Source organism: Dromaius novaehollandiae, chromosome 2 (assembly GCF_036370855.1).
Source record: "Dromaius novaehollandiae isolate bDroNov1 chromosome 2, bDroNov1.hap1, whole genome shotgun sequence".
Lineage (NCBI taxonomy): Eukaryota > Metazoa > Chordata > Aves > Casuariiformes > Dromaiidae > Dromaius > Dromaius novaehollandiae.
Genome location: NC_088099.1, coordinates 114575773 through 114687234, shown reverse-complemented (window position 1 = coordinate 114687234; position 111462 = coordinate 114575773). Strand labels below are relative to the sequence as shown.

The 111462-nt window shown below is 39.2% G+C and overlaps 2 protein-coding genes and 1 long non-coding RNA gene across 4 annotated transcripts; 2 read left to right on the top strand and 1 right to left on the bottom strand.

The window, feature by feature from the left end:
• The first annotated feature begins 16432 nt into the window (after window positions 1-16432).
• On the top strand, window positions 16433-49896 carry VAPA (VAMP associated protein A). 2 transcript variants are annotated; one of them, XM_064507201.1, is made up of 6 exons: window positions 16433-16859; window positions 33368-33520; window positions 39014-39117; window positions 41148-41228; window positions 44748-44924; window positions 49582-49896. In XM_064507201.1, exons 1-6 carry the CDS (start codon window positions 16784-16786, stop codon window positions 49633-49635), a joined length of 645 nt encoding a protein of 214 aa, XP_064363271.1. In that variant the 5' UTR covers window positions 16433-16783; the 3' UTR covers window positions 49636-49896. The 2 variants fall into 2 exon arrangements, with proteins under 2 accessions (XP_064363271.1, XP_064363270.1); XM_064507200.1 differs by lacking the exon at window positions 49582-49896 and adding an exon at window positions 46256-48842 and having other exon boundaries at window positions 16436-16859.
• LOC135327575 (uncharacterized) lies at window positions 44931-45552 on the top strand. Its single transcript, XR_010387896.1, has 2 exons — window positions 44931-45208; window positions 45463-45552. It is a non-coding gene; the product is annotated as an uncharacterized LOC135327575 (long non-coding RNA).
• Window positions 49897-57759: 7863 nt separating the features above from the next.
• APCDD1 (APC down-regulated 1) lies at window positions 57760-92077 on the bottom strand. Its single transcript, XM_064507199.1, has 5 exons — window positions 91565-92077; window positions 81969-82152; window positions 80089-80620; window positions 64575-64896; window positions 57760-62279 (listed from the first exon to the last, which is right to left on the bottom strand). The coding sequence occupies exons 1-5, from the start codon at window positions 91620-91622 to the stop codon at window positions 61828-61830; spliced, it is 1548 nt and encodes a 515-aa protein (XP_064363269.1). The 5' UTR covers window positions 91623-92077; the 3' UTR covers window positions 57760-61827.
• Between the last annotated feature and the right edge of the window lie 19385 nt (window positions 92078-111462).

Here is a 111462-nt window from a genome sequence, read left to right as displayed (position 1 = left end):
AAAAGAGTATTTGAAAATCCCTTTGCTAAAAGTTATTTGACTTACCCAGCAAAGGAGAGGTATTTGAGCAGCCAGCACCAGCTTGGGAATTTAGAAGGGTAGCTGTCCATAAAAAGCGAGCTTGCAGTTACCACTCACTTTGAATAGCAAACATGAGTAGTATGGCTCAAATTACACTTTCTATTATTTACATTTTTATTTTTGGGGGTATGTTTCATTTGTTTTTTTGATGTCCCTAGAGCTTGTCTTTAGGAGTTAAAGTTAACCCTCCCTTAGAAGTATGCAATAATTCATACTACTTAGTGCTGTTGTTTCAAATGGTCTTCAAAATTGCTAGAAATTATAGGTTTGAATAACAGCATGGGACACTATTTCTCTGTGCAAGAAAAAACAGGTAATTCACAGGCGATTACATGGCTTACAAGTTTACTTACTGCTTGACGATATCTAACAGGATCAGTTCCCTGCTTTAAAGAATGTATAATCACGTTGAAAAATTATGCATCTATTTCCAGCTATTCATAAATAAAAAATAGCCCAGATACATAACCATAAACTGCAAAAGGTGATGTGTACTTAACTCAAGAAAGACCTAAGTAAGCCCTTCTTAACTATTATGTGTATGTTGGAAAATCAGAAGTAAACAGCTTTTCTTTTCAGTGAGGAAAGACAGTTGTGCACCTTGACACATGCATCCTCGCACTGTCAATGGATGTTTTACATTGCTCTAGTAGTCAGTTTGGGGCTGTATTTGGCAATAAGAGGGGAGCTGCACAATTGGTTGGAAATTGAACCCGCTCTCTTTTCCTTTTGAAGACTAACGGTTGTGTCTGGAGGTACTTAAAGTATTTGACATTTCAGATTTCAAAAACTTCCCTAATGCCGCTTCAGTCTTTCTGCAAAGAGCATCATATGACACCCTGCTGTAATCTCTTGAGCCCTCTTCCGAAATCCGGGCAGTAAGTCTGATGAACTAGTCTGTGTATCTCCTTCATATTTCCGCCTCCTCACCTACTCTATAAAAGTGTTTAGGCTACTATCAGATTTGTGAAATGTCTCTTTTCCCTGAAAGCAAAACAATAAGCTTGGCTGCAGGATCCTTTTATCCTCCTTGATGTTTTACAAAAGGCTACAGAGTAATTTTCCTAAAAGCTTTAAAACACTCCTGGGAGGATAAGCAGGCTAAAAATATTCATACAATGCCTCCATTAATCGGTGCAGGTTATTTCCAAAGGACTCAGCTTCAGCAGTAGAATTGCATTCACGTACAGATATGCATTCATGCATAATAGTGTTCTTGACCATTATTGAGATCTGCTTTTGATTAGATCCATTTTTTAACATCTGGACACGTGCTGACTTCATTGCTTGATACAAATTCTATTCCACTGTCCAAAAGTAAGACTCTTCATTAGAAACCATAAAATCAATGGTTGATGGGTTTTAGCAGGTTAAAATGAGAAGGGATAAGTAATAGGATAATGTAGCATAATATATAGCATAATATAGCATAACATAGGTTTTTTCATGTCTGAAAAATTGATTTCAGATGGTTTTCTCCTGTCTGGATTAAGCTGTGCAAGAGGAGTCCTTACTGCAAAATTGTCCATATTTCTACACTTCAGATACTTAAAATCTACCAACAAACATGTCTTGATGCAGATAAGTTTGCACTATCACTTACCACTGTTACGTATTTTGTAGGAATATGAGGACACGCTCATTATATTAGCATTCATAATCATTGCATTTTCAATAGATACAGTATAGAAGTGTAATCAAATTATGTAGTAACACAGTTATTGTGAAAACTTGAAGATAGTACACTACCAGAACTTGGAGTGTGATAGACTTGCACTAGCTTGCATTTAGTGTCATGCCAATTAACAAGTTCTTAATAAGATATCATTATTCAGTGCAGACAAGTCTGGCACTGTGGTAGAAAAGATTTTTGAGGTTTCCGGGTAGGTTTTAGATACCATATTCAAGATTTATCAGCCTGAGAAAGATTTCCTTTCTCTGGCTGTTTTTAAATTAATCCAGCCAGAAATCATTTCTATCCTTGAGTTTCCCTAAAGTATTTCAGAAAAGTATGCTCCTTCTTTGAAAAGTACTGACCTTGTTTTCTCAAAACCTCCCTGAGAACCTGAGCTTTTTCTTTCTCACCATCTTTCAGAAGTTCTGACACACACTTCCTTTATGATGCAAAACTCAACCTTTTTGATTAACGCACTTTGAGTATTTTAGAAAACACAAATCTGTTTCCACTGACGGCCACTTAGTCCACACTTATTTTACCTACTGGATGCTACTTCTGCTCCCTTCACTACAATAAAATACATTTTTAAATAAGAAGGTAACTTTCTAGTAACAAAATCCATATTCCCCTACTGTTTTTGACAACAGGTAGAGTACTCCAGGAAAATAATCTGTTACAGACAGAGGGAGACAATCACTAGGCTTTTGATTATATATTAGCAAGTGTAAATCAATAAGGAAGTCAGATTACATGTCTTAAGAGATGCCCTTGAGTAAAACAAACATCACATTTCATCCTGTTTGTCAATATAACATGATTTGGGGGCAAGTGATAGTACTGCTGTTTTTGCAAATAAATAGAGATGAGTAAGAAGATACTAACAGTCTCTCTTAACTTGTTTAATAGAGTTGAAATGTAGATTAAGCAGTTTTATAAAAGAAATCCCGGCTTCTTGTCATCTTCAAAGAATCAGGCTGCTTTGTTGACAAATACATGTTGGGAGATTTCATAGCAGTTTAGCATGAAAGCAATGGATGCAACCTGGGTGACAGAGTGCATTTCAAATCCCTTTTCAGTATGCTAACTCTGCAAAAAATCAAGGCATCAGCAACCCTAGAATTACTACCAAATATCGCAGTGCCTCTCTGCATTCATCATTCATCACATCATAGAATTTTGCACTGTAGATAATTACCCCAAAAAGCATAAAATGTGTAGTAGGGATTTAATAAGAGCTCTCAGAAAGAAGGACATTCAAAATAAAGACTTAAATTTTCTCTGCTATTCCTTGAGTCATTCAGGAATCCAAATGAGAATGAAATAGCTTTCCTGGCATCATTCCCCTTAGAGATACCTTTTGCCTCTGAGCTTTACCACACTCCAGAGGTCATTCTTTGCTCTCAGGGAGGTTTACTTTCAAGGTAGCAACCGGAACTGCCTGCTGGCACCTAACCAGCTCTCCTCACAATCATTCTCCCAAAAGTCACAAGAAAGGAGAAGGAGAAACAGAAATCTTACTGGTAACTGGCAGGTGACTCAGTTTCTTGGTGGTTTTGAATATAAAGGAGGCTTGTGAGATTTGCTGGAAATGTGAAGTCATAATGATCTAGAAAAAGGGGTCTGAACAGATAAACTTGCTTCCTTATGTCAGAGATACCAGAAAATGAACCTTTCCTTTTGGAAGTTTTTCATCTCACTCTGTCACTTTTTTTACTTTTCTAGCAGATGAAATTTCTGGAGAGGAAATATTTTTCACGAAATGAGAACAAAGTCAATATGTCATGTTGATTATAAAATTCTGAACTGGGAAAATAACATTTAGAAATGAAAAGAAGGAACAAAACACATGATGATGTCCTAACCTGGAAGATACTCTTCATGGTGATTCACAATCCCATGGAGGTGATAGAAAGGGAACAAAAGGAATGTCTGAGATGGAAAATTTGGGTTTCAGGTAAAAAGGACATCACATTACAAATGGCCAAAGAGTGGATATACAACATGCATTATAAGGCACTGCCACATAACACTGTTGTTACTTGAGAACCCTAGCTAATAAATCAGCCTAAACAAATACAAGATTAAGACCGCATAATGTGGCTAAAGACTCCAGCTGTAAAAAATAATACTCTATCTTACCTCTGGTTATGTCTGAATTTACATGGTACAAAGCCAATTAAATAAAAGGTGCTCCCCATTCACATAGTCCGTGACAGATAGGTTAGTGAGTTGGAGCACCAGACAGTGGGCTTTGGATAATACAATCCAGTGTACTTATGTAGCTATCTTGCCTACACAGTTTAGGTTGTTATGAAGCTTGGTTCTGGGCAAAAGACATCTTGGAATGATGGTTAGTTTTGCATGAAAGAGGGCAAATTGTTTTAGAGAAGGCTAAGGAAGAAAGGATGAGGTGGTGACAAATATAGTGCATTTGCATTGACTGATTTAACTGCAGCATGTAGTATGTTATTAAGTGCTTGCTGCTGGGATTATAAAGGCTTTACAATAACAAAATATCTGTCAGTGAATGATAAAATGGAGGAATTTTTATTTTATTTTTCCCAGGAGAAAATTGATGCCTTACAAAATCCACAAGACTTGAGTCATCAAGTTATCACTGTCAGCAGGCAAGTCTTTCAGACACCTTACCTCATCTCACTACAAATCACATGCCAGTGAAAAATGCATATCACTGCAGAAAATTGCATCCTTCCTTGTGTGATAGACACAGTTTAAGAAATTACAGGGCCTGAAGCATCTATCAGGTTAGAAAGTGAACCATCATCTGAGAACCCTGTTTCACATCACATCAGTGACAGAGAGATGAGGATGTCTGGAAGCTACTTGTTTCAAAGCTCTGGGAAAGTGGTTACTTAGCAATTCAGCATGATGACTCAGACCACAACTCTGGTAGCGCAGGAGCACCTGCAGTTATTGAGGCTGCCTTCTGACAGGTCTGATTTTGAAGATTGCTTGCTTTTTTGGTGAAATGGTGCCTGAATTCTCATGAAAGATCCCTGTTTCCTGAGACATTCAAGGAAAGATGTTGTTCTCCGTGCCATTTTCAATCAGCATTGGAAATTCTCCTTCCACTTAGCAGGTGCTGCAAGGCATAACTAAAACCTTGTTGTTAGATAATTCCAAAGTATATTTTAAACCAGCCAGCCACAGGCAAGAAAACAGAATTCAGGAATTCCTTACCTTCTTTTGGTATTTTCAGGTCATGCTGGAAATACAAGCAAACCATGCTTCAAGCTAAGTAGTCTATTTGATTTCATACATAACCATGCCATAGAAAATGAGTGATCAGAGGATACAAATTTTTTTTCTCACATTTTTCCAGTCATCTGCAGAACCATTACTGTAATGTCACAGTATGTCCTTCACCTACCTATTTTCATACTCAGAGCTAGTTTATGAAGAATGAGATTTTGATTGATGCTGGAACGCAAATTGTTACCCTTCTCCTTCTCCCACCAGGGTAGTTGCTTCTAATTTATGTATCCATCCTCTCTTAAACTGTCATCCTTCAATGAATCCATTGAATGAGAACAATTTTGAGGCAGGCTTTGAGGCCTTGAGGACTGGGGTTGCCTATGTGTCTGTTGACTGTCAGGGGCGACTCTACCACTTCAGAACTGGCTTCTGTATTTCCTCATTTCATTTCCTCATGTAAGAGTAGGCTTCATGGTGTTTATGTGCATTTCTAAGTTTTCTAAGTGAGGCAATTGCAAATATTTCATTTCCTTATGATGTCATCTGCTAATGACACGATGATGGAAAGTGTTGCATTTTATTAGCTACTGAAATCACATGAAGGCAAAAAAGACAGTGAAAACTGAAAACATGCAAAAGTCTGTGATGTTTAAGCTCATCTTGCATATGCTCTACTGTTCTGCTACTTTCTCAGTAGTCAGTTATCTAAGCAGTCAGATATTGGTATGTGTCATTACGGTCATTCCATCAAGTGAATTACTTCTGCTTGGGCTTAAGAATAAATCTATCTATGTTATTCAGACTGAAACAGAACTGAAATCTGGTCAGCTATATTGTGGCCAGAAACCCATCATCCATGTTCGGTCTTTTGTAATGACTCAGATGTATGTTACTGAAACATGTTAAAACTAAGTCAATGGCCCACATAAGTCATTCAGAAACCTCTATCCTGTTCTCCCTCTAAGAGACAGAAAACAAGATTTAAAAGCTCATTTCACTTTTGAATAAATTTAAAGGAAAAAAATTGTAAAGAAATATCATGCATGACGTCACTGGAATACACAAGCATTCCTAAACTCATGACCTACATGTTTTAAGGAAAAGCCTTATTAAGTAATTCTCAGATTTAAAAGTAACTTAGTAAAAAATGTAATGATGCCATTTCTCTTTTTACTGAAGATATTCAGATTAAGTGTCCTAAGATTTGCTGAAGCTTATGTGCCAGACTTGGAAACTCGTCTTAGAATGTGAAAATTGACCAAAGAACAATCTTTTTGGCTTAGGCGTCTCCAAAACTGAACATCCAGCATTCTAACTTGGTTAAAAGTTTCCAAATCCAGCTCAGCTCATTCTGTCTGAATTGTATCGTCTCTGAATAGCTAACAAAGAGCAAAAAGCAATAATTTCTTTTTTGCCTCTGATGTGAGTGAAACTGAATTCACCTAGGGAATAGTTCCTGGACAAGAAAGCACAGAGTTTTTACTAAGCTACTTTGAAAAGCTGGCTTTTTTTTTTTCTGTTATAATAATGAAGTGATATGAAATTCTTTCTCTTTCACTGTATGTGTGAGAGAATTTTCATCAGTGAAAGCAAAACACATTTAAATCTTCAGGGTTGAATGCTCCCAAGAGTATTAAAAAAATTGGCAGAGATACTCTGTCAACCATCCATATTCATTCTGAACAAATATTGGTGCACAAGGGAAATTTCAGATGACTGGTAAAAAGTGAATGTGGCATGCTGTAAAGAATAAACGTGACAGGTTCAGGTAATTAGAAGCATGACGTAAACCCTGGGCAAAATAATATGAAGACAGATGTGGGAAGGAAATAAAAATTAATTCATAGATAATAGTGTATGCAATGTTAATCAATACTTTTTTGTGGAAAATAGGTGCGTTCAAACAATAAAATGCGATGCAATTAAGATGCAATTGCTTCAGGTAGATATATTGACTTAATACACATGGATTACTCTAAGTCATTTGATATAGCTCTGCATGACAGTCATATAAAAAACTGTACTATACAAAACCAATTTACCTGTATCAAGTGCTCTGAGAACTGGTTAGCAGCTACATCAGCATGTGTCTACTCTGTTCTATTGGGGTTATTCAAGGGCTTCAAAGAGAGAGATGTAGTTCAGTATCTTTATCAATGATCTGGAAGAAAAGACAAAACCTTTACTGGTAACTTTGCAAATGACACAAAAATTACTGGAGAAAGAAAGAGTAAAGAGGTAAAAAAAAAAAAAAAAAAACCAAAACAGCTAAGGGATATTTAACATCATCCTTCAGGTCTTAAGCCAATATTCCATTATTTAAAAATAGGATGTGTTTTAATGTGGAAGACAGATCATCCCCCACCTGCCTACAGTGGGACTTGGACCTCTCTAAAGTCTCTGGCGCTGGCCCCAAGAGAGGAAGGGTGGTGGATGAACAGAGCCAGTAGGCTGATAGCTTCCCATGTTCCTAATTTCTAATTGCCTTACATAGTGAAGGGAAAAAAAAAGGAAGAAGAGAAAGAAAGAATTGCCAGGCACAGGAAAAAAAGCATATCCCAGGTTTGCAGTGGCTGACCTGGGTTTTGTATTAAATTAGTCTCTCTCATACTGGGAGAGAGAGAGAACATTTTCCTCCATTGTGGTTCTGCTGAAAGAAGAACTAGCATCTGCCTCACTTGGAGGTGAAGTGAGAGGGGGAGGAGCTTGCAGGCCTGTGTGTCTATAAGCCAAAGGGAAGAAAGGGGCAGGAGCAGTGTGGACTAGGAAAAAGGGAAGGGGGGAAGAAGAGCAAAATAGGACAGAAATAGGTTTGGGGTGGTGGAGTGGCAGCAGAAGGGTCTCAATCCACTATAATGTGTTTCCCTCTGAAAAGCAGAATCGAAACCAGGAAACCTGTGGAACAAAATAGCAATTGCGTGGCTAAAGTCTGTATTAAAAGGCATGCTCACAAAACATTTACAAGCATTTGACTTTAGGAATTTAACAGTGAAACATTTATTTATGTATCTCTCTCCAACAGGTATGTAGGCACAGGACCAAAGTAGTGGGTGGCACGCTCACCTAACTTACCCTGTTAGTGCTTAGTTTTGAGGGAGGAACATAATGAATATTTATGGTTGTAGATGGTGAGTGGAGCACATGGTTGCTGTGCCTATAGCACAGGTAGGATTTGCTGAAGGGCAGAAGGGAATGGGTTGCTTACAGGGAAAGGAGAGTGTCAGAGAACAGTGCACGGCATAACAGACCTCTGGGAGATGGGTGCGGGTGGGTTGGGAGTGGAAAGGTCCCGTGTGGGGACATCCTATGGCAGAGCATCCTTTTCTACATGGGGTGGTATGCAGACCTTTTTACCCCCTGCTATTTCAAAAATGCTGTCCTGAGAGACACAGCAAGATTTTGCAGATATTCCAACTCCCCCTCTGCAAAGTGATCGTACCTGTTTTCAGGTGACCCATCAAAGCACCAGAACAAAGCCTGAAAGACAAGTCCCTGTTTGTGCACAATGTATCAATTGCGTATTGCAACCTAGCAGGTTCTCATGGGTATCATCTGTACAATTAAGCTATAAATAATTCAGTATTTGGCAGTGAAAGATTCCATCAATAATTTTATGTAGACTTTTTTCTTTTTTTTTCCCTTGAATGCAAAGAAAATAAATATTTCATATATGATGTCTCAGGTAAAATGCTCATGCTTATGTACACATTTAGAACATTTTTCCACAAACTGGAATTGGGAGATGATTCTGGAAACCTTGTGTCTTTTCTCCTAGATATAATGAGTTAATCTACAGCACAGATCTTTCATTTGTCCCTTATCTGTATATTAGTAACCTCAGCTTCGTCTAGCTGTTAGAAGAGCCTCTTGAACACTTGTCTGTTTCCCACCACAACGCAAGGGTTACAGAGGAGGAATTGCAAGGAGATGCACGCAGCCCATGAAGGCAGAATGACTGTGGATGCCCATATAGGCTGTGATTTTGCAAATCTGCAAACACTTATGTGTATGCATATGAGAATTCATTTGGATTTCAGTGGATCTAAAGATATTCTTTTGCAGAAGCAGGGCTCTAGCTGCCGTAAATGCTTCTGATTTAACTGATCATGCAGTTTTGAGTAAAATCTTTATGTTCTTTGATAACAGACTACTGGGGAATGTCAGTCACTATGTAACCAAATGGATTCATTGACAACTTGAATTTCTCAATTTGCATTTCCCCTTCTTCTGCTCTGCCCATCTTCAGACTCTCAACTAATTTCATATTTCAGTACAGACAAATGCTTTGTGCTCATGTTCATGATACCTATTTATTTTTAAAGTGTTGCTAATAGATCTTTTGCTGCCTCTTTCTGTATGGCATTGCTTAACCAATGTAAAATGTGGCTATTAAAACGTTCTTCTTTGAGAACAGTTGCTAAATTTTCCCCTGAGATCTGCTCCTTGTGTCTGTCTTTGGTCAGCTCTACTCAATTTTGTAAGAAAAATATAGCACTGATTCTTCAGTGTGTGTTTGCTTTCTCTTGTAAGCATTGCAGAGCTAATGTACCCTGAGAAAAGGAGTTGGATTCTTCTCATTTGCGAATGCCTTTAATAGAATTGTGGACCAAATTCCATATTCAACTCCAAATTACACACTCAATTAGGGCCTGATCCAATGCTTGTTAAAGTCAATGGAAAAATTCACATTGATTTTAATGGACTGTAGCTTAGACCTTAGGGAATGTACATTTCCACTGCAGATAATCAGTTTAATCTTTGAGCACATTGGAATTTATACAGTGAGAGACATATAGGATTGGAAGGGACTCCAGAGGTCATATCTCAAGGCAGGATCAGCTAAATCTGTATCTCCTGACAGATGTTTGTCTAACCTGTTCTTAAAGGTCTCCGTTGACTGAGGCTCCATAGCCTCTTCAAGCAATCTTTTTCACTAACTGCCCTTACTTTTAAAAGTTCTTCATATCTGCCGTGTGTTCTTACTCCAGTCTAAGTCCATTATGTTCTGTCCTATCCAAGGTAATTGAAAGCAGACTATTTTCTTTCTCTTTGCAATAGCTTTTCATGCATTTTAAGACTATTAACATATGCATGAGTCAATCTTGTCTTCCTTAGGCTAAACAACCTCAGTTCTTTCAATATATTCTCATAGATTATGTTTTCTGGACCTTAGTCATTATGGGTGCTCTCCTCTGGACTCCCTTCAGTTATCCCACATCTTTCTTGAAGGACAGTGCCCAAAACTGGATAATGCTTCAGTGCAGGTCTTACCAGGGTTTATCAGAGGGAGAGGACTTCATGAGTCCTGCTGAGTGTCAGTACAATGGTTGCCTTTTTGCACATCAGTTATCACATTATTCACTCACATTTACCTTGTGACCCACTACAACTCAACCTAAGCATAATTTGAGAATATAACTTGATGGTTTCGTGCGAATGCTCAGGAGATGCTGAGGTCAGAACTAGCATCACAAAGTTGCTGTGTATATTAACAAAGCAAAGGAAAGGTGAAATTTGGCTCCCAGTTGTCAAATGAGTTCTTCAAACTGACACTGAGAAAGAGCATGATTTTGTTTGTAAGAATAACAAATTGATAGAAATGCAATGATCTTAGAACACCAATAATGCTGTTTTTTGCAGAATTACTTCTCAGGTTACCACTGCTACTTAAGACAGTTTTTCTCTTCTGGAGGTCAGTTTCAATTACATACTTATGTCTGTATACTTATCTATGTATTATTTTTGGCTACTTTTTTTGTACAGTGCTAATGCATTTTTTAAAATGTAACTCCAGCAAACTACTTGTCATTGCCCTGATGGTGAGCTCTAGATACTGCAGGCTCTGCTTGCTCTACTCTTGCTCATAAATTCCCTGTCTAGGTACTAGCCAGTCCTAGTGACACTCCAGTACACAATCATTTATCAGTTTATGTAGCTCCAAAGGTTATGGGGATCTTGAGCTTGAGTTTATGCTGAGATGCAAATTACTTTCTGCAGTGATTTGCATCAACTGCTTTGCCCAGATTTGGACAAAAATAGCATAAAGAATTATCAACATTTTCTATCTCTTAAATTCAAACTGACAAGCAAGGGCCTAACTATGTAAGTATTAGTTAAATGCTGTGAAGACTGACACTCTTGCCATCATTGGTAATTGTAACTACATACAAAAAGGGTCTTAATCTCAGAACAACTCACCCTTACAAAAAAGAAAAAAGACCAACAATTTTTGTGGTCAAATCACAGGTTTCTGCTGCTGCAGAGGAAAAGTAAAAGACCTTCCAGTGACTAACTTGACTATTGAAAGGCTCACATCATGCTTGTGTGCAGTCCAGCAGATGGAGGCATACTTATATTTGACTTAATGATGTATTCCACCAAGTATAGGGAAATAACATAAAACCAACACATTACATATTCCATGTTCTGTATATTCAGTTGTCTCATTACATGAATGTATGTGAACTGTAAGAATCAATTCTGGAAAATGGTGTTCAAAAATCTATTCCCTTAACAACATTGTCATTTTTCATTTGCCAAACACTGATGCATCCTTGAATGTCTAATGGCTTTTAGCACATTTTCAGTTGGCTCCAGAATCAGTCAATTCTTTAAATGCTAAGGTACCACTAAGGTACCCTAGGTACCTAGGGCATTTTTGTCTTCAGCAAGAACAGAAGCAGGTCCAAAATATGAAGTGTGCAAATATGTTAAACTACAGCTATTTACCAGAATGCCACTACAACAACAGTTTTACTGATTGTTTCCTAGGATTAGTTTTTCTTTACTTGCATATTCAAAGTACACTGTATGTTTTTATAATAATGTCACTAAGTAAACAAATAGACTGTAGTTGAACAAACTTGAAGATACCCAACTAAGACCTACTCTTCCCGTCTGTGGTAACACTTGAATAATGTTATAAATCTATAATAGCGTGGACTTCGGTTTTACCTTTGATTTACAATACAACAAGTGGGCCTAAATTTATATTTGGAATTCATTAGCAGCCAAGTAAATTATGACTACAGCATGCTTAATCTATGTGTATGCTATGAATAGTTTTGTATTTCAAAAGATAAATTGCAGCACCAAGAGGCCAGGTATTTCCTTAAAGAGAAATTAATATGTTCTTTTACCTTTATACCTTTGCTGACTTGTTTACTGAATTAGCAATGGAGCATGCATATGAAACTTCGGTGAGCGAGACCTAGAATTTTCCCATTAATATGACAAACTCATACAGCACTTAGTTGCTTTTTCTGACAATCTTAATAACACCATGAAATTGCCAAGAGGGTCATGATATTCTTTCATTACAAGACATTTTCAAGTTCAGAATTGGTAGGACTGAATAAACCACCTGAATAGTAAACAGTGAAAAATAGTAGTATGAAACTGAATCAACACTGATACTTCTCAGGTATAGAAAGAGCTCATTTAATATTTAACAGCAAGCAGTTTTGAAAAATGTCAAGCCATCTCCAAACTGAGATATTATAACAATGGTACCGAACTCACAGTGTGAAAAACATTAAGATCTACAAACACACAGGACAAATGTTAACCTGAGATTAAGCAAATGTTAGCCTTTTGCAAGCAATGAATATACCAAGGACACTTTTGGGATGACATAATGATCTCACTCAAATCAGTGAGAGGTTTTCCGTTGACTACAATAGAGCCAAGATTTCATTCCTGAACTTTGCTATGATGTGTTAAAAAAATGAATCAGATGTTGGAGAGGGTCGCTAATCAACAGCACAGGTTTTGTTTAATATAAGAAATTACTTCAGTTTGGGTAAAATAGCAGTACCGTGTAAAGCATTTGATCAGAAATGATATTAAATGCAACAAAACACATTAATGCATTATTAAGGGTGTAAATGTGTTTGAACAACAACAAAGACTACATTAAAAAGACATGTTCATACATAATTGCCATTAATCCACCCCCTCAGTGTTTATGTGCTAACTTTACCTTTACTATAAGACTAAATGAGTAGAAACCTATAAACATCAAGCTGGACAGGCAAGCGCTGAAAGAGGATGCCCAAGAAGTCTGTGAAATCTCTGTCCTTGGAGGCTTTCATACCCAAGAGGACAAAGTCCTGAGCAACCTGGCTTGAATTCAGTTTTGACCCTGCTTTGAGCAGGGCACTGGACTAGAGCCCTCCTGAGGCTCCTTCCAGCCTGAATGGTTCTGTGATGCTAGTAAAACATGCTTTGGGCCCAGGCTTGGAGTCCATTCAGGTCCTCTTAATGTGCTGCTGAGCAAATAACTCAGTCCTCCTCCAACCTGCACACATCCACTGATGTCACATGTCATGACCTAACATGCAACCATGTATATCATCAACATGTTTGCATGGGAAAACATGCATGAGAAAACGTGTCAGACATGTCATATTAAGGAGAGATCTTAACTCCTGTTTCTCCTCAGATATTCCTGTATCAGATTTGTATAAAAAAATAGAAAACAGGGGTATGTCTCTCTTCTGAATCTAGATAGCAGCAGCTACTTTCGAATTTGTCATCTTTACTGTTATTTTTTACCTTGTTAAAAGGAGCAAGGATAGAACCTTTTGTAGCATTTAGTATTTTACAGCATTTCCCCATGTCTTGATTCTTTGAAAACCAAGCCCCCGAAGTTCTTTTCGTATGCAGAAACCTCGCTTGCGTGGAGCTCAGTTATAATTTCCGAGAAGCATCTGCTATAGCTTAACCTTTGGTGGATTCACCAATAGGAAAGAACAGAAAGTGGAGGTGATATTGTAAGTGTCCTGGTTAACAGCAGCAGAAAAAATATACTAGGATAGAAAAAAAATATATCTATCTTCCACTTTATCTTCCAGATCCCAAGGGCAAGAATGCATAAACAGAGCAGAACATGGTTTTGCTAACAAAGCCCAGCAGACCATCAGACAATAACTTTAAATGTTGTACTGTAAATAAAGGATGCTATTTAAGAACTTGTTTTATGGGTATCATAAAATAAGTATGTAGAAGGAAAACTACAGCCAGAATAGTTACAGACCTTTAGCAACATTTTCATGTATATACCACATAACTCCACTTATTGAAGCCAATTCCGATTAGGTAAAAATACTCTGAGATACTTTTCTACAGCGTTTCTCAGCATATTTCTTCTTCAGTCAGTGACAGTATTAAAATTCTCATTGGTATGGTAGAATGTTTCAACCTTAGGACCAGGGCTGGAAATACTGTTGGTTCTTCCCTTGGGAAGACTGAGGCAGGAGCACTGCTGGACCCGGTGCCTAGAAAGGGATGGCATGGATAAAGGTGCTGAAGAACTGATGTAGGGAGACACAACAGTGGGAGACCACGAGCAGAGGCAGACAGCTGAAACGGAGGGTGAAGGCTCTGCTGGAGCCAAGGCAGAACTTGGACCTAAATTACTCAGAGGGCCTCCCCTGCAGAATGGCCTTGAAACCCTTCCTTGTGGTTGTGGCTGACGTAGGGGTATTCAACAAGGAAATGAAGTGAGCCTCAACTCCTACTATGGTGAGCTGATGTTGAAGGTCATCTAAGTGATTGCTTTCACTGTATTTATCAGGGTACATTTTTAAAACAGGTTATTTTCCTGTACATGTTCCTAGTATACTTTCACCAGATTGCAAGAGCTGAAAAACAGAAGTGTTAACGCTTTTGACTTCTTTTCCAGTACCTATATTCCAACCTGCCATGAGCACAGACTTAATTATAGCAAGATTTTTCAGGTGTTTGTTTCACAGTTTAGGAATCATCAGGTTTTAGATGGATTTGGCTGGCTATATGATTTCTCTTTAGTTTGTCATTGATGTATTCAAATATCCCAGGGCTTGCTACCTGCCTGGAAGTGTAGTATTAATGAAAACGCCTACAATGAAAGCAGCATATGTCAAAAATGCAAATAAGAAAGACGATGAATATATTTTATTCCTGCCTACTAATAAATAATGACTATTTCTCATTCAGATTTTGCAAGAGACCAATGTCACTCATAATAGAGTCCCTATTAATATTTCTAAGCCTTGAGCCAAAGACCATTGCCCTTTTCTAGGATAGCATTTGGAGAACTTTTTAGGCTAGATTTTTGCCTATTTGAGAGCCACATCTCTTTACCTTGAAGGGCTGAAAAGTCCACAGTGATCTACGGTCCTGACTCACAAAATGGTAGAATTGCCTTCATGCTGGTCAACAGTGATCCTAAAGCAGATGCTGGTACGTGATGGAAATCAGGAGCTAGCTCTAACATCTCAAACCTCACCTGTGAAAATTCTGGGCTCACGTCACAGTTGCCACCGAGTCTGGGGATATCATGACTGCCCAATTTGCCCTTCTTTCTTTCCCTATTGCTCCTCCGCCACCTATCCCGAACCAAGGCAGGAGATACCCTTTCTCCCCCACCTCTGATCTTGCATGCTGTCACTTCTGTGTTCCCGAATGCTGCTGCCCTGCTTATAACCTGCCTTGGGTCCTTCCTCACTGCAGGCTTGGTAGTGAGGATTGTTTTCTCCTGCACTTATCTATCCAGGCCATGGTTACTGCTGCTGTCCTCTACCTACTGGGGATGGGAAACATCAGCTTCCAGAGCATGGCCAGCTTGCCCTCTTCTTCGAGGGAACAAGGCTGATATGTTTGCAATCAGAACAGGAAAGGCAGGAAGCTGCAGACACCTCCAGCGCCCCTGGCTTCAGCAAGCCTTGAGGGCTGAAAAGCCGGATGAAACCCACGAGGTGCCCGCGGCTGGCACAGTCGCAAACAGCCCACGCTCCTCGTGCTTCCCTGGGACGTCGCTGCGGGCTGACCTTGGAGGCACTTTGCCCGTCTGCGGAGGGAAAGGGCCAGCCCTGCCCGGCCCCGCGCCCAGGAGGCCGCCCGCCACCCTGCCCTGCCCTGCGCTCTCCTTGGGGCCAGCGCTGCTCAGAGAGCGTCTCCGCGCCAAGCCAGGGGGCCGGCACCTGCGTCACATCAACGGCCGCGCGGCACATGCCTGCTAGCGAGGCGCGCGGCAGGGAGGGGCTGTTTCCCTCCTCCCCACCCCCAAGCCTCATGGGCGGGCACACGGAGCGGCAGAGCCCGCGGCAGAGCCCGCGGCAGGGCCGCGCCGCCGCCTCACCACCCGAGAGTCCCGCAGGGACCACAACTCCCAGCATGCAACGCCTCCGCCCGGCCGCCGCGCTGCATGCCGGGAGCTGTAGTTCCTCCTGCGGCGTTTTAGCCGCCCAAAGTATCGAGGCAGAAGTGCTTCTCTCCCCATCGCATCTTGCCGCGCATGCGCATTCCTCCCGCCTCGCCTTCCAGGAGGAGGAGGGGGCCGTTGCTTCCTCCCCCCGCCACTCGCGCGCTCCCTGCGGCTCGAGTGCAGAGGCAGCTGGGAGGGGCGGGGCCGGGGGCGCCGCGGCGCGTGACTCGCTGGGCCGCGGCGTGTCGCTGGCGCCAGCTGTCAACCGGCGCGGCGGGGGGGGAAGCGAGGCGTGCGCATGCGCGCCGGGGCCCGCCTCCGCCTCCGCCGCGCCGCCGCCCTCGTGCCTGCGGAGAGGCTGGCGCTGCCGGGCGCGCGCGCCGCCGGGCTGCTGAGCCAGTGCGCGCGGGCAGGCGGGAGCCGGCGAGGAGGGCACCGAGGAGCCGGTGCGGGGCACCACCGCGCGGAGGGGGCGCGACGCGGCGGCTGCCCGCCCCAGCGCCGAGCCGCCGCCGCCGCCCGCCCGCTAGGAGGGAGCGGCGCCGCCGCTCGGCCTCCCCGCCTCCCGCTCCTCCTCCTCCCCCCCCCCACTCCTCCTCCCGCGGTAGCGAGCGAGCGAGATGGCGGCGGCCGGGGCTCTGGCTAAGCACGAGCAGATCCTGGTGCTCGATCCGCCCACCGACCTCAAATTCAAAGGTGAGGGGGAGCCGGGCCGGGCGCGCAGCCAGGGCGGCGGGGGGCGGGGGCGTCCGGCTGCGCCTCGGCGCTGGGCCGCCTCGAGGCGCCTGGGCTCCCCCGGGGCCGGGCGCCGCCTGCCCGGGGCCGCCGTGAGGGGGGAGGGGGCGCCGCCGAGCCGGTGAACGGGCTTCGCCGCCGCCATCTTGGGATCCCGCGGGGACTCGAGCGTGTCCTAGGCCCCGGCAGCGCCGCGGCCCGGCCCCCGGCCCCTGCGGCGCCCGCTTCCCGCGGGGGGCGGCGGGGCTGGCGCGGCCGCCTCCCTCCTCCCCCCGCCGCCCACAGTGCGGTGCCGCCCCGAGCCCCCGCCGGCCCCCCGCGCGCGGGCACCGACCAGGCCGGGTCACCCCTCCTCTAGGGAGGCGGGTGGAGCCGCAGCGCGGCCCTTCGGCGGCGGGGCCGGCTGCGCCTGGCGGGGGCGGGGGTCCGACCTCCTCCGTGGCGGGGGGGAATCGCGCTGCTGTCACTTGTGCGGCCGCAGCGGTGTGAGGGGTTGCGGATCCCTTCGCGAGCCGCTCCGTGAGGTCTCCCTCTGCCTGTAGCAGGTACGAGAGGCCCGGGCGAGGGTGGTTTCAGCCTTGCCGCCGTGCGATCGAGCGGCGAGGGCAGTCGAGGAGGAAAACTCGTTTACCTTCGCATCTGGCCTTTTCACCTTCCCGCGCCCTGGCGCTTCTCTGAGTCCGGCTATTAACTGCTGCTGATATCTGAGCTGTTATTTTGCACCATCACCCTTCGGATGTGCGAGTAGGTGATGTGCCGTCGCTCACACCCTCTCCCTGAGGGAATCTGACCCACTGGCCCGGTGAATGACACCCTCTGCCTCTGCCCCCCTTTCCCCTGGCTGTTATGTTTCAGTTTTCAGGCAGGTTTTCAGTTAATACTTGGAGATAACCTAAAAAGGCGGCTCACTCCTTGAGAATGAGAGAAAGACATGTACATTTCAGAAGTTTCTGTATTTCAGGTATTTCATGCCAACCTCATGACTATGACTGGCATAAGATGTGTCTGTCAAAATAGGCTCCAGTCAGTGCTTTATCATGTGTGTTCCCCCCCCCCCCCCAATAAATGACAAATAATATAGTTGTGAAAAGACAGGCTCTTTCCAAAGCTAAGAGGAATCACTGAAAAGTGAGGGTCTAAAAAAAACATGATATAATAAACAGTTTCAAGTGTTCAGTATTTTTTTTAATACCCATAATGAACATTGAGAAAAATCTCCATGAAGATTTCAGTTTTAAAATCAGCGATGTTAGATTTTTTTTTTTTACATAGCCAATGCTATCTGAACTTAAGTTTTGTGAACAGTGTCAGCATATGCACTTGTCTAATTCTGTACATTTTTCTACTTTATTTTCTATTTTCAGTAAGTTCATTTTTATATTATCTTAGGGGAATAGAGCACACTTTATGATGTAAAATTTTTTTAAAGGGTCAACTAGAGCAAATAAGTGTTTACAGTGCAACATTGTGTTCCTCCAAAATACCTTTGGTTGGCCTGGCTTTCATAAATCTTAAGTTTGGTTTATCATAGAGATTTATAACAAACTGTAGTTGTTTTATTGATCCATCAAATCAATTAAACCCAAAATCTGTTGGATCACACATCTTAATTTTTTTTGACAGCTTCAATTTTTAAATTGCACATTCACAGATAGAGCCAAAACCATAGTGAAGCTTACTTTTTTGCTTGCATTTGTGTTACTAAAATGCTGCCAGGTTTGCCTGCACTTTAAACTTCAATACACTGTACTTTTGTTGTAAGAGTAAGTCAGAGGAAAATTCATGTTTTTTTTTTTTTTTAGAAAAAGCTCCTATGTCTAATTTAAAGCTTACAAGCAGTGAGTGTCTTCAAGCTGAAGCAAGCCGTATATATGTGATACATAACAAACTATTGATATAAGAAATGCTGAATAAATATTAGATTAGAAGGTCCGTATGAAGCCACTGCCAATCAGTAGTGTTTATTGGAGTATGTGTTTATGTATTTATAGTATGCAGTATGTATTCTCTAGACATAAGCTTTGGTTTCAAGCTAATGCATGTATTAGGAAAACTTCTGTAGAGCAGACTAAGGGACAACAAAAACTGAAACATAATGAGACTAGTATTTCAATACACTGTAGAAAAAGCAGCACATCAAATGTTCTCTCAACAAGTGTTTTCTAACTGCTTATTATTCTGAGGTGTTTAAAAGGGTTTGTATACCACAAACAATAATTCCCTTCTAAAGTATTGCATTGAAGACTATGGTATTGGCAGAAGGAAATTCTGAGTATTAGCTTTTAAAAAACAGATTGGTTAGTAAGAGAGAGTGTGCCTCAGAATAAGTGTAACTGCCTATAGAAAATCGTATGACTTGGCTAAAAAAATGTATATACTTTTTCAGTGTAGCTGACTGTCCAAAGTTCTTTTATTGCGACAATTGTCCATGGTTGTTACTGACTTAATACTGATGATGTGTGTGTAACAGAGATATGGTTTAAGTCTAAACATCTGAGTAGAACAACATAGTTGTTTTGGTTTTCTTACCTCAGAGAGTCACTCATACTCTCTAGTTGTATTTGGATTTGCTGACATTTAGGATAACAATGAAATTGTTAATGTGCTCTTATGCAAACAATGGCTTAGATGAAAAAGTAAGTACGACTCATCTCAAGCAGCTTTTGCAAAATGTAAAATTCATCGTTGCCTGATGAATCTCTTCTTCATTGCCTGATGAATCTCTTCATTTTTTTTAAGTCACTCATCAGCAAAAATAAGGGCTGTAAAGCATTTATGCTGAGTTTTATTCCACACAATTCAGAGGGAGGTCTCTAAAAAAGTGTCTGATGGTGGTTAACACATTAGCTATTTCTGTCTGTGACTGAAAGATTAGAATCGTGTATTTGTAGTATCTTGCATTCCTAGAAATTTCAGTCATTAGTAGCATTTTGTTGGGAGCATGATAGCTTCCCTCTCTTTGTATAACAGGTAGGTTTCTTTGGATTATGGAACCATCAGGAATGCCTGAAGAAAACTGTCTAACAAATGAGTACATTTCAGAATGTTGTGCAAATGTTACAAGGGAAATAATTATACTTATAAGTGATGAAAAAGAGATGGTGGATAGAATACAGAATATCACTTTCAGAGACTCACTGGAAAGCACTGAGACTTTGACCCATGGTTTTTGTATCCAGGTCTTGAGCTATATTACTCCTTTAGGTTAGTTTTCTTCTGTATTTTATCTAATGCATTTTGTTTAGCTTTCCAAATCTTAAATTGTTTGGGTTTGTTTAGGATTGGATAGGAAAAATTGAAACATGAGATACTCAAAAGCAGCTGATTTGGAAAGTGGAATGTCTTTTGCCTCTAGTATTAGGGTCTTTTCATGTGTCTCATGTGTATAATTATTGTCTACAGCTCTTGTTTAGTGAAGATTGCTGTAGTTCGCAATTGGTTCCTTGTAAATAATTTTTTTTAAAATCTTTTTTTAACCAGTTATATAGATAAGTAGCAGCACTTGAAATTTTCAGTTCAAAGCTTTCCAGCATTGTTGTGGAATCTCAATTGATCTTCATTAAACCAAAGAAGCCAATTTTACCATTTGTAAATAGCTTGTATTTAAGTTGGTCTTGGTTGATTGTCCTTTTTTAAAAAAACTTCTCCAAATCTTTGTGATAGTCATAAGACATGCTTTTGCAACACCTAATTGAAAATCAACCCTAATTGATTTGATGAGCCTTGGGAGATTAGTAGACGGTGTTCAGAATTTATTTCAAGTGATTCAGAGATGTCTGACTAGGGATAGTGCCAGATTTTATAAAAACTTCTGAATATTCTAAATAAAGTTCTTGCTTACAAGTATGTGAAATCCAGTTATGTTGCCTTTTGTAAAGGTCTCCAGATAGTGAGCCACACTTTTCCATTTTTTATTTTTATCACATTGAGGCTAGAAATAAGCCAGCAAATAGGTAGCCTAAAATCAACTTCTGGGCATGTCTGTGTCCAAGTAACTTTCCCTTTGATGGTTTGAGTTACTGGAAGTGATCGGTATAACTGATAATACTTAATTTCTGATTATTAATCTGGTTCATAATCTAGGATTGTTAGTGTATAAAATCATCTTCTGTCTGCTGGCGTATGTTCAAATGACCATTTCGGGTAAGGTGGAAAGTGCTTCACTGTAATATTACAGCTCATTCTGAAGCGCAGATGTCCGTGACCTTCTAAATAATACAAAAATATTGGTGTAGATTATTTTATAATCACTACACTGCTATTGGTACACAGGCTATGTGTTACTGCAAATTGAGAAGGTGGAATTGAAAGGTAAAAATAGCTCACTGTTAAGCCCATCCCCTGCCCTCAAGATCCTTTGCCAAAATTGGCCCAGGATATCTTTTAGTGTAGGCAGAGTTTGAGGTCCTAAAATGTGATGTGACTGCCTTATTTGAGTGTGTCTCGATTAGGTCAGATTTTACACCCTGTTCTCACTCTGCTCAGAGTAACAATAATTTGTGGCATTCCAGCTTTCTCAGATGGATAGAAATTGTTCCTGAATAAAGATACCAGGAAATCAAAATCACATTTTTGAAACTAAACAGTGAGAATGTCTTCCTATATTGCTGTGTTTCTGTCCATTGATTTCTCGCTCACATGCAGTATTTGTTATTTTTTTTTAATTTTTATGATACGTATTAGTGAAACTTGAGACAGTGATTGGTGTGAATGTGTTGAGGGACGGAATGAAAGAGGTTTATTTTATTTATTTATTTATTTGAGCTTGTTGCTTATGAGGTGATGTGATAATTCTTATGTCTGTACCTCAATGTTAGACTGCATTGAAAGCTGACTAATGAAAATGAGGTTGGGTTTATCTGTCAAGCCAGGTGCATTGTAGGTGTTAGATTATATTTTGGCACATCTAGTTTGTCTTTTTACTTTTTTTTCCCCTTGTTTTTAACATTCAATTATGGATGATTTCACTGTAAGGACAGAAGAATTCAGCAGTAAAGATACAGATGTGTTGTCCTTTCCTTGCAATTAATGTGACTCAGTTTTACTTAATATTATACCTTCAGTAAATGGAGAAACAGTATTCAAACCTCACCATCTTGTGTTTCTGGTCATTAGTATAAAAGCTTCACATTTACGCACAGTTACTACAAAGTGCCTACTCATTGTGCTTGTTGATAGCCTAAGCAAGTGCTTGAGGTCACTATAACATATCGTTATTAATATTGTAAAAATTTTGTATCATATATGGGTGCTATATCATTGTTTAAGATTAGGTTGAAAAACAGAATCTTACATGAACAAGAAGAGCTGTTATATGAATTGGTTAGTAGGTCTGAATATTTAATTTACTGATGTTCCACTGTAGTGTTACAAATTGCTCCTGGTTTGTCTTGAATGTGGTTTGTGAATCCATTTTACTTTCTGACCAGTTTAGTCTTTGGGAGATGTTTGTTAACCAGATTTTTGTGAATATCAGTCATTAAAGGGTTATAACACGCTCGGCTTAGAAGCCATACATTCAAGTTGGAAAAGGCTGCTGGAGAGAACTTGCTATGTGTAAAGTAGGGGAAAAAGAAGTCACTGACTAATGAGAAAAATACCACATTTTCCAATGTGAAAGTTGTCAAAAATGAAGGCTTTTTTTTTTGTCAGATGAGCTAGATAAATGCATATATGCTAATGTCTTGTTTAAAAAAAAACACAACAAAATGGCTCTAATAGTGTTATTTCTGATGTGGTGCTTGTTGAAAACAGATGTAGAAACACAAGTGAAATTTCAGCTGGTCCAATTTTGTTTTCCTTAAGGTGGTAAGATGATGTATGATTTCTAAGGATCTTGGCCTCTTCAGCTTCTCATGATGTTTCGTGTTTTGTTAAATTGTATATTTTTATTTCATTGCATCGTAAATTGTTTGGGAATGTAGATGTCACATTTCATCTTACAGTTTGAAAGTATTAATTTAGAAGTACATGGTTACGTGAATTATATATTTTTTAACTTAATCTCTATGTGAACAGGGTCTTTATAGTTAAGTTTCTTTTGCAAAAGATTATGCTGGTGTAGGACTCAGGCCATTTGTTTTTTAATAGCACATATAAGGAAGAAAAAGGAAAACAGTTGCTTGACTGAATTTTAAAAAGGTAGTCACATCAGCAGAATTCCCTCCTATGTTTCTGTAAGTGTGATCTCACTTGGAGTAATTTTTAATTTGACATTTGAATGCTTGAAAAGGTCTGACCTTGATAGTATGCAAAGCCTTAGAGGAAAGAATAATTAAAGACATGGAGGTAAATGGAACATGGAATAAAATGCAGCCTAGTGTCCTGGGTAGAATGCGCCAGTCTAACTTGTCTTGCTCTGTCCCTTTTCTTGAGCTCTTGGCCTTCTCCCTGCACTGGCCCAATAAAATCTGATCTTATCACTGGATTTACTGGATGTCATTCAATTATTTGATACAGAGGTAACTGCAAAACTAATAATTAAGTTGCAGATGAAAGGAGCTTGGTGGAAAAACATAAGCTATAAAATAGACTGCAACGAAGTATTGGCCTGCTGGAAACTTATTAAAGAAGTTTCTAAAGGATTTGGCGTTAGGTTTGAACTTGTTTTAGTAGCTTCATTATTGAGCTTGGTACAGGTGGGATTGTGCTTGTGGAACTTGCTGGTAATGCAAAGTTAGATGTGATGAATGAGGAAAAAACCCCCATGTATTTGTGCACTAATAACAGAATTTTTGTTGTTAGCTCATTTTAGTTGGAAGTAGTGAAGAAGGAATAAGACTAGAGCATAGTGCCTAATCACAGGCTTATTGTGAATGTGATGCTTCATGAAAAGGGGCAAATATGAGACCTTGGTTTTGTAGTGAGGAAAGTATTAACATTGTGGTCTAAGGTATCGATGAAGCTTTATCTGACTATATGCCTGGTGACACCTAGTCAGAGAAAATGAACCCAAATGGGAATAGTGCAAGGAAGAAGTTACTAACATAAATAAAGTAGAAGAGCTTGGCTTGTTTAGTAAAAGTAAGGTTGAAACGGGATCTGATTGCTATTTATAAATATATTAGGAGAGGTAAGCACTAGGGAAGAGAAAAAGCTATGTAGGCTAAAGGGTGTAGGATTGGTGCAAAAATGAACTAGCATCAAGTGTCTATGAATATATTGATTTTTGTAAACTTTATTTGAATTTCAAATTTGAATCATGTGAGTCTGAACCACCCTTCTACTAAATTATGTGGGCAAGAATACCCCAAGTAGTTTTGAACTGATCAGATGCCATCTTACAAAATGATTTGTTTAATGAGGACCTTAGAAGGTTTCTCCTAGGTCATCAGGTTACAATGTTCCTAAAGTATAGCTAGGACAATGGTGATACTTAATTATATACTTAAGCTGGAAGCCTGTATTTCATGATATATTCCAAGACATAAGAAAAGCTTGACTGATATAAGTAGTTTTGGATTATATTTTCTTTTCTTTATAAGAAGGGTCATTCATGAAATTAAAAAGCATGTACGTATAAGTAACTGCCACATACGTGAAGTCAACTTAATAATTAGAGTTCTTAGGAGTGTGATGTTAGTTTAACATCATGGCACTAAATCTGATATACCTAATGAAAATAAAAATTGTTTGGGTTTATTTTGGATAGCTGCTAGACATCATTTCACTTGCATGTTACAGCTCAAATTAGAACTCTTAAGTAATTCTATAGAGTTCAGCTGTCAGGTTTTGGAAAAAAAAGGTTGCACTAGCTTAGCATAGTACTGTGATGTGAAGATAATGAAGGAATGGAGTTCGACTGTGTCAGAGTGAGGAGACAGACAGAGTACAACTTTTATTTAAAGCACATGTTTAATGTTTTCCTGAGTAACTGTGGGATACGCTATACTTGGCTTTCAGGAGTTTGGGAAATGGAGATCGGTACTTTGTGGATCCAGAGAATCTTTTTGCTTCTGGATGAAAGGTCACTGGAATCTTTAGTTCTGCCCTGAAATTGAAGTGAGCTGTTAATGCCTTTGGGAGCTGGTCCAGTGTTAGCTAGACCTGTCTGTAGAAAATTTAAATGTCTGATACTTAGCCTTTTTAGACTGGTCTCTGTTCTGTGCCAGGAAGGTAAGCTTGGACACCATCTAAAAACATAGCACTTGAAATTGGTTTGGGGGTGTGTGGTGTTTTTTTTGTTTTTGTTTTTTTAAACAGCTTCCTGCCCATACTAGGAGGAATGTGAATTAAGAAGAAAGTTACTTGTTGTGCTGTTGGGATGCTACTTGCAAGGAAAGTGGCCATAATCACAGGAGTTCTTGCGTTACGTTTAGTATTTGAGCCTGACGTCCTTGATATCAAGTTCTTGGAGCGATTGGAAAAAAGTGTTAGATAACTGCCTTTGGTCAGGTGTTCTGTAGGAAGTCTGATTTCCTTGGAATGCTGTGAGTCATTGCAGCTGTCATCTGAGATAGTTTTCAAAGTATATAGCAATAATCAGAATACTTGTAATTATCTTGTATGTTGCAATTCAGATCAGAAAGATGTATCTAATTGCAAATTTCATATTTGAGGATGCATACATGTTCTAAGTTGCTGTATATTGAATATTTTAAACAGCAGACCTTAGGACTTCAGCACCACTGAAACTTTTCATGAGCTATAGCAGGTTAAAACACGTAGCAAGTTTAAAAAAAAAAGGGGGGGAGGGGAGTTATCTCTGTAGTTATCAAATTTGTTAATTATCCTGCCTCATCCAAGTAAGGAGAATAGACACTTCCTCAGGAAGGGTTTATAAACACAGGCTTTATTGATTGATAAACTAAATTGTTAGTATTGTATCTGTACTGAAAGATTGCTTATATGTATTACTAGCTGTTTCAGAACTTTGAGCATCGCTTGCTGTTTTAAATATTCATATTTACTGGTAGCAAGCTATTTCTGCTGTTCTTGTTATTTCAACAGAGAGCAAGCTTTGGGAGTGAATAACATTTTATCATTAGATTCTTAAGACTATTCTAGTAAAATTCTGAACTACTGATTTTAATAAGTTAATGTGGAGTACTATGTATTTGGTAAGAATAACACTAACGAAATAAAGCTAAATTGCAGAAATGGAATTCATGATAATGTGGAGGTTAAGTTTAAGTGACAAGCTTTTCTGACATTAGTAATGACATTTCTTTAAACATTCACTTGTAAGTAAGGGATAATGGAGCTTGCAATAGTGAATAATAAATAATGGACACATGACTGGATGGGACTTAGACTATTAGATTTTAAAACTGAAACTAAATACAAACATTAATAACTTTGGCTGAAGTTACTTCATGTTATACTATGTTATTAATAGTGTTCTTTTAATTGCTCAGGCTTAAGAAACCTTTGTCCATATTTACCATCAAATGCAGGACATTCCCTTTTTAGTCTGTATTTTATCCAATATATTAACTAGTAAACATTCTCTTTAGCAGAATTCATGGTCCCAATCTGTGGCTGTAATCAACCCTTGAGACAGATGCTTATTGCATTTTCACTGTTGCTTTTGGTCACTAATGACAGGTCAGTAACAAACGGATGAATTTTGAAGAAACTGTAAGAAAAGAAAATCTTTGCTTTATCAAATTTGAAAGGTTTGCGAGGGTATTCATGTCTTTTCCATGGCTGAAAGGCAAGCAAAAGATTTTATTCTCATTTCTCTTGCTCCCTGCTCCTGATAAAGTGTGTGTGTCGGCGTCTGTACAAGCACCTGTAATAAGCTGTGTGTATATCGCTCCTGGGCTGTTTGTCCCTTTGACAGAGGTAGACAAGCTCTTTTAGGATTAAAAAGTGGATGTTCTCTCAACTTTTTTTTTCAAGGAAAAATCTTTGACAGATGCGTAGTTAGCATGAATGCTGACAACATGTCATCGTGGGGAGTTCAGGTAAAATCTGTTGTTACGCGTGGTAAGTAGTGCTTGCCTGGAATCAGTCTTCTGGAGTTGTGGACATTCAGGTGTGTCAGCTTTCTTATAAAAATTATTTTTGCATTCTGACACTTATGTGCAGATTGATTAAAATTAATAGCAATTTCTCAACTGCCAGGGCAGAACAAAAAGTGAAAGATTCTATGTTACTGATGTAATATATGGGTATGTACCTGAGAGCTGTGATTATTTGTAGATACTATTAACCTTGCAGCTTCATCTACTGATTGTTCCTGGTGATTCAGACCTATAATGTTAAGGCATTAATTCGTGAAGCCTAAGCTGTTATGCATCATAGACCATGAATAATTTTAAAATAGGTGATTTGTTAGAATCAGAAATTTTCCTCCTTGTGAGTTTATAGGCTGTTTGAGTGATCTTTTTTGGTTATTTCAAGAGGAAGATAAATGCATGAATTGGCAATGAATGTTATGGATTCTTGTTAGGTTGTTTTCACAAAGGTCTGAGTATTAATTTTTTAAAATTATAATTGCAGGAAATTAACAACATTCCTCTTGTTGTTTATTTTGTGCCAGCTAAGTCACCTATATTTTTTCTGCCTTAGAGGAACATCTGAAATTACTACAAAATCACATTGGAAGTAATTAGAAGGAGTTTGTGTATATTTTAACATTAGTTTCGCTGTCTGACAATCAAGGTAGTTTGAATGACAAGTGAATGCTGGTCCTTCCTTTTGAGACATCTTGCCTACAGTGTTTTCAATTTGGACCAAAGTTCACTTGCAAAATGCAAGTTTCAGCTTAACATTGGCAACTTATTTTTCTCCTTCTCCTTATACTTTTATTTTAATATAAATGTGCTGGTATAGTAATATAATCTGAAATATCAGTGTTCTCAGGTGCTTTTAAAATAACCGGATAAACTCATGAAGGAAAACATGAAGGTAGTCAGGGCACTAGTGTTCTGTCTACACTGAAGGAAAACTGGAGTCTGACTATCAGAAGCCTATAGAAAGTACTGTTGTCCCCAAGTCCCCTGGAAAGTAACTGCATTCTTTTCAGCTTCACTAAATATCACAATCAGCGTATATATTTTTGAATATAGTTGCTTATATCATAGTAGATATTTCAGCCAGTTATTTAAAAAAAATTTAGTAGTGGCATTGTCTCTACTCATGCATTGCACACAGTAATAAAGCATTACAATGAAGACATGCTTTTTAATATGTCCAGCTCATTCTTCTAATATATCTTTTTTTTGTTGTTCTGGTGTGACTCTTAAAAAGCACAGCAAATCACTGGTGTGCTTCTACTTCTGAAGTTTATCCCAGATGTTAGAGAGCATGCTTTGCAGATGGTTCGGTAGACTCCTTTGTCAAATGATGGGCAAGAAAAGTATTCTCATACAATCTACATTCATATGATGTAATAAATAAATGTTTTTGTTATATAGTCTTTCTTTATTCTCTTGTTACTTCCGATAGCGACAGAATGAGTTGATGTAGAGCTTAACTATGTTCCTGTCATGTCCGTCATAAGTTTGTTAACTTTCCTGTTCCTCTCAAAATCGGTCTTGCTAGTTTTTATCTGGCTGACAGACATGCAGTTAACTGCTTTCTCATTCATTAGGGCTCAGATTTTCAAATGCAGTAAATCATTTTTCTTTACCTGCCAGCCTGAATTTATTGTGCACTGAAAGAAAAATATCCTGCCTGGGTTTGTTTTGGAAAAGATAACCTGGGTATTTTCAGTATGTTGCAAGTACTTCTAGGATTTCAAAGATGATAAAGCAGTCGTGGAATTGGTAGCATCCTGTTTTGAGCATATCATTCAAATAATTTTTGAAGTTAACACTGTAACTTACCCTTTTTTTAAAGGAGTTTGGATTCTTTTTGACAGTTTAAGTACTTTCTTTTTCCTTGTGCGTGCCTGTATGGGGTTTAGATGTGGCTGAATATATTATTTTACCATGCCAATTTACAGCTTAAATAGACTTATGTTCCATGCATGAAATATAGTGCCTTCTGGCAGATTCAGCTTAGGTATCAGATTTTTAGAACAGTTACAGTTCGACATCTTAAATTGAAGGGAATGGTAAACTTAAAACATAAACTAAGTTTCATCCGACCTACTCTTGAATTTTTGAATAATGCATGCTCATTTTTGTACAACTCTACAAGTTACCTGCTTCTTAGTTGAAAATTTTATGTAATTCTATACAAAGATAAACTCTTACTTCCTTTTAGATAGAGGAGGTGTTCTGTGACAGATGTTGTGTGTACATCACGATAGTCTTCTAACTTTCCAAGAACTGAGCTTCTGATAACCAAACCTTTCCTGTTCTCAAAAATTCTGTTAGTTTGCTCTGTACTGCCAGCAAGTGGAGGTATTTGCAATCATCTCTGACTTTTCCCGTGGGTACTACAGAATGAGAAGGTTCTTTCAAGCTCTTCTTACCACTCTAGATAGGCATATTCACATCATCATTTTTTTCCCATATGTTTTGACCCTTCCAGGGAGCAGAAGGAAGACTTTTGGAGCTCAGGATCCGAAGGAGACCTAAATTTGAGGAGAAAGTATGACACTGTAGATCAAAGAGATTTCTTTACAGGTCCTGCCTGTCCAGTAATAGATAATATTTTGGCTTTACTGCAGTGTAACAGAAAAGCTTATGGCAAGCAGGCAGACTTGGGACTACATTTCAGAAGTGGAAACTGGCTCTGCAGAATCTTTGTGTCACTTCTTCCTGCCCACTATTTGATCTAGTCCAGGATGTGTAGTTGCCAGAGGTGACTCCTGTATTAATGTTGTGTTGGCTGCAATGTAAAATGGTTGGAATAGAAATCTAGTCCATAATATTTTTGGAGATCTCTATTTTTTTCCGAGTGCGATTAAGCAGGTGTGTCTCATTCCTTTCTAAGGCGCTCACAAGTCAGATGGGAAGAATCTTGGCCTAGATAGTCACTACAGTCACTATTCCATTCAAAACAGTTGCGATAACCTGGTTTTTTTTTAACAGCTTTTATTCTAGAAAGATGTTGAAATCAGTATCTAGAGTCTACACTGTTAAATGGGTTTTGAACTCCCTATCCGCTTTAAAGTAGCTTTGACTCACAGAGATTCAAATTGAAATTATAGGCTTGAAAAACAATGGTGTGTTGTCACTGTACATCACAGTTACATCAGTATAGTTTGAGGATTTTATTAGTTGAATTACCACAGCTTCTGTAAACCCTAGTTGCAGATCCAGGAGCTCATTGTCTTTGTTTGGAAAAATATGAGATAAAAGATAGTATTGGGCAGTTTGCAATGGGAGTGTTGGGCAAAGGACAGTAGATGAGTATTGATGAGGTATTTTTGCCTGGTGGATGCAAATAGAAATGAGCCTGTCTGTAGTTTAAATGATGTCCGTGTAGCATGGCCTAAAATGTTTCTCACTCCTGTTCTCCTCTCTTTCCCCCCACCCCCTTTTGTTTTTCCTCATGGAATCATCATTTTTACTTTTGCATTCAGCCTGTGAGTGCCAGGTAGTCTTTTATTTCCCCGCCTCCCACAAGGGTAGTGGTATGTATGTTTGTGTGAATGGGAAATCTAATATCCTGTTTGCTGCTGCATGTTTTTTCTTTTTTGTGGGCTATGTCATGTAATTTAGACCATGTTGCTTCCCTGAATGCCAGTAGAGACTTTCCGATTTACTGTCCTTGTGTCCAAAAGGTCTTTCTTCTGCCTGTCCATGCTCGGTTCAATGCTGTTTGTCAGTATGCCATTGAATTACCAAAATAGCTGGGATCTGCAAGAAAAAGTGAAATTGTTTTCCCCTGTCTTTCTTCTGCCTGTCCATGCTTGGTTCAGTGCTGTTTGTCAATATGCCATTGAATTACCAAAATAGCTGGAATCTGCAAGAAAAAGTGAAATTGTTTTCCTCTGTGCACCAGTTTTGTTACCAGCTATTTATTAAATTTGGCAGTTATGAATATTGGGAGGTTTTATATAGTTTTTTTTTTTCCCTTCGAGGCTCTTGGAAAGCAGGTGAAAGGTAAAATTGTTAAAAGAGTGCTGTAGACCTTGAAAAAGATTTCTGTCCATTCTTGGAGAAATGTCTAATGCTAAAAAATGTTGTTAAAGCTAAAGGCTGTCTGGGTGCGTGTGTGTGCATGTACATGCACGTGCAGTGGTGAGTATGCAGGAAATACATTGTGTTCATGTATCTGGGGGACAGAAGCAGGATTTTTTTCATACATGGCGTTAGAACTCACAGGAAATATCAGAATAACCTGAGGAATATTTTGAATCAGACTACTGTTATTATGCGGACTTTGAGGGGGAAGGCATGAAGGGACCTTTCAATTCCTAAAAAACCAAAAAAACCCTGTCATTAAAAAAAAAAAATTGCTTCAGAAATTTGCTTCTTCCATGTCTGGAGATAAGCCCATTTGTGAATGATGTAGCTCCTTTTGTTGGTGGCAGGGCCTTTCAAAATGAGCCTCTGAACTGAGCCTTTTTTTTTTGTTTGAGTAGAATTTCCCTAGCATTGGTGTTCATGAAGACGGAGAAGCAGTTAGAGCTCCCTGTTCTTACTTTTAACCTCAGGTTGTTCAGAGTTGCAATAAAAAAGGCTTTGCAAGCCACATTCAGAGTATGGTATGCAGCTGGGCACTGTAGGTGCCTAGATTACAAGGGCAAAGCCTAGATGGCTACAAGTAAAATTCCCAGAATAACTTCCATAAAAAAATGTTTGTATAGCTCAAAAAATAAATGTTTGGACCTTTCTGAGTTTACTGGTAGTCTTAGATCGGGAGGGGTTTTCAGATATTTCATACTGGTTCTGCTTGTGGTATGGGAGATGGGCTTTATTTTTGGATCAAACTCTATAAGCAAATGTGACTGGATACAGCATGAGCTGTTGAGTGGCAAGTGGCAGGAAACTTTGAAGTAGTTCTGTAAATATTCCTGGGGAGGGGGGGAATCACCTCATGTTTGCTTGGATTAAGATGATGATGATTTTCCTCTACCATATAAAGCCAGATTAGATGCAAAGTTTTCATTTTTTTCAGAATAGCAGTTCCTATTTTCTCAAAACAAATAAACCCCCCCCCCAAACCACCTTACTAAATGTAAACTGGGTTCACATGTGTCTCCATCTACATCACTGCATTCTGTTTTTTAATAATTCTAGTTTTAGTAATTTAGTCCATTATTGACTTGTATCTGATTGTTTTTCTATGTCAAGACTCTGTTTAGCATTCTTTCAGAATCAAGGACTTGGACTGAGGGAATGTAGGATTATAGGAAGAAAGTTTCTGGCTAGTAGCAGATAGTGATCCCTCTAGTCTTGTTTGTTAGTGGTCAGTATCATTTGCTTCAGAGTAGTCCAGAGACCTCTGTTGTGAAGTAATGTGCCCAGAGGAGAATTGACTTCCCTTATCCTGTGCAATTAATAGTTTGATTGCTACTCAGATTGCCTTGCCACTTGTTCATGTCTCATGTATTTTTCATCCTATTTAATCTAAAGGTTTGCTTTGTCTGTGGTTTTTTTTTTTTTGAAGGAGTAAGTGGTTGTCATGTTTTCAGTAACTGTGAAATGTATTTTGTAGTAATTTGATGTGTAACCTCTAAAGAGTATTAAAGAGGGTTCTTAATGTACACATTAAATATTATTGAATAAATTTCATGTTTATTTAAAAATCCAGTCTCTAAGTTATATTCTTCTGGTGCCTGCGCAGTCTTGCTTTCAGATACCATAAGCATAAGGGAGATGAGCGCAGTTCAGAACTCTACGAACACTTATTCCTTTTCATGCTGTTGCTTTATGGCATTACATGAAGTGATCTCTGCTGGAAGAGGAGCTTGTACAGCTGGCTTTGCCTTTGCTGCCTGATTTATGCTTAGATGCCATTCTTATTTTGATGGTTTAAAAAAAACCCCCAGTTGAGAGAATACACTGCATTGAATAGGTAAATACAGCAATGAAAATTTCTTTTCTGTGGATCATTTAGAGTTTATGTATAAATGGTGTATCATCCTTCTTGGCTATTTTTGAACTTAAAAGATGAGACTGGTGTCTGTTTCAGTTAAGGCTGTAGCTGCTTGGTAGCACAACAGAGTTGAAGTTTGAAGAGCAGACAGTATATCTCAGTATCACAGTTTTTTTTTTTAAACATTTGAGAGAGTTCCAAACTATGTTTTGCTTCTATTTCTAAAGAAAAATACAGCAAAATTTACTTTAGCATGTGACCATTACCTTCTAGTTACTTGGAATGTTAAGAAAGCTTTGGGAAAATAAGCATAATCAAGTCTGTGCGAAAATATGTGTGTGAACTTTCTGCACTAGCTTTTATATTAATATTTTCACATTAGTATAACTAAGGTGGTAGAGCATGCTTTGCGTCTAACAGTGTGTTTAAGAGATTTAGGATTTAACCTTCTGCTTTTAGAAGGCTGTTGCCATCATATTATATTTTAAGAGTAATTGGTACTCTGTAAAGATCTTTTTTCCCCAGAAACATGCATTTTTTTTTTTTAAAGAACAAAATAAACAACCAGCCAACCCATTTTTCAGGTCCCTTCACAGATGTAGTAACTACAAATCTTAAACTACGAAATCCATCAGATAGAAAAGTATGCTTCAAAGTGAAGACCACAGCACCTCGTCGATACTGCGTGAGGCCGAACAGTGGAATTATTGATCCAGGATCGTCTGTAATTGTTTCAGGTATGCAGATATACTCGTGTTTTTCGACCTTTCGTGAAATTCTCTAACCGCGATCTTACAGGCCGTTGGGAGTGCATCAACTTTTAAAAAAGACTTTTAAAAATAAAACTGTTCTCCTTCATTAGTGCAACTGTCAAATTTTGGTAGAGGTGCAATGATATATGAAAATCTCCTATACAGAAATACTTGCCATCACATTTGCATGCAGTTCTCAATATGTAAGGCAGAAAGGAAGTTGGAAATGGGGAATGGCCTTAACTACCTTTGCTTCAGTCTACTATATTCGTGCTGATATCTTGAAGTGGGACATTGCTTGGCTGCTCTGATGTGTTTGAAGTTTCACGTTTGGCATTTTATGGCATTTAAAAAAAACACATTCAGAATGACAGGGTAATTGTTTTGACCACGGTATTGATACTTGTTTTTCGGACTCTATTGTTTCATTACTTTTTCTTTTTTTTATGTTATTATGTGTTAAGTGTCAACCATTAAATCACTTTTAAGAAAGGATATTTTCTCCTAGTTTAGATGGAGATATGGTTTAAAAAAAATCTACATTTTACTATAGAAACACTCCTTAATCCATTTTTGGAAAAAAAAAAAATCAGCAGAGAATGAGCCCTGAGGTCAGATGATACATTTTCTTTTTTCCATGAAACTCTGTAGATTTGGCTTACATACTTTTTCTTGACAGTCAGCAGAATTTTGGTAGCTGGACATATAATGGTTTAAGCTTATACTTAAAAGTATAGAAAGACCAGATGTTAAGAATCGTGGGAGTGGGCATTCTCAGAGACATGGGAAAAGAGTAGGTATCAGTTTTTTTGGCTTAGTGAATGCTTTTGGTAGGTCATTCTCCTGAGCATTCTGAGGCAGAAATCTCCTGAATATGGAGATTCTCAAGCCAGGGATAGCAAGAGGAGAGAGTGTCCTACTTTCCTTTGGACCCATCATGTTTCCCAACTTGGAGAGATGGAAATCAACTTTTGATAAGTTGTGGTTTTATAGCCTGTAGGAGATATAGAAGCTTGTACCTGTTACACCTGTAGCTGACGGTAGCGTGGTTAAGGTTGATACTCTTTCTGTAGAACCCCTGAAAAGCTGTAGCAAAGCAAAAGGGAAGCACTGATCAATCCTCAGAGCTTTTCAGTTTCATATACTTAGACCATTTGGGAAGTTTAAAAGAAGTTAGGAAGTACTTTCAGATGATGTATTCAAAAGTTGCAAGGAATAGCTCAGGAAATTTTTGAGTTTATGATTGATTAAAACATGAGAGTAACTTTCCTTGAAGAAGAAAACTGGTCTTCTAATCTTATATAATGGGTAGAAAGTGACTGTGTGAAACTTCAATACTGCTTTCTGTGTATAGTCCAGCATCTTGTACTTGAAAGATCACTTATTGAGAGAATGTTTTCAAAATTCAAGCATACTTTATTTCCCAGTTCAACTTCCAGGCATTTTGTTCTGACCATATGTTGATTGCTCGACTAGAACCATCTCGTGTCAGGTATCTTTCCCTGGGGTAGTCAGATACAGTTCATGATCGAGATATTGCTGGACTTTCTCTTCAGTGAATTGAATAGATTGAAGTATTCCGTTTGCCTGTTGTGAATCATGTTTGCAATTCTTTGAATAGTTCCCTTTTTAAAATGTTCTTTTACAAGCAGTAAATACTTGAGTTGTAAACAATATTTCAACTTCAGGTTCACCAGTAAAGGGAAACAATATCATGTTGGTTGAGGCTGCAGTTTGCATAGCTGTAAATCTTGGATATTCCTTTTTCTGTCTTACCAGAAGCTTATGTACAGTTGTTTAGCTGCAGTGAGCCCAAGATGTTTTTCGGAGTTGTCTTCCCTGAAGTATGGCCTTAATTTTTTTGTTTATCTTTTTTCCTGGGTCATTTGGTAAGTCAAGCGCACAGAGAATTTTTCTAGTGACCCACTTTATCTCATCAATCTCTCAACTGAATGTTTTCAGTGCTGCCTCATATTATCTTTCATATCATTATATATAGAGTTCTCTCACATAGTTGTGTAGAGAAGAAGAATCACTATAACATACTACTGACTGAAACTCCATGTTCAAAACTAAATATTGAGATGTTTATTAGCTGTCTTTAGCCTTCATAATGCATCATTCTGATTCAGAGTCAAGCTAGTTCTTAAATTAAATTTTAGATGTAGGACTTAGCATTCATTTTAAGGGAAGTCCGTGGGTATGTTGTCTATTGTGCTATTTTGAATCAGTAGGTAACCTTTTTCAACCATGTTTATATGTTTTCCAAAAATACTAATTTGTTAAGACCCATTTTTTCTTTACTATTGATTTGCATACTTTACCCTTTAATGTGATGCTCTAAATTAACTATTTGTTATTGTATTATGTATAGTAATTGCTTGTTGTTGATTTTTTTTCTTTTCAGAATATAGCATGTTACTGTTTTTCCTTCACAACCAAGTTTGGGTTTCTGACCCCTTTAAAATCAATTTTGTGGAGATGAGTCCTCCTGCTTTGAAAACTTAAGCCTATTAACAAGAGTTACTTGTTTCGGTTCCCCAAGAAGTGATATAAGGACTGACCAGTGATCCCAAGGATGTTGAAAACTGTGGCTTCATATATTCATGTGGTTATCCATGATTATTTAAAATATAACAGAGCTTGAAGAGCTCTTTGGTTCTATGTCTTGTCTTTACCTGTGCTGCTGTTCAGTTCAATCAGAATTTCAGCTGTGATCAAGTGGTCAAAGAACATATTTATTTATTTACCTGAGGATTCTGCCAGCATAGAGGGAAGTCCTTGATGATGGAAGGCTGGCTTTGCCACCTTTCAGGGTATTCCATCAGTTTTCCTGGCTTGGGAAAAATGAAATACTGCGTGCTATTTAGTAGTCTGTTGACAGCAATTACCTGTAAGAATTGTTCTATAGCCTGCATGCTTGAAAGAAGCCTTTAGTTTGCTCAGTTATGTTTTGGGCAACAGTGAGATCAAGGATTAAGGAAACCTAGCCTTTAAACCTTTCCGAACAGATTGTTTGAAAGCATGTCAAATACTGCAGTTCCTTTATGTGCTTCCTTTGAGAAATACATCTAATTCCCATTATTTACTTTTCATTTGATTATGCTATATGCAACATTTAAGAAAAAGATCAGATAATCATGCAGTAGCAATCACCTGCAACATGCAACTAATATCTGCGGTGTAAGTTATATGAGTAAGTACAATCAAATTCAGAAATTGCTTTCTTTCATAGGTACTAGTGAATTTGGAGAGGCTGTTAGTCATTTTGATACTGTATTTGGTATTTTATAGAGTGTAGTTTATTCTTACTATGAAGAATTTTTTCTGCGAGTGAAAGCAAAAATGTTAAACTATACAATGAACGTTCAGATTTGTGGAAAATAGAATTTAATTGATGAAAACAGTGCAACAATATTGAATTTCAAAGACTGAAGTGGTTTAGAAATATATGGGGAACTTGTTCAGAGCATTCAGTGTGTTTTCCTAGCTAAATCAGTATTTCTGCACTAGCTTTTTTATTGCTATAAAATAGAAAAGTGTACAGATACCTGCTGATAAGACTCCATAAATCTATTCTTAAGTTTTAAAATTTTTATCTGAAATGACTTAAACTTCTATTTAATTTTGTATAAAGGTATACTGAACTGAAATTCATATTCAGTGGAAGACATTTATTTACACTGTCAGATAACTTAGCTCTACTGTTCACTCTGAGTCCTCATCCTCTACTAGTCCAAGCTGTGTATGTGTACACACAGACAGAAAAACACTTAAATTTAATTCATGTGGACCTGAGCTCCCTTCTGGAGGGAATCAATGAATATTTTCAGAAAGGAAATGTGAACAAAGAGTTAGCGTGATAGTTTGTTTCAGAATCTGCTCCAGACAGACAATAAGGACAGAGGTAGCTTGTGCTAACTGCGCATCCCTCTCTTCAGCAGTCTTCCAACACTATCCTAACAAACCTTGTGTATTCAGCTATTTCTGCAAACCATTATACTGTGCCCCAGGATATGTGACTATATCCTGTAAAAAATTTTACTCTCCTGATCTGTTAGACATGTCATGTTATTTCAGTGTCTTTGTACCAAGACCATGTGTCCCATCCCCCTTCCCCTACCCCAAAATAGTGATGCCAGGGAGACCTGGGCAATTCTATGCAGTGTAAAAACATACCGTCTACTCATGGATGGCATTGTACAACTCAAATGAAGATACTGTGATTCTGTATTTAAAAATTTCATTTAAAAATACTGTACAATATTCGTCATGCTGTAGAAATAATGGAGATCACAAATAGTGTCGTTAATGGTGATCTTTCTTTTTGTACTGAGTTTGCGTATGCTTCAAAATAATAGCTTTAGAAATACGAATTTCTGTTCTTTACTCAACAGAATTTTCAGCTTGGGAAAGCTGAAAGTACAGTAAAAATGCTGTCATTCAGAAAGTATTTTGCTCTTGCAGAAATACCCCCAACTATTTGCCTATGCTACCTCTGGTACTTGTACACCAAACTGTCATGTGTCAACATGCCCAGTTTCATCCAGGAGGTTTTCTTTTAACCTGCATTAGAGTATGTAGAAGTCTGAAAATAAACGGACAAAATGTATGAAATAAAACACAAGGAGAGAGGTGGTTTTTTTAATGTCTCACTTAAAACCACCTTTACAGGGAACTTGGTTTTGAATTCCTTCCCTCTTTCTCCCCTAGTAGAATGCAGTGGAGGCCACAAACTCGTTACAGTGTTTAGCTGTGTACCTAGATTTTGAAGTACTTTCAGACAAATATTAACTGTCAGACTGCACTTAAGAATATGTAAAAACCTGAATAAAATGTGTTATGTAGTTACTTCGTAACTAAGCATTGTGAATCTAAAAAAATAGAGCTGGATTTGAAGGCAGTCTGAAGATGCATTATTAAAGCCCCCAGGCAGCTTTACCTCTTTTCTTTGTAACAATGTCCTGTAATAGTTGTGGTTTGAATGAAGTATTTTAATAGCTTCAATCCTTGCTTAGATTAATGTTTTTAAAAATCAGTTGTAGTTTCCCCACTGCATGGACCCTAACGTAAGTCCTCTCCCCACCCCCCCAGGCGCTGTCATACTATGTACTAAGTCTTGTATTTTTCCATTCAGTTAATCCCAAAGTGTGTCTATTGCATGGAAAAGTCTTACAGTGTTGGCTTGTTTTTCTTGTCTGTCTGTCTTGCAGGATCTTTTTTTATCCTTACTTGTATATTAGATGTCTTTTAACTATAGTAATTGCAAAAATAATCTTCCAAGCTAAACTAGTGGTAAGATTTGTTTCCTGTCACAAGCTGTTGCTACAGTGTATTTCTGTTCTATTTCAGGAACTGCCTTTGCATTTTAAGTTCGGTGTCTGTTTAGTAAGAAGTAGATCTAAAGTGGATAGCATGTTTACTACAGTGATTAACTGAAGAACCAAATAATCTTACACTTTATTTTCTTTCTAACAGTAATGCTACAGCCTTTCGACTATGACCCAAATGAGAAGAGTAAACATAAGTTCATGGTACAGACAATCTATGCACCACCAAATATTTCAGATATGGAGGCAGTGGTAAGTAAAAATGAGGTAGAATGACTGCTGTAGATTTTTCTTTTAAGATTTAGGTTTTAGGTGAAATGTATCAGTTATTTGTAATTCATTTTTGGAGAAAAAAATTGGATTTTCTCTGAACAAATATGACTTCCATAAGTGATTCAGGATTTTGAATATTAAATAGAAGCTCAGTCCTTGGAACTTGCATAGTGAACAGAAAGAAAATAGCAGTGAGTCTCAGGCAAGACCAGTTCAGTGTTAAAATGACAGGCCTCTTGTATGCAGCTGGGTCTTATATGCAGCTGATAGGAAGACGATAAACAGGTTGAGATTGAAGGAGAGTGCAGAGTATGTACAAACTGCAAGCCTGAAGTAAGCTATATGAAATGAGTGCATTTGGTATAAGAAGTGTTTATATGAAATGTTGAATGGTTTTCTAAGGAATTCGGATATTTGAAAGGCTAAGGCATGTCCCTCTACAAGATAGCCAAGGAGCTAAAGCCTGCACAAATGATAGATTTACTTTCTGTTTAATAGAACATGCTGTTGATTCAGTTCTTGGGCGTATTGGTCTGATGAAGGTCCAGAAAGAAGAGATTTAGGAACTTAGTAGGATGGATTGTGCTTGTTTGTTCAGAAGTCAGGACACCTGTCCCTGACTTTCCAAGCTGGCAGCAGTGGGAAGCCTGTCAGAATGTCTCTTTTAGCAGGGCACACATGGGATCCCATAATTATGTACATTAGGACTCAGGGGAATGATGCCCAGGCTGCTGTCTCTAGACAGTGTTTTAAGGACTGCCTGTCTTTCTGTAGATATGTTCAATGTTCACTTTAGTAGCTCAAGGTAGAGGAGGGTAGGTGAAATGAAGGATAGAATTATATTTTAGTACTCACTGAAGTCCATTATGTCTGGGCAGCCTTAGGCTGTGTTCCCTTATATGGAGGTAAAAACCACTTGTGGCATTTCTCTTCACTGGAAATAGTGCAAAAACTTTTAGATTTTGTTAAGCTTTTGAAGCACGTAGCTTAAAAAAATAACATCTTTTTTCCTTGTTGCTCTGGTTTACTTTTTCTTGTCATACTCTGATAGCTCTTGGTTATGTACAGTAAGTGAAGTGTAGCTATTTAGTGAGGATATCAAAATCCAGTTTAGAAATACCTTTCAAATAACTGCTTTCTTAATGTATTAAAGTATAGGCTACTGAGAAACAAATCTTGCAGAAAATCAGTAATTGTAGTTACAAATTACTATACAAATAATGCCACTGGAAAAAAGAACAAAAAAGAATACAAAGATTTTATGGAAATCTTGGATCTTTTAGTCTTCAGGACCTGCAACTTAAAGGTAACTTCAGAGGACCTATTACTGGAAAACAGAATTGCTGCAGACCTCAGGTCATTCTCTGAGTCTAAAGATTTAAGGCAGCCGCATGAGTAAAAAGTTAATTGTCAGCTGGGCAGAGAGATTCATGCATATTTTACAGTTAGTTAAATATATTAATAATTATTAGGATTTTTTTTAATAAACTGCTTTGAAATATTTTATAGGCCCAAATTGTAATGAAATTTTACAGTATTTTGTGGTAGCTACAAACAGTAATTTAATGCAGTAAAAGGAGGGAATGGTTAAAAAAAATCTAAAATATGGATAACTAAAAAACGTTGACTCTGGAAGTAAGTGTAGAATCACTGAAAGATATCTTTCAATCCTTTGTTTAAAATTGGTGTTTCCACAGTAAGACGTAAGGAGTACATCTACCCAAGGGAATGATAGGGCTGTAACTTTGTTCTTAGACTGACTCAAAAGGCACTTTTTGCTGATTGTGTATTGAGAAAAACACTGTTTTGACTCCTCCCAATCCCTTACTGACCTCTGGATCTATCCTTGCATTCAATTTATTATTGTTTAAAAGCTAGTCTGAAAATTGCAGCTAGGGTAAGGTCAATATTCAGCTATATGTGAGGGGAATTCTAAAGGCAAGTTCAAGAACTGTTCAATGTTTGCATAAGTCAGACATGTTAAGTAACCATATAAATTGTTGTCTTAGTGGAAAGAGGCAAAACCTGATGAATTAATGGACTCCAAGTTGAGATGTGTGTTTGAAATGCCCAATGAAAATGATAAACTGGTAAGTAAGAAAAGAGTAAGAAACTATTTGATACACTGTTTCTTAGAGTATCACAGAAATGTGTCTTGAATTTTTTTTAAGCTATGTAAATTAACAGTTAAATGGATTCTAGGTATTTGTACTGAATTAAATGGACAGGAGGGGTATGCAGTATACAACTGCCCAGGGATTTCTTTTTTTTTCCTATGAATTTCACTGGGGCCTGATCTTCTCACCAGCATTGATTGATTGACGGCTGCCTCTTACAGCCCTTTATGATACATTGTGAATTCCTACAGTATTGACAATGAGCTCTTAACGATTTATCCTAACTTGCTTTATGGTATCGGTGCCATATATTTTTAACAAGCTGACCATGAAATGTTAAAATTTAGGCAACTGTCTCTTTGTAGTCAACTGATGGCTCTAGCTGTAGGATATGGCAAAGGTACATGCTTAAAATTGGTACCTCCAGGTTTGTTTTTGTCATCTTTCTACGTTGATCAATAGAGTCTAGAAAACCAGCTTTAGGAATAGGTCATCTAGAATGCTGATGTTTGGTGAGTTAAGTCCTAGCCATGCTGTCAAAGGAATCATGTCCTAATCGGTTAGATGAAATGAATCTTAAATAGAAGGCAAACTTAACATTTGACGAAAATCCTGTGGTTATACAGTTTTTATTTACTGCCTGTAATAGCAGTTCAATAATTCTAGAGATACACCAGTAAAATTTGGAGTTCAGTTTAAATATGCATAATGGTATATGGAGTGCGCTATATTAAATTTCAGTATGAAAACTGACACTCTGTAGGCATGGTTGCATTGGAGTACAAACAGGTTATAGTGTTGCCCTTTATATATAATGTAATTCCCATTGTAGCTTCTCTTTGTTTTTAAGTATTTTATTGCTGTCAGATAAAAGAAGAATTCTTCAACACTGTATGCTACTGTGAACAGTGAAGACTGAATTACATCCTTTGTTTTTTAAAGTATTAAGTGCTTTTAATTTTAAAAATTCTATTTCTAATTCAGCTGAATTAGAAAAGGAAGTACCGATTAGGGATAAGTGTGTGTGTGTATGTGTGTGTGCATATATATGTGTGTACATATATACATGTGTATATGTGTACACACACACACATATATATGCGCTTTTGGAGTTCTAAATACATCTCTGAAGGTAGTAGAAACGATGGATAATCAGAGAAAAAAAAATTTCCCATTACCTCCCTCGTGCTCCTGACTTCAAATGCAATGTATTCTAATTGTGTGGGAGATGATAATTTCATGGTGAGACTGAAGAAGTCTATTTTGTGTTGCCTGATAGTTGGAATAATAGTCAATTGTCAGTTACCTACAAGTTTTGAAGAATGTGCCAACTTTTTACGCATCAACATTTTGTTACCCTGATATTTCTAAATTCTGATTTATAGGATCCTAATACTGTAAATTCTGATTTTTTTTTTTTTGTGCTGCTTTTAGCATTATGAATTCAAGTGCTGAAGCAGGATTTCTGTAAACAGCCTTATTCACTCCATGGCCTTGACTTTTCTTTTTTAATGCTGCCCAGCATATAAAATAATCTGTAGGATATACTTGGGTAAAGTAGCATGTATCCATGCATGTAAAGACTGTATCATTATTTGCATGCATAAAGGGTCTCAATGAAGGCTGCTATCTGGTCAGTAGTTATTTGCAACCCTTCTTTTAATACACCTTTTTGAGTGTAATGTAAGGATATTTTTTTTTTAGACCAGATGTCAGTGTGATGGTGTAATTTTTTAATAAAAGGTAACTTAAGAGATGCAGGCTTTTATTCAGCTGTCAGCTGCCTACATATGTGTTAAATGCTAAAACTGTAAAGGTTAAACATTTATTATGAAGGTACTTAGTTGGCTTTTTTCTGTGTTTATTACCACGTTATTAAATTACATCATAGATATTAGAAAAACTGTATTGTTTTTAATTTTATACTAAAATGTAGTCAGAGAAATGTAATGCTTTGTAGAAAATTAACACCTTTTGCACTTTGTGAATGTGATACCTTCATATTATTGCCTGTCTATAATACTTATATTTTTCTAAGTAGCAGCTTGGGGTTGCAGAACCTAATCCTTTAGCAATTGATTTAGTCGCTCCCTTAAACCTTACAAAAAGAAATCAGCAGGTCCTGAGAGTAAGGCTCACATGCCACCTCAGGATATACCTACACCAGGACACAAGTATTCCACTCCAGTCAGCAACAACTTTCTTCAGATGCCTACCAATCCTAGCCAGAAGACTGACATGAGGGAACCAGTCAGTGAGGTCAGACAGCAGAAGAAGCAGGTTTGTTCCAGGGAGCTAAGTCTTAGGACGCCAGTGAGGTTTCAGTATTACTAAAGGAATCCTGTTTAGCTAGCGAACCAGCAAAAAAGAATCAAATTGTTCTCTGCTTACCCATGAGTAAGTATGTTGGGGTTTTTTTTTTTGTTTTTAAATCCCATTAAGAGTACCTGTGTAATGTAGCAGGATTTGGCTCTTGGGCTATCTTTGGTTGTATTGTGGAAGATGTAAAATGCAAGCAGATGCAGTAGACCAAACCACCGCTGCTTGTGTAGGAACTGATGAAATTCTTGCAAATCAGAATCTTTATTTAGTCTTTTGTTATTACATACGTATGTTAGCTTTTAATAGGTTCTCTGTTACATTTAATACTTCCCTTGGGCTACTTACCTTATGTTCTGAAGGATGCAATGTGGTCATGGTCTAAATGACATAGCTAGGTAGCAAATCAAGCAAGAATACAGAGGCTTGAATCTCTAATATGAGCTATATCTGAGAGTATTACCATATGAATGCTGTGTTTTTATAAATGGTGACAGTTGAATCCACTGGATCTTTAATGTCTGCTGAAAATAATTGTATACTTTGAGCAGAGTTGCAGGAACTAGATTCTTAATTTTATTTAGAGCTTTCTCATAGCCTTTTGTGTGACTCTTCACTTGTATCCAAAATTAGTAACATGTATTTCAGAAATGCTGTGAGGTTTAAAGTCCATATTCTTGCGATGCTTTGTTTTCCTTTAGTAAGAAGTGCAAAATACTTCTTCCATACATATTTCATATTAGTTTGTAACTAATTAGTTGCAGTTATAACAAATTAGTTTGTAACAACTTTTTGAAACTTTTTGACTTCGATCTGCTTTTACTATCATACTATTTGCTTCCCTTTTTTTCCCCTCCAAATTCAAATGCTATTTTATATATTTATTATGTATTTTGTGTATGCTTTCTTTCGGGTGCCTACTGGGGTCAGTGTTAAGAAACTTGAATATTCCTTTTTGTCTCAGTGGCATTTAGTACAGAATGTGATCAGTGCAGTATTCTCTTGCTTCTTAATATTTGTGCTAATCAGAATTGAATTGCTAACAAGTCTTTGATTAGCTTACTGTAAATATAAACTTTGAACTATATTAGTAGCTGGATTGTTTCAAGTTTAAGCTGTGAATAATTTTTTTGTAGGTAAGTAACATTCTCAAGCCATTCTTAATATTTGTAGAATGATATAGATACAAGCAAATCCACCCCAGTACTGAATACATCTAAACAGGATGGACCGATGCCAAAACCACATAGTGTTTCACTTAATGATACTGAAACAAGGAAGCTAGTGGAGGAGTGCAAAAGACTTCAGACAGAAGTTATGAAGCTGTCGGATGAAAATCGGCACCTGAGAGTAAGTTCTGCTTCCATGTTTATCTTGAAGTGGGTCCACTCTTCTTGACTGGAAGGTCTGGTTTATAATTAAGCTGATAAAGGCGTTTCACCCCAGAAGTTTAAGTGTATTCCAGAAAGTAGGCATAGTTACTAGAATGTCAAAATACATCTAAACAGGATCGACCTATGCCAAAACCACATAGGGTTTCACTTATTGATACTGAATCAAGGAAGCTAGTGGAGGAGTGCAAAAGACTTCAGGCAGAAGTTACGAAGCTGTTGGATGAAAATCGGCACCCGAGAGTAAGTTCTCCTTCCATGTTTATATTGAAGAGGGTCCACTCTTACTGGTTGGAACAAGTATTGGGTAGTGTATTTTCTTACCTTTGTTAGCTGCATTATTGTACCTTTTCTTGTGCAGTCTTTCTGTGGTTGAATATGTAGCTAAATTTATTTCTAAAAGTTATGTTTATAAACTGATCTAAGAATTAGTGATTCCTGATGTAGGAATATGTGCAAGTAAAATTAACATTTAAAATATATTTTTCACTCCTCAGTGATTGAGATCTTGTCATTGTTATGGATGAGGTACTGGAGATACACCATTTTCTTCTTAAACAAAAAGCAATAAAGATGCTCCCTTTTAAGGTGGTCTCAGTTACTTTTGGTGTCTCTACTTAATTTGTAGCTTTGTATAAAAGTGCTTTATTATTCGTTCTTAAAAATGAGTAAGTGAGAATGAAAGCAGTAACACTGTGTATCATAAAATGTTAGTGAACAAGAACAAATGAATGGCCAGAGGTAGTAAACAAAGAATATATTACTTTCCAGTAACTTTTTATATAGTAGTGCCATTTCAGTACCCGTAACTAGTCAATATGTGACTTCTGAGGGTTTTTGTGTATTTGTTCTTGGATATCTGAAAATTTCAATGGCCATCAAAAGCCTTTTAAAGAATCCTGAAATAATGCTGTCTCCTTACCTGTAATTCTGGTGGCATTGAAACATTTGGAGAAATACAGTGCAAAATTACTGATAAGGAATTACTGTTGTTTAATTCTTACTATGTAAGTGAAAGTAAGAATCTTCATTGTGCCTAGTAAGAATTCCAGAATCTTTCTTCTCCAGAAGTAAGGAGATACACAAGTGGATTATCTTCTCATTTGAGATATTACAGTTTGCAAGCTTCACATTTATTTTGGATTTTGGTGTGATACAATGTTGTTTTTCAAATGACTTTTTTAATTTATTAAATGCTCACCAGTAAAATTGGCTTTTGAGTTAAATTTTCATGATTATTAAGAAGACACATTCATAAATATTTTGCATGTTTTTTTTTCCCCTGCTCAGGATGAAGGCTTGAGGCTCAGAAAGGTAGCACACTCGGATAAATCTGGATCACCCACAGCCTTGGCCCTCAGAGATAATGGCTCTAATTCTCTTCCTTCACTTCTTGTTGTAATTGCAGCCATTTTCATTGGATTCTTTCTAGGGAAATTCATCTTGTAGAAAGAATGAGTGAGAGAAGCATGCAAAATGCAGCTTCTTTTCTTTTCTTTTTTTTCTCCCTTGGCCAGAAAAAGATTTGTTTACCTACCACTTCATTGGTAGTATGGCCCAAGTGACCATTTTTGTGTACAGCATCATAACAGGCTTTGCCTTTAATGATCTCGCACGGTTAGAAAACACAATTTAAAAAGACAAACTGTTCGGCTACTGGACAAAATTTTACATTAAATCATCAATAGCAGGTGTCAGTTGCACATTCAGTCCTTTATGAAAATTCATAAACAAAAAATTGTTCTTTCTTTCTGTGGTTTTAATAAGAGTTCAGAAATTGTTCAGAGTCTTGTAAATGTTATTTTAATAATCCTTTAAAATTTTATCTGTTGCTGTTACCTCTTGGAAAAATGATTTATTAGATTGCTAATCCCACTCATTCAGGAATATGACAAGAGGTATTCTGGGGGAAATGGTGCCTCTTTCTGTGTAAATTTTCTCCTTACCTTACTTTGCTAATATCATGGCAGAATTTCTTTCTTATCCCTTGTGAGGCATTGTTGAGAGTTTTTCATCCTTGCAATCCTGTCCCATAATATTTAACATTACAAGAGAAATAAAATTGTTAACAGATTTTCTGCTGGGTAGCCTGTTTGTGTGTGTCGTACTTTTAGAAGGGATTCCTAACAAGTTCATTGTTCATGGTAATTTGCTACTTGTAACAAATGCTATTTTAAAATTTGTTTGCATAAGTCTCTGGCTTAGACTGTTGTAATTGAAGCTTGAAAAAATTAATAAGGGTTTCCATTCTGTTTGTTAAAAAGTGAACTATTTTCTGGCTGCTTTCAGCTGCAGAGAAGATAATTATCCAGCTTCTTTTGGGACAGAATAATTTGGATATCCAGCAGGTATAAATAGCAGAAATAAATGTTTTCAGTATATTAACAGTTTGCTTGGATTGTGCAGGAGTGTAATAATCGATCTTCTCTTCCATCTTTGGGTCTTTTGGGTGTCTTCTAGGCGTCAACATTATCCTTTGATTTCGTAAGAGTACTTAATTCAAGAATGCTAACTTACTCAGTTTGTAATTCCATTTTAGCAGATATCCAGAAACACAATTTGAATGATTCAGACACCCATACTGAATTCCATGATGCAGAAGAGTTGATATTTACTGAGTGAGCCTTAGTTGCTCACCTTTGGAAAAGGAAAGTAATTTTTGTGCAACTTCTGGCAGATCTACCTACGTTAACCATGTATATCTAAGTTTTAAAGAATGCATTTTTGGGTCTGAAATGCTTCCCTGCACTTAATCTTGTGTCTTGCCTCATCTCTGAATATGTCATAGAAAACAACAGTAATATTGGAACAAAATATTATTTGTGCTTCTGACTAAGCATAATCCAATACAGGGAATTACTTGTAAACTGAAAAATTACAGAAGAGATGTACTCCTGTAAGCAAAATTGTGTATACTCTTGGAAAGCCTGACTTGATGTGGTGCAGCTAAGTGTGTTAGACCTTGGTATATGCACACATTATGTAGCTGAGAAAAATGTTCTAGAGAAGAGTTGCATTATTTTGGTTGCCTTTGATTTCTAGTGCTTTTTTTTAAAAAAAGAAAAAAAAAACTATGATCACATTATGTACTGTCATTGCTGTCTGTGATATTTTTATAAAATCTTGCATATATGCAAGGCAAATGATGAAGAAAATACAAATACTGCTTATCTTTTCAGTTAAGCATGCAAATACAGATGTTTCCAGTTATATATTCTGTCTGCCTTCAAGTCTCCTTTCACTCCAGTGACTGGAAGAACTGTGCTAAGGTCTTGATTATTTTGATTCCGCTGGTTCATAGTGGTGTAATTCTCCAATTTTATCTCTAACAGAACATTGACACATCAGACTTCATAGCCTGTTCCAAACTGATTGCATGGAAAATGATGAGGGCAACAGTGTGCAGCTTCAGACAGGGCAGTCATCCCTACCTTGAAGGGAGGAAATAAGCAACTGGGAAGATATTAGAGTGTACAGAGGTTTTCAAGGGTAGCTAGCACTTTCAGGACTTGCAAGCAGGAAAAAGGAGTCATTTATCAATGCAGCCAACTCAGGTTTGCTGTCTGGCAGCAGTACTGTGAAGGGCCACCAGTAATAAAGTAAAAAATAATGATAAAATCAAAACTTTTTTTAATAAATACAAAACAGGTGGTGGTAAAACTTGGTCATGGTTGGTGTAATGTCTTCAAAGTGAAAGTGTGCAGAGTACTTATTAATGGTATAAGGAGACTGTGTTGGTTTCCAGTAATGCCTTCATTAGCTGTATATAAAATGTAATGCTAAAACTATTTTGCTCTCAGGAGTGACTTTGGATGAGATCAGCTGTATTCAGTGAATTATGTAATATGGATTAAATTGTTTGTCTCTGTTCCTGAAATGGTTAGAACTTCTTGCTTTGTCTGCCTGCTTACTTGTGTATGTAAGCATGGGGAAATAGTCATCTCTGCTCCTAGTGATATGATCAAGTGATGATGCCTATAAAGTCATGTGAGGCTAAATGCGCAACTTTAGTTTAATATGCATCAGAGGTTGCTTTTCTGATTTCTCAAAAGGGCAAAGTGGAACAAGAATACAGTATCAAAACAGTATTTTAAAGTTTTATGAATATAGCACTTTTGAAAAAAGATAATGGTTTAGGGAAAAATCTCTTGTTAAGTAGAAAATATAGCTTCTGTAGTAATTCTGGCCACCAAATTTAACCCACTTATAATTATATCAAGTACATTTAAAAAGTATTTTCATTAATGCACAAACTATTTGTGCATTTCTGCTAATTCTCTAAAAGCTGTTGACAGACACTATTGTCCAGGCTTGCATGTTTCTGCTGCTATGATTGAAGCTGATTTACATATCAGAAAATAACAAACACTAGCTTGAAACTTCATTATCCTCTTGGGAGGAAAGGGGGTGGAGGGATGAGGTGGAAGGGGGACATTTTGCCAAAGGGGAAAAAACAAAGTCAATAAGCAAAACTTATTTTTCAGGCCTTCTTCAAAGATATTAAAAGCTGAAGTGTTAATAAACAATTAAAAATGTAGTAGTGTCCTTTTTATTTTGAAACTTCTCCCTGAATATACATTGCATAGACTTTACTAATACCGAATCGGCATATCTAGTTCCCTTTACAGGCTGTATACTGCCCTGCTTTTAGCTATTGCTTGAAAATATAAAGCTGCATTGGATGAAGATTCAGTGTTTGAATGAAGAGCCAGGAGCCTGAATCCACACAACACTGAGGATGCTGACGGCTTGTCAGATTTATATACTCATCGTGACAAAGAAGTTTTCTTTTTCATGTTCAGAGTCCCTAGGTACTGATGCCTCAACAGACTTGTCAGGGCAAACACTTACGTGAGCCTGTGGTAAAAGACAGAATGAGATCTATTTGGCTATAGAACAGCCATAATAAACATTTACTATTATACAAAAAAGCCCTGCTCTTTGTATTTACAGCTGGGATAAAATACTGCATCTCTGCTTTCTAACCACATCGCTGTGAACAGTACACCTCCCTGCTTTGCTTTCTACACCGGTTCCCATTGAATGACTTTGCAGGGTGTGTCCTGGAGCACAAATCCTTGTGTAACACTAGAGTCCCTCTCTGCTGACCTTGATCTTCTGTGGCTGCTTTAGTCTGGTGGCACATCTAAATGCTGGCCAGGAGGGGGAGGTTGAATACAAGAGTCAGTTTTCACAAGTGGTTGAGTTCCTGTAGGAAGGACTGAGAACTAATGACATCAAGAAATGTTATATTATTTCCTTCTTTATTTTCCAGGGACATTCAAACAGTGTAACCAAGTAATAATCAGGGGTTTTGTTTGTTTTTTGTTCGTTTGTTTGTTTGTGTTTTTGCTCTTGTTTTTGTTCACCCTCCCCCCCTTTCTTTATAGGATTCAAATGTTTTAAGAAAAATTGCTGATGCTGTCAGGGCTTCATAAGTAGATGTTGTGATAATGTTGCCTTCATACATATGCCTTTTAAATCAGAAGTAGTTATGTAGAGATGTCTTGCACAAAAACAAAACTCTTGATTTTTATCTGGCTTTCTCATTACTGTTAGATTGGAAGGTATAATTTCTTTGCTTTGAGCTGGTGCTGCCATGCTAAGAAGCACTCTGTCTCTTGTGCTTGGGTCAAGGGTTTATGTGTCTGCATAGTCAACTGGATCTGGGAACTGCTATGAGTGAAAAATAGTTTGTAGGGGGTATTAGATTTGGTTTTAGCTAAATCCAAGTTTGTGGTCTAAGTATCTGCAGCCATCTAAAGTGCTAATTTATTTAAACCCTGGTGCCAGTCTGTGTAGCACTGATAAAACTGCCAGCAGGGTACTGAATCCCTGTTTGTAGTTACTTCTGTTGCTTGCAGTGGTCGAATGTTGCTGCTTCCTTCCCTTTTCTTTAAAAAAAAGCTTTACAGGCTGATAAGGTGTCCAAGCAGGGATGCATGAGACAGCTATTATTGTAGCTAAGGAGTCTGAGCTCAGATACTTGAAATGAATGAACAAAAATTAGTTGAAAGGTGATTGAAATTATTAATTCTTACCTTTTAAGCTTGTGTATTAAAGCAAAGCATTCTTTAAAAAAAAAAAAAAACAAACAACACTTGGTCTATTTATCATCCCAGTTGTGCTTTAAAAAAATACTGCTATAGTCTGGGAATAACTGTTTCAAGATGTTCTTGGAAGTTTTTATTTCTATTAATGCTGATGTAGGCTCAAGTGCATAGGTGAATTCAGAGAAGTTGTCAGTGGTGATCAGTGTCTAGGCTGTTTTCAGAGTGGATAGTGATTAAATAGCAATCTTTAAGAGTCTTTCAGTCTGCCTTGTAAGGATGGTTTATTCTGGTTTTACAGATGGGGAAACTGAGGCACAAGTATTGAGGCAAGTGGTTGGGAAGGGATGTTGTAGGCACAAGCCCCTGTTCTCTAGCACATCTTCCATCCCGCTTCTCATCAAGCCTTCCTTGGTCCTTGTTCAAATATTTTTTTTGTTGGGTTTTCAAAGTGCTGCTTCATGTTGGTTGGAAATCTTTGAGCTTTTAAAGCACCTTGTCAAGGACTAAGCTGTTGCCTTTCTGGAGCTTTGTTTTTAAACAGGCAGAAAATGTGACCGAAATGTCAGAAGCGTGAAAGGCTGACTGGGATTATACACTGACCTCTACTAATGACAACAGCCCCCCTCCAAAAAAAAAAGATGCTAGGCATTTGGGTACATTGCCCTTTCAGTATTAGAACATAACAATATTTCTGTGTAGCAGAAAAAAATCTGTGGATCCAATGCTGTTTGGCATTCAGGTGCAAGAAAACACAGTTCTAAATCTATATGGCTACTGTGTTAGCGATATTATGTATTACTGTACCACAGGAGGGGCAAAGTATTTTTCCAGTGGCTACTTTTAGTCCAAATACAGATGATGCAGCTACACGTCGATTTTCTGAGGCACTTCCTAAAAAGTGCTAAGTACTTAAAACCCAAGCGTATTTGACTCTTGCAAGCAAAGGCACTCTAGTAATAGTAGAATCTTAGGGAAACTAAATCCACTGATGTCTTTTCACTTGAAATTAGTAAACCCTTTGCTGTTACTACTGCTTTTCAAGCTGCAGTACATTCCTGGCGTAAGGGTGGGTTTAAAGCATATTGATAATGAGACTGTAATAATTATTTTGATTGTAAAGTTGCTGCTGTGTTTTTAATGGTTGAGAGGCCCTGGTTTAAGTCATTCTGTAAAACAGTTTAATTTATAGAACTTTTTTGAACTTTTTTTTGAAAGGCTTAGGAGGAGAGTCTACGGAAAACAAAACTTGAGCCCTATGTCAAATGCAGAGACAGCTCTCTGCTCTCATCAGAAGTACTTAAGAGCGCAGATTTGATAGTGAAGAAAGTGAGTACTCCTCAGAAATTGAAAGCTCATGCCATGGCTAATTTTCCTTGATTGCTGCCTTAATTAACTCAGGGTAGTTGAAAATTCTGAAGTTATGAGCCACCTGCCCCACATCTCAAGTAAGAGCTAGGAAGTGGTTGCTGTCAAGTGAAGAAAAAGGAGTAAGACGGGAAGAGGCAGTCATGAGAAAAGTGAGGTTGTTAATAGATTACGTCAGAACTGGCTTTGTTGATGGCTTTATTTTCTCAGGGAAACTGGGGAATTAGGTTTGCACATACTTTCTTCTCTCTAAACATGTGCTAGAAACTCCTGTGGCTTTCTTCAGGAACAGAGACTTCTCTCCATCCCAAGGGCCTAAGACTTAAAAACGTGGTGACCAGTCTTGTAAACAGGAGAGCCGGGGAAGGGTTGTCACTGTACTGATGTCCATGATTGCCTAACCTCAGATCTCTAATGCAGCCAACTTCATGGCACTGCTTTCTTGCTTCAGTTTCTTCCATAATACCTTGAAATGCTGTAGCCTTTAGACCTCTTATTGCATGCCTCAGCTTTGAGAAAATCAGAACAGGTTGCTTTTCTGATTAGATGAAATTATCTTTGTCCTGCCTCCACAGGAACCGGATTACACTGGCAAACGAAGGTCAGTGTATTTGTGGAAAAACTTATTTCTTAAAGAGACAAGGTTTATGTGATTGCAGCATCTTTGTGCTGCTTCTCCCCATGTGAATTTGAAATGTAATTTAAACCACATATGATAGAAGTGTTGATGTTCCACAGATACCAACTACCTCCAATTACAGGAAGATTAGCATTGAGATAAAGACCTTTAAATCGGTGCTCCTGTCAAGGGCAAGCCTGCACAGTGAAGTGAAGAGCCACCTGTCCTGGTTGTTGCTGTTTGGCCTGTTAACACTCATGTACTCACCAAGCACAGGCATAGTTCAAACATCTTACCTGGGGGCAGGAAGGAGGTTATATAAGAAAACTACTTTGGTAGTTCAGCTCTCTGTGTAACATATTGAGATTACTGCAATGAATTTCTGACATGACCTGGAACGTGACAGTTTCTGTAGTGCTGAGCCAAAATCATCGAAATAGTGAGGTGAGAAGTGCTGAAACTTGGAAGAAAGTATAGTCTTGTGTGCCTAAATCCTCACTCCTCCAACCTGCTCTGCTCAGACAGTTTGGAAATGATTTTATGATTGTTGATGGATGAGAGAAGGAATTTGATATTCAGAGTAGGTGTGACCAGTGTTTTGATGAAAAACTAATTGTGGTTTTATGGCTCTTTTTTAGAGCTGTGTCGAGGTTGCATCTGTGGAACTAAAGGTGTAGAAATGAAGCAGCTGGCCAAAAGTAAACATTTTCAGCCACATAACCAGCAATGCACGAACAGGGGCCTCTTAACCTCCTTCCGTACTGTTATGTGAGTGCAATGTAAAAAGAACAACATAGGACCCAAATTCTTCTGTGCCAAAGAACACCCTGTGCATGCAATGCAGCATGTTAGGTGACCCACACAAATGTTAATTCCCCTGCAGCGCAGACATAGGAACAGGGTTATGCTGTTTCCTTTATGTCTGTGTACATGTGTATTTATTTATGTGTACACAAATCTTTCTGGGGTGTGTATATGTTCATGTGCAAACTGGTTATTATTGTGGACTCAGTTACTATCTGATTTACATTGTATCTTACATCTGTAACTGCTTCAGTTGTTGCTACTAATCCATTTCCTCCTTTAACTGTTCCTGTCATCTCTAACTTCTGAACAACTATAAAATTGCTAATTTTTAGAGTGACTGGCTACAGAAATATTTCCTTCATTCTGACCAAATGGGAGCCTTCTTGTCCAAAATGCCCTCCAGAGTACACTCTCAGCCTCTGCGAATGCAAGGTTGAGACCTGCAAAACCAGAAACTGGAGGCTTAAACTAGAGAGTGAAACTAGGTGGATTTCGAGCATCCAGAAGTGTTTGCTGCTGCTTTTGTGAAGTGCTAAGATCTCATTTGTCAGTGCAGAAACATTTTTAGTTATGGAAAAATTAAGCTATTTTTATGGGAAACTCTTTTCAGTCCAATCCCTGATGGTCACTAAGTCCTGTATGCTCCCCTTTCGTGGAGCTATATGTTTATGGTTATCCGCTAATCCTATTTGGAATCACAGAAATTAAAGCATTTGCTTTTGTAAGTAGAGTGAGTCAACAATAGTCCAAGATTTAAAATGGTATAGAAAATCTGTCAAAATTTAGTAATACTTTTAGCATATATAGCGTACTTGACAGTTTTCATGGCTCTTAGCACAGTTTTAGTTGATTTGTGAATTTATTTAAATTTTTGGTAATACCATCAATAAAGTATCTCATCATATATGGGATGTAGTGCATATATATATATCTTACTGCCTTTTCCATTGTGCATTTGTATATGCATTTTAGTCTTGATATGAAGTCATATATATATTACAGCAATGGTTCATACAGCTTAGAACATGCAAACAATCGTTTCCCTGGTATTCCTTATTCCTGGAGAAGGAATTCCTTTAACCTATTTTGTGTCGGTTTGAAAAGTTTTGTCTCGATTCTCCAGATGCAGAAGGGGCCACAGGGAAGGCTGCAAGGGCAAAGCTTCATTTTGGCATTTCTTAACTTTTGGAAGTGCAACTTCAGAGTTCTTTTCAATGTAATTCTTGTTATTTCTTTATTGGTACCAAGCCCATGGATGGTGTGCTCTCCCAAGGAGACATCACCTTGTGGAATGAAATTTTAGTGTTAAGTTGACCCCCAGGGAAGACTTGTATCTTTTAAAGATACATGTTTTAATTTCTGTATGCTAAAGCTATGGACTCAGCAGAGACGCTGGTTTAAGGGCCAGTACAGTTTTGCTGTTAACTTGCCCAGTTACGAAGCCTGTGATGACTCTTTTCTTTCTCTCTTCCATAAGAGATAATGGTGTCATCTTCTTATCTTGCTGACACTCCTCTGCTCCACTGTTGCTGACTTGCCCTCCTAACTGCTTTAATCAGACTAAGAGAAAGCATGTCTAGCCTCTGTTTAACTTTAATTCTGTTTATTGGCCTTGATAAAGGGACTACGAAGCTTAAGGCTTGTTTTTGGTCCTTGCCTGCCTCCCCACTCCCCTAACTGTACTAGCAGGTCTAATAAAAGCTGTTACCACTTCTGTGCCAGTCTTATGTAATTGTGCTTTAAAAGTGACTGCACTCGAATATTTTGACACCTTATAATAATTTTCTTTTAATTGCTTATCTGCTTGCTTCCCCATCAATCAGGGCATTCTGGTGGCTAGTTCTCTGAAGAGAGTGGGTTGGTTTTTCAGGAAATGCACAGGTGAGTTAATGTTCAGCAAGCTGTCGCCACCAGGTGGCAATGTCTTCTTCGCCCTAACCACTCTCTTAAAAAAGCTCGAACTGCCTCCAGTGAATTCTAAATTCCTTAAGGAGCTATTTAAAGACCCTGGCACGCCACTATCACAAGATCCCCTGATTAATTCGGTAAATTTATCGGTTGAAGTTGCACACACATGATAAAGATTTCAGATTTATAGCTCATTTTTGTGGCAAAATATTTGAATTTGTATGTGACTCTTACAGTGATGAAACTAGTTATTTTGCTTGCTGGAAGATGTGGTTGTTTCCAGCAGTATGTTATAGGGCAGTTAATGAAGTTAATGTCTGTATGTTGTTTTGATCATCTTCTGGTGTCTTCAGGCTACTAATGTTTGGTGCTAAGAGAAAGGGGATTCCCTAGTTGGAAACCTGTTTAAAGAAATTCATGAGGAATGTATTACCTAGCAAGTTTCTGTCCTCTGAATAAGGATATGTAGGTCTGATCCCATGCTTTTTATGTAGATGGATTTGCTGAATTCAACGGAGTTAGAATGTAGATGATCTAATTCCTAGCATTTCCAAATGTAAGCCTTTTTTGTAGACTTTCTTCATTTATTTGAAGACAATATTATCTTGTACAGTTCTATTTCTCATTTTCCAACAGAATGTCTTGGAAACTGTAGTGGACAAGAACAGAGGTGATTCCCATGGGAAAAGGATGTTGGGAGTAGCGTCCGCCTGTTTTCAGGCACTAGCAGTTTCCTTTACTGGAAGCTGCCTATGAATTAATTATTGTCGTCAGAGCATGGTAGCTCCATGGCTAAAATCCTGAGGGACAGTTTTCTACTCTGGGACAAAATTGCAAAGAAGAAGGGATAGGGAGAAGAGAGCTTAATAAATAACTGCTCAGGCCAACAACGTTGTTTCCTTGGTTTTTGAAGGTATTTGTGGTTTGATTCCTCACATGTTTATTTCTGCCTGATTCAGCAGTGAAGTAAAAATTCAGTTTCTTCATTTCTTTATTATTTTGGTGCTGACAGCAAATAATAAAGAAGATCAACACTGTGATCACAGTCCAGAGAAGAAGACTAGAAGGAAAAACTTTTTGGCAAATATTTGTAACAGGAGGAAAAAAAATACAGGAAGTAATGAAATGCTAAAATTCAGAGTGAGTGGTGCTGTTTTTTTATTACCTAGCCTGCTTTTTTGTGTCAGGAAGGGGTGAATTAAGCCATGTAGACTCTATTTATGCCCGAATTCATCCATACCCACAGCTTTGGGTGGAAAGGGAAGCCACTGCTTTGCAGGCTGTGGCTACAGCATTCAGAGTGCCTTGTAATTTAGGGCATGCTTCCTGAAAATCAAGCTCATTGTTCAGAGATCTGCTGTTATGTTTCCAAAAATCCTGAGTCACTTCTGAAAATTCAGAAATCGGTCAAATTCCAAGCCTTTGAAGCCAGTAGTGGAAGTCTCATTGACTTCATTTCACCTCTGTCTTCTGTATACAAGTGAGGCAGTAGTGAAACTGCACAGCATGGAAGAAAAGAAAGCTTTTGCTATCCTGTGGCTTTCTTTCCATTCTCAGTTCATCAGATTTCTGTCTTTTAAAGAAAAGTATACTATCTTTTCCCCCCTGTGTTGTAGTCCTTGGAGCATGTGAGACAGAACAATAATGCTGTTTTGTTTGATTACAGTTCCTTTATGAAAAATATTTTGTTTCTGTTGATACCACACCCTTTGTACTGACCCACAGCTGTTCTGAGCATACTACCCTTGCAAGCCAACCCTGTCATTATTTGCCATACGCTTCCAGTCTGTGTTTCAGCTAATTTTATTCAGACAACCTGAAGATTTGCTGTGAAACCCAAATCATCCCTGCTGTATTCATCACAGCTGTTTCTAGTGAGATGTTCTCAAGTAAAATTGTTTTCTAGTATACAGTAAGCTTATCTGTGCACTAGAGGAGATACTAGACAGAGGAATACATCTTTCCAAGATAGGCATCATTCTTTACAGGTGTGAGAGGCAACAGAACAGAAAATTGTTATGCATATACAGAGGAATCCTTAATTTTTCAGTTAGGCTCTTTTTATTTCAATCAATATTTTAACAAGTGCTTAAACTTCCCCGGCAGTTTAATCTGGAACATATAGTTGAGAAGAAAAATATCTTCTATAACTTTACAAAAATAAAAAGATTTTTTTTTAAAAAAAATCCTGTGCTTTAAGCAAGCACACTCCAACTCAAGCAAGACAGACATTATATCTCAAAATATGGACTTCTGCTCATAAAAATGACATTCCACCCCAGGGCAGTAACACAATATGTAAACGGTATAGAAACAGACCAGGAACACTTTCATTTTAACTTTCTGATCCCTTTTGTCCTTTTTAAAATAGAACATGAAAAAATAATTTGCCCAAGAGCTGCTTCAGATGCACTTTTTTTTGGTCAGGTGACACTGTAATAGGGTATTACAGTGGTGCTGAGTGAAAACTTCTTTCACTCATCCTGGCTGCAGTGACTGTTAATAAGGATATCACTTTAATCCTTCTGCTTTTAAAACATCTGAGCTTTGGTATGGGACAAATCACAGAATTTGCAGGTCTTCTGTTGCTAAACCACTTGTGGCTTGAGTTCTTTAGCAGCCAGGGCTGCCAACATATGAGGAGGTCAGGCTGAACAAATGAAATGGAGTATATTGTTTCACATATGTACATGGTGCTGTACAACTGTTAATTTAGTGTGTGATGAAATGAGAAGATGAGGGAAGCTTAGCTCCTAGTTCTGTGCCTGTAACCTAGGGGAATCCCTGTAGAGGACATGGATTGACAAATAAAGTACACACTCTGAAGGCTTTATCTTTGTCCATCTAGGCTTCTATTGACATATAGGGAAAAAAAACCATATATATATATATACACACACACACATATATATATATACATACACATACAGGGTTTGGCACAAGGCAGGAGGCTGGTGCAGCATATGCTATGAACCCAGCTCATGAAATTTTGTTCCTAGTCAACAGTACAAATGAACTGGAAGAGCCCCACATCAGACTTCTTGCAATGCGTTTTGAAGTGCTTCCTTTTTTAAGTAGCTCTAGGTGATAGCAAAAACATGCAGTTCTTGTACAATTCTTATATTCTGTTACACCTGCAACTAGTGTAAGTGATAAAACTCTCAGAAAACCTACATTTTTGCAAGATTGTGATTCAAAGTGAGTATTTATTATGTTTTGATATGAGTGTGCTTTTTGGAGGAAAGAACTAGACAGGTCTTTCTCTTTTGAAACCTGTGATAGTTTTGATACTAAGCAATTTACAGTGGAGCTAGGAAGCACTAATAAATTGTAGGTCACTACCCTAGTGAACATTGAATATCATGTTGAAGACCATTTCTTTTGCCGTAGGGTTCAATCCTGCATTACAAGGATGTGCAGATTTCAGCTGGGACTAAGCAGTGTGTGGCACCTGCATAGTGTGGGATCAGGGTCTAACAAGACCAAGCGATTTATAATTACATTTTTCAGGAGATGAGACCACCTAAGGTGGGAATAGGCAATGGAGAAAGAAGCACATTTCACAAGTTGTAAGAAATACGCACCATATGCATCTTCATAAATAGAAGTGAATGTGAATTTGTTCTTGCAACTTAAACATAAGCCAGAAACTAAGCTAGTATCTGAAGGGACTTGGCTGACTATCTGGTGATAGATCAGCAGTTGCTCAGTTGGAGACATGCTGGTGTAAATCAGTTGAACATAAAACTCAAGTCTAACTAGAGAAAATCCTTTAGGGTACTTAGTGTCCACTTCCAGAGGTATAGCGATTATGTCGCTGTCTTGACCCTTTAGTTAAAACTATGCTCTTAATGCCTCCCTACCAGTAGCTCATCCAGAACTGACTCTGAGTACATTTAACTGTGCTGAGCAGAAAGCCATAGCAAGAAATGATGATTAGACCAGCTGTTGTTCTCAGGTCTCGATTCATCAAGGTGATTTGGCTCCTGGCTCCTTCCAGCATGCTGAAGGAGGATCTGGTAATTAGATGGATGAATGAATGCTTTCTCTGGTGACTCCTGAGCTGCATTCTCAACTGTTGAGTTGGGTTTTCTGTCTGTGACTTTTCATCTGAGGAAAGAATGTGAAAGGTGTGATCTGATCTGGCAGTGAGAGTCTGTGGTTGTTCCTTAATCACTTCCTCTTGTTCCTGCTGTCCCAAAAACAGGTGAACTGATTTCATGCCCCTCTGTGAGGAAATGTGCATCAAAGGCTGACACCAGCTTGGAAAACTGTCAGGAAGGCAACAGACTTTGGGGGAGTTAGGGAGCCTCAGTATCACCGTCGCTATTTGAGTGGCTTTTTCCTGATTGCTTTGCTAGGAAGGAGGATGGTATCACTGTTTTAAAAAGAACGCTTTTGCTATAGCACCAAGTATGGACTCATCTATGTAAAGCTGAAAGACTTTTATTTGAGATATGTTTTTCCTATAATGCTGAAAAGGATACTTTGGAGGGTTCTTTCTCACTGGTTTGGACTTGACAGGTTTAGATACTGATGAAGAAACATTATGACCTTGCTCCTCCTGTTTCTTATACAGGTTCCTGCTCCTCCTGTGAGCCAAAATGCTCCTGTGTATCAGTAAAGGCACACTGCAAATGCTGCAAGGCTAAGCCATGCCCTCAGCTTGGTACCCATCAAAGCGGGGGAGCATGGTTCACCTGTGACCTGAACCTCCTTGCTGGCCTTAACTATCTCCCCTGTTGGCTCTCCTGAGAGGATCCATTTGCTCTGGTTCACATCTGTGTGTATAGGAGAAAGTATTCCTCACAGGGGAGATCTTAGGGTGTTCAGGGAGCGTGTTGTTGAGGGAAGCTCTCCAAGAGCTGTGCCTATCTCTTCCTGGCAGTCTCTTCCCAAACCGATGCAGGTTTAAACTCGGTGAAAACACAATATGTGCGAGGACTGTCTAGAAAGAAGAAAAGGGAGGATATGGCTGCATTTGTGCAACTCTTACTCCAACTCCTCTGATAAGATTGGGTCAGTCTCCCTCTGTGAGATGGATGTGGGTCGGGTTCTTACTGCTTTCTTGCTCTCTAAACTACAAGCAATACTAGAGCCCTTGCTGCTAAGGCCCTTTACTTGTTCCTACTTAATGTCGATTTACATCATTAAAGCCATGCTGCTAGATTGGATTGCAGAATGTATTACGGCCCCATATGCTTTAGTTTGTCCACTTAAATAAAACAGAATCCAAGCTACAAATACTGCATAGAGCGTATATAAGGTCTTGTGAAAATGAAAATAGAATGTGTCACTTCAGCCTTATATCAACAACTTACCTGTACAGTGCACATCTGATTTAAAAAAAACGCTTTTTCTATCTGGCTTTACGAGGGATTGGTTGCAACTACTCACTAGATACAAAGGGAGGCCTAGAAGCAATTGTAAAGCTAAGGAAATCGAAAGAGAAAATAGTAAGTCATTGGTTATTTCTACAACTTAATGATTCTAAAAATAGTTTAAATTACTTAGTTTTTTTTAATTAGAGATACCAACCATTTAGCACTTATCTGAATGGAGGATTGTTTTATTTGCAGATTCTCTTTGTGTTATGAGCTGTGAGATAATGGTTAGATAAATCCTTGTGGGTTTCTTTCTTATATACATATCTACATCAGTTCTAAAGTCAAAGGGGGAAGCCATTATCACAGTATTGACACTACACTGAGTGATTCCTCAGAGTTAAATTCTGATTAGAAATCAAGCCTTGGAGAGAAAAGTACCACAATGGTAAAATGGCAGAGGCAGCTGAAGCAGGATTGTAATGTTCACTCCAGCAGTTAAGAAAAGGAGACCCCCTCCCTCCCCCCAAAAGTCTGCAGTCCTAAAGTGCAATTACTTTTGTGCAGTCATGTCAGGCCAGGGATCAGACTGGATGAAGTTCAAAGCACAGACATCAAACGAGTGCTGTTCATGATTCAAGGAGGGGGAAAAATAAGGAAAAGAACAACAATTCTTAGGCATTCAAGTGCATCAAGAAAATAAATGTCCCTTTCTTTCTGAAGAAAAACAACCCTCAGTCTTATGGAATCCTGGCTTTGTAGTCATGAAAAATAATTTTTTCACTCCTAGCTGAGCATGTCCCAATATGACACAGTACAAATAAACAACACCAAAGCAAGAGCTGGGGTGCTGGAATATTTTTCTGGTGCCCTGCTGCTATACAGCCTTATTTTATTCTCCTCTGGTGACTCTTCAGATCTGGGTACTGATGAAGCGCACTGAATTAAAGGCATCTGGTAGGAAGTGGCTCTCTTCTCTGGTCTGTCCGGGCTGGACCCATCGCTTGGTCTTTGGCCATTGTATAGCAAGTACCTGCCTCTGGCATCCTGTTCCATCTTGAAGATTTCATACTCGGTGTGAGGTAGGCGGATGCCAAGCGCAATGCAGCCATTTGTGTGAGTAACATCTTGCTGAATTCCGACTTGCCAGGATCCCTGTGCTCCACACTCGTTCCCATTGAAGACGTTCAGCAGTGAGGCTGTGGATATATCCATGGGAGTGACCTTCATGTGATTTACTGTGAAAAAGAAAGGAGGTGTTAGCAGAGGGACAAAAAGAAAGACAACAGGCTGGTTGGGGCATACCTGTGAAATTAGAATTGTAATGGGGGCTCACCATTCTGTCTGCCTGCATGGCACAGGGCACTTAAGCCCCTTGTAGGCATAATCTTAGTATTTGATCTAATACATGCAGAGATCAGTAGGGGAAGCATACTGCAAAATCTTTTTAAAACTGACCCTTCTGTCTATGTAAACTATGACTTATGCTAGCAAAGTCATGAAGGGTTTAAGCTAGCCATGTTGCTAATGCACTTAGAAACTATGGCTATTTTGAATACATTAGGGGACATGCTGGTGCTCCTTGAATTTATTTAAGGATGTGTTTTAATCTTACCAAGAAGAGTTACAGCAATTCTGAATCTCTACTTTTACCTTCTTAAATCAAATTTTTATATTGCAGGTGTGGCCAAAAATTCTATTGGCATCACTTTGCATCTTGGACATAATTGCTTTTTTGCACAGAACATTAAAAAAAAAAAAAAAACCTATTGAAAAAAAACTGATGGTTGTGTATCTTGGAGATTAAGCAGAGCTCTTCATAAATCCCAGACAATCTTTTAGAGAGAAAGCCTGGTTGGTTACATGAGAAGATACATAAAAGAGGAAATAATAAAACTTTACTCACATTTTATTACCATTTAATCCATAAGTAGGGCTATTTATAAGATCTTTTTATCATTCCTTTAACATATGTTACCCCATAAAGCTAATGAAATAAGTTCCAATTGGAAAATTTGGAAATTACCACAACTGCACTATCTTCACCTATCATCTGTTCTTCTTGTATGAATTATGTAGTTAGTGCTGAGTTATAGAGGGCTACTCTTTCTCCCATCCTAATAGTGATGTAAAAGTCTTACTGCTTCTTGGTTTTAACTAAATTGACTATACTTCAAAGGAGTTTAAGGCACATAAATACTGATTTTGCAGCCTAGTTCTTCAGGTTGGGAAAAGCTAAATTGAATGAGCCTGTGGAAGTTGAATAGAGATTATTCTAGGTGTGTTTGACACTGTATTTCAGGGGAAGAAAAGGGATTCTGAATGGATTGGTACTAACCAAAACTGAAGCAAATAACCAAATTCTCTTCCAGGTCATTAGGAACATTTATTTCTTACTACAGTAAGATTTGTTGGTAATTTTATTCTGAGACTTTATGAACGCATATTTGACTCAGTGTCTCTACAGTTCATGTTGTTTGTCCTAGCTGACATAAAACATAATCTATAGAAAGTGAACCTAAATGTTTTTCTGGAACCAAGTTATTTGACCTTGCTCTGTGAGCTATGTTGGCATATCTTAAATTATAACTTTGAGCAAAAGCTGGATTTCACTCCAGGAGCTTGACTGGGACATGCTACATACAGCAATAAAGAGCAAAAGCTCTGGCAGGCAAGGATATCTTCTGTCTCCTGTGAAAATCCTGCTTAGTAAGTTATTTCTTCTAGTTAGATACTTTCCTAGATTGGAGGCATGCAAGAAGCTATATGCTTCTCATGTGATAACTGAAATAAGGAGGAGGATAGTCTACAGAGAGCTTGGGGCTTCCACAGGTTCCAGTGGGGCTGGTGCTCTGGAGGGATGTCATGTTTTGCAGATGTTTGTGTGGGTGGTTAAAGCCACGGAACTCCTTGTGAGCAGGGTACTATGGAGCTGTTTGTACAAGGCTCTTTAGCCATCGGGACCTGAGCCGTGTCACCACTTAATGCTACCTCCTGAAGCACTCCAGTGGTTGTAGATACAGATAGTTTTTGTTATTGTGGGATTAATCAGAGCTATCTTTATAGACGTTCTTATTTGCCCTTGGAAGCTGATGAAAAAAGATATATACTTCTATATCTGCCTTCACCACACCACCTGTGACCTGAAATGCCTTCAGAAGGTACTTTTTTCTCTCCACTGAAGGAAGCCCCAGACACTGATCTGATCTTAGGCATTTCATTTAGATGCTTAAAGTTTGGCCAGTGGACTCCAGGACTTAGTCATGCAAGTTAAAAGTCTTATTTTTATTGTGCTGGTCTTAAAGGTGTCTACGTTTTGCCTCTGATGAGTATTGCTTCAGTTGTGGGAAATACAACACAACTGTATAGTTTGGCTAGGCATTCACAGAATGCCTAGAACTTCCCAAGAAATGTGTAAATCCTAAAAACGACAGATTGAAATCATTAGCACCTTTTAAGCTGTTATGAGCAAACCCCACTCTGGTCAATAACTAATTGACTGTTTCTGCCCACAGTATGGTGCACTACTCTACCTTTGAACACAAACTCTGTTCCACCCATCACTTTCGAAGAATGCACTCCTCGGCTGTAGCGCCCCTTGGCGTAGATGGTAAAGGTGGGGTGTTTGCAGATGGGGTCGGAGTAGTGATAGTAGTGACCTTCCCAGGTGTTGTTGTTGTCATGGAAGATGAAGTGCCGAGTGAGAAAGAGGACCTCAGGTCGCACCTCACAACGCTGGCTCACCCACTCTCCATGTAGCCCTATGGTCAAATCCGCCTTGGGGGGTAAGATGGGAGGATGGTGCTCGTCTGACCGATAGATGATTCTGCACGCAATACAGGTGTGATCGTGGTTCTGAAACGAAGCAGAGAAAAACCCTCGTTAGGCGTTATCCACACTAAAGGGCAACGAATCAGGCTGTTTCACACTGAGGTGAAACCAGCTTCACATTTTAGGGGTTCTATTGTTATGTCTTATCTTGGTAATATTTTCCTGCAGGTTCTCACCCTTCAAAGTACCTGAAACATGGTGTGGTTTGTTTTTGAATGTTTAAGTTTGCACAGCAGGAGCAGAATTAGGAGATTATTTCCCTGTTCTGCATTCATCTCAAATGAACATTTTAGTTCAGATATTTACTGAACTGATAAAAGGCTGACTTTATAATCATAGAGGAAGCTGGCAGATAGCAATTTACTACAGTAGGGACCTGAAAAGTCTTTTTTTAGAAATGAATACACTTGTTCAGCTGTTATTTTGTGTCCGTCTTCCTTTTTAATTGTTAACTTTGGGTGCTATAGATGGACACAGGTGTCCTAGGTACATTTTTATTTGGGTAGCAGCCTGGGAAATTAGAAATTGGCTATTTTAAACTTTTTCAGTTTTTCTGAACTTCAATATAAGGTTGCAAAGTGTACACTTTCTGTATCTAGCAGAGTCTTAATGGTGGCTTCCACCAATTTCCTTCTCAGTGACATGCGTATGACTCCACTGACAGAAATATGGTTATATGGATGTAAGTGAGGTTGTTCAGAGCTCTGCAGCACTCTAGGAAGCAGATATGGCTTAGTGTCAGTGAACGTAGTGAAAGTTTTATGGCCATTTCCAGCAGGAATAAGATTTGTGGTGTCTGTCAGGCTCGATAAAGGCTCACAGTTGAACCATTTTGCTAAGCACCAGCCTCAAGGAGCCAAGTACCCCCAGCTTCCCTTTACATCTGCGAGAGTCGAGGGCATTTTATGTCTTGCTTACTCCTGCTTATGTCCTGCTTGTCTGCCCTTTGGGGAGAGGCTTTGCAGACGTTATAAGGGGTTGCTTGCTGCTCAACTTGCTGCTGAGGGCAAGGGGAAGATGGAACCACGTTTAAGCTCAGCCACCCATGGGCAGTTCGCCCAGTTGGGGGCTGCTCTGAGAGCCCGGGAAGCCTGTGTCATGGCTGAGTGACAACACATGCTTAGTAGCTGCAGCACGACAGTATCGCACTGGCACAAAGTGCTGCAGCCTCAGTGTCTGTACGTGGGCTTGTGACGAGGCCTTGAAAGACTGGCTGTCAGCTTGCATACTGGGAAGCCCCTCAAAAGACAAAACATATGCCCCAAGGGCGCTCTATGCTGCCCTGTCCCCTTTAGCTACAGCAGAAGACAGCAAGGGCCAAGAACTTCACTGCTCTTATATTCTCCTAGTAAAAAGCATTGGGCTTAATAATCAAACCTTTATAAACCAGTGGCATTTCGGCAGAGAAACATGGTTTGGTCAGCTGGTAGCTCTGGACAAACACACAGGAAGATCTGTTTATTGATGTTGGACTCCAGGTCCGTGGCAGGAGGGGAGGTAACTTTATTCTCTGGCTTCCAACCTTCTGACCTCAAAGATTAAAACTACAAAGCCTTGTACATTGTTTCCGCTGCTAATTGTTTCTGCGAGGTTTTGTCTTTCTGGCAAAAGACTGTGGCCATGTTATTCTCTTTTCAAACTATATTTTTTATTTTTCAAAGGCAAGAGAAACTGCAGCTCTGCTCTGCTAAGCAAACTTTGAATTACAGTTTATGGAAGGATGAAGAATTACAAAACTAATTTTTTAGTTCATTTATGACAATAAATAATTATATCAGGAAGAATAAATGCTGCTCTGCAAGATAAAAGCAGTGTTTTCTGTTTTACTAGTGCCTGTTTTGGGTTTGTTACAGACTGTTTGTTTACATCTTGGGATGTGACGGTAGAAGCTTTTTAAGTGGTTATTGATGTGCCGAATGGCTGTGCTCTGAGCTTTAAGCAGGCTTATACTCAGAGTGAAAGGCAAAGACCACACAGAGAGTTTTGTACCTTCATCTTTCAAGGATACTTGATCCTCAGGAGACAGAGGGATGAATTAGGTGGGTTACTCAATATCATCTAGCTTATTTAGGCTATCAGGTGTTTTCCTGAGGTGCAATTCAGAGTACACTGAATTAGGAGCTGATGCTCCCCGCATTGCCAATGGGGAGAGATATTTAGACAGTACAAATACTTTCTCTTTAGGTCCTTTTCCAGCCCTCTTTTCTGTGATCTCTCTGAGCTGCTTCCATTACATAAATGCTCGTACTGACCTTTTAGACACTTTAAAGTCCATGTGAACTGTTAAGGGGCTATTACAGAGTCGGCATTTCTCCATTCACAATCTTTATCTCATGGCACACTATTCTTCTAGAACATTTACATGTTCTACATTAGTGCCTAGTTTGTCTCATAACATGACCGTAAGTAGCTTCAGAGAATCAATATGCAACTCATGCAGTATATCCCCTTTACACATATTAAGCAGGGTTTGTATTTGCCTCTCCCACAGACCAGACAGTCACCGAAATCAATGGTAAATCTGCCATTAATGTCACTGGGATGTAGAATAATGGCTTATGTGCAAAATAACTATAAATGATATAGCTCAGGCTGGCCTGAACCAGCGTTGGCCAATAGCCCGGCTTGGAGCAGGAGGTTGGACTAGGTCACCTAGTCCAGCCAGAGCGACTTTCTGACCAATATGATGGCTCCTGGGAAGCATGTGTTAGCATGCAATTATAAAGGGTGCAAGCCTTTCCCACTGTTAACTAACTTTATTACAAGATACATTTTGCAGCTAAATTCTGTAAGCACATAGAATGGCCATCAATATGTTAGTGAAAATAGAAATAAAATTTAATTAATTTAACTGGATCTGGTGAAATTATCACAGATTTGTGCCCTTCTAACTGACAGCAGAGACTGGCCCCTAAATATATAGATTTCCTGAACACTAAAAGTACAGACAATGCATATGGATTGTGAAACTGGGGCATTTTCTAAGATTGCAAGTTTCTCTTTAGATTTTCTAATGGTTAAGACAGGAATCAATATCCAGTTTGGCTTCCTAGTTTGCTATGGATTTCCTGTGTGACCTTAACCTCATATCATGGAAATACAGACAATAACAGCTCTTCTCTTTGACACAGCACTGGTAGGAGGTTAAATAGAGGCTGTGAGTGGTCAGAAAGCAGACAGAAATTTCAGGGGCCTGGATATGATTAAAAATAGAATAATAATAATAAAAATGCACACAGCCCTCGTCCTGGAACAAACCTTCAAACACAGTCTGACAGAACTGTAGTATCTTGCCTACAATAAAAGTTAACCAGGTTTCATCTGCTGGCTTGTTTGGGATTTATGAAACTGGTCTGTTTAATCTCCAGCTCTCTTCAGAGGATATCAGCCCTTTGGAAAGCAGTCTGATTTACTGGGAGGTTTGTGGCTCAGAACTGCTGAGGGACAGGTGACTTTTATAAATGAATAGGAAATGAGTTGGTGCTGGAGAAAGGTGCTGGACTGACAGTGTGGAGACTGCCTTGGCACATCTTGGGCAGCGGCAGTGCTGTTCTGTTTTCCTTGAGCTTTAGTCATGAACAGGGAACCCAGAAGCCGAGTGCCTGCTCAGTCCTGAGCTATGTTGCTTGCACTTCAAGGAATCTGTCAAATGAGGTGTGTGATTCTGTTGACTGCCAGTCAAAGTACCAAAGGAATATAGATTTTTGAAGTGCTACGGAAATAGCACTCTTTATTTCTTAGAGATCAACATCCAAAATATGTTACCATTGTGCTGTATAGACACCTGCAGTGTACCAGGCAAAGGGGTTGATCCATGAAGATACCAGTGTATCCAACACACGTTTCTCCAGTGTTGCTGTCCCACTGTGAGGCAGACTAGCATCACCGCTCCCCAAGATTTTACGGGCTGGTTACAGCTGGTTACACTGGTTGCAGTAATTTTATTGCTCCACTCGAAGGAAGCAAGGCAGGAAAACAAAGAAAAGACAATGTAATATACACATAATGTATATAAGCTGAACCAGTCAATGGTAGGAGCCAATTTCTGCTACTGTTTCATTTTCATAAAAGCGAAGTTGAAAGTTCTTATGATCTCCCAGAGGACATCCTGACAGAGCAATATGAGCCAGCCAGGTTGGTTTTGTGTATGTTTTCTTTTCTTTCTCAGAGGCCTGTTCTACACAATCAGTTTGTGAGCCAAGCCAATTTAACCTGGGGACCAGTGGTTTCTGTTGCCCTTGTTCAAAGTCTGAAGAAAAACAAACAGAAACCCTGTCTGTTGTCGTCTTGGTCACTCTTGGCTGTCGGTGGGATTTCCCTGTTGTTTCTCAGGTCCAGTAAATGGACAAGAAGGAAAGTTGGAATCAATCCTAGTTTCAGCAACATTTTTTTTTAGCTTTTTCTATCAGAAAGGACTATGAAGCATAAACATGCTTTTTGTCATTTTTCTAGCAGCGATTCTAGGTTCCATCTCTCCTCTACAACATTAAAATATATAGATATTATGATTCAAGGCTATGATGCTGGGCAGGAATAATTATCAATGCTTAATGTCCTCTCTGTCATACTGGGACTATAGAAGGTGCAGGCCGGGGTTACCTGCAGCTGCTTAATCGCCCGTGCTGTCCCTTGGCTGTGGCCAGCGGCAGAGTTGGTAGAAGAAGGTTCGTGGAACATTCTAGTGGAAAAAAATACATAAATATGGGCAGCCTTTCTCTCTGTATCAGCATCTGCTTCATGTCTTGAGGCATACAGAGGACTGACTTCCCAAAACCTGTAAAACTCATGCAGTGTGACTATGCTGGCTCTCATAATACTGCTGATGTGGGCAGAGGTCACTCTTTGGCTAGTGACAAAGTGACACAGGCCTAGGTCAACTCACTGAAATCAAGGGAAAGTTTAGAAGTATAAATACTTGGCTGTAGTTCTTCTGGCTTTTTGAGCTTTGTGGTCCATATCCTGAACTACTGTAACTCTGTGCAGCCCTTCTAGTTTCCAAGGAGTTACACTGATCTGCACCAGCTCTGAAGGTCTGCCCTGTTGCACTCCTAAGAAATGTCCAACCTGCCTACCTTGAAATGTCCAAACTTGCCTACATTGAGGATGTCCCTGGAAGAAGGGGCCAAGGTGAACAGGCATTTGCTGCAACTAAAGGGGAGTGGGACAGGGAGAGGTTGGGGAGGAGAAAGGGGGAAGCAGAACCATCTCTTTCACAGCAGTGAGATGTCAGACTGGCCCAGGCATCTCATACAGCTGTAGCCTGACAGCATCACTCCTCTGAGATTAGTGCTCGAATCTGACTTAAATAAACCCTTTCTGCTATGCTAGAAAACTATCTTTCACAGAGTTATGAACTTTTTAGTAGAAGAGTATGCCACACACAAAATCCCTCAGTAAGATTTTTGTCCAAGTAATGGAAGACAGAAAGAGCGAGTTTTGCTATAAGACAATTGGACTTAATTATAGAGTAATTTACGTTTAACAATTGACTATGTTTTTCACTGCTTTTTCAGGTCAGCTGCTCTTGGCTTTTAATTACACTGGCTACGGCCTTGCAAATCACTGCCTTTTCATTTATCTTGAGGAAAGATTATTTTCTAAAAACAGACGTTCAAAGAAAATATGGAACAGAGGCAGAATACATTTGATTCCAAATACGAATAAGTACTCTCTAATAAAAAACTCATTTGGGAATGACATAAACTGAAAAGCAATGAAATGTGCTGTGGACAGGACGAACATCTGTTTTATGTTTTAAGTATCTTAGGTGTACAATGCAATATTTTTGATAGTGGGGTCTTGCTAAGAGCAGCCGCCCCTGAAATGGCTGCTGCCCAATGCCTGCTCGACCTGTGGCTCTGGGAAGGCTCCTTCCTGCTAAGGTATAGGGAAGGGAGCCTCCTTGGTAATGCTGAATCCATGGTGGCCAGGCTCTTCCCTCTCCTGGGTGGGTCTTTAAAGCCACTCTATGAATTAAACCATGAAGCTATGTGGGCTGAAATATGCCTGAATCTTTGGCTGAAAGCTCAATTCTCATACTTTGGGAGAAAATCGTTTGTGATCTGAAAATTTCCACCAGCATTTTTCTTCATCCCTCCCTTTTGCTGCCTCCACTGAAGTGGTTAACAGGGCCAGGGAGCTCTGGAAGCCAAGTAGGGAGGTTTCTAATAAAAAAGTAAACAAGGATGAGGTTCCTTGATCTTCTTCCCAATTGCTGTAGATAGTCAGAAATATAAACCTGCTCAGCATATTTTATTTTTCTCTTAAGTTCTGAGGGATTCTATGGCTGCCTAGGACTAATTCTCCTCTAATCAGTTCATAGTGTTTTTTTATGGCCCAGGCTATAAAAACTCTTAACACGCAACTAGGATGCTCCTTACCCCTGAATAATAGTAAAATAGGTTTGAATAACATGTAGAAAAGTCTTTTTGGAAGGTATTCTAGTTTTGTTTGACCACCTTTTTAATTCAGTGCTATTGTTACAAAATAAGATGTCTATGGACCAAACTCTTTTCAAAATATACAGAAAATCTACACTTTCCTCATAGTTAAAGCAGAAGCTGAAATCTATGCTTTATGTCAAGGAGAGGACCTGCAGGATGTACTGCAAGTTGTATTTAGGGACCAAACAAACAAGCACTAATAGTAAAGAGAAGGTTGATAATATAGTTATTTTCAACTAAACACCTTGTTCAAACGTACTTGCTCTCACCCCTTTCTCTCCTGTATATCCTGCAAATGTGTCTGTACCATAATCTGATATTTTTAAAACACTATTTGTCTGAAATAGCTCAATTAATAACTCAACCTTTCTGCAGTAGAATCACAGTGGATGACTGTCTAGCATTGTACTATTTACATAGTGAAAGATTAACATTGTCTCTACAACTTACTGTTTTTTAAGAAAGATTCATTGCTCAGACTACTTTGATTATGAGATGCATGCATTCTTAGCAGAACAGACTGAAAAAAAATTTCAATATTTTTCATTAGATTCTTTTAAAAAAATGTTTTCATGGAAAAATATCTCATTGAATATACATGGTCTGGAGGGAAACAAAGCAATTGGTTTTTTCCAGTATTCAATTTTTCACTGAAATGAAATTGTGTCTTTTGAAAAAATGAGAAAAATGTTTTGGGATTTTTTTTGCCATTTTTAATGGAGAATTTTGACTGTTTTCAGACAAGCGCTCACTGTCATCTTTCTTTGATAGTTGCAATAGTTGGTACTTTTCCAGGTTGGACACATTAAGAAGGCAAAAGCACAGAAGGTAGTGTTAGTTCTGCAGTTAGCTCCTAAACAAAAATACAGCAACTCTTGTTAAAGGAGATCTAGTATCGGGACAGACATGGAACAGTTGCTGTTTAGCGTTGACTTGGGCTAAGGAAAAGACGCTGGAAATATTGAGAAGTGATGAACTCAATTCAACTCAAAACCAATGGTTTTCTCAGTAAGTGTTTGTTGTGTACCTGCAAGGTCTTTAAACTTATGATATTATACACATGAAATTACACAACAATATCCCAAAGTAATTTGGGAAATCTTTCCAGCTGCATACATTCAAGAGTTATGTGGCTCCCCTCCTCCTTTATCCAGAGCCACAGCATAATGGACACGTCTGCCTATACCATAAACTGGTTAAGAGATTCAAGCATCAGCTCTGCCTCAGAAACAAAGAAAAGCAAATATTCTTTCTAATCTGCTCTGCTGCCTTTGGACTCCTCCTCACTTTCCTCTTCCCTCCTAGTAATGCCAGTGTAAAACAAAAAGCCAACCCTGAAACCCTTGGTGTAGCAGTAGCTTCTTTCTGTAACGCCTCACTTGGCACTCAGGCCTGTCAATTTTCACTTTTTATTCAAATTCAGATATTCAGCATGGCTCCTCTTCACTTGCTTTCCCCCACAGGATTGTGGATTGGGTCTGTTCCCTCCCCCTGGGCTGCTGTCACCACAATCCTATTCAGTTATAATAACCCCCAATGTTCGGTCAAGTTACTGACACTAGAAATATTTTTACAATGCTCTACTTCTGCTCTTAGTCCCCATGTCTATGCTGGTGATTGCAATGTGGAAAACTGGTCTGGAAGAGCCAGGTCCTCAGCTGATACAAAATCATCTTTGGCCAACCCTGATTTACATTGGTTCCTGATGTGTGGCAAGAAGCAGGCTGTGTTCATGGTTGGAAAAGGAAGACAGTTTCCTTCAATACTGCATCTCAAGAAGCAAGGGCTGACAAAAGTCCTGATGGCCCCCCAGCTCCACGCTGTGCACTCCCATTGCCAGGGTAGGCTGCTGTTAACCAAGCTGCGGTACCCACACAAGGCAGCCCATACTCTGGTTATTTACAAATTCCAGCTGCTCTTGTGCAAGAGGGTCTTTGCTTTAGGGAGGATCCTGCAGCCATCTTGTCTGTCTGACGCTGGCTATCCAACAGCGTGAGATGGGCTCCGTAGCAGTGGCTGGCTCAGGCAGGACGTATCCCCTAGTTGCACGGAGGTGTGTGCTGAGGCACAGGGTGCCAGGTTGCCTCAAGCTCAGGTCTGAACTGCGTGTGTAATATACACCTGACCAGTGGTCTGTGATCTTGTAGGGATCACAAAAGCTGGAGTGGGTAACCCTGGTTGTTTGAATGAAAATATTACCATGAGGGAAAGCACTGAAGAAGAGGAGAAAGAAAAGATACGCTTAGCAATGATTTCTCACACCCACCCAAATACTGTGTCATGGGCAGGGCTCGATAATACTGGAACAAGGCATGTCTGGTCAGGATGTCTTAAACCTCATTACCTAAGAACTTAAGTGCCTGATTTTAGTACTAATAACTGAATGCTCCCAGGACTAAATACAAAACTAAAACCTTGGGAGAACATCAATTCAAAGAAGGCCTGAATTCAGAGAAGAGCTTCCGAATAAACAGAAAAAGTTAAACGAGTTTGTCTCAAGTTGCCAAGGGGCTGAGTCCACAGAAAGGACACTTTTATGAATTACTCAGTACAGTATCAAGCTCCACTCCTCCATTGCTCTAGATGAGTGCAGCCCAAGACAACACTTTAACAAACGGTTATAATCTCTCTACACCACAAAAGTGATAATTTGCAGGCTTTCCATGACCTCATATGAAGCTAAGTTGGCTTATATGCATTAGGCTGGCTCTGGGGAGTTAAAAAGCATGGTTGACACAGTTGTAATTCAGCCTGCCAAAGCGGATGAAGAATAACAAAGATTTAAAACTTTTAATTAAAAGTCTTGAAACAAATGAAATGTTGGAGAGAGTGGTACCTCCTTTGCAGGGTTGTCAGTTTGGGATTTCTTTTGGTGGAGAGAAGGGGAGCTCCAAGCAGGAAGGAGGGTGGACATATGCTCAGATTTATCTATAAGTGTGTACTATATATTTTAAGATATTCAGGAACAGTTTTTATTTACTGCTCCCATGGAGGGAAAGATAGTGAAGGAATCTGAAAGCACTATCATTACACAATTGTCTGATCTATGAGATTTCAATTCCACTGCACAACTCTGCATAAACCTGAAATACATACAAATGAAATGCAAAAGTTTTAGGGTTTTTGTTTTCTGATATAAGCTATTTTAGCCTGCACAAAAGACAAGAACAAAGACAAAACCACCCTTTTTCTCAGATGAATGTGGCTGCACATGTCATCTATCCCACTAAAATGACACTAGTTTATAGTGACATGAATATTTTGGGAAGTATCAATAAACAAGTTCCTGGAAAAACTGAAGCAACAGTTTGAATGTCAGTCTTCAGGAGCAAAGTATTCCAAAATAAAGTTGCCTTATATATTTATTATTTAAAAAGCAACCTGTATAACCCTTCCTGAATTGTGTAGCAATATTACTGATGAGTCCTCCCTTCCCTCTTACAAATGATGAAATTATTGTGGTTAGATGCCAACCATGAGGAAAGTGTCGATAGTTTAAACATACTTGTTGAGCTGATCTGATGGCCCATTTTTTATTTTGCTAGGCTACATAGTTAATTTTATCTGTGGTACTGTACTTGTGTTGGGGCAGACTTTTACTGCAGTTGCAGAACAGACATCAGTAATTAAGTCAACAAAGATGAATACGGCTTTAAAAGGAACGCTTGGCTTTTGGAGGTTCACACAGAATAAAAAGCAACCTTTTGCTTCAGCCCTTGGCTAGCATTAATGCTTGTATAAGGAGTACATACAGAATGGCAGCTTCAAAGGACTACTCGTCTGCAACATTATAGCTCATAGCACTGCTGAGCAAAGCAAGAAACAAGCCTCAGCTAGCTGTTTGGCTCTCTTATCTCTGAAGCACATCATACACAGTTGTTATTGTTCATAAACCTGAAATTAACCTATTTGAACAAGATTTCTCTGCTCCTCTCATCGTTTCCCTAATCAAGAGTCTTTTGCAAATAATAATCAACAAAAGAAACCCTTCAAGTATTGGCTGAATCTAGAACAGACTTTTTGACTGACTAGTGGCATTACTCTGCCAAACAAAGGGGTTTTGTCCTCTAAAATTATACTTTTTGGTTGAGATAATATTTTGCATATTTCTCTGAGGCACTTCACATGTTTAACATCTATTTATTAATTTATGTTTGCATTTTCCTGGGAGTTACTCAAGTAAGTAGCATTTCCATACAGATGAAGTAACTGAGTTTCAGAGCTGAAGACTCAAATTTTTAAAAACATAGAAAGCTTTGAGCACGTTATTCTTTCAATGTCTGGTTAAAGCAAAACCCAAGCACCTGTCTCTACACATAAAATCCATATTAGTTGCAAATGCGAAGTGCTCCTGCAAGTCGGTTTCCAACAGTGAATAAACTTATATGAAAGAATCAATGCCTTGGAATTGCTTTTTCAAGGGAATATGTCTTACTGAAAGTGTGGGGCCAGCACATGTTTGAGCACAGCAAAGGCAGAAAGGAGGTAATTCTAGCATGTTTCAAGTCTCTTGTGATGTTCCAGACTGCTCCAGCCTTATTTCTAAATAATGATCTAATTAAAATGACCTGTCATCACAGTCCTGTCCTGATCTTTCCTTTTATTCTGTTAGCCTATAAAATAGCACAAGGGGTTCTTTGTTGCAAAACAAAGGCAATTATATTTGAAAGTGTCGCAGTATTTTAGTTGTACACATTCCCTGTACTTTTAGACATAGGAGATTTCTCTGAAAACATCTTCCTTTCTTCTGCACAGTGAATGTATTTCAAGCTTTTCTTCATGGTACAAGTTCCTGTATGCATTTGTAAATGAGGTGATTTTGTGACCAACCTGCCAGGCTCCTTGCTGTCATCCTAACCAGGGATATCTTCAGCCAAGCATTTCCACCATTCTGCCCTTTCCATCAGTGTGCTCTCTCATGCTGGCTAGAGAAGCTGAATGTGCAACAGCTTGAACCCCTTTCTGAACTCACAACATCAAGAGACATCAAAGATTTTCAGCCCCCTACATCATCAGACCCAAATTATTATCTTAAGCAAGCCTAGAGGAGACTGCTAAACCATGTCTATATCACGGCCTATTACTCAACTCCATTCAGGAACTTCCACATATTTTACAAGAGGAATTTGTTTAAGGTATGCTCTTATCTACGTGAATTTGTAAAGCCTTAAGAGATGACATACTAGATATTTTTAAAAGCTCCCTGGTTTTATACGAACATTTGTGTTAAGATATGGTAATTTGTGAATTTATTCAGGTTTGTAGCTCAGCATAAAGCTGTCTGGTTTTTGGACAGCCCTTTTGATTTACCATCCTGTGGTAAAATCACTGCAGGAATTTGGAAAAGGTCCAATTCTATTTGTTTAAAGTCCTGATCATGTGGCTTTGGCATTCCTAACATATTCAGCAATCGTTTGCTTTTAATTATCATTCAATTCAACCACATAAGTAATGAACGTGGCTACCACATCCAACTTGCAGACTATGTAAACTCTTGAGCTGGGTTGAACTTTCTTCTATATAGAGGCTTAACTATAAATTTAACTCAGAATGTGAATCCTCTTATTTTAGGCAGGTCTTTATAAGTATAAAATAAAAATAAATAAAAAGGAAATGAAACAAGCCTTAAATGAAAGATTCCACACAATACACCTGATTCACTTCAGAAGCAATTTCCTGGCCTTCCCAACCTCGTGGTCTGACTGTAGAAACCTTAAAAAAACAAGTTGATTTAACATTTCTATTTATTCATGGTGTTCAATTTCCAGAGGAGTCTGTGACTTGTAGTTTTAAACTCAATTTAGCATTTAAACTCATTTTCAGCTGGGTCCCAGTGGAGCAGCAATTAGAAAAGGAAAGGAGTTCAAAGAAGAAGGGTTATAACCTTTCAGTGGTATGTTTGCCTGGGCTTAAAAAAAAATGCATCTCTGTTACTATTCTTCCTACATTCAGCAAACAGTAAATCACACAATTGAGTTAAGAATCTGTTGGTACAGAGAACTTCATGCTTAGGTACAAATCGAAACCCAGAAGTCCTACATGGCTGCTAATGCAAAAGTTCATTTTTGGGAGTACTGTTATTTGTATTATGATGAAAGCCTAAAATCAGCAGGTCTAGCTTCTCTTGAGAAAAAAGAAGTCTCACATTAAATCTGAACAACATGAATCAACCAAAAAATACAAAGAAAATCTTTTCTGTTGCACATTTAAGAGTTAAGTCTACTCATCTTTTGCAGTTGAAGACTTCAGCTGAGACTGGTGTCCCAATAACCCAGACACTGTGTATATACTTGCATAAATTCTGGGAATCAAATAGGCCACGCAGACAAAGGTTGGAGGAGAAACTGAGTTGAATTAACTTGCCAGAAGTCATAATTGGCCAAACGGGGAGCAGAGCTGTAGCCTTCAACTTGGGACCTCTGGCCTCATCTATTAAACTACAGTGGTTTCATCGCAGAGAACTGAAATGTGTATGTATTTTGGCAGACTCTGAGTTAGCTTGTGCCTCCTATAGTAATACCACTCTCTGTAGCTAGCAGTACTCTTATGAATGGCATTCCAATGTCATCAATTGAGCCTCAAGATTCAGCCTTTGCCAAGATCTGGCTACCAAAATCTTATTTGGAAGCACTGTACTGCATAAATACCAATGGATAACTTGTTGGCTTGTTTGCTTTTCCTCTCCCGCAGTTCTTGTAAACATATAATATGGAAGTCTCCTCAGGGATCCACACTGTAAGCTTTCACTGATTGCAGTGTACGTGTATCCAAAAATAGGATCTGCCTATCAAAACATGCGGGACTGTGGGCTAAATGCATACATGATGAGTCAGGATCCCTCCATGGTGGTACAACTCACAGACTGAGGTTACTGTTGTCCTCCCATACACATGTGATCCACTCATTTCAAAATGGATCATATCATGCCTGAGAGAATGGGCTCTGTGAATGCAAATGAGAGTTTCAGTACTCTCAGATATCTGTAAAGTATTTCAGTTTATTTATTTAACCCAGCTCAAGAAAGAAACTTCTTATGCAAGATACAGTCCTTTTATTTGAGCACTGTATTTTTGAGGCAAGCTGTCCAATGATGCTAGAGTAGCTTCTGAGACAGGTAGGGAAACAGTGACTAGTGCATCCCCAAATTACAGCAGATCTAGACAAAAGTTTTATTTCTATAAAGCCAGTTGACAGTAAACTTATCCATTCTGACTCTAATGAAATTGGAAATGTAGGCTATGTCATCTATCCATAATAAGTTAAATAGATTTGACCAGAGAGTCCTGAAAAAAATCAGCTGGTTTTACTGAATCAAGAGTTTTGTCTTCGTTTCATTTGGTCAGGAAAAGACCTACTATATCTGCTAGTATAGGTATAACATATACTAGGTGTCAGATAATTTGTCTCTAAACAGCTCTTTCAAGAAAGACGTTTACGGAAGAATCCTCACTCCCAAATTTGCAAAGAGAAACTAGATATGTTTGTCTGAATTAACTAAAGAAAAGAAAAAGTTAATACTGCTGTATCCAACATTTTGATGAGGAACACGCTGTGGTTCATCTGCTGCTGCTAAAACTCTCCATTTTGAGAAGACATATGCTTAAATTTGTCCCTAGTCACTTGAAGTGACAGCGGGGTTTGTATAGGGACACAGCTGACTGTGGATTGAAATCACCCCTAGGCCAGACTATTAAAATGATTTAAGGGAGATCATGTCGAGTTCTGAACTATTGGAATTTGATGTTCACAGGAGGCAGACACAACATAGGGCAGATAGAATGGTTTTGAATGAAAGCCAACGCCAGGGCATTCTCATCAAAATTGCTACTTCCCCTATTGTGTGTCCTGCTATTGCTGATATGCTGTAGCCGATTTTTGAATTGGTCAAAATGAGATGATTAAAAATGGTGATAACCCATTAGCTGGAAGTGATCTTACAGCAGTATCTAGCTGGAATATATTGATAACAACTGCAGTCTGCAATGTGGTTCCAATTGCTACAATCCTTTGAAATGTCACCAGAAAAGATGTATAGACAGACCTCCTGCTATGGGCCATCAATGTCTACTCTTCCTGTTTGATTTTTATTTAACTTACTGTGGGTTGATAAGTGTCTGGTGAAGCTGAGGGCACTTTGAGGCCCCTTTGAAAACTGAATTATCAAATAGAATTAAAGTCCCATTCAAAGTTCACCTGTTTTTCAGTTCATTAATGTGTGTGTCTGCTCCCAAATCCATGACCTGCACAGTCCATCAAGTTTTTTTATCCTTCATGCTATCTCTTTCAAGTCTCTACCTTCCGATTTCCTCTGTCCCTCTTCACGTTATGGATCACCCAGCTTCCACATGTTGATACAATTCGATTTCCGTTCTCCCTGAGACTCCTGCAGCTGTTTCTCTTGCCCTTTCCCAGTCCTGTATCAAACTTTCTTCTCTGCTGCTAACCTACAATCTTAGTCCCAACCAACAATTCCCATCTCTGCATTCAAGTGTTTGATTCCACCTTCAGTCTCAAGGTGGCCTTTTTGACCTGAGTTCACTAGACTACTGACCACACATTTGATACAACCTCAGAAACCACAGAATAATTACTATTCCCATGAAATATGTTCAGTCATTTTTTTTAATTGACTGCATCATCTATAAGGCACTAGTCTCTTATTTTAGAATCACATCTACATTTTAGATTACACTAGTATACCGATTTAGAAGAGCTGAATAATGTGTTTTTGTCACTATTATCTTAAAATGTGTGCATATATACACATACATACCTTGGCATTTTGAAGAGGAGGCTGGTAACTAGAAGGTCGATAGTACCTCCTCTGAGTAGCATCAGTGTGAATGTCTCCAAGAAATAGCTCCTCCACAAGGTGATCTAAATTGTGATGCAGATACTGTTTCTCCACGCGGATCAGCTGGAGTTCATGCATGGCAAAATTCAGAGCTTTGGTGCATTCACAACCATTCTCTTCTCTCAACAAATCATAGCTCACATCCTGCTCCCATGGACTATCTTCTGGTATAAATCCAGGACACGTATGGTTCACCAAATCACTTAATTTTTTGGCTACTGCTTCATTGTGGCATATGATTTGTACGCTGCGTAGCTGATAATCAGCTTCAGTACCCCCTCGGATGATCCAGGATGCTTGGCGGAGACGAATTTTGCCACGTATAACTAATGTATAGATGGGATTTGTGCAGCGATTGCCACCATAATAAAACTGATAGGCCTTAAATGTATTATTGTGGTAGAATCTGTAAGATCTTGTGATGAACTCTGGGCCTGCTCTAACTTCACAGCTGTGGGAAGATGAAGTGATGGAAACAAAATTTTAGCAAGGTGGCGTATCATGAACACTACAGGTAACGAGACCGAGCAACACTGCATAGATCCACAGAGATACTTGGGTGCCAATGTCCCTTTGGCATGAATTGGAGTAAACAAGAACTAGGCATCTTTCTCCTGCCAATTTGCCAACAATTTCCTCTGCTGTTATGCACTTCATTACATATTGCTTCATGGTGATGATATCTACCTGAGGGCCTTATCTTTGTAGGTTTTAAATATTTTGAGTCATATCCTCAAAGTTGTTTTTCCTTTTTCTAAGGATCAACATGTGACTCAATTCTTCTTTGAAAAAAGTAGCAGCTTATTAAACACATATATTCTTCCCTTTTGCATGGTGGATTTAGTGAAAGGACTGATCAGAAAGTGAAATGCCAGATGTCCACAAGATAGCATAAGTAACTGGCTTCTACAGCTGCTGTACAAGCTTTTCAGTGGCACACTGCCAACTCTGGTCTGCAGAGGTCCATGAGGATCTCATCCTCAGCTTTTCCACTTACGCTGTCAACAGGGATGACAGTTAATGCAAACTTCCTAACTGGCTTGAATTTGGACCTGTTAATATTTCATTTTGTTAATCAAGAGGTGTTTTTCCCCCCTTCCTGATGGCGTAAATGGCAATTAAATTTCAACTTCCGTAGAAATTCAAACTTTCTTTTGTATCTTCAAACTTTTCCCTCTTTGTCATCCACACTGCTTAACATAAATACACTTAACTTTCTGTTAAATAACCCCAGATTTCCCTAAGAGTCACTTCAAATAAATGGATGAATATTGCTTTCTGAGACACAGAAAACAAAACAGGTCCCTCTGAATTAAAAGTTGTCATGTATAGAGAGGAACAGAACTGGTCAAAAACCACTTTTTAATTTCTTTTGCTAATAAAACTTGTGTTAGACATGATCTAAAAGCAAGGATCTATTCAAATGGAACTAATGCACATAGTCAAAGATAGTACAAAGTAATGGTGGAACAAGCATCCATTTTGGCAACCTGATGGTCTCTCTCCTATTCATAGAGATTTGAACATATTTCACAGCATGCTCTTTAAAATCCAGACTACAAATTGATTCATCAAGAAGGCTTTACAGCATGCAATTCTGATGTAATAAAGCAGCTCCTTCTTTTGTTTTTACGTAAACATACTGTACATAAAGCATCTGGGATTTGGAGATTCACTGTATTAAAAAAAATATTCCCCTGCTGCTTAGAGTGGGAATATTCATTGTTCCCTTTCTGCCAGTTTCCCTTTTTCTCTTTCACATATATTTTTTTCCAGCATCTTATTTTAGCTTTCCTTACCCAGTAGAGACCCAGTGTCCCTCAATATTGGGAGGCATTTGCACAGTGATCCGGGCTCCATTGTGAAGGTGTTTCAGCATATGGTGACACTGTGACTCCTTGAAAGCCCTCCATGCACTCTTCTCCAAGGACCGAGGGTGGGACCTGCTGTCCGAGTGAAGAAGAGCAGAACCTTCTCCCAGCCCTGAGATAGAAAAGTGTAAATTATCAGGAGACCATCATGAGAATGACTTCAACATTATAAAGGAGACTGTGAGCATCTTGTGTGGAATGATACTTGTTCACAGTATTGTGTGTCCAGGAAAACACTGTTTACATTTGTTGTCTCATCTGAAAAAGAAAACAAAATTATGGGAAGCTCTTCCTCTCTGTCAGCCCGTTAACAATCCACTGAGTAGATTTGCTTTATGTAATATACTGGGGAAAGGACTTGAACCCACTGCTGTATATAAACCCCCTGGAAATATGGCTCTGGATTTGAATTTTACAGACACCTCTTTAATCTCTGGTCAGGACAATCAAAAACCTGGACCTCGCAGCTTTTAGAAAGCTGCATCCAGATCCAGACACAAACTTTGCGGTTTCAGTCCACCTCTAATTTGAACGCTTCTATAATAAACTTCCAATTAAAGGCTACTCTTTAAAGCCAAGGGAAAACAGATATTAAAAGCACAGCCTCTGCACACAGGAAGCCTCTGTGATGATTGAGGTGGTCAATTAAAGGCAGATTCTGCTATTTTTATTTTAAAGGGGAAAAGGAATTTCAAAAGCTAATTTTATCTCCAACACACAGTAATTTTGGTTTCTAGTAATGTATACATACAAAACCCACCAGCAATCTTTCTACACATTATTAATTGAACAAAATGAATGCGTAGCTTCAGAAAGAATGCATTTTTACTCTTTTAGGCACTGTACACTGTTAGATACGTCAGGAAAACATGGATCAAAAGAAAAACACACATCTAGAGATTAAGAGGTGAAAAACATGAACCTTTAAGCGGCTGGAAACTGTACTACTTTGCTGAAAGGAATTTAAGAACCACTGGACTAGAAAAAGAATATGGGATGGGGTGGAGGGGCTGGTTGTGTGCCCTAGATAACTAGGATAACTTAGAACAAGTCTTGGTAACACACGCTTCCAGGAACACGGTTTAGGATTCATGCCTGCCTTTTCTCTGTCGTCTTGGCTGATTCAGTTCAGAAACTGGGTTGTTTTGGATCAGCAGTGTGTGGTATAAACTCTCCTCACACACCATATGCAATGCTGAAGCACCTAATCGATTTCTACATTTTATTCCCCAGGCCAGACACCTAAAATTTAGGCACTAAGTGCAGCCTCTAAATTTGAGGATTGCAATTCAAGGTAGTCCTATGGCTGTGGCCCAGTTTAACGACGTGCAGTACTACTACATAACGTAAAAAGAAAATCAGCATCATTCATTTTCAGATAGACACTGTTTCAAACCACTGCTATTTCCTACTGCAAAAAGAAAACAGTGTCAATGATTCATTATGTTAACTAGGTCTTAGATCCTCAGGAAGAAACCTGCGTAACACTTGGGGAAAAAGGCATTGCTAAAAATATAAATACATGTCAACAAAGAGAAAGGTATTCACCGTTTTTAAATAGCAATTCCTAAACTAAACAAAAATAAGGACTTATCAGCAAGAACACTATAAATATTTGAATGTAAACAGTATTTATCAGTGAATGATCTTAAGAGTTTACTCATATTAATGAATACGACCTCACAAAGTCTTTAGTGGAAAATTTGGTGGCTTTGCTACAGGTTACAAATAATTCTTCAATCTTAATGAGGACAATGTGGCCTCACACTCTAAAGAGTAATAAATACTAGAGGTGCTTTGATATTTGAGCATGCCATCTAAGTTGCCCTTAAAGTAGCTGGATTTTCAGAGGGTCTATATTTCTCCCTTTCTGAAAGTCAGTCTTCTTAGACATTTCTACATTGCTTAGCAGAATCATTTAGGTCAGCACCAACCAACTCTGTTCTGAAGCCAGAAACAGTGTAGCCATGCCAGGGTAATACTCTGTTGAGCTAACTTGATCTTTTGAGAGGCAGGATTTATCAGGCAGGTCCAGTGCTTCAGGTACCTGGCTGTTCAGCTTCCTGGCCGCAAGCCACTATCTCTGCACAGCTCTGTGCTGTGCCTTGTCTGCAGCCCAGCTCACCTGCAACATTACTTGACACTCTTGAAAACTCAGGCATATCAGGTTTATCTGAAACCTTGTGGGTATGGGGCTGATGTCACAGGCCTTCACACTGCCAGAAGAACAATTTCAGGCAGATATAGGTGAATTTACCGGTATATTTATTTTTGTCACTATGAAATATAGCTAGTGATTGAGACTTTGTCTGCTAAATCCCTTCTCCGTCTCTAAATCTCCACACATTCGAAAAGGCCACATTACTTCAGCACATCAATCTGAAATGGAGTGAGTTGTCCCACCCGTGGGCTCAGAACCTCTATGTGTCAAAGCAACACCTCCTGCAAGGTACCTGACAGAGCCTATAGCCATCAGTACCAACTCGTTCAGCAGAAACTGAGCGGTCAAGATTTCTCCTGCAAACAAATTATCTCACACTGAAAAAGTCTTTGATAATTTACACTTCTGCCTGGAGTTGTTAGGTGTTTAAAATCTGCCATCAAGAGAATGTTTTGAAATGGTTCAAGTGACTATTTCCAAGACATATTTATTATACCATTTGCTTTTATGCATCCTAGCTCATGGCATATGATTCATGAATACAGATGCATTTACAAAATGAATGATTTATTCATTTAAACATACATGAGCATTTAACTTCTCCAAGCAAGAATCCTTTTGCAGGAAGATACTGTCCTGTATGTGCATGTATCAAAGGAGAATATGCAATAGCTACACTGAACATTTCCAATTATTCCTCAGAGGAAATAAAGACTGGGGCTTAGAAAAGGAGTCAAACTTCATGTGAATGTCTTTGACACTGCTTAAAAACAAGCTGGGTCCCAGCTCTCCCTCACAATTGTATGTAGTTCTGCCTGCAGCTTACAAACAACAAACTGGAACCAGGGGATGGAAGGGAGATTCGCATCTTTAGCCACAGAGATCCATACATCAGGGGAGAGAATTTGTATGGGCTTGTCTTCATCAAAATGTGACAAATGAGGGCAGGAACATGTTTAGGTAATCAAGACAGTCATGAGAACATAACGAAGGCTCAGATACAGAAGAAGACATGTAGCAAACACATACATGCTAGGCAACACCACGTAACTTGAATGTGAACATGAATTATGGAAAAAGACTAAAGGGCAGTGACAGGACCCTTACATTGCTTGCTACATTTTACAATGTGTGTGTTGCTGTGGCAAGGAAATACTTAATTTAGCACAGCCTCCTTCCTCACAGAATAATCATTTCAATACTTGTGTATTTACGTACCTATGCCTGTATATACGACTATCACACGCAGGTGCTGTAACTTCTCTTTGTACCAGCTAAAGATCAAATCGAGAGACTGGTAATACACTTTCCACACAGTGCATCAGATTGAACACTGTATTCTTATGCTTTTCCACAGAACAGGTAATCTGAAACAGTACAGCATCCCCCTGCTTCATCTTTGGCAGTGCACAATGAAGTTTTCTGCAAAACTGGAGTCTGACACAGCCTGTGGCACTGATTTTAAAAGATCCATTTGGTGATGTTAAATGGGACATTGTTGGAAGGCGGAAGGTTAGAACTGCTTTCATGAAACTGGGAAGAGAATTTCAAGATTACTTAAACATCCACTTCTAAGCCTAGACACAGTTGCAACATACTTGGAGTCCCTTCTTCCATTCAAAGAGATCCAGCTGTGCTATTCTCTACACCACAGACAAATGGTAGGTTTCTGTATATCTGTGACAAACTATGTTTCCGTATAGCCGTGTCAAACTCGAGTTCCAGTTTGCTTTTAAATTTTTGTGTGTTAAGAAGGAATCTCACATATTTATTAAAAAAAAATCCACCATGCTATCATTCAGAAGCATGAAGGACCTCAAAAAAAAGAACACTCTTTGCATGAGACTGACAGCAATAAGGCTGTGAAGCCTCCAGTTGGCTTTCACTTCAGCTACACCATGACCACAGGTCACAAGATTGTATCGCCCACCCCACAGTCACTGTTTACTAAAAGGAGCAAGTCCAAAAGGAAAATGAGAATTCCAGAATTCATCACAAATGCCAGCTAGAAAAACAAAACACAAGCATTTTTTGATGAGTTGCTACCAAACTTCTTTTTTTTATAATCAACCCCTTAAAGCATAGACCACAACACAGCTTTATCATCAAACTTTGAATGGAAAATAGTATAAGAGATACTACAGTTCCATGTTCTAGCTGGGAATCCCCTCTCAGGCCATAACAAATCACACTTTACAGGGGCAGATGCAGCAACATCCATGTGAATGGGAAAGCAGAAGTCCGCACAGCTGAAATTGCAGTAAGACAAAGATACGAGCATACACTGCACCAGATGCCGATCACAGAGGGGACTTCAGGCTTTTAGGTTCATCCACAAACCTGTATCTGATGTGGGAACAACCATTCTAGTTAAAAATATTTTTGAGGGAAGATAGGTTACTTTCAAGTTCTTCAAAGAGTTCTGCAAATAGCTGAGAGTAAAATATGAATCTTAAAAGTGCAATCTGTTGGCAGCCAGCTACCAGAATGTGTTTTAAAAGCTGCTATGGGAAAGTTCTCCATCAACTTTTGTGCAAAAAATTGTTAGCTACTATAAGAAATGTTTCAGTTTTCTGCAAAATAGTATGCAAACAATGTACTATTGCAACACGGCTAATGATAAGTAGAGTTGTGCTTGAACACAAATTCTAATCTTTTAATTCATATCTAAACACCCTTGCCAAATTCTGCTCTCAGCTACACCAGATTGCAAAAGTATAACACAAATCAGCTTATATCTTAAACTGCTCAGATTTAATCAGTTTAATTAACACCTTTACCAAAATCTAAACCATGGCTTCAAACATGTCCAAATCTGGTGCTTCAAAACACAGACTCAAAGCTACCAGAAGTTCAAGAGGTTCACCTTGTGATACATGACACAAGAGATTTTAAATGAAAGTAGGATTCAAAAATGGATTTAGATTGGTATTGCTCACTAGAGAGAATTTTTTCTTTCACTTACAGCAATGTAAATCCAGAAGAGTTCCATTTTGTTACAAATAAAACAATCTCAAGTGATAGTACAAATTCAAAATATTTGATCGCTTCATCACTGATAGAAAACTTTTTAACATTCATGCTTTATTTCTGTAGCAAACACTTTTCAAGTTAGAACTTGCTTGAAACTTTAAAAACTTTACAACAGATAAAGAGTAATTGTCTGGATTAAGTTTATAGCTTTCCTTATCTAGTCACCTGCCCTGCACAATTAAATAAATACACATTTGGATTATACTCTTTCTTCATGTGGGAAAGTGTTAGCTAATGCCTATGACAGGCTTTCAGCTACAGTGCAGACTTTTGTAATTACAATGGAGAATATAATGTCCTGTTACCAAGCTGTTGTGTATGTTTACCAGTGTTTTCCCTGCACTATTACCACTTAAAACTTCAAAGAGCAATCACAGGATTGGGACCTAAATTAGATACTACAAACAAAAGTGTTGGGAAAGGAAAGCTGAATTTGATGGTCATAAAAGCAGATAGGACAATACTTTTCTTTCACATACATCTATTGCCTTTCTTGTGTATACAGAATTTTCAGGTATAGCTTTCAAAGACACTTTAATGGAGGGAAATAAGTATTTCAGAGTTTTGAAGATCTTGAAGAGAGATAGAGTATCTTTCGATGGCACAGTTCAAAAGAAATTCTGTCAAGCTGGCCCAAAACTTAGATCCTATGTTATTCTATAGTCCAGTTCTTACTCAATGACTGTATTGCAACAGATCAGAGAATCAAGCATCAAGCAGTCATATAGCCAATGAACTCTGCTAAGTTTAAGTACGGCCCTTCATTTGGATCACTGCTGCTACTTATACAAGATAAAACACTGTACTGTCTGGAGTATGTGCTTTTTATGAATCTAGAAAGGGTTAAAGTCCGCTTTCATTCAGGGCAGTGGAAACGCTGCCCCTGACATCAGCGGGTGCAGCATCGGGCCGTAAGTGCAATTCAATATCTACAGTAGTTTGGGCTTGCCCTGTTTGAAGCAAACATCTGTTGTCTATCACAGACATCTGCAGTATTCTGCATTACAGACTACAGACCTCTGCTCCATACTCTATACAAAATATGGGTCCAGTATTTATTCAGGTGAAGCTCCCTTTAGTGCCTACTGGACTTTTGTCTGAGTAAAGACAATGCTAAACAAGCTCATTAAGTATAATCCTACCCTCTGCCAGCCCTATTCAAAACATCGTGTAAATAAGAAAATACTAACCTTGCCTTGAACAGCTGAACATATTTTCCTAAAGCATTGTTTATACTAGTTTTCTACTTCTTTGTCTATTAGCCTGTCTCCTACAGATATGCTATAGAGTGCAATCAAGCCCTGTGTCTATAGCATACTATCAAGCACTGTGTCTATACTACAGAGTCCACAATCAAGCCACCGAGATGAGTGAAATTGAATTTACACTGGTGAAATTGAGAATAAAATTAAGTCCTTTATCTACCTCTCTTTCCCCGCCAGCTCTAGGATTCTTACAGTAAGCAGTGTGTCTTTCTCTCTTTCTTCTTTGTGGTCTTCCAGATTTCCAAATTAAATATTTTACTGAAGGAACAAATGTCTCACATGCCTCCAGCATGCAGTGCAACACTTGTTCCTCTTTATGGATATGGATATTTATATATTCTTACACATTTCTATTTTCATAAACAGATTTTGAAATAAAACACTTCTATCTAACTAATTAAAGCAATATTGTCAGAGGACTTTTAAAAGTATAAACAGTCCTGCTCTGAAAACCCTGGAAGTCCTTTCTTCATCTTTATTAGTACTGAACATTTCCATGATGTTATCAATAAATTGTTTTATTTAAAGTTTCTAATTCACTATTCTAACAGTAACATAATCAGAAATACTCTAAAGTTTCTTCTTAGCATCTGTACTTGTAAGAAAAGTTTATATAAGAAGTTAGCCAAATTTGTTTTGAATCCGCTTGAATGTAGTTCTTATTAATCAGGTTTTCTGGAGCTGAATGATCTTAGCATTTGATATCCGAAACTTCTGTGGCTTTTTGTCTAAGCAAAGAAAACAGTGATAATGGACAACTTCCAGCTGCAAATCTCTTTTGACATTCTACAGGTTTTATTTTGACTAACGAATACAAGTTTTTCCAAATTTTAATTCAGTTATATTCAAGTAGGCATTTCTTAATGCAATAAAAGCGTAAGTATCAGTCTTATACGGCATTTTAACTTGCATCAAAAAAGCTTTAAGCCCTACACACACACATACACCCCCACTCACTCACCCTCACTTACTCTTAACTCTTGAATTGCCAAGTGCAATGCAAACGTTTAAGAAAACATCACATGACGTAAAGAGGCTTAACACTGTTCCCCTGAGATTGCTGGTTATTCTTATGTACAACCGAAGCTAGCTGCTGACCGAAAGATGTTTCCATATGATACTGAGGCATAAAGAGAAAAGCTCTAGGGCAAGTTAAAACTAACAGGGTAAATACATTTAGACTCGCTACATTTCAGTGCATAATATGCCACTGATGTCATTTTCAAGCTCTTAAGAGAGCAAGAGTTTCCCCACATTTGAAGCTCAGATCCAAACTGTACACTTACTGAAGGTGTGTATGGGTATATACCAGATGTTGAGTTACATCTTTCTAAAAGAACTTAGGTATATGTTACCTGGTGAAATGTAACTGCAGATGGGGGGAAAAAAAAAAAAAAAGATGATTTTCTTACTTCATCTTCTTCTGGCAGCTGCTGTTTTGATCTGATCACTGGCCTTGATTTGTTTCCCATTCCAGCCAGGCTTTAGAGCTGCTCTGTAATTCCAAGCAGATGAGCCTCGCAGTCCAACCCTGTAATTATACCTTCTCTCTTTACCCTTTAACTTCAAACCTTCCATTTTGACTTTTACATCTCAGATCACAGAGTTTTAAAGAACACCTTTAGCATCCAGGAGGTCTGGCTCAACTAAACAGGTTTATACACTCCCTGTATTTCATAGCTGAGCTGTGAGAGGGGTGTGAAAACCCCTCCTGAGGAACAAGGTCTCTTGCTCTTTCTCTCTCTCTCTCAAAACAAAATACACGATCAGAAGCCCATGCTCTTTATTATTTATTGAATACCGTCTGTGTGCTTAGCACTTGTACAAACACAGAGAGAGACAATCCCTGCTCCACAAAATCAGTCCCAGGAATAGCTTTAAAATCCTTAGCCCTGCTCACAAATCTCACGTTGAATCCACATAGGTTACCTGTCTTAGAATGGTTAAAATAAAGTCCTCATTTTACGAGTAAGCTTGAGGTCCTAAGAAATTTTGCTGAAGAAGGCTGGATGCTACAAAGTACTTCAGAATGAGGAAACACTCTTTAAAACGATGCTGTGATTTAGTAGGTTGACTCACTCTTTCGGAACAAAATCTCACCCAGATTTTCAGATCTGGCTGCCAAATGTTAGACATACCTAAGCATCTAATTAAATAGGCTCCCTTTCAGAAGTTTCTCCTAAAGAACAGGGGAATTCTGGAAAAATGGGTAATCTGTTTAGATGCCTAAATGCAGATTTACAAGCAGAACTTAGCAAATCCCAGTTTAAATAAGTTGGCTTTTCTCACTCAAATTCTGCCTACTGTGCAGTTCCACATAAAATTTCAAGCCACTGCTAAGCTGAGACAGGGTCAACGCAGAACTGTGCCTGCTAACACCCAGAGTATCTGCGCTCTACATCGAAGTGTTTTCAGCTGGGTACGAAACCCCGTGCTGGCCAGCTCTGCACAGCGAACACCTCCAAGCCAGAAACCTCTCCGCAGTCTGTGGGTGAAACGCTGGTCCTGCAGGACGCCTCGGCCGCGCTCCTCTGGGCTTCGCGAGGGCCAGACCTTGGCCCAGGGGTGCGCGAGGCGCCTCTGCGACGTGACCGCCACGAACGTCCCAGCGCAAAACTTTCTGCGTGACTTTACCTGTCACAGCTTGCTGCTGCTCTGCGCCGTGTCCGAGCGCCTCACTGGGAAGTACAATTAACACGGAGGTCGCTTTGCCTCAGCCAAAACGAGAAACCTCCACGGCCGGGACCAAACGCCCGCTTGCAGGGCGAGCGCAGCGCCCACCCGTGACACCCTCCTCCCGCGACCGTGTGAGAGAAAAAGCAAAGTGTCTTCTTGCAGCCCCTGAAAGTTTCCCGAGCGTAGCACGGGTCACGCAGCGCACCGCCACCCCCGACCGCTCACCCAAAGCCTCCAGGCTCCGGGCCGGGCTCGAAACGCGCCGCCGGGCCGGGCCGGACCGCGCCGGGCGGCTCGCGGGCTCCCCCCCTCCCCCCGCGCCGGCGGCGGTTGGGCCGCGTAACGGCCGTGGCGGGCGCGAGAAGGCAGCGCCGGGCTCCGGCACTCACCGTGCAGCAGCAGGGCTGGGAACAGGTACCGGAGCAGGCTGCAGTACGGGGAGGACATCTCCGCGCCGCGCCGAGCCCCTCCGCGTCCGTCGGGGAGGCGCCCCCCGCTCAGGGCGCTCGGCGCCCCGCAGCCTGCGCTCCCTCCCCGCGGGCGGCGGCGGCGGCGGGCGGCGGCGGCGGCGCGGCCGCCACCAACATGAAACGCGAGCGGGCGGCGCCTCTGCTTCCCGGCGGCCGCGGGCTCCCGCCGCGCCGCCCGCACCTCAGCGCCGCCGCGGGCACGCCATGGCCCTGCGCTAGGGAGCAGGCGGCTGGCGGGGAGGGAGCGCGGCCGGCCCCCGCCGCGGCACCGTGCGGGGCCGGGTGCTGCCGCCCGGGCGCAGGGCGCCGTCTCCACGGCCGCCTCGGCCGCGCCTGCTCGGTGCCCGGCCGCGCCGCTCGGGCTCCCCGCTCTGCCGCCGCGTCCCCTGCCGTCTCCTCAGAGCGCGGCAGCGACTCCGCTTCATATTTCCCCTTCCCGCAGGAGGAGGAGGGGTCAGGGAGGTGGGGACTCCTGCGCCGCCGACCCTCCGCCGGCCGGGCGTGGGGGGGGCGCGACGGGGCGCCGCCCATGGGCCCCCGGGGCTGCCCGCGGCTCGGCTGGCGGCCGCCGCGAGCCCTTCGCGCCCGAGGCCCGGCGTGCCCAGACCCTCGGGCCTCCTGGCCCCCCCAGAGGCGCCGCCGGGGCCGGGCCGGGCCGGGCCGGGGGTGCTGGTGGGGCCCCCGCGGGGGGCAGCGCCCTGTCTCCCCTCAGCGTGGGGCCGGGGCGCAGGTGGCCGGGCACCTTCGGTACGGGCTCGCTTGCTGTCGCGGGCAGCTTTGTAGCTGTCAGATCGTCTGGCAGAAACGCGTTGACGGTGCAGGGCAGGAGGAAGAGAGGAAAAGTGTGTGGGAATACCTATTAGTTATTCCTCAGCTGACGAGGAAAAAAAATCAAACCGCTGGCAAATAATTGGACACCTGCGCTCAAGGCGAATGAGCGGTGTGGTCAGGGGTTCAGTCTGGTGTATGTAAATGCTGTTTTCAAGCACATATAGAATGAGCATTTGCCATTGTGCCCATAAATCGGTGAAAAAAAGTCATCGCGTACCGTTGCCTTGAAAACAACCTTCTTCTGTGAAAGAATAGTCACAGTTCTCCACGTAAGTTAGACATTTTAGAAACTAAAAATAGATGTTTAGGTTGCCTTCTTTGGTGTTGCACTCTCCTACACATGTTTTCCCACGTCTGTTGTTGATTAGTTTTGCTTTTTAGTCTAGTTTTAGGCCCTGGTCATGCAAACACTTATGCATGCGCCTAATGCTGTACACGTGAATGACTCATGTGCCTGAGGTTAAGCATGGGGCTTTCCTTTATAACGTCCTCTGGTCAGGGCCATCGTAGTTAGTTTTTGTTTAGACTCTTGGACTCCGCTTGGACTTTGCCATTCTTCATGGCAAAGAATGTGTAACAAATTGGAGCAAATTTTGAGAAAATCAACATAACTGAGTTTTGAACAGATTAACTCAGCTAAAATGTTTACGTGGTGCATGTTTTTAAAGAGAAATATAAACAAGAATGAATCCTTCCAATTCCCTTGAGAAGGAAGAAAAAATTTAATCTTCCTCATTTATACAGATAGGAAACTGAGACAGAAACAAGTAAATAGTGAGTCAGAATTAGAACTTAGGTGCTTTGGATTCTCAGGGTTATGCTTTTTCCTTCACACAAATGTTTTTGAGCCAGAAAGGATGGTTTCCAGAGCACTTGGTGGTGGTCTGTACAAGCACTTAGCAGTCAGATATCCTCTGAACGACCTGGAAAGAGATATACAAAGACAGGTGGCATCGTTTAGGAAACAGGTGTACATGCTTATTGTATAAAAGACTGTGAAAATGTCCTTATCCAATGCTACTTTCTCAAGTTCAACCCATTCCTGTAGTTGCTCCAGAGGTGTTTGTCAGCTGTGCAAGTGAAGGGAGGTGATGCCTGCCATATATCCCATGCAGTTGAAAAATGGTTTGGGAGGCATTGTGTTCTACACTTTGCTGTATTTAGGAGGTACTGAAGATTAATCCAGGATGAAAATCTAATTTTGTCACTTCTAATAATCTCATAGTGTTAGGGAAACCAAACAGTAATTCTTCTTTACTTGTGGATTCTGTAAGGTAAAACAGATGAATGAGCAACGAAAATAACAAAGTTCACTTAAATACAGTACAGGCATCTGCATTTATGAGTTTTGAGGACCCCTGATGTACTTCAGATAATGTATGTATGACAATTGCCTCTCCAAAGAGAAATTTCTGCGAGGGTGATCAGTAAGATAATGCCATGTGTGCAAAGGGGTGGTATTAGGGTAAATGAAGGGCAGTGTATGTGTGAAAGGGAACTCCCCTATTGTTGGTCATGAGCACAAGATTATTATGAAGGGGTCATGCCTGTTGGGAAGAAGTCATCTTGAACAGTCTCACTTGTTTGCCACGTGTACAGATACAGTGTGTAGGAAGGCTCTGTTAATGTAAGTCACCTGCTACTGCTAATTAATGAGTGTATGTCCCTTCAAAGCCCCATAGGTATTCCTATTGTTTTCCCTTCTGAGTGTTCAGCCTACCACCTCATCCTTAAGAAGCAACAAGTTAGAAGGCATTAACAGGAATTGTGAATCCAGAATGTAAAAGGTAGGGCAACATCGCTGCGAACAATGATGAAAGACTAGCAATTTTGAAGTATAATTATATAACAGTAGCAACATCCCAAAGGAGATGCTTTTTCTGTAGACACAACCGGCTTTGCAACATAATTATTTGCAAAAAGATCAGACTGAGAATTGCCTGCAAAAAGTCAGTTATCCCAGAAATGCCCAGTTTCTCCCCTGAAAAATGACAGCACCCCCCCCCCCCCCAGCAGCATCACTAATAGCTTTTCATAAGAGGAAAGACGAATGACTTTACTGCTTCATTGGCCAGCATTGTAAATTAGGCTCTGCTTGTGATTTACTATCAGTGCAGCTTCAGATGTGGTAATGAAATAACATGAAATCAATACCCAGTGGGCTCAGACACCGTAGAACTTTCCAAAACCAACACAGACTACACTTTGTGTTTTACTCTTCTTTTTTATTTTGTGTTATTTTAAGGATATGGGATTTTTCAGACTGATACACAATATTTTTTTTCAAATATGCCTAGCTTAGTCCTACTTATTTCATTACTGTGCCCCTTTTCAGAATGTACTCTCGCCATAAAGGGAAGCAGTGACAAATAACAGCTCTCTGCACTTTGATCTAAGCAGCATGTCACATCAGTGCTCATTAAAAATTATATTAACTGATCCAACTTTGACTTTCTGAGCTTGGGCTCATGGGGCAGGGTATATACTAAGGCAGCTCTTGGCCATATTCACAAAAACACCATGGGGTCAAAAGCATTTAAAAAGATGAAGCTTGCACGTCAGCAGAAGTTTTCACATAAAGTAGCATTTTGAATAATAACCTGATGGGAAATGTACTTTTGTGGCTGTGACCCTCTGCAAAAGTATTAAAATAGGAAGAGAACTAACTTGTTGGACTTGTATGACACTTCAAAGATCTAAGCATATCAGCATAGCACTTGTCTAGCTAAAGTGCAGGCTGGTTGGCTGGCAGCCAATGCCAATCTTGTGGTGAAAGATATTTAAAATAGAGACTTGATGGGAAAGAACGGAGGCAGTGAGCATATGGGACACACTATGCTGTGGAGAAGAATGAGTTGGGGTAGCAGTCTTGAACTCAGTTATGCTTTGGCAATGCCACAACTATGACTTGCTAATGGCTGAATTATGTTTTTAAAAAGACAATATGTTCTTTTGAGGAAGTCAAAGGAGTGGGTAATAAAGATTAGGAAGGAGTGGAGTGACTAATTCACAAAGAATCAAAAGTCTGTCAGGTTTCTATCTGTGAATTGTCCCTGACAAATTCATCAAAATAAATGAAGATTTGGAGGGAAGTTTTCCTACATGGCCAGCTTAAGTTAGAATCCAGCCTAGAGCCTGTCTGATACATAGAAATAGATGCTATATACGTTCTTATTTTGGCTTCACCTGTTTGAGAGAGAAGTTAAACTGTTTTACAATGTAAAACAAATGGCAATCAGTTTGTTTCTCCATTCAAATTGGACTGAAAAATCTATAGTTTATGGAGTATAGCAAGCTTTATCAGTTACTGCATCTATCATTTTTGTATTTTTAGAATAAGATGTTTAAGATGCTGATTTTTTTCTTGTTCTTTGCTAGCAAAAGTAACTGAAAGTGCCTTTGGCAGTATTTTCTAGATATTAGGCTCACAGACTTTTGCAAAATATTTTGTGTTCCCCCACTGGAGACTTGATCTTCAGTGTAATGACTGAAGCTAATGAAATTTTATGATCGTTTTAATGGATTCTGAATCTGTTTTTAGTTTTCTCAAACATGTACCTATAGTTGTGCTCGCCTGCATACTGTGGCTCTGAGAATAAGACTTTCTGTGCAATGGTACAAGTGACCTCAGAGGTTTATCTTTCATTGCTCTTCCTTGTTTAAATAGATAACTATTCTGAAAAAATAGATTTTGTGAATGACTTAATTTTAGTCTTGTAATACACAATGCATGTTGAAACTCTGCTACCTAGTAACATGCACAGAAGATATAGACCAAACATAATAAAAATGACAGTCTCTTTTTCTCTCTTTTTTTCAAATACACACAGCCACAAACAGCCACATGCAGATACACACACACATAGGGTATCTGCTAGAATAGGCTTGCTTGAGAGATCACTGGCTTCACAAAAATTTAGATTATCTGAAACAGTTTTTCAGTTTGTGCAGAGTAGTTTGAAAAGTAGATGGGAATGACGGTATAAAATGACATGAAGAGTAGACCCTGCAGAGCTCAGGCAATCCCAGACAAAGAAATCAAGGAAATAATAAAAGAACTCAAACAAAGCAAATGACTTTCCACAAAATAAACTCTCTTCTTAACATCTTCACTTGTTTCTGGCATTTAAAATGTGCTTGTGCTTTGATTGTTCAGAGCCAAAGTGAAACTTCTCTGTTTAGAATTACTTTACTATGAGCATGGACGATTTCATGGTACTGTTACTGCAACCAGAGCTGTAGGGTCTAGTCCGACTCCTAGTGAACTCAGTAGGAGTCTTTCCATTGACTGTAATGAGAGCTGGATCAGGCCCTTAATGAGATTGTTGGAAATGCCAGCTGGAACAACTAATACTTGTTGTATGTGATGCATTGATCTGGAAGCAAGGAAACAGAGGCCAAAGGTATTTCTTAATCCAGTATATGTACTAGCAGACATCCTAACCCTCTCCAGTGTTGCTGATTTCATTCATTCATGGCATCCAAATACTATGAAAATGAGTGTGGTAAAAATGCCTTCATAAATGTTGTTTATGCCTTCTGTTGTTTTCACAGTGGCTTTCTGATGTTGTGATTTAAAAAAAAAAAAAAAAAAGCCAAACCAACAAATTGAAAATTTGTTACAGTCTGGGCAAAAATGTTCTCCATACATCTTCTTGCTCTGCAGAGTTGTGCAATGGGTTGGAGTAATGACTTTTTCCATTTCTGAAGACAAAAGAAAACTTCTGAAAAAATTTGAACACATATAGAGTGTTGTTCATTACTGCTTATATTTTCTCAGAGTAAAATTAAACTTTGATTTTGATTGATTTCTCAGAGAAAATGGAGGTTCTGGCATTTTCTTCTAAACTATCCAGAAAAGCAGGTTTCATTTCTAAGCTGAAAAATGGATTAATGTGGCCTGCCAAGCTTATGTAAGACTCTTAAGTAATGACTAGTTCCTATGTGCACCTGGGAGTTGCTTTCTTAGGTTATGTTCTTAGAGTGCCTATGGGGCCAATGCTTCGCCAGGTTAATAAAATCATTTGGGAAATGAGATTTTCATCCCATGCACAGCACGATCCATGATCTTTCTTCCAGTTTGTCAGCTTCTGTAGAAAAGCACACACAGGGCAGAACAAGAATGGGAAATCAAACCTATTCCAACTAGTTCTTTTAAAAAGGGAATGTTTCTTAAGAGAAGGAAGGAGGAACTTCTCCCGCCCTCCTATCCAAAGCTATTATCCAGGTAGGCTATGAAGATTATCTCAGGGAGGAGTATGCAAGTGGGAAGTGTTAGCACCCTGCTTCCCTGGCATGTGTGGCAGAGGGCTAATTCAAGGTGCTCTTTCCCACACTACAGCTTCTTCCCTGCTGATACTTTGTCTCAGGGGCTGGGAGTGATGCCTTGAGGGCAGGAGGTGCAAAATTTTCTTTCACTGCTTTGTTCAGTGTTTGTATTCAGTGATGTATCCATTGTAAGGTGCCTCAGATACATGAATGGCCCAAGCCAGGTTTAAATTATGACCCTGTCTATTAATGGGCTTGGGTTTTGGTAGTGGCCCTTTGGCTGGCTTGTGTCTGGTCCCATTGTCACACTAACATTGTTTAGTTCTCAGTGTGACATTATAGCTCCTAAGCCACTCTCAGTCCTGATCTTGAATAATAAATTTCTGCAGCTATCTCAAAAATGTGGAGGCATTTTGCTTTGTTCATTACAGAGATGACTTCTGATCTCCTCAAAGCATTCACTGAATTTTAGGATCCTACCTCAGGGTCCTGGCTCTCAAAACCACTTGTATGTTCAGGCAGAAGTACATTTTTTCAAATGACCCCCCTTTTCCCCAAGGAAAGAGGAACTGACCAGTGTCTTTCAGCAAAGGAAAACCACTTCAATGTACTTTCAAGCAATGACATGAATCATCAGGGTGTCATCATGGCTACTGAGGTCACAGTGGGCTCAGAAAAGACATAGAAGCATATGTTTTCCCAACTAGTTTGAAAATGAGGGAAAAAACAGAAGCAACATGAAGTCTTGGAGATTACCATTTCTAGTCTGGGCAACCTGTGTGGCATGGACTCTAGCAGCTAGCCTTTGCTATTGTTGTGTGATGTTAATGCAAATCATTCTGTTTCTCAGGGGCTCAGTTTCCCCAACTGTAAAAAGAGTAAAAGTCTGTGGATAACATTGTAGACTAAAAGCAATGCATATATAGTATGAGCTGTGACTTAGAACAGGAGGTCACCCACAGATGAAATGGCATTCACATGGCTTTAAATAAGGGATATCCTTCTTCCCAGGGTATTCCAAATCAACTGCATTAAGTTTTGAATTCCTTCCATCATTTCCATCTATTTACCAATGTAAAACTTACTTTATATATATGTACATACATCACTCATATATATAAAATGTGTATATATGTATTTTATACATGTATAAAATCTTTGAAACATCTGGATAATGTATTATCCAAGTGCATTCTCTTCAAGTCCATGAGCAGCCAACTTGCTGGCTGCCTGAATTAAACTGGAGTCTTCTCAGACAATTCTGTCTACAGCTGTAAGGTGTTCTCTAGGCTACTTAAAAACTGCCAGTTTCTGTAGGAAAACTGCTTATCTGCTGAGAAAATATTATCAGCAGCTTCTTGGACAGCCGAGGATAATTGCAAGTATAGGTAAGAAAAAAGAAAGAAGAAGAAAAGAGAAAGTACACCAATCAGCTGAATACTGGCTCGCTTCTTTGCTCTTCTGTTTCTGTACTTGGTGCATGACATAGGAGTATAAGAGCTGGTGAACAGTCAGGGTAGGGTGGCTTAAGACTTCTCTGTGTTTCCTGGGGCTGATGCAATTTAGGGTCCTGAGAATAGCTAGAGAGTAGCAGGCCAGAGCAACAGAGAGCCGGTCAGTCCCCTTTTGTCTCTTCGACTATTGCTAATGGCACAGAAGAGTTACAAGGTCTCGGTCTGGAGGATAGCCCATACCTCCTTTCTGCCCTTTTTTTTTTTAATCTGGACAAAGTTACATTTAACTTACCTGAAACAGTACATAGAGTTACTTTCTCCTCTGCTGTGGGAGGAATTAATAATAATGCAGAAGGGATAAAGAGTTTGGCCAGAGGATCCTTGAGACACCCTGACACTTGAGTCATCAACATGGGAAGCTAGTGCATCACCCTGGGTGCCCCACAGGAAACAAAAGGGCTGTGTTAGGACCAGCTTTCCCTGTCAGCGTAATGAAGTGCACAATGTGGAAGCGTGAACCACTGACTATTGAAGTGAACCTTGCCACAGGAATGAGGTAGTGTCTGACAGTGTTTTGCTGTGCAGGTGGGAGTGTGCAGGAGAGGAGTGGTGGTGCGACTCACCCTCTTTTGGTTAGCTAACCTTTAGCTGTGCCACATGCGCTCGGGTGCATAGAGGCCGTGGCTCGGGAAACTCCAATAGCCTGTCTTCTCCATCCCTCCTCTCAGCCTCGTTTGCTTTGCAGTGCTGCTCTTGCCCTCCAACAGTAACGAACACAGAGTGCTGCAAGATTATAAAAAATAAAAGTCTGGTAAAACAGACATATTCACACCTCCACTGTGTTGTGCAGTAGGGGTGAGTGTATACATGTGTGTGTGACACTCAGGGAGGAAAACAGAATAAAGATGTGGATCACAGACAAGGCGGCTAAGGAATGCTGACCCTCGCACCGCTCTTCTCTCTATCAACCACACACACACACAAATACCCTATGTACAGATGACCTATGGAACTGTGTTTCCCACTGGAATAATCACAACTTCTCCAATTATAACCACACTTGTGTGCAGCTTGCTCCTGGCAGATAAATGAGTGATCTTAAAGCTATCAAGTTACTAAAAATATTCCCTTCAGCCCATTCTTTAATTACTGAACTGTTCAACTGTTCCCCATCATGTTAGATAAAGTATATTTGGTCTTAATTTTCTTAAGAAGTCTGCACACAAAACTTTCTGCTCATAACGCAAATGTGGTAAACAGATATTTTTAAAGTAGCGTTTCATATAGGTTCTCTCTATAGTGAATGAAGGGTTGAAAGCTGCTGCTATTTTCGTTTTTTCATTTACTCTTCCAGATTGGGAAGGAAGCTAATATAGTCAGAGCAATTGGTTGTTTGGCGACTCTGCATTAACACAAGCATGGGGAACAGAATTTTCTTCTGAGCCTCATTTTGTATGAAATAGGAGCAGATTGGCTGTGATGAGTGGAGCTGTTTGGAAGGAAAGGAGGTGACTGAAATCGATACCAATTCCACAGGTCAGACTAAGTTCTGTGTACCAGATATGCTCTGTGGATTTTCACTTTTCCGTGGTGAGCACAGGGAGGCTTAAGTAGTGAGTGGGACCTAACATTTCACTCATAGAGTGCAAAACAGAGTGCCTTTCTGTGGCTTTTATTTTTTTCATTGTGTGTTATGAATATAGACAGTAGCATGGCTGCTAAATTTGCTGACAGTGCAACTACATCAGGGTGCACAGGCCAGAATAGCCCCTGGGCTAACACCCTGAGGAATGGGGGAAGGGGAAGAGGAGTACAGGCTGTTGGCTGTAAAGGGCCCTCTGAAATATGCTCTGCTTCTTATAGACTCTCCTCCCTTGACTGAGAAATCAAGAACCGTAGAGAAGCGCAATTTAATTGCTCACAAACTTTCATGGTCAGCCATTACCAAACTGTTACTACTCATCTCATTCCTGTCTGACATGAGTTTGTAGCTGTTGGTGAGCTCCCCAAACTTCCTTTGACTTGCTTTTACTTGGTTTTGGGCACCTTGACAGTACAGAATTTTGGTCTAAAGAGCTATGCATTTCTGATTCACTGGTGAAATGTACTTGATGTAACACTAAGAATGCTTTATGGCATGATAGGTATGGCATGGTATCAGTCCTTAAATAAGGGATGACAATTAGCCTGCTTTTTACTAACTCTAATGATGATGAGAAAAATATTTCTCTCTTTAGTTGCTCTTTCAATTTTCAAACATAGCCCTGCCACTAATTATGTTGTTTCAGGTTTTGTCCAGGTTTATAGTCCAGTAGTTTCCCATTGCAGTCAGTGGGAGGTTCGCATTTGGTTTCAATGGATATGGGATAGGTTGTATGGCTAGTAACAAATCCTTTACAGTTTGAAAGCAAGTGCAAACAACAAAAAGAAATGTCTTCATAAAGATAATTTGCATGTTGAAACTTACATTGCGTAAATGTGCTATTAATATCATTAATATCTTCCTGGAGATAAGATGCAATGAGCTTCTTTGAAGATGAATTGCTCAACTCACCCCTGGCATGACTTCAGTGGAAATTCACCCACTTCTGACAGTGATTTATTTCGTCTGGAGCACTTTCCTCTGGGAGTCCAAGATGTCTATCTTTCCAAATCAATACAATCTAACATCAGAGAACTTAGAAGCAGAACTCTCAAGTTCCAGTACTAGTTCAGCCGTGAACTGGTATTATGCTGGTTACCTCGTTTAATTTCTGTGGGCCTTGGCTTAATCATAAATCTCAGAGGCATACTTATTTCTTACAAAACTTCTCAGAATCTTACTTTGAAAGGTGTACTCATGAAAAATTTAAATTGCCACAAACTAAATGCTTCTAAAATAATTTGCAAGTAAAGAAGGAGATTTATTCCCACTAAAAAGAAAGTCAAGGAGGAGATGTTCCCTGAGGCTGTTGTAGAAATTTTTGATCATGTCTAACGTGATGGAATAGCAAAGAAAAAATTGTGGGGTTTTTGTTTGCAATAGAAGGAGGCCTTCTCCTCAACTTTGTTGTTGTATTGGTGTTTGTTTGTGTACTTAAAAGTAAAAAGTGTTCACTTCAATTGTAGGAGAAGCAGGAATGGTTCAGGGTTGAGCATGAATTGTGGTGGGCTGCCTTTAACTATTTGTGGCTTTAAAAATTTGCTGTATTTAAAATGGAACAAAAAATTGTCTGCACAGATGTTAGTTTGTTAACAACATTTAAATGTTAGTTCAGGAAAAAGGCCAACACTTTATTCCTTTATTTTAAGTGAACAATTGGTTTTTTTAACCCACTTTTTTGCCTCCTTGATTCTGGGTAGGAGCTGTTCGGGGTCTGAAATGTCTTTGGGTTCGTTTTCAAAGACCTATATTTAGTGTATTCTTTGTATCTTGCTTCCAAGAAGATATGAATAATATTGGTGGAAATGGAGGCACATTTGCACACTGTAAGTTTCAAAATAATTTGTCTGTATTGGAAAAATGAAGAAAAGCTCTTTTACACTCAAAGGACAAAGAGAAATATTTATCTGCTGATGAAGAGACACTAAACTGAACAGTTTATCATGCCAGCTAGATTATATTTTCCTGTTACTATTTCTCTTCTGCATATAAACATTAGTGTTAAAATACTAAACTTTATCCTAAGTATGTCTGTTCATATAAGTTTGTGTGCATATATATTTTCATGCATACACATACATATGTATATGCCAAATCTTTTTATGTCTGAAGTATAGATTGTGTGACAAGATTAAATAGCATGATTTTGTAAAACTAAAATAAAGCATCTGTTTGGAAATGTCCTGGCATTGTAAGAAATTTTTGCAGGCTCTTATCTGCATTTAAAGAACATTAGCCACATCAGTTTTTATAATTATTTCAACTCATATGTTCACATCACAAACATTCAGAAACTGAAGCTAAAAGACCTGTTGAACTGAAGCAAATGATTCTCCTGAACTGCAGTAGTTAAGCTTGTGTAATATTCTCTGTGGCAACCTGTTGTTTTCACAGGCTCATAATTTTCTGAGCTGTTTTAGCTTGGTTCCTGCTTTAAGGTGAAATTTGTTTGCCAAAGACTTGAGCAAGAAGTGATTCATTTCTCCCCATCTCTATGAAAGGTAAGAGAAGAAGTTCACCTTATCTGTCAGAAGATGCCATCTGTGAACCTAGTGAAGAGGCCCTGTGGCTCAACTGGGGATTGGGAGATCAGTCCTTCTCTGTTGTGCAGAAGAACCACACATTTTTTAAAAAAATTATTGAATACATGGGAAAAGATGACTCCATCTGAGGCATCCAAAATTAGTCGACATTTAAAAAATAATGTAAGTGATCTTTCCCAGGTCTTACGGTCAGGCCTCAGTACCCAGATTTCTGAGATGAACAGTACTGTTTTGTCTACAAGACATCACTGCTTATCAGGAAGAAAACAATTCCAGAGTCTATTCAGTTATGTTTCTTGTTGAGCAGAGGATATATTTACCCATCCATGACTATCACTTTATGATTTACCAGAGAAAAGCTAATGTTGTTAGTGCCATTAATACAGATTGGCTGCCTGGCGGGCTCAATCAGGAGTACTGAATAGTGAGGTGGGTGTTTGCCTGTCCTCCAGAAATCAGGTCACTTCATGTCACATTTTAATTTTTCAGTCCTTTCTGGATTCCCCTTAGATAAGACACCTCAGTTTTGAAAGCTCACTCTGAGAGCAGAGCATAGACAGAGAAAACTGTTGTCTTTTCATCAGTGTACAAAAATCTCAGGAAAGAAATGAGGGCTCTGAAAAACAGCTTTTTGACTGTAATCTGCCTACCTGAGTAGAAGTGAGAGCCGCAAAAAAGCAAAATAAAATTGTGAAAGATTTCACTTTTTTCCAGCAACAATTGTTCCCTGATAAAATTCACACATCAGGAAGAGTGATGAATCTAATTCTGCTGGTATTTTGTAGTGGAGTTAGGAAATGAACAGGCTGGGTGGCAATAAAATCTTCCTTCTGCCTTCTGAAAATAGGCTTAGTCAAGCTGAGGGAATCTCACAGCCATTCCCATTCTCTTTGTGAGTCATTTTGCACACTGTTTGTCATACCCCACCTTTGGGCCTTGGAAAGATGACAAGAAAAGCTTTTGAGCAACTCCAGCTCCAACCTACTGAAGTTCCTTGGACTAAGACTGTTCAGTCCTCCCTGCAGGACACTGAATATGAGGCCAGTGGACCAGGTCTTGTATCTTCTTGATGTACAAATATAGAGAAAACAATTATGAATAAAAGATTTTAGAAGAGCAGAGACCAAATATATTTATATAGAACTTATTGGTCTACGCGTGCAGATTGGTGTCCTTTAATATCATTACACATCCTAATAATTGCACTAAGCTTCCAATTTTTGCCCTCTTATCCCTACACTCATGCCCCTTCCAGCACATAGACTAAACAATCAAAGTACAAAATCACTATTTTTTCATTTTAGGCCCCTTTCTTTCCATATGCTTTGTGTTTTGGTGAGGCAGGTGACTAAGACTTGGAGACTCCTTATTAGTACCCATGTGGATATAATTTAACTGTCTTTTTTTCCCAGTCATGCTTTTATTTGAAATTTTTAAAGATAGTGGTAAAATAGTAAGAAGAAATAAGCAACAAAAAACCTTTAAAGCATCATTCCTTTCAGAAAAGTCACATTATTCTATGAAATGATGGATCACTGTGAGAAATAAGTAAGGCTATAGAATTAAAAAGGAGAACAAATAAGTAGTAAGTATGAGCGTCCAGCAAATACTCACATACTGGCTAGGTACCACTGACAAAGCTCAGACTCCACTCATGCATGTGCTTATGTTCTTGAATAATCATTTATGTGTAGGGAGGCTTCTGTATCTGTGTTTGGAGGACATAGCTCTGCGTGAACAACCTTGGTATAGGGAATGAAGTTATATGTCCATTTCACTATTACAGCTGTAGAGAAGTGGCACTAAAACATTGCATTAAATTGAATTAGATTAAAACGTTCTCATAATAACTTTATGAAGTGAGTAAGCATTATCACTTCCATGTAGATGAAGATGAGGCATACCGTATATTTTCATGCATGTACTCTGTAAGTAAGGCAACTGAATGAATTTTTGCCTGGGTCTATTTCCTGTCCTCTGAAGTGTGTAGGATCCAAACAGTTTAATATATGAGCTTTTTTGGTTGAATGAAGAAGAACCTGTATTCACATACTTTATTTCTAATGAAATCTCATCTCTTATATTTGTAAACATTAGTATGTCCCTTCTGCAAGCTCATAACATTATGCATAATTTCATCAATTTCTAGGATAACCATTTCTGACGTAATGCATGCTAGTGCGTGTAACACAGGCCCACAAAACATTCACAGACTCCAGCATCAGCTGTGCTCTCACGGAAGGATGGAATTTGCTTTTTCCTACAGACTTGCCTTGCTTGTGGCTATACGATGGTGGAAGGAGGAGAGCTGTGCCTGTGGCTGCCTGCGCCCTGGTTGCCCAGCTCGCTGATGTCTGGCAGACTCAGCTGTCTAAAGCGGAGGGCATGTGTCTGGGAGCCCGGCTGGGCGCTGCGTGTCTCTCGCTTGCTGCTGCTCTGATCCTTGAGGTCAGGCCCAAGCTGCCTTCATGGTAAGTGTCGGGAAGTTCAGCTTGGCCTTTCCCGAGCGAGGTCTGTAATTTAACAGTCAGCTGCTGCAAGAATCAAGCTGGATTTTTTTTCTCCTGCCTGTGGATAGTCTTTCCCATTACCAGCCTCTTCTTTTGGCCAGGGCAAACTGCTGTGTGGGCACTCAGTGACCCCGAGTAGGGAACTGATCTGCCTGAAAAATAACCCGTTTAACCCAGTTAAATTTTAGCACGATGACATCATGTCTATGCCAGCACAAGGAGGGCTGGGAAGGAATGACCAAGGGTTAGGCGGTAAGGGGGATTAAATTCTTTTGGAGGTAACCATCAGGGACGTAGAGCACCATTTGTCTGGGACTGTGGGGAGGTCTGGCTGAAATGGACTTACAGCCAAGACCAGCATTGTCGTTTGCATATTTCTGCTGTAGGATATTGTATGTATGATGGGCAAAGTGAGCGCTCAGTACTTTGCCTATGGACAAATGGACTAAATGGAAAAAATGTGTCATTTAAACTGCATTTGAAACTATTTTTGTTTGACTACCTTGTTCCTTCAACAGTTGCCTGGAGCTGAGATTATAGGAAGTTAAAAATATGAATGTATTTTTTCTCTCTCTTTTTATGACCTTTTTCTTTCCAGTGGAAAGAAAAACTTAAACAAACAAAGATAACTGAGAGAAGATAGTGAGTTTTCTTGTGCTTTTGAATTTCAAAGCTTTAAAAAATATATAAAAATATCAGTTGGAATTATTTAAAAACATAAACATTAAAACTTGATGTTTACAGAAATCATATTTTTGATAGGAAAAGCTCCCTTTTTAATTGAAAAAATGCCTACCATCCCACTGACTGTGTGATACAATAAATTGGTGACAGTTCCAGAAATGAAACCCAGAAAATCTAGTTCTTCATGTCATATGGGCCACATTCCTCCATTCTTTTCCGAGCAGAGCTGATTCTCGGTGAAGGATATCTAACTAGCAGGGAAGTCTTTTTTTGAGAGTATTCTTGAAGCTGAAAATCTGCAGTTCGGCATGAAACCGGGGTAAGTCTTACTAACCCTTTTTAGGCTGAGTATATATTAAAAAAACAGAGGAGTTTTAGCTTCATCCTATCAAATTTGGCATCCAGGATTATTTTTGGATGTTCTGTTGTTGCTGCATTAGTGTTTATGCTTTCAGTGTATTAAAAAGTTGCTATTTTGAACGAAGGGGGAAATGGTTGCATATAAATAAACAAGAAAAAATGTTCAGGGCACAGGCTCTAAATTTTCAATTCAATCAGATGAGCTTGAAAATATCATAGTTCATCTTGATAATCAAATATATTTACCAATTTTTACCATACCGTCTGAAGCTTTATCTTGGAGATTTTTTTTTTTTTTTTTTTTTTTTACGTTTCTTTACTCTAGAGCACAAAATAATCCAATATAGCTCTTGAGATATTACACAGGTATTTCTACAGGGCATCAGTAAAACAGGATTATTTTCTGGTTTTGTGTGTGTGTGGTTGTTTGTCTGTTTTCTTAAATTGAAGCATTCGTCTTTAGTTTAAGTTCAGCCCAGCCTATCCTTTGGTTATTCTGCTCCAACATGTCACGCTGCTTAAGTGTCCAGAGTGTGAGGAATCCAGTATTTTGCGGATTAGTTTATCCATTTTTGACACACCTCCTATACAGTGTAGTGTAAATATATATGCATAAGTATATGCATGTGCCATTTTCATTGACTTCAATAGGAATGGGGTTTCTTGTCAGTGGCTAGAAGTTTTCCTTGGATAACTCCACAGGAAATGCATCTCCAGAGAGGTACTCTTTTCTAGTAAAGATGAAGGACAAAAATGTTGGAAGAACAGAGGCTAAAGAAAGCTAATTTCATGAGAAGGGGGTTTGCAGAAAACTTGAATATGAAATAGTTGAGATGCTTGCAAAAATCTATCACCAAAAGTTGTTTTCAGCATGAAAGATCAAGAATAGTAGTGCAGGGTCAGACCAGGCTCCCATCCAACCTGGAGTCCTGTCTCTAATGTTGGCAAGCCATAGATGTCTAAGTAAGAGTATTAGAATGGGGCTTATTGCTTATTCAGTGATACTTCCCTGGAGCACTCTCCTACCAGCCAGCTATTTGGGGCTCACAAACCTCCTGAGCTGGAAGTTGGGTCTATAAATTGCAACAGTCTTTGGTGAACTTTTGTTTCATGAATGTGGTTGCTTTTTGAAACTTCTGGTATCCGCAACATCCTGAGGCAAAGTATTCCACGGCTTAATAACACGTTGTGTGAAGAACCGCTGCCTTTTGTTTGTTTTGAACCTGCCACCTTCTAGTTTCATGTTAGGCCCCCTAATTCTTGCCCTGGAAGGGACAGTGTTCTCATTGTTGCCTACTTACTCTCTCTGTCACACATGTGATTTATAAACCTCTGTCATATCCCCACTCAGTCATTTCGTTTCCAGCCTATTCTATTCAGTGATTCCTAGTAGGGAAGCTGTTCCACACCTTTGATCATCCTTGTGACCTTTCGCTGAACCTTTCACAGTTCGAATATATCCTTTCTGAGGTTGGAGAAACAAAACTGCACAGAGCATTCAAGATGCAGGCACATGAGAAAATACATACTGTGGCAAAATGATATCTCATTTTGGTCTTTTCTCTATAATTCCCACTGTTTGATTTTCCTCACTGACTGCTTCTTGATACTGAACCAATATTTACATGGAGATGTCTATTATAACACCTAAGTCTTAGTTTAGAGAGATAATAGCTCAGAGGCCATCATTTTATATGTGTTTTTGTAAAGCAATAATAGAACAGGCTGAACAGTATTAACACCAAAAAAGTTTGTTTTAAGAAAAGAAATCAGGATGATTTTTAAAATTCAGAATAAAAATAAACATTTGTAGGGCAATTGGCCCAAGCTTTATTTTCACACTTTTGTTTGAAAAGCTTGTGTGAAAGTTTTTTTTATTTTTATTTATTTATTTTTAAAGAATTATTATATTGCTTTAGAGATGATTCAGGACATTTCAGGCCATGAACATTCAGATCTTGTAAAAATTTTTGAATTAATTAAATAAAATGAATCTGGAAGATCATAATGGGTCTTTGCAGTGGCAGATTGTGCTGGGCTAATTTTTTGGAATTCTTTGAGTATGCCAACAAAGTAATTAGTGGATAAAGAAAATGAGTAGATAAAATATATGTAGATTTTGAAAGACTTTTGACAGCAGCAATTAAAAAATTAAGTAGTCACTGGCTAAAAGTCAAATAATTGTCAGTAATGAAAACCAGGAAGGAATCAATTTTTGTCAATGATCAGTTTTCATAATTGCAAAAATGTAAGAGCAGGGTCTGACAGGTTTCTGTACAGGGCCAATGTTTAATGTATACAGTAATAATTTGTAAATGATGGTGAGCCCAGAGGCAGTAAGTCAGCAGACGGCCCCAAAATAATTTAGGTTAATCAAGGTGAAAGAAATAGGTAGGGAGACAAAGACTGGGAGAAATTTGGTGGACCTTAACAAACCTAGGTAAATGAACTACCTCATACCAAATGAGATTCAGTGTTAATAAATGCAATTTATAAATGCAGTAATAGTTATGAAACCAATTTGTAAATACAGTGCAAATATATGGAAGTGTACTTTCTACATTGTAGAAAGTTCTGTATTACAGGAATTCAGGAAAAAAAGTCTCTGCCCAGTGTGCAGCTACTGAGCTACTAAGCTTGCTAACTAGACATAGTCCTACCCCCGCGAGAAACAGAAATTATTCATGTAGTCAAATCACTACATTTTGATTTAAGGAGTCTCTGAGCCACACAGGCTTATAAGACAGAGCATTCATAAAGAACATAATTTTGAAGAAGATGCTGCTTCCTTCTGCAAAATTAGTCTTGGTCACTGCTAGAAGAGTGTTCTGGCTGGCCAAAATCCCCACTTTGGCTAAATTAGGTTAATTATTATTAGAAGCTGTTTGAAGATTATAAAGATAACTATCTTTTGGTGTACTGATACTTCTAGTAAGTTTGAGAAAGTTCTCACATCACTGGTTTAGTTTACTTAAGACTCATGGAATTGTTTCTATTTTGTGATTGACCGATGTAGTAATATAATCCTGTTTCTTGTAGAATTACAGGATAAAGCAAATTTAAACTTTGTTTTTCATCAGTATGCAACCTTGTGTATTTCTGCCTTCTACAAACTTTTGAGCTAGTAAAATTTGATATCATAAATAACCAGAAAAAGCAAACATAAAAGAGCAAAAAACAGCTGGGGAACATTTGTTTAGAAAGTTGATCAAATATTTGCAGACTTTTTTTCTGCAGTATTCATTCTACTATGTACGCACAGAGGTAGCTTTACTTTTTTATATAGACACTACTTGTCACCTAGAGGATTCCAGCCCCTTTTACAAACAGCAAGCTGACACATAAACTTTAGTTCAGTATTATATTGCTGTCAGCTGAACAGCATTTGTCCATGATGTGAAGCAGGCAAAGCATACCCATTCAAAGCAACCACCCTTAGTTTTGATGGCATGTCAGTATTGGATCAGAAGGGTAAAATAAATGACAGGAATAGAATTTGGCCAGCACAGTTGAATCAACACTTTCATTTTAATGAAGAACATTCTGGCTCTTTGTGTGACTACAAATGGCAAGGTACAGCATTTCAGCCAAACTCTCTGAATGATTCAGTGGGTCAGAGAGGGGATCAGGAGGAGATATAGAGGACTGCAGCACTTGAATGTTTGTCAGAAGTCTTCCAGTAACGTACAGACTGATTGCAGCAATATTTAATATGTGAGGAAGCGTGGAACACATCAGAGAGCAATCACTGCAGAACATGCACAAGGAGATCAGTAAACTGTTATCTGCCTCTTTCTTCTATTCGTTCTTCTATTCAGGTAGATTTGCCACAGCTTGAATCAAATGGATTCCATTTGTCAGTTTTCAGGGTTTATGCAGTATCTTGCCTTACATCTTGATTGACTTTTCATTCTGTGCTTTTTGCTCTGCAGCTGCTCACAATTCTTTACTGTAAGTTGTCACAGATGTAGACTTTTATTCACATGCTTGCAAAGTGAATCAGTGGCAACATCTGTTCCCCCAGAGGCATGGGTGCACCAGCCCCAAACCACCCACATTGTCAATGCCTATGGAAGTTGGCATTTCCTGGCTTGCATTCTTGCAAGCACGTTCATTAAGGGGGAAAAAAAAATTGATCTGTGCTTCTGTGCTTTTGTGCATAGGTATGAAGATCTCCCTTGTATTCAAAAAGACAGGCTTGGAGAGAATCATGTGGCATGAATATTAACATGTATCTGGAAGTTCCAGTTTAGTCCAAGGTTCCCTGTATGGTTATCACAGTTAGAAGATGACTTTTTTCATGTGTGGCAGATATTCCAACATCTCCTAAAGAATTATTTTTTATTAAAGCAAAAGCTATTTTGTAGGATACATTTTCCTCTCTGTAGCTTTAGCGGACGTGCATATGTATACCTGAAGCTGACCCATGTGTATATTCCGTGCAGAACTGGAAGTAGATCCTCTCGGGATTGTATCAATCTGCAGTGGCTCTGCAGTTTGACAAATAAAACATAATAGGACTTGA

Coding starts and splice junctions, on each gene's coding strand:
- VAPA (XM_064507200.1), top strand. CDS start 16,784: ATGGCGGCGGCCGGGGCTCTGGCTAAGCACGAGCAGATCCTGGTGCTC. Junction 16,860..33,367: donor CACCGACCTCAAATTCAAAG/GTGAGGGGGAGC, acceptor CCCATTTTTCAG/GTCCCTTCACAGATGTAGTA. Junction 41,229..44,747: donor CCAATGAAAATGATAAACTG/GTAAGTAAGAAA, acceptor TAATATTTGTAG/AATGATATAGATACAAGCAA.
- APCDD1 (XM_064507199.1), bottom strand. CDS start 91,622: ATGTCCTCCCCGTACTGCAGCCTGCTCCGGTACCTGTTCCCAGCCCTG. Junction 82,153..91,564: donor CCCAGCCCTGCTGCTGCACG/GTGAGTGCCGGA, acceptor TTTCTATCTCAG/GGCTGGGAGAAGGTTCTGCT. Junction 62,280..64,574: donor AACAGAGTTTGTGTTCAAAG/GTAGAGTAGTGC, acceptor TCTTTTTCACAG/TAAATCACATGAAGGTCACT.